The following is a 144,179-nucleotide window of genomic DNA, read 5'->3' as shown; positions in this document are numbered from 1 at the left end:
TCGGGCCAAGAATGGAGCTTAAAGCCAGCAAGAGCTGATCTTGGTCATGACCGAGGAGAAGGAGAAACAACAGGAACTAATCTCCGCACTGACCGAGGAAAAGATGAAGCAACAGGAGCAAATCTCGATGTTGACCGAGGAGAAGGCGAGGCTCCAACGAGAGATCAAGAATCTCAAAGCAATGATCTAGGAGCGGACTAAGGTCTTGGAGGCCACCATCCAAGAGGTGCAAGCTGAAGAAAGAAGCCATGCTATCGAACGCTTTAAGGGATCCTCGAAGTTCCACGATCTCCAGGTTGAATATGGACCGAGCTCCTACCACTCCGGTTTCAAGCTGTGCAGATACCTCGGGCCTTACCCCCAAGGTGGTAGAGGCGGTGAACGAAGAGCTCGACTCATCAGAGGAGGAAAGTGATGACGAAGTCGAAGAAGCGGGCCCCTTGGGTCAAGAGGACATAGGAGAGCACATGGAGACCAACCCTGCTGGCAGTCCTCATGCATAATTCTGTCTTTTTCTTCTTTTTGTGTTTTGGATGTACACCCCGAGGCCACCAAGCTCGGGTTACAATGAAATCTTTGTACTTACACCCTTTTCTTTAATGAAATACGAACTTTTCTGGGTAATCCTTGTGCAAAAATGTTCTAAGTGTAAATGACTCCCGATCTGGGCAACAAGTGTATAGGTTAACCAAAGTAAAAATTTATCCAAGTGTTTGTTGCCCTAAACTGTCTACTTGGACTATTAGTAGGGGCAACTTTACATAATGTATGCCAAGGTGAGGGACATTGTAGGGTATATACCCAACTTGTCTACACATGGGCTACTCATTTAAATGTTGGTTGTTCCTAACGGGCCCAACCTATTGATATATGCTGACGTGGGCTAGACATCGTAGGGATCATACCCAAGTTGTCTACGCTTTAGGAATTAGAGGTACTTTGCCTATGCCGAAGAGGTGACTAGGACTTATATGCCCTTGCCGAGGAGGCAACTGGGACATGATCCCCCATGCCAAAGAGGCGACTGGGACTTATATGGTGTCGAGGCCTTTTATCAGCTTGACACTTTTAGTCCTTGGACTTCTGGGAGTGACTCGTAGTCCTCTCTCCAGTTCAATGATCACAGGTAGTATTGCCTTAAATTACTAATGTTCCACGCTCGAGGTACCTATTTTCCTTCTAAGGTTTTGAGCTCGTATGTACCTTCCCCAAGTTACCGCTTTACTCGGTAGGGACCTTCCCAATTTTTTCTGAGCTTACCAACACTGGGCTCAGGCACCATAACTTTTTGAAATACCAAGTCTCTAGCACGGAAGTGCCACTTCTTGACCCAGGCATTATAGTACCGAACTATTCTTTGCTGGTAGGCTGCGGTCAGGATATATGCAAGGTCCCGTACTTCTTCCACCAGGTCGAGGTTGGTACGGAGCTCATCATCATTTGCCTCTAGGCGTAATGTAGGTACCTCGATCTCGGTTGGGTTTACTACTTCCATGCCATAGGTGAGGTTGAAGGGGGTTTCACCCGTGGTGGTCTTTACGGTAGTTCGGTAGGCCCATAATACATTGGGCAATTCGTATACCCATAGTCCCTTAGCTCGGGCTAAGCGGGCTTTTAGTCCACAGAGTATAGCTCTGTTCTCGACACACCAGTTCTGGAACTTGATATCTTCGAACTGCTTACCATTGTTAGAGATAAGCACCCGAGGTAGCTCAAAGTGGCATACTATATTCCTCCCAAAGAAGTTTTGTATGCTACAGGCTGTAACTGTTGCTAGGGGTTCCGCCTCCACCCACTTCATGAAGTAATTCACTGCTACTACCAAGAATCTCCTCTGTCCTGTCGCTGGTGGGAATGGTCCAAGAATGTCGATTCCCTACTGTGCGAAGGACCATGGGCTAGTGAGGTATTTCAAGTCAGCAGTAGGTCAGTGGTGGGAGGAGTAATTTGAGGAAGGTCAGTCACCATTTTCTTCTGAGAAAAAATTTGTAGAGCTTTGAAATTCAAATGGGCATGTTGCAAATGCCAACGCCATGTGGACTCATTTACATCAGCCTTGAAACATGTTTCAATGCTTTCTACTTTAAGTGGAAGCAACCTGTTTGAAGTCATCTTGACATGAGCTATTACTCCTCTTCTTGGATCATAGATTTCACAAGCACATCCTTTGATTATCGTCTCATATCCCTTCTCTTGCAGTTGTCCAACACTTAATAAATTGCTTTTCAAATCAGGAATGTAAAAAACATTTGATATAGTCTCAACATTGCCCTTTTTAGTCCTAATTTGAACATCACCCTTTCCCATAACATTTATGTTAGAATGATCACCAAATGTCACAATAGAATGAAAATTTTCATTTAAATGGGAAAAGAAAGACTTGTTACCACACATATGATTGTTGCATCCCGTATCTATATACCATATGTCTGTTTCAAGCTCCTCCTTGAGGTGAGATACCATCAAGAGTATTTCTTGTTCATTTTTCTCTGCAAAGTTGGAATGCTCTCCTTTATCAAACTTTGAGTCATTGTTGAGAGATTTCTGGTGGTGATCATGTCCTCTGCCTCTGCCCCGAGAATCTGGTGTATAAGAACCTCTTCCTCTTCCTCGTCCGCTTCCATGGCCTCGACCATGACTTCTATTTGATCCTCTCCCTATAGAGCTTTCACCTTGCTGGTTGCACATAGTTGTTGTCTGATGCCATTGTCGCCTGTTGGCTGTCTGCAAAAGAACAAAATAAACCCAAAACCCTTGTTGGCTCTAATACCACATGTTAGTGCTTAAAACTGTTTAGAACTCACATAAAAGGCAAAGCTAAACTATTGACTGGAGAGCATAATTTTATTGATGAATTTAAACCATTAAATACAACTAAATAAGAGATGCACGTAGCAGAAAAATAGGCAGCAACTAACCCATGACTAACAACTGCTAAGCTCACAAATTTTAGGGTTTGTTTGGTTCGAGGGAATAGGAGTTTGGAATCATAATCGGAATCGTTCATTCCCATTCTGGATGTTTGGTTAAACGGAATGGAAATCCCATTCTCATTCTAGGCAAAATGGGATTCCCCTATATGGGGAATGCCCATTCCCGACCCCCACCCCAAGGAATGCCATTCCCATGTTGTGTTTCATGCTACCAAAATGTCATACACACCTACAATCATTGACTGTTGAAGACATTTGTAGTTGCAAAGAGTTGGTTGATAGCTATAAATATATAACCCTAGCAAGTGCACTAGTTATCAAGTAGTATAAAAATATCGTTCCCACGGGGATTTAACAAAATAAGTATTCGACCGACAGTCTTCCCTAATTATTTGGACAATCAAAATTCAGATTTGAGCAAGAACTACTGGAAATAAAAACTAGAGAAAGGAAATAAAAGCAAGGGTGATTACTAACCGAATATGCAACGGATGAAATCGCTAGGACTTTTAGGTCCACCTAACCGATGTAATGAATATTAATGGATTCGATTTACCAAGATTATTTTCCATTCCCATAAGCTGAGGTCTTTCCACTTTATTTAATATTCTCTCTCGAGATATACTAAAACTACGTCCATCAGGTAATCCTTCAATCTCTCGAGTAGAGCTCTCAAGATGGAAATGCATTAAGTCTGAGAAAAATCATTAAATTTAGATGAATCATGTATATATATATATATATCTATATACCATTCAATTCACACTATGAATTATTTAGTCGATTTGAATTCCTCTCTCGATTCATTCACATAACACAAATCAATTAAGAGAGGGCCAAGCTCTTAACTGCATTAAGCACAATATTTCATAGACTATATGGAAATCACAATCTTGGATAAATCATAAAGATAAAAATATATTCATTAACATGGTTAGGCTTTCCATAGACCTTGCAAGAAACAAATCAGTTCATGATAAGATAATTAAAGCAAACAAGGGGAAAGAAAGAACTCTTGAATTCGCCCATGGTGCTGAGATCTCCTCTTCTTGCCGCCACCTTCTTCTTGAAGTTTCTTGAATTCTTGATCACCTTTCCTCTGTTTCTTGACTATTTTTCTCCTCTCTTGATTGATTTCTCAATGCAATTCGTGATTCCCCAGAGATTGAGGGGGTGGTCTCCTACTTCATCTTGAAGTTTATCTTACATGAATAGAAAGTCCTATTCTAATCCTACTCTTATCTCTTTATCTAATGAACTCAATCCCTTTATGTTTCTAAGATTACATCAAGAATTTAAATCTTGAAGGATTCTTCTTAGTTTCTTATTCTTGGATTCGTATTAAACATCCTCTGCGAATTGGGCTTCAGCCAAGCTTTTCTGCAAGTTGGGCTTCACGTGCAGATTGGGCCTTCCTACAAATTTTCCCCAACTTCCAGCCTGGATTTGACTTTGATGCAGGCCGAATCTGCGAAAGACCAAACATGAAAGTTGTGGATTTTTCTCTTATCTTTCTAGTGAGTCTTGAATCAGCCCAATCGGAGTTAGGATACGCGAGTTAGGCCTAGATTACTGAACAATGTCGAAACTGCAAAAAATCATCCGATTTGTCTTTCTTTGTTCCTGATGCCTTCTTTCATGTCCTAGACCGAAATATAAGAAATATGAGTCTAATTAAGTACTAATTCAGTATAAAAGACAGAATATTAGGGGATAAAATATGATAGATTTTATTCTCATCAGTGGTATTAGACCATGTACAGCCAACGGTTCCTCTCCCCATTTAGAGTTAATACTTACCATGCGGTACTTACTATGAGATAAGATGGACCCCACTTAATAGACACCTCTTAATAGAATTTATTTCTGCATTTTCTGTGTTTTCTCTGCAAATGGTATTTCTGCAACATTTCTACATTTTTCTTGTAATTTCTGCAAATTTTGAGTATTTTCAAGCATTTTTCTGAATTTTCTACAAAATTATTATAATTTATGCATTTTCTGTAAAATTTCTGCATTTTTTGGTATTTTCATGCATTCTCTGCTTTTTTATTTTTATTAGGGGCAAAATTGAAAATCATGGCTGATTCCAATTCCGGCCTCTTAATGAACCAAACAGCATAAATCAGAATCCAATTCTGATTCAAGTCTGAACCAAACAACCAAATGAAATAGACCATTCCGATTCTGATTCCAATTCTGATCGTAAACCAAACATGCCCTTACTTTCCATTTATGTGTCTTAAAATGGAAAGGGCATGATCTCAAAAAGAAAGAAATGGATGGTTGGGATTTCTAAGTAATTGGGTCCTACGTATAGTTATTCCAATCTAGGTCTGTGGTCATGCTCTACTGAAAATTTAATAAGTTTAGGGTTCTGGACTGAATTGATTAGTTCATGTTATGTTTGTATCTTTTCACAATTGAAGACTGCATTATTTGCAACAAATTACTCTGAATTGATTTAACATGATAGTGGTGAACATCATCCTAGAGAATCTGCATTAGTGAGTTTTCTAGAAGTGAAGTAATGAAATGCTATGGTTGTAGAAGCTAGATGGGATTGACAATTTCTCTACTCATAACAAGAATTTTGTTTTCTAGAATTTCTAAAACAACAAAAAAAAAGTAGAAATGAATGATTGTTATACCTTGTTGGCCTAGTGATGTAGAGAAAACCAAAAGGAGTATATTCTTTAATTTGGCTATTTACAGGTTGAGGTGATATTCCTAGTTTTATAGAGGACCTAGCAATTTCTTAGCCACATGTACAGTCCACCCATTTCATATGTCAAACTTAATTAAAAATGCATGAATTAGCTTATAACTTGGATAAGCTTACTCTAGTGGTTGGGTAAGCTTAGAAAACATATTTGAATATGACAAGCCAATCTAACCATTATCTAAATGGCACATGTTTTAACCAAAGACTATTCCTAGCTCAAGATTGGTTCTCAGAAACTCATTATTTCATGGTTAACAGTCTTAGCACAATGGGCCTCAGAAATGTAGGGAGTAAGATCAATAACAAGAATAACAACCCAAATTTGGCCCCAAGGCAATGGTGATCTCCATAAGATCAACTTCGTTTTTACAGTTTTGAGTTTATTTTCCATTTTGAAATCAATTTAAGAAATTGAATGTATAACTTTGGTTATAAATACCAACTTTGATAAAATCTAGTTGTTGGACACCCCAATGATAATAAATATTTTTCATAAGCAATGAGAAGTATATTGAAGGTACAAAAGGAAAATAGGAAATGGTTGATTTTGTCCAACCAATCATCAACCAAATGAGTCCAACCTGGATAACTCGATTCTTCTTAATTGGGTTGGGTTGAGTCATGTTTACCTAAAAATACAGGACAAAAATCTATTTTTTTCTGAAATGACTATTGGGTCTCATTAAAACTAAATTTAAACAACATTTTATAATACATAAATATATTAATAGTTTATACATAATACATACATACATACATACATACATGCATATATATGTAATAAATATAACATATAAATATACAAGAGGTAGGGTAAGGGTTGAGTCGGGTTGTCCGGGTCTCAACTCTAACCCAACTTATCCAAACTTGGGTTGGGTTCAACCTAATTTCTAAAATACCCCAATTAAACCAGGTCCAAAATTAGGTTGGGTCAGTTGAGTTTGTTAGACAGTTTTGTATGCCCTTAGCTTCAATCAAGATGATGTACTTTATGAGTTTATTGTAAATGAATAAAAGTGCATATTTGATTCATGTTCCCTTGGTATGTTTCTGTGTAATACCCTTGAACTGGACACTTAATGAGATTCGTGTTAGTTTAGAATGTTCACAGCCAATGGATCGGTCTGGAGAAACCTATCCTGACAAGGCTGACACCGTGGTGCCACTAAGTCGGTTGAGGTGGCCTGTCTCAGCTGCCAGGGTGAGACCCTAGGTGTTAGACAATCTTGTATGCCCTTAGCTTCAATCGGATTTGATGTACTTTTATTATTTAGTGGAAATAAATTAAAGTGCATGTTTGATTCATGTTGTTTGGTGTAATTCTGTGTAAGACCCTAAAACAGGACACTTATAGAAACTTGTGTTAGTTTTAAATATTCATAGCCATTGGATAAGTCTGGGAAGATTTATCCTACCAAGGCTGATACTGATGTGCCACCAAGTGTTGGGATGGCTTGTTTCGGCCATCAGGGTAAGACCCAAGGCACATGCAGTACGGGATTGCTTGAACCCTTGAACCGGACCAGATTTCTAATATTGCCCAAGACCTTGGAGACAAATGGGCAAAACTGGAAAGTTACACCTGACCCCTAGACCTTAGTGGGGGTCAAAACCTGGACATGTTGGGGCAGTCTGAGAATTCATCTGAGTGAGTGGTCATAGTGACAGGATCAACCCCTTTGTCGGACAATGGTAATGATCAGGAATGCACTCTCTCTGATGGAAACCAAACTTACGGCAGTTGATTTCAATCATTGGAATTTTGTTTTGCAAAATTAATATATGTTTATGTATATGTACGGTTTCAAAAGATTTGCAAAAGGTTTTAATTCCCGGGATCCATGTAAGTGGAGAGTGTGGCACTGTTCCTTGCAGCCGAGGGAGAGGTCTTCTCTTGTCGGGCAGTGCTTGATCATTAAGGGCTAAGAGGTTAAGTGTAAGACCATTTAGGATAATACCTGATGGGCTAATCTTGCACCTACCCATAGTCCTTGGGTTTTTATAAGATGGCTTGGCCCAGGGACCACTTAATGTAAGTGTTGGGCCCATAGGGTCCATGTGATGGGCTCAAGGGGGTCACTGAGTCTTTCAGTGAATTCAGCTAAGCCTTGTAATAAAGGCTGGGCCGAACCCATATGGCTGGTGTGTAGATCAATGCTTGGGTCCCACGCCATACAAAGAAGCCCAACTGGGCAGCAGGTTGGAAACTGGTTAAACACTGAACACTTAATGGGCCAAAAGCCCATTTCAAACTAGGCTGATATGATCACCAGTTCATGGGGCGAATCTAAGATTAATATTAGTAAAAGGATTGAGTCTTTAACCTTATCCACTCTAAGAGACCAAATTCAAATTAGATTTCAATCTGGTAACCTCCTGATAAGATCAAGAGTTAACTAACTTAATCTGCAGATAGGATTAAGATTAACCCCTATCCAAATACTGATTTGGATTGGGATAACTCCCAAAAAATATGGGGAGGTTTCTTAATCAATAAGAAAGAGGAGAAAACCCTAGAAGAAATATCAGATTTTGAACTAGGGGGTTTGAGTAAGCAAGAAACACATCTTGCAATCTAATATTTGATCTCTCACAGACTCCAGAGAGAAGAGACAGTTCTACCCTCTTCGTCCCTGGACTTCTCCTTCTTCAGCTGCCGCCACTCCCTGTTGGAAGATTGAATCTTTGCCGCAACAGGAAGTCAAGAAACCAGTTCTTGACAATAGTCTTGCAAGAAAGACAAACGGATTCGGTGTTCAAGGTTTCCAGAGGGTTCTTGTGAAGAATCCTGTGTGTAGGATGCACCCTGCTGGTTCCATTCCATCCACAATCTTCAGTAGGAGTGGATCTTGGTTCCTTCTTTGGGCGTGAACACCAACTTTGGGAGTTATTATTTCTCTGGATCAGGTATAATCCTTCCTGTTTCCTTTTGGTTCAGATCTGATTTGTTTATGGTTCAAGTAGGATCCTTGAATAATGTATTCTAAATTTAGGGAATATGATTCCCAATTGGAGGAAGGTAGGAAATGTTTTTGAAATTCGCCCTCCATTCCACACCCTTCATGGCATCCATTAGATGGATCCTACCATTCTTTCAGTGGTATCAGATCTAGGTTCGAATCATGAACCAAAAGAAAATCAGATCTGACCCTGCGCAGATGAATAGAAAATGTTCTGCCAAGATCTATGCAGATTGCTTTCTTTTTTTTTTTCAAGAAATGATTTCTTGTAAAGGGCGTTTGATCTGAAATTAATTCTATTAAATCCAAAAATTTATTTAGAATTGTTCTTTATTTATTTTTGATTTAATGGACTGTTCGAACCTGGAGATCACAGTGCAGATTTGGCGCAGATAGTCTGTGCACCCTTTTTTCTTCCTTTTATTATTATTCGGTCTGTAAATAATTTTTTTTTCTGGACTGAATGTATAGGATTTGATCAAGAATGTAATTAATTAATAGAAATAGGATTTCTATTTTTATTTATTTTCTTGATTAAAGAAGAAGGAAGAAGATGGCGGCGTTGGAGATTTGCAGATGGAGAAATCGCATACTGCGATTTACAGTTTATGAAACTGTAACTTTTGTGATTAACCTCTATTTTGCAGGTGGTATGAATAGTCCATATTTTGATTTGTGATTGTCTAAAAATCAAAATTATTAATTTCAGATCTCTCTTGAATTAATTCTTGAATTGAAAATCAGTTTTGGACCATTTCGGACTAGATTGGACCAAAATTGTTTGGACCGAATCTGAGATTCGAAGGGGGCTGTTTTCAGTCCATATTTCTCACAATGATGAAAGGATGAGAGATCCATCACATGGACGCCCAAAGATTGCGGAATAAGGGGCGAATTTTAAAAAATTTTTGCTCTCCCTTCAATTGGGAATCACATTCCCTATTTAGAAAATCATATTTTCAAGGATAAATCTTGAACCTTCAACTGAACCAGATCTGAACCAAAAGGAATGGGAGAGAATAATACCTGATACGGAGAAGTAATATCTCCCAACGAAGGTGTTCACACCCAAGGAAGGATCCAAAGACTGCTCCCACTGAAGATTGCGCAGTGCAGGATGGAGCAGAATCAACAATGTTCTTCCCCAAGAACTCTGTCCTTCGCAAGAAATAGTAGAATGGAATGTGAGCACAGCTTCCTTTTCAATCCTTTCTCAAAGAACTGATGTCAAGATCCAATCTTGACTTCTCCCACAGCTGGAGATCGAACTGGCAAACAGGGCAACAAGAGCAGGGAGGCGGCAAGAGAGTATTCGTAGGCTGCAGAATTCTCTCTTCTTGATTTCAGCACTAAAGAGGATCTGATGTGTTTCTTGTTCTCTCTAAAGGCTGCCGCCCCCTTCCTTCTTTTGTTAACTTAAAAGATCAGCTCCTAATCCCATTAGGAGGTGCTTATCCAAATCATATTTGGATCAGCCTTCTCTTCTAGTGATAAGGATAAACCCTTATCTTATCTGCAGATTAGATTAGCTTTATCCTAATCCCATTAGGAGGTTTCTAGATCTGAATCACATTCAGATCTGGACTCTCTAAGTGGATAGGATTAAGACCTTATCCTATCTACTAATCCATCTCAGAATTTGCCCCTTTAATTAACTAAATAAATAGCCCAGTTCGAAATGGGCTTCAGACCCATCAAGCTTATGTGCTCACTTAACCTTCCTAACTGCTGCCCAGTTGGGCTTCCTTGTATGGCGTGGGACCCAAGCATTGATCTACACATCAGCCACATGGGTTCGGCCCAGCCTTTGTTACAAGGCCTGGTCGAATACACTGTTAAAGACAGTACACCCCTTGAAACCCATCAAATGGGCTCTATGGGCCCAACACTTACCCTAAGTGGTCCTTGGGCCAAGCCACCTTGTAACACCTAGGGACTATGGGCAGATGCAAGATTAGCCCATCAGGTATTATCCTCAATGGTCTTACACTTAACCTCTCAGCCCTTAATGATCATACACTGCCCGACAAGAGAGGACCTCTCCCTCGGCTGTAAGGAACAGTGTTGCACTCTCCACTTATATGGATCCCGGGAATTAAAACCTTTTTGCAAACATTTTAGAAACCATAATGTATATACTTTTATATCTCATATAAAATATACTTTGCAAAACAAATTTCAACGGTTGAAATCGGCTGCCGGCAGTCTTGGTTTCCAATAGTGAGAGTGCATCCCCGATCATTACCTTTGTCCGACAAAGGGGCTAATCCTGTCACTATGATCACCCACTTAGATGAATTCTCGGATTGTCCCAACATACCCAGGTTTTGACCCCCGCTAAGGATCTCACTGATTGGTACATCAAAGACACCCCGATCCGACACCTAGTGCAGTATCATAATCGAGTCTAGGGGTCGAGTGTAACTTTCCAATTTTGCCCATCAATCTCTAAGGTCCAAGGCAATACTGGAAATCTGGTCCAATTCAAAGATTCAATTAATCACACACTGTATGTGCCTAGGGTCTCACCCCGGTAGCTGAGACAAGCCACCCCAACCGACTTGATGGCACCACAGTGTCAGATTTGTCAGGATAGGTCTCCCCAAACCGACCCACTGGCTGTGAACATTCTAAACTAACACGAGTCTCAATAAGTGTCCAGTTTAAGGGTATTACACAGAAACATACCAAGGGAACATGAATCAAATATGCACTTTTATTTATTTACAATAAACTCATAAAGTACATCAATTTTGATTGAAGCTAAGGGCATACAAAACTGTCTAACAAATGATTATTCCAAATCTAATGTTCAATTACAGGGATTAATTCGGCCCACCTGTAAAGCCCAGTTTTAAAGGGTTAAAACTACAAAAGCCCATTATTGTGAGAAAACCTGTATGTTCGAACTGTTAACTGCAATTCAGCCCATACACCTAGTAAACATTAATTGTTAATGCTTTAAGTTTTAAATGGGCCATTCGATGGGATTTATAGTAGTTAATTGATTGGATCAATTCTTCCTTTACATGTGATGTTTGGATGTATGATGTGCTGCGACCATGGGCCAAAAGCACTTGGCCCATGTTAACTCGTTAGTGGCTCTTGCGCACACCATGGCTGAATGCACATCATTGCCATGGTGTCCCTTAAGGTCATTGGATGACCCCTCTCTACTTGGTGGGCCCCACAACCCTGAATAGGGATGCATACGGAACCCCTATCCGATTGAGGCCCACCAGAAATCTAACTTTATGAAAGTCAGTGGGAGCCACTTTGGTTTGACCTAAATTAGAACTAGGGCATAATTTTGTTCCCTCCAAGCAAATATCAGTGCGTATGATAGGGATATCCATTTGATGGACTCTCTAAAGGCCTTCCATCATTAGCACAATGATGGGTCCATCAGTAATGAGGAAACGTACCATAAAATTGGGCTATCCATTTGTTGTTGGATCTGTTAGAGTGTTTCATTAGATGATAGAGGCGTCATAGACCGATGTGGGAGGGGCTTCACCAGAAAATGGGAACTCTCTCACGGTACCTTGGCGTAACCTAAATATGATGGGTGTGCAGTCACTGGACAGAAAGGTTTACCTAAAAACGGCTCTGAACCTTGTTTGACAGAGGCCAAAGGGAAACTCATCAAATGAGTGGATATGATCCGTCATAGAAAGGTGGTGGGGTTATGCAGCTGAAACAGTTGGCTTCACGCACCCTATGTGATTTCCCACATTTCCAGAGACATTCCGTCATCTCCGCCACTAAGAAGGGAGGGAAAATCTTAGAGATGAATAAATGGGAATGGAACATAGATTAAAAGCCATATTTATGTAGGTAACATGAATCAAACTAAGGTTGTGGACTAACATTTTTGTTGTTTTATCAGAAAATGGCAAACGGTCAATTTGCAAAGCTTCTAGACGATAGCAAACTTAAGGGCCCAAACTATGTCGACTGGTACAAAAATCTTATGCTGGTCCTAACTTCTGAAAAGTTAGATAAGGTGGTGAAAAATCCTACCCCGGAACGTCCGGGTGATAGGGCTTCTAAGGCCCATAGGAGGGACGACCAAGATTGGGAGGATAAGAACTCCCTAGCCCGCTGCTTTGTCATTGCCTCATTAGACAACTCAATACAGAGGCAATTCGATCAGATCGAACTAGCCAAGGACATATTGGACAGTCTAAGAACAATGTATGAAGAGCAGAACCGTTCTACTCGACAGAAGGTCCTAAAATTGTTCATGACCGCGCAGATGTCCAAGGGGCAGAAAGTTCATGACCATTGTCTTCGGATGATGGGATACATTAACGAACTTGAAGCTCTTGGATCCGGGCTAGATCTTGGCACGCAAGTGGATGCCATCCTAAATTCTTTGCCCTCTTCCTTCAATGCGTTCACTATGAACTACAATATGAATAAGCTGAATGTCAGCGTCCAGGAACTCAGCAATATGTTGTAGAGGACCGAGGATCCTTTAAAGAATGATGAGTCTATGGTTATGCTTGCTGAAACTAACAAATCGGGCAAGAAAAAGAGAAAGGAAAAGAAGCCCTAGAAGAAAGCTGCCAAACCCAAGAAGCAGAACAAGAACAAGGCATCTGATGTCTGTCACTTTTGCAAACAGACCAGCCACTGGAAGAGGAACTATCCTGCCTACTTGGAATCTAAGAAAGGTAACATCAAAACTTGTGTCATAGAAACTAATTTGTTAGTTACTTCTATGTCTAGGTGTGTTGACTCTGGGGCTTCAACTCATGCATATAACACACTGCAGGGGTTCAAAGTTAGCAGAAGATTGAGTGATGGCGAAGTGACACTTTTCTTGGGAACGACTGCAAGTGTTGCAGCTGCGACGATAGAAACCGTAGAATTAGTTTTTAGAGAAGGAGTCCTTGTACTTAAAGATTGTCTTTATGTACAGAACTTGAGAAGAAATTTAATTTCTGTTTCTAAACTGTGTGCTGATGGATATACTGTTTATTTTAGTATTATGATTACTGTTAAACGGAATAACAAATTCATCGCATGTGGGGAACTGGAGAATGGTCTCTATGTTCTACATCCTTCTCTAGAAACTAACCACATCGAAACTACGTTGGTCAAAAATCCCAAGAAAAGGAATCGTGATACAGTTAATCCCACGTGCCTCTAGCATTACCGACTTGGCCATATCGGTATTGACCGAATCACAAGACTGGTAAAGAATGGTCCTTTGGATTTTCTAACCGTAGAAAATCTTCCCACTTGTGAGCCTTGCCTTCAAGGTAAGATGACTAAGCAGCCATTTGACGGTAAGCCTGAAAGATCTGGAGGCACACTTGACCTAATACATACTGATGTATGTGGTTCCCTGAGTGTTAGAACACGGAATCAACACGTGTACTTCATCACCTTTACAGATGATTTTTCACGATATGTTTATGTGTATCTGATGAGACACAAGTCTGAATCCTTTGAAAAGTTTAAAGAGTTCAGACAGGAAGTTGAAAAACAGTTAGGGAGAGAAGTTAAGGCCCTTCGATTGGATCAAGGTGGCGAGTATCTCTCTGATGAATTCAGGGACTACTTAAAGGACAATGGGATAGTGTCACAACTAACTCCTCCTGCTACACCACAACTCAACAGTGTTTCAGAGAGGAGGAATAGGATCTTGTTCGACATGGTCCGGTCACTTCTCGTACGCTCAAAATTACCCACATCCTTTTGGGGATATGCATTAGAGACTGCTATCTACGTGCTGAATCGGGTTCCAATCAAATCAGTTCCGAAAACTCCATTTGAACTATGGACCGGAAGGAAGCCAAGTGTAAGACACTTGAAGATTTGGGGTTGTCCTGCACATGTTAAAAGAACAAGTGCGGACAAGTTGGAATCCAAAACCAGTCGTTGCCTATTTACAGGCTATCCAAAGGATTCAGTGGGTTATCTATTCTATGACCCAAGTGAGCAGAAAGTGTTCTGCAGTCGAAACGCCCAATTCCTAGAATCCAAATACATTATGGACACTCACCGTCAGGAAATAGTTCTTGATGAGGAGAGCTCAGGAGTAGTGGGAGATGTCCCACAAGTTCCAGGTAGTGACCAACCTAGAAGGTCCACCCGGGTATCCAGACCACCAGCCCGATATGGTTATGACCAGGATACCTACCTGGTGGAAGCCTTGACTAGTGAAGAGGATCCCGTGACTTACACGGAAGCTATGTTGGACATAGATTCCCAGAAGTGGGTGGAGATCATGAGAGCTGAGATGGACTCGATGGAGACCAATGGAGTCTGGACTCTAGTAGATCCACCCTCTGGGGTAAAAGCAATTGGTTGCAAATGGATCTACAAGAGGAAGAAGGGCCCCGATGATAGGATTGAGACCTACAAAGCTCGCTTGGTGGCAAAAGGGTATACTCAGAAAGAAGGCATCGATTATGAGGAAACCTTTTCGCCCGTGGCCATGCTTAAATCCATTAGGATCCTGCTAGCTGTAGCAGCATACCATAACTATGAGATTTGGCAAATGGATGTCAAAACCGCGTTCCTAAATGGAGATCTTAGTGAAGATATCTACATGCAGCAGCCGCAAGGCTTCATTGCTGCTGGTCAGGAACATATGGTATGTAAACTTAACAGATCCATATATGGACTTAAGCAAGCTTCTAGGAGTTGGAACATCCATTTTGATTCTGCCGTCAAAACGTTTGACTTTGAGCAGAATCCGAATGAGCCTTGTGTTTACAAGAACTCCAGTGGGGATAAGATTACATTTTTAGTATTGTACGTGGACGATATCTTACTCATTGGGAATGATGTAGGAATGTTGACTTCGGTCAAGGTATGGCTGTCACAGTAGTTCTCCATGAAAGATCTTGGAGAAGGTTCATACATAATGGGTCTTCGACTCTATAGAGATAGATCAAAGCAGATAATTGGATTATCCCAGGCTGCTTACATTGACAAAATTATCAAAAGGTACAGCATGGAAAACTCCAAGAAAGGAAATGTTCCTTTCAGACATGGAGTAACTCTCTCCAAGAAGATGTCTCCCAAGACTTCTGAGGAGATTGAGGGCATGAGAGACGTTCCCTATGCCTCAGTCGTATGGAGCATCATGTATGCCATGCTGTGCACTCGCCCTGACATAGCTCAGGCGGTGAGTATGGTAAGAAGATTCCAAGCTAACCCAGGGTAGGAGCATTGAACTGCTGTGAAGAACATACTTAAATACCTTCGAAGGACAAAAGAGTTTTGTCTGGTATTCGATGGTAGTTCACTACAAGTTCTGGGGTATACCGATGCCGATTTCTGGTCGGATCCAGATGATAGAAAGTCTACATCTGGGTATGTTTTCACGATAGGATCGTGTGCTGTTTGCTGGAAAAGCAGCAAATAGGGGTCCACTGTAGACTCCACAACTAAGGCCGAGTACATTGCCGCAAGTGAAGCTGCCAAGGAAGCTGTGTGGATGAAGAAATTCATACACGAATTGGGAGTGATTCCATCCAGCACATCACCCATCCCATTGTTGTGTGACAACAATGGAGCGATCGCCCATGCTAAAGAGCCTAGGCCCACTCGAAGTCAAAGCACATCGAGGGGAAGTACCATGTACTGCAGGAGATCGTTGGTAGAGGGGACGTCCTAATTCAGAAGGTAGCATCAGCGGATAGTGTGGCAGACCCATTAACTAAGCCACTGACACAGAAGGTGTTTGAGAAACACGTGGAAAGTATGGGACTCCGGCTTGTACCAGATTGGACCTAAGTGCAAGTGGGAGCTGTTAGACAGTCTTGTATGCCCTTAGCTTCAATTAGATTTAATGTACTTTTATTATTTAGTGGAAATAAATTAAAGTGCATGTTGGATTCATGTTGTTTGGTGTAATTCTGTGTAAGTCCCTAAAACTGGACACTTATAGAAACTTGTGTTGGTTTTAAACGTTCACAGCCATTAGACAAGTCTGGGGAGATTTATCCTGCCAAGGCTGATACTGATGTGCTACCAAGTGTTGGGATGACTTGTTTCGGCCATTAGGGTAAGACTCAAGGCAAATGCAGTATGGGATTGCTTGAACCCTTGAACCGGACCATATTTCCAGTATTGCCCCAGACGTTGGAGACAGATGGGCAAAACTAGAAAGTTACACCTGACCCCTAGACTCGATTATGACATATCACTGGGTGTCGGATCGGGCTGTCTTTGATGTGTCAATCAGTGAGATCCTTAGTGGGGGTCAAAACCTGGACATGTTGGGGCAGTCTGAGAATTCATCTGAGTGAGTGGTCATAGTGATAGGATCAGCCCCTTTGTCGGACAATGGTAATGATCGGGAATGCACTCTCTCTTATGGAAAACAAACTGCCGACAGTTGATTTCAATCGTTGGAATTTCGTTTTGCAAAATTAATATATGTTTATGTATATGTACGGTTTCAAAAGATTTGCAAAAGTTTTTAATTCCCAGGATCCATGTGAGTGGAGAGTGCAGCACTGTTCCTTGCAGCCGAGGGAGAGGTCTTCTCTTGTCGGGCAGTGCTTGATCATTAAGGGATGAGAGGTTAAGTGTAAGACCATTTAGGATAATACCTGATGGGCTAATCTTGCACCTGCCCATAGTCCCTGGGTTTTTATAAGATGGCTTGGTCCAGGGACCACTTAATGTAAGTGTTGGGCCCATAGGGTCCATGTGATGGGCTCAAGGGGGTCACTGAGTCTTTCAGTGAATTCGGCTGGGCCTTGTAATAAAGGCTGGGCCAAACCCATGTGGCTGGTGTGTAGATCAATGCTTGAGTCCCACGCCATACAAAGAAGCCCAACTGGGCAGCATGTTGGAAACTGGTTAAACACTGAACACTTAATGGGCCAAAAGCCCATTTCGAACTGAGCTGATATGATCACCAGTTCATGGGGCGAATCTGATATTAATGTTAGTAAAAGGATTAGGTCTTTAACCTTATCCACTCTAAGAGACCAAATTCAAATTAGATTTGAATCTGGTAACCTCCTGATAAGATCAAGAGTTAACTAACTTAATCTACAGATAGGATTAAGATTAACCCCTATCCAAATATTGATTTGGATTGGGATAACTCCCAAAAAATATGGGGAGGTTTCTTAATCAAGAAGAAAGAGGAGAAAACCCTAGAAGAAATATCAGATTTCGAACTAGGGTGTTTGAGTAAGCAAGAAACACATCTTGCAATCTGAGATTTGATCTCTCGCAGACTCCAGAGAGAAGAGACAGTTCTGCCATCTTTGTAGTAACAGGAAGTCAAGAAATCAGTTCATGACAATAGTGTTGCAAGAAAGATAAAAGGATTCGGTGTTCAAGGTTTCCAGAGGGTTCTTGTGAAGAATCCAGAGTGTAGGATGCACCCTGCTAGTTTCGTTCCATCCACAGCTATGTCATCTTCAGCAGGAGCGGATCTTGGTTCCTTCTTTGGGCGTGAACACCAACTTTGGGAGTTATTATTTCTCCGGATCAGGTATAATCCTTCCTGTTTCCTTTTGGTTCAGATCTAGTTTGTTTATGGTTCAAGTAGGATCCTTGAATAATGTATTCTAAATTTAGGGAATATGATTCCCAATTGGAAGAAGGTAGGAAATTTTTTTGAAATTTGCCCTCCATTCCGCACTCTTCATGGTGTCCATTAGATGGATCCTACCATTCTTTCACTAGGCACATACAGTGTAGGATTAATTGAATCTATGAACTGGACCAGATTTCCAGTATTGCCCTAGACCTTGGAGATTGATGGGCAAAACTGAAAAGTTACACCTGACCCCTAGACTCGATTATGATACTGCACTAGGTGTCGGATTGGGCTGTCTTTAATATACCATTCAATGAGATCCTTAGCGGGGGTCAAAACCTCAGTATATTGGGACAGTCTGTGAATTCATCTGAGTGGATGATCATAGTGAAAGGATCAGCCCCTTTGTCGGACAAAGGTAATGATCGGGGATGCACTCTCACTGTTCCTTGCAGCCGAGGGAGAGGTCCTCTCTTGTCGGGCAGTGTATGATCAATATGGGCTGAGAGGTTAAGTGTAAGACCATTGAGGATAATACCTGATGGGCTAATCTTGCATCTGCCCACAGTCCCTGGGTGTTACAAGGTGGCTTGGACCAGGGACCACTTAGGGTATGTGTTGGGCCCATAGAGCCTAGGAGATGGGTTTCTAGGGGTGCACTATCCATAATAGTGTATTCAGCCAGGCCTTGTAACAAAGGCTGGGCTGAACCCATGTGGCTGATGTGTAGATCAATGTTTGGGTCCCACGCCATACATGGAATCCCAACTGGGTAGCAGTTTAGAAGGCTAAATGAATACATAACCTTAAATGGGCCTTAAGCCCATTTCGAACTGGGCTGGTTTGACCAAACAATTAAAGGGGCGAATTTTGAGATGGATCAGCTGATAGGATTGGGCCCAGACCCTATCCACTTAGAGAGTCCAAGATCTAATTAGATTAGGCGATGGTTGATCTGATCTGTAGATAAGATAAGGGTTATCCCTTATCACTTAAAGGGACTTCTAATCCAAATATGATTTGGATCAGTAACTCCTAATGGGATAAGGATCTGATCCCTTTAAGTCTATGAAAGGAGGAGGGGGCAGCAGCCTTTAGACATGCAATACACAACTCCTGTCTTCAGAGTTGAAATCACAAGAAGAGAGAATTCTGCTCCCTACGAATACTCTCTTGCCGCCTCCTTCCTGCAGTCGCCACCTCCAGCAGTTCGATCTCCTACTCTCTACAGGAGTAATCAAGATTTGATCTTGATACCAATCTTTTGGGGAAAAGATTGATTGGAGCTGTATTCACAAGTCATCATGTTGATTCTTGTGAAGGGTCAAGTTCTTTTGAAAAAACACTGCTTATTCTGCTCCATCCTACCCTACGCCATCTTCAGTGGGAGCAGATTTTGGATCCTTTCTTGGGCGTGAACACCTCCACTGGGAGATACTGTTTCTCTATATCAGGTACATCCTCCCTCTTACTCTTTTTGGTTCAGATCTGGTTTGGTTAATGGTTCAAGATTGATCATTGAAAAATATGTTTTTCTAAAATAGGGAATTTGATTCTCTGCAAAGATGGGTGAAATTTTTGAAATTTGCCCCTTATTCCGCATTCTTTGGGCGTCCATGTGATGGATATCCTATCCCTTCAATGGTATCAGAACCAGGTTCAAATCTTGAGCCAATTTGTTTCAGATCTGAACCTGCGCAAATGGGCAGAAGGCGTTCTACCCGATTTGCGCAGATATGGGTTTTGGGAAATTTGTTCCCAAAATTGATGGGCAAATAATCTGAAATTAATTTTATATAAATCTGATTATTGTTTAGAAGAGTTCTTTATGATTTTCTTGATTTATGGGCTGTTCGTACAAGAGGAGATCGTTTTCTTGGTTTGCGCAGGGAACCTACAAGATTTGTAGTTTCTTAATTTATTTATTACTTTTGGTCTGTAAATATTTTTTTTTTATTTTTTGACTGAATGTATAGGTAATCGATCTGATGTAATCATTAAGAGAAATAGGATTTCTATTTATTTTATTTTTGGATCGAGGATGACAACATAGAAAGGGAGATTTCACAGATGGGAGAAATACAATCTGCGATTTGCATTTTATGAAACTACAAACTGTGATCTAACCTCTGTTTTGTAGGATGGATTGTGCGAACAGCCCTATTTGACTAATTCTTGTTTTTGCTTTATCAGTTCTCTAATTTCATATTATTTTCTTGAATTAAAGATTTAATTAAAGATTAAACCCTAGACCCATTCGAACCAAGAATTGGTTCAAACTGTTTGGACCAAATCTAGGGTCTAACCAAGGCTGAAAGTCAGCCCTAATTTTCCCACTAATGGGCTTGAGGATTGATATTTAGTTAAATGGTTAATTCGGCCCAACCTGTAAAGGCCCAATTTTAAATAGTTAAAACTGCCAAAAGCCCACTTCAAAGGTTAAAGCTATATGGGCCGAACTGGGTAACCCTAATTCAGCCCATATACCTAGATATTATTAATGGTTAATATTCTGGATTTAAAATGGGCTTCCAATGGGCCTTACAGATGATTAATTGATTGGATCAATTTATCCCTACATGAGATGTATGGATGTGTGATGTGCTACGTACATGGGCTATAAGTGCTTGGCCCATGCTCAGTCGACAGTGGTTCCTGCGGACACCATGGCTGAATGCACATCATTGCCATGGTGTCCCTTTTGGTCATTGGATGAGCTCCCTTAGTAGGTGGGCCCCACACCTCATCAAGAGGTTACATGCAGAACCCTAGCCGACTTAGGCCCACCGAAATCTGACTTTATGAAAGTCAATGGGAGCCACTTTGGTTTGACCTAAATCAAACTAGGGCGTAATAACCATTCCCTCCAGCTAATATGAGTGCATGTGATAGGGAGATTCATATGATGAACTCTCTAAAGGCCTTCCATCATTAACATGAGGATGGGTCCTTCAGTAATGAGGAAACGCACCAGAAAATGGGCTATTCGTTTGCTGTTAGGCTTGTCTGAGTGTTTCATAAGATGATAGGGGCATCATAGACCGATGTGGGAGGGGCTTCACCAGAAAATGAGAACTCTCTCACGGTACCTTGGCGTTACATGAATATGATGGGTAAGCACTCATTGGACAGAAAGGTTTACCTGAAAATGACTCTAAACCTTGTCTAACAGAGGCCAAAGTGAAAACTCATACGATGAGTGGATATGATCCTTCACAGAAAGGTGGTGGAGTTATGCAACTGAAACAGTTGGCTCCAAACATCCTATGTGATTTCCCACATTTCCAAAGACAACCCGTAGTCTCCGTCACTAAGAAAGGAGGGAAATCTCAGAGATGAATGGAAATGGATCGTAGTTAAAATCCATTTCTATGTAATGAACATGAATCAAATTAGGTTGTGGACTGATGTTTGCTCTTTTATCAGAAAATGGCAAACGGATCATTTGCAAAGCTTCTTGATGACAACAAGCTTAAGGGCCCAAACTATGCCGACTAGTACAGGAACCTTATGTTGATCCTAGCTTCTAAAAAGCTGCACAAGGTGGCAAAGAATCCTGCCCCGGAGTGTCCGGGCGACAGGGCTTCTGAGGCTCGAAGGAGAGACTATCAGGAATGGGAGGAGAAAAACTCCTTGCCCAGTGTTACATCATTGCCTCCTTGGACAACCCAATACAGAGGCAATTCGATCAGATCGAACTTGCCAAGGACATATTGGATAGTCTCAGGATGATGTATGAAGAGCAGAAGCGTTCTACTTGACAAAAGGTCTCAAAACAGTTCATGACCGCACAAATGATCAAGGGCCAAAAAGTTCACAACCATTGTCTTCGGATGATGGGATACATCAACAAACTGGAGGCTCTTGGATCCGGGCTGGATTTTGCGACCCTGATAGATGCTATCCTTAATTCTTTGCCTCCTTCCTTTATTCTGTTCATTATGAACTATAATATGAACAAGCAGCTGCAAGGCTTCATTGCTGCAGGTTAGGAAAACATGGTATGTAAACTTAATAGATCCATTTATGGATTTAAGCAAGCTTCTAAAAGTTGGAACATCCGTTTTGACTCTACTGTCAAATCGTTTGACTTCGAGCAGAATCCGGATAAACCCTGTGTCTACAGGAAGTATAGTGGAGATAAGGTTACCTTCTTGGTTTTGTATGTAGATGACATTCTACTCATTGAGAACGACATAGGAATGTTAACTACGGTGAAAGTATGGCTTTCACAGCAATTCTCCATGAAAGATCTTGAAGAAGCCTCCTATATACTGGGTCTTTGACTCTATAGAGATAAATCGAAGCGGTTAAAAGGATTATCCCAATCTACTTACATTGACAAAATAGTCAAAAGATACAGCATGGAGAACTCCAAGAAAGGAAATGTTCCTTTCAGGCATGGAGTCACTCTCTCCAAGAAGATGTCTCCCAAGACTTCTAAGGAGATTGATGGCATGAAAGACGTTCCTTATGCTTCTACCATAGGAAGCATCATTACTCAGGCAATGAGTGTAGTAAGCAGATTTCAGGCCAACCCAGGGCAGAAGCATTGGACTGCTGTGAAAAACATACTTAAGTACCTTCGAAGGACAAAAGAGTTTTGTCTAGTACTCGATGGTAGATCACTACAGATCCAATGGTACACAGATACCGATTTTCAATTGGATCCAGATGATAGAAAGTCTACATCTGGATATGTTTTCATAATAGGATCATGTGCTATTTGTTGGAAAAGCAGCAAACAGGGGTCCATTACAGACTCCACGACCGAGGCCTAATACATTGCCGCAAGTGAGGCTGCCAAAGAAGCCATGTGGATGAAGAAGTTCATTCACGAGTTGGGAGTAGTTCCATCTAGAACATCACCCATCCCATTGTTGTGTGACAACAATGGAGCAATTGCTCAGGCTAAGGAGCCTGAGCCCACTCAAAGTCAAAGCACATCGAGAGGAAGTACCATGTACTACGGGAGATTGTTTGTAGAGGGGACGCCTTGATTCAGAAGGTAGCATCAGTGAAAAATGTAGCAGACCCATTGACGAAGCCACTATCACAGCGTGGAAAGCATAGGACTCCGGCTTGTACCTGATTGGACCTAAGTGCAAGTGGGAGTTGTTAGACAGTTTTGCATGCCCTTAGCTTCAATCAAGATGATGTACTTTATGAGTTTATTGTAAATGAATAAAAATGCATATTTGATTCATGTTCCCTTGGTATGTTTCTGTGTAATACCCTTAAATTAGACACTTAATGAGATTCGTGTTAGTTTAGAATATTCACAGCCAGTGGGTTGGTCTGGGAAGACCTATCCTAACAAGGCTGACACTGTGGTGCCACCAAGTTGGTTGGGGTGGCCTGTCTCAATTTCCAGGGTGAGACCCTAGGCACATATAGTGTAGGATTAATTGAATCTATGAACTGGACCAGATTTCTAGTATTGCCCTGGACCTTGGAGATTGATGGGCAAAACTGGAAAGTTACACCCGACCCCTAAACTCGATTATGATACTGCAATAGGTGTCGGATTGGGCTGTCTTTGATATACCATTCAGTGAGAACCTTATCGGGGGTCTAAACCTCGGTATGTTGGGACAGTCTAAGAATTCATCTGAGTTGGTGATCATAGTGACAGGATCAGCCCCTTTGTCGGACAAAGGTAATGATCGGGGATGCACTCTCAATGATGGAAATCAAGACTGCCGGCAGCCGATTTCAATCGTTGAGATTTGTTTTGCAAAATATATTTTATATGAGATATAAAAGTATATATATTATGGTTTTGAAATGATTTGCAAAAGGATTTAATTCCCAGGATCCATATAAGTAGAGAGTGCAACACTGTTCCTTGCAGCCGAGGGAGATGTCCTCTCTTGTCGGGCAGAGTATGATCATTATGGGCTGGAGAGGTTAAGTGTAAGACCATTGAGGATAATACCTAATGGGATAATCTTGCATCTGCCCACAGTCCCTAGGTGTTACAAGGTAGCTTGGCCCAGGGACCATTTAGGGTAAGTGTTGGGACAAAGAGCCCAAGAGATGGGTTTCAAGGGGAGCACTGTCCATAACAGTGTATTCGGCTAGGCCTTGTAACAAAGGCTAGGCCGAACCTATGTGGCTGATGTGTAGATCAATTTTTGGGTCTGACGCCATACAGGGAAGCCCAACTGGGCAGCAGTTCGGAAGGCTAAGTGAGTACATAACCTTAAATGGGCCTTAAGCCCATTTCGAACTGGGCTGGTTTGACCAGTCAATTAAAGGGGCGAATTTTGAGATAGATCAGCTGATAGTATTGGGCCCAGACCTTATCCACTTAGAGAGTCCAAGATCTAAATAAGATTTAGATCCGGAAGCCTCCTAATTAGATTAGGAGATGGCTGATCTGATCTGCAGATAAGATAAGTGTTATCCCTTATCACTTAAAGGGACTTCTAATCCAAATATGATTTGGATCAGTAACTCCTAATGGGATTAGGAGTTGATCCCTTTAAGCCTATAAAAGGAGGAGGGGGCAGTAGCCTTTAGACATGCAATACACAACTCCTGTCTTCAGAGGTGAAATCACAAGAAGAGAGAATTCTGCTCCCTGCGAATAATCTCTTGCCGCCTCCTTCCTGCAGCCACCGCCTCCAGCAGTTCGATCTCCTACTCTCTATAGGAGTAATCAAGATTTGATCTTGATACCAATCTTTTGGGGAAAAGATTGATTGGAGCTGTATTCACAAGCCATCATGTTCATTCTTGCGGAGGGTCAAGTTCTTTTGGGAGAACACTATTGATTCTGCTCCATCCTACACTGCGCCATCTTCAGTGGGAGCAAATTTTGGATCCTTTCTTGGGCGTGAACACCTCCACTGGGAGATACTGTTTCTCTATATCAGGTACATCCTCCCTCTTACTCTTTTTGGTTCAGATCTGGTTTGATTAATGGTTCAAGATTGATCATTGAAAAATATGTTTTTCTAAAATAGGGAATTCGATTCCCTGCAAAGATGGGAGAAATTTTTGAAATTCGCTCCTTATTCCGCATTCTTTGGGCATCCATGTGATGGATATCCTATCCCTTCAGAGTTTTATGTCTGGCCAACACCATGTTGTAACTCTAGTTAGAGGCAAAGAAAATGCCAGAGGTTAGGTTTATTTACAGTCCACCCATTTCAAGAATGCAGATAGATGGGGGACAAAAATTGGGTTATGGCCTTTTTATGAGCAAGACCTGCATGTGCCTTCTTCTTTGGTGACAAGGGCTTTGTTTTGAAGTATTGGCCCTATAGATGTGATATATTCCCCAACATATTCAGTCAAGTTATGTTAAACTTAATTTTCATGAGGCCAAGGTCAATTGAGATGATTTGGCCATGTGATAATACTTAGCTTATAGATGTATAACTTATTTCTCAAGTACATTTGTTATGAGACCAAATCTGCCCCCCACAAGATTGTCCCCCACAACGTCCCACAGCACATCCCCTTCATGTATTGAGAACATCTCCCAATGATGATATCTTTTCTGGGATTACCTTTGGGAGATGTTCCCAATACATGGAGGGGATGTGTTGTGGGACGTTGTGGGGGACAGATTTGAACTCATTTGTTATCTCTATTACATTTATTTTTAAATTAGTATGATAAGTGATTTCTTTCATAGTAGCTTCTACCTCAAGGTTTAAACTAAGGGTTAAGTTATAAATGTTTAAAGCAATAATATGGAATTTTCATTAGTTTTATAAATAAATACTTCTCTAATTAATTTGTACCTTTTATATTTTATTTATAGTTCATTATTCAACTTCCTTATATTTCCCTTCCCTTTTTTGGGGGGCCCCAAAATTCACTCTTGGTGAAGGGGTGGTCATCATAGATTTTATTAAAATAACAAAGTGGAAATAAACTAAGAGTGGGGATATAAAAACCTTACCCCTCAAAGAATCTTTACAAATGGCCATTGATGCTGCGCAATCCGAGCACTCCAAGCTGGCTGGAACCTGGCTCTCCTACCTGTGACTGACGACACCTGAGATGAAGAGGAACGTGAAGAATTCCTGGGTAGCTCTCCTGGTGGGAACACTCCGATGCTTAAGTTAAAATTCTGAGAAGACTCAAGGAAAATGTAGAGAGAAAACTAAGAGTGCTGATTGCGCTAGCTTCAATACCTTTGCTTCGCGAGGGTTGGGGTTCTCTTATACCGAAGCTCTATCAAATCTGGCGTAACCGCCTCTACCACAGTCGTTACTACCAGGGCTGAGGTGGCAGGTGCAGGCAGCCGTTGCAGGGTACGGATTCATCAGACGTGCCATGCTTTTCAGAGATGGCAGGCACAACGCCGCCTGGTGAGAGACGTGGGTGCTGCCTCCAAATCCGGCAAGTACGGCTGTCAGGCGGATCTTCCCTGTAGGTTGCCGACCTACTTTGCACTGAACTACCTTGGGCCGAACTACCTTGCACTGAGGTACCAAGGTACGCCGAGGTGCTTACATTGGGGGCCAATCTCAGGCAAGTATAAACAGGAGAGTTGACGGTGCTATCTCGAAGTGTTCCTACCTCGAGACACTTAGCCAAAAGTTGGGGTGTTCCCCTCTTAGGAAGGAAGAGCTTGGGGCTCATTAGTAGGAGCTCGGGTCTCAATGGGAGCTTGGGTCTCCACCCTTAGGGAGGATTTGGGATGACCTGGGTCTCGCTTCCCGGTGAGTTACCACATTCGCCGAGTCGTTCGGCTGGGCCTCGGCAAGCTTGTTACGCCGAGTTATGGCCAGGCTATTGTGCTGAGTTGTCACCTATGCCAAGTCATGTCCACGTGTCTCTGTGTTACGAGGTCAGGCCAAATCACCCCACATCAATTGCCCCCACTCCCCGTGTTGGTGGTTCTGACCCTGCGCGGGGAGCCCACGGTGTGCCGGGTGGGTTTGGCTCAGAGCTTATGCCTTCTTGTCCGCCAGATCATTGATTGGACCGGTTCTCTACTCGGCTCAACCAAGAGCAGCCCGGGTCACCTACAGTCTACGCGTGGATGTCACGCAATTTATTGGCTCCGTGGATGTCAAAAAATACACTAAACTGAATTCGCTTCGGGGGTCGTGAAGCCGGTATGCATGAGAACTGTCAGATCATTTCAATCTCGACCGTCGATGCCCGCGTACAATGGCTATAAATAGCATGGGTCCTGGCCATTTTTCCCTTGCCATAAGTCCTCAGCCTTTGTCTTGAGCTTGCATCCAAAGCCTCCAGCTTGGGTTAGTTGTCTCTAGTTCGGTTGTCTTCCTTTGGTGAGTCAAATTAGCCTCCTTTTCTTCCAATTTCTTTTCATTATGTCTAGTTTCCATAGTCAATTAGACGAGTCAGTGGGTGCCTCGGCTCAGGGTGTCCCCACTGGAGTCCAGTCTCCTGAGGTGCGGGAGGCCTCAGGTAACCTGGCGTCCACCTCTCGCCAAGGTCGGATGCCAGATAGGTTTGGCCCTTCCATCATGACCCTGGAGAGGCTCCGATACCTCATCCGACAGTACAATCTACCTAGGGAGTACACATATAGTCTTCACATAGGTAACTTCCCATGGGAACATGACCCTGATGAGGTCATGATCTTCCATGAGCAGCTTATAGCCGAGCTCCGTCTTCCTTTCCACCACCTCATTGTAGAGGTCCTAAACCATTTCAATGTTACAATAGACCAGCTTCACCCAAACTCAGTCCATAACGTGGTCGGGACCATCTCCCTCTGTTTTGAGTACGTCTTTCATTTGAATTTAGACATCTTTTGTTCCATCCTAACAATAAAGAAGAGCACTTCGAGCGTTCTCCCCAAGCATAGGAGGGCCTACTACTTGTCCCCTTGCCCAGGCTTCGAGCTGCTGCACAAGCTTCCTAGCAAAATCCCGGCCTGAAAGCAGGACTACTTCGTAGTCTGGAACACTACGGGGTGGCCCTTCCCTATTCATTGGAGGCGGCTATTCAAGACCCTGGCATTATTCTAGATAAGAATTCAAGGGAGACGCTCCAGTCATGGGCTGAGCTCGAGTTTAATTACAAGGACTATATTGCCAAGAGAAAGCTCATACAGGCTGGCTTGAGCCTGGGTAGGTAGCCTTATTTAGTACCTTAGCCACTTGGCTTGCACCTCCCCTTTTTTTTTTGAGTTTACTAATGTCAAGTTCTGTTGCAGGCCCCATGGAAGCAGAGAAATTTAAGGGGGAGAAGCTCTTCAGCTACATCAAGGGGAAAAAGAAGCAGGCTACCAAGAGAGTTCGCGTTGAGTCCCCACAGGCCCCCACTCCCGAGGCCAAGCTCCTGCAGGCTCCTATTTCCGAGCCCGAGCTTCCTGATGCTCCTTTGGTCATCGATTTGGAGGAGTCCTTACCACCCCGGGAGCCCAATACCTCAGCTGAGCTTGCTACAAAGGCAGCTGCGGTGCCTAAGGTCATCATTGGGGCCGCCAACGTAGCAGCTGAAGCCTCCGCTGAGCCCATCCGCAGAACCGAGATGGTGATTTCCAGTTCGAGGAGTCAAGAGGGAGCTCGAAGCATCCTGGTCTCTCAGTGCAGCCTTCGGAAGAGAAAGGGGGTTGTCTACACCGAGGAGGTCTTGATCTGAGCCAAACTTACTCCTGCTTAGCTCGGAGCCCGAGCTGCTACCCACACAATGGTGGTAAGTTCTTTTCTCTCTCTTCTTCTTTTTTATATATATATATCTCCTTGGTGCTAACCGGCCTTTTTGTCAGGCGAACTCCGCCGTGCATGCCTTGACCCTTCAGTCTGAGAGGAACCTGAAGCAAGCTCTGTCTACCGAGGAGTTGTCTCGCATAGCCCATGCTGATCTAAAGGCAGCTCGAGGTCAAATCCACCGGCTAGAGAGTGATGTTGTGGCTCAGAATAATGTCATCGCAGCACTAATGGCAGAGAAGGAAGAGCTGTCATGTGAGAGGGATGTGCTGAGGAGTGAGGTGGACACCCTCAAAGCAAAGGCGGAAGGCCTCAAAGAGAATAAGAAGGCCCTTCTATATGAGGTGGAGTTCCTCAAGGCCGATATCGAGGAGAAGACCAGGATCTTCACTCAAGCCATAGAGGAGACAAAGATCAAGGCTGTTATGGACTACGTCCAATTGGACAAGTTCGACGTTGTTCTAGGGGAGGCCTATTGTAAGGGCTTCACGCTTAGTAGGTGGTTAATAAGGCATACATACCCCGAGCTCGACACAAGTGCCATCACTACCTCGCGGATCATGAATGAGATAGCTCATTGAACTATAGAGGATCCGGACTCCGAAGAGGAGGATGGTGACGAAGAGAAAGATGTCGCCGACCAGGCTGAAGCTTCTGAGGAGGTCCCGCACAGAGATGACGAGCCCCCGAAGTAGTTGTGCTTTGTACTCCAAGCTTGCGAGCTCAGTTTTAGTTTCTTTTTTCCCTTTTTGTCAAGCTCATTGTACAAAACTATCTATTAATGAAATTAACTTTTTTGCCAAGTGTTATTACTCACCAAAGCGATTGTTTTACCTGAGCTATTGTAGTTAAGAGCATGAAGTAGGGTTTCTCAACCGTTGCCACCTCGAACTGTCTCCCAATACCTCGCAGGGGTGGTTTTAATGATGTACACCGAGGTGACTGGCATAGTAAGGCATATGCCCGAACCGTCTTCCAGTTGTATGCCAAGGTGGGCTAAGCATCATGGCATCCATACCGATCTGCTTGCGTCCTTGACATACTATGCACTATGGTGCCAAGCCTCTTGGTTAGCTTGGTACTTTAGCCCTTTCGCTGGGGGGGGGAGTGGCTTCAGTCACTCTTAGAGTTCACTCGTGTCATAGAGGCGACTAGGTTATAATGCTGAGGTCTTTGTTATTTCGGCATTTTGGCCCTTAGGCTCTGGGAGTGACTCGTGGTCTACTCTTGGAGTTTGCCCATGGCATAGGAGCGACTGGGTCTTATCGCGTCGAGGTCTTTGTTAGCTCAGCATTTTGATCCTTAGGCTCTGGGAGTGACACATTGTCTACTCAGTTATTCATAGGTAATATTGCCTTAGATTAACAATATTCCATGCCTGAGGTACTTGTTTCCCTTCTAGGGTTTCAAGCTCGTATGTTCCTTCCCCGAACACTTGCTTTACTCGGTAAGGTCCTTACCAGTTCGGACTGAGCTTACCAACATCAGGCTCAGGCACCATAACCTTATAGAGAACCAAGATGCCGATGCGGAGAATCCACTTCTTGACCCTGGCGTTATAGTACCGAGCTACTCTCAGCTGGTAGGCCACTATCCTGATGTATGCAAGGTCCCGTACCTCATCAAGTAAGTCGAGGTTGGTATGTAGCTCATCTTCATTTGCCTTGTCATCATACGCTTCTAGTCTCAGCGAGGGAACCTCGATCTCAGTTGGAATGACTGCTTCAGCACTGTAGGTGAGGTTGAAGGTGGTATCTCCTATAGCGGTCTTTACCGTGGTACGATAAGCCCATAATACACTGGCTAGCTCATCTGCCCATAGTCCCTTAGCTCAGTCCAGGCATGCCTTTAGCTTGTAGAGGATAGCTCTATTCGTGACTTCCACCTGTCTGTTTGCTTGAGGGTGTCCACTGAGGTGAAGCTCTACTGAATTCCCATGTCTTGGCACCAGTTCTGGAATTTGATGTCCTCAAACTTCTTACCATTGTCAGAGATCAGTACCCAAGGTAGTTCGAAAAGGCACACTATGCTCTTCCAAAAGAAGTTTTGCACATTCTGGGTTGTGATTGTTGTGAGAGGTTCAGCCTCGACCCACTTGGTGAAATAGTCAACTACCACCACTAGGAACCTTCTTTTCCCTGTTGCTAGTGGGAATGGCCTAAGTATGTCAATCCCCCACTGTGCGAATGGCCACGAGCTAGTGAGTTATTTAGGTCGGCGGCAGGTCGGTGGTGGACGTTGGCGTGCTTTTGACACTTGTCACATTTTTTGACGAGCTCGGTAACGTCTACCTTCATCGTTGGCTAGTAATATCCCTGTCGTAGTGCTTTCTAGAGGAGGGCCCTGCCCCCCAAGTGTTCGCCGCACAGGCCCTCATGAGTATCGCGGAGGACCAGCTCGGCCTCAAAGGGTCGCAAGCAGCACAGATAGGGGAGCATATAGGATCTTTGGTACAACCACTCATCTATCATGACGTATTTGGTTGCCTGATGCTCTACTCTTCTGGCGGCATTACAATCTATAGGGAGGGTTCTGTGTAGCAGGAAGCTCGCATGCGGATCGATCCAGCTCAGCTATGCTTGAACAATGGGAGCGACCTCCTCTGCCCCCTCAAGAATGCTAGGCCGAGGTAAGTTCTCTATATACACAGTTCTCATGGTGTTATCACTAGTGCTGCCTAACCGGGATAGGGGATCGGCCTCAGTGTTCTCTGATCTTGGGATCCGCTGGATGAAGTGTGACTAGAAGTTGAGCAAAGCCCCTCTTACTTTGGATAAGTAAGCTATCATGGTTGGGTCACGGTCTTCGCACTCACCCGTAACCTGGTTGACCACGAGATGAGAGTTACAACAGATGACAATGTGCTTGGCTTTCACCTCGTTTGCTAGATTCAGCCCGGCTAGTAAAGCCTCGTACTCTGCTTCGTTGTTGGATGCCACGAACTTGAAGTGCAGTGCGTACTCCAGTTTTACACTGCTCGACCCATATAGAACAATCCCATCTCTGCTGCCCTACTGGTTTGATGAGCCATCTACGTGAAGGATCCAGGGCTCCTCGTCCCAGTTTGTGCTTGGATTGACTAGGAGAGATGCCGCGTTGGCTGCTACTTCATGGTGCTCGAGCCGCCCGAATTGGGGGCCTTGTGTTCGATCGACCTGGGGACTTCGGAGCTGAAGGTGCATTTTGTGACAAAATCTGCCAAGGCTTGGGCCTTGATAGTAGTTTGCAGTTTGTACTGGAGCTCATACTCGCTGAGCTCAATGGCCCACTTTGTTAACCTTCCAGAGACCTCAGGCTTGAGCAGGACTTGCCTTAGAGGTTTGTTGGTAAGGACGACGATGGTGTGAGCTTCGAAGTACGGATAGAGCTTCCGAGCTGTAATGACTAATGCATAGGTTAGCTTTTCTAACTCCAGATACCTCGTCTCTGCTCCCTGTAATACTTTACTAACATAGTAAACGGGTCGTTGGACCCAATATACTTCTCTTATTAGTACTGAGCTGACCACCTCGTCACTTATCGAGAGTTATAGTTCTAAAACATCACCCTCTTTGGGTCGGGTTAAGACAGGAACGGTGGTGAGGTACTTTTTGAGCTGACAACTCGGGTGTGAGTCTTATGATGTCTAGTCCACTTCGGCATATGTCAACAGGTTGGGCCCGTTAGGGACAACTGACATTTAATGAGTAGCCCGTGCACAGGCAGGTTGTGTATATACCCTGCAACCTCGCTCACTTCGGCGTTCACTATGTAAAGTTGCCCATACTAATAGTCCAAGTAGACAATTCAAGGTAACAAACACTTAGATAAATTTTTACTTTGGTTATCCTTACTTGTTGTCCAGCTTGGGAGCTCGACAATTCGGGTAACCTATACATTCATTGCCCAGATTGGGAGTCACTTACACTTGGAATATTTTACACAAGGATTTCTTAGAAAAATTTAAATTTCATTGATTGAAAAAGTGTGAGTACAGGGATTTCGTTGAAACCCGAGCTTGGTGGCCTTGGGGCATACATCCAAAACATAGAAAAAAAAGAACTAGAATCACTCGTGGGGACTGTCAGCCGGGTCGGTCTCCATGCGCTCTTCCACATCCTCCTAACCCGAGGGGCCCGCCTCTTCGACCTCATCGTCACTTTCCTCCTCTGATGAGCTGGGCTCTTTATTCGCCGCCTTTGCCACCTCGGGGGTAAGGCCCGACATAGTAATGACTTCGACGTCAAGGTCAGGAACTTCTACTACACTAAGTACCTACACAATTTGAATCTGAAATGATAGGAGCTCGATCCATATTCGACATAGAGATCATGGAACTTCAAGGATTCCTTGAAGCATTCGATAGCGTGGCTCCTTTCCTCAGCTCGCGCCTCTTGGATAGTGGTCTCAAAGATCGTAGTCTAATCCTGGTTCGAGATTCTCGTTCTCTCATTGAAGCTTCACCTTCTCCTCGGTCAACATCGAGATCTGCTCCTGTTACTTCAGTTTTTCCTCGGTCAGTGCGGAGATTAGTTCCTCTTGCTTCTCCTTCTCCTCGATCATAGCCAAAATCCGCTCCTGCTGGCTTCGAGCTCCATTCTTGGCCCGAAGTATCTCGCCTCGAGCTAGGTCCAGTTCGCGATCAAGCTGTCGTGCCTTTTCTTTGCCTTCCAAAGCTCGCTTCAGATGGATCTCAGATTGGCACATCAATGAATGAATGGCGAAGTTTACCTAGCAAATAAAAACTGAGGTAAGTACATTTGAAATTGGAAAATAAATAAAATGTAAAGTAAAATATGTACCACCATGCAATAACTGGCAGCTCGGGCTCCGAGTATGGCTATGGACATGTCAGCCCACTCTGTGACCTCGTCAGGAAAGACAACGTCCTTGTTCTTGCACATACTGAGCTTAAGAGTCATTATGCTCTGCTTGGAGGGCATGGGTTTCAGTGCAGAAGTTCTCTCCATCCTGTGAGGTTGGACGCTTTCCTGCTCGGGTACAGAAGTGCTCCCCAGTTCATGAGGCAGAGCATCATCCTTCTAGTCATCATCCAGGTCCACTACGGGGGGTCGAGGATGAACCTCCTCCTCGGATGGGGTAGGGGCTAAAGGACCGGCCTCCCGATGAAGCTTCTTCAAAGCCTTCCTCTTCTTCCCCCTCTGAGAGCTCTTGAGAAGGTTCTCGGCATCAACCTCTGGCATGGTTACTGCAAGAGCAAAAGGTTAGCCGCGAACTAAAAAAAAAACCTTAAAATAAAAAACCAAGGTGGAAACCTACCAAGAGGGCTCAGACCAGCTCGCACAAGCTTCTCCTAGGCCAAGAAATCTTTCATCTCAAGGCTGAGGTCCCTCCACAAGTTGATGTCTGCCCAAGTTTCTGCATCCAAGCTCACCCTGGGATCCTTGATAGCTACTCTCCAGTGAGTTGGAAAAGACCATCCCTCAGGATTTTGAATGATGAAATACCTCCTCTTCTAGGCTGGAACCTTGTTCGGGTAGCCGAATAGGATTTTGGACCCAGGCCAAGGTGATATAGTAGCTCTGTCTGACGTCCCCATGCAGATAGGCAGAATTTTGCTTGATCGCACAGATCGAGATGAAGGTGTCTAAGGATAGAGGCCGGTTGTATGTGTGGAACAAAGAGATAGTACCAACTATATTCCGAATGGGTGTAGTTGGTCGATGGTAATTATAAAAAACTTAACTACCTCTATAATGAAAGGGTGAAGCAGGAAGTGCAGCCCGACCATGAGCTGCTCCTCAAAGACCGAGAGCTCATGGTGATCATGAGCCCAAGGATATTGACCTAAGGAAAGGCTAAAAACTAAGCTATCGGGGAGACGATAGCGAGCTACTAGGTACATTAGCCTATCAGAAGTTAGAGTAGAAGGACCGAAGTCATCTGGATCCTGAACCCGGGAAGAAGATGGGGCCTTCATTCTAGAGGACAGACCCTCTTCCTGAACCTCGGTCTCCTCGAGCCGAGATGACTCAACTTTGTGAGCGGAAGCTTCCTCTGAAGACTGAAGAGGGGAGTCACCCTGCGGCGAGCTGACCTCACCAGCAGGGGCTGCGGATTGCACCACGACACCCTCAACTTCACTAGAACTACCTAAAAGCCTATCTATGCTAGAACTAGACATGATTAAAAAACAAAGGAACAATAGGAAAACACACTCACCGAAAAGAAGGACGACCTCAGAAAACAAAGAGAAGAGCGAGTTGAAAGATCCGATGCGACCTCGGGAGAGCTCTATCATGGAATTTATGGCAAGAAAAATGAGTCATGGACCCTCTATTTATAGCCGCTATGTCCGAGAACTAATGGTCGAGATCGAAGCAATCCAACGACTCCTAGGAAAACCGGCTACGCAACCCCCAAGGATAAAATCAGTTTAGCGCATTTTTTGATGTCCGCAGAGTTTATAAATCGTGTGATGTCCGCGCTTAAGCCAGACGTGACCTAGGTTTTCCTGGTTGAGTCGGGTGGCCGAACAAGTCTAACCTGTGATTCACCTGGCTAGCTGCCCAGACCTTGGACCAAATCCACTTGGCTCGTCATGAACTCCCCGCACCGGGTCAGGACCCTTGGCTCGGGGAGTGGGGCAATATTGATGTAGGGTGACAGCTTAGTCTAACACACCAAACTAGCAGGATGACAGCTTAGTCTAACACACCAAGTCTGTAACGAATTGAGCTCAGATAACTAAACCACCTCGGGACAAGTTCACCTCGGGGCACGATCACATCAGGACCACCTCAGTCCCAAGGTACTTCGGCATTCGTACCAGGTCGGATCCAAAGGGCACTAGCTCGGATAATATTGACCGACCACTACATGGAAACTCTGAAGATCTTGCCACCAGATTCCATGCCTTACGAGATCATGCCTCATAACAGCTAGCATTATCTCCCCCGTCTGATTCGAGCGGAAGCGATCAAACTTATCTACTAGCAGCGCTATCCCCAATCAATGTGGAAACGGACCTCATTGTAACGAGGATCCTGAAACCACTCCGCAAAACCCGCGAGGACTCCACTATATAAAGGCTCTAACCCCCGGGGTTGAAAGGTACGCATAATCTTTGCTCACCAGCTCTCATGCTTTCTAAGCTACTAACAGCTCACAACCCATTACTGACTTAAGCATTGGAGTGACCTCGTCGGGTAAGCACCCCTAGGTTCTCTGGTTCACCTTTTGCAGATCACTGAGTCCATTGTCTACTGGGAGCCAGATCACCTCCAGCTGGGAGCAGCCGGATTGTGCTACATTAGATTCAACTAGAAAATAAGGAACATTGTCATACCTTGGATTACTTCAGCGAATCAAAATCACCTCGTCCCTTTTTATGTGGCATTTATAAGCTTCTTAATCTTGAATCCCCGATTATTGTGAATGGCTGAAAATATGAGTTATGTAGCCCAAATGACAAATGAATACTGTTGGATGACTGATTCTTTTTTGTTGCATCGTTGTTGCTTTAAGAATGCTACATACTTTTTCTCTTGGATATATCCACGACCTAGGGGTGTTCGTTGGTTTCTAGATCATATAGGGGAAACTCAAGGGATGTAGGAGATGGTGGGGAGTGAGTCTAGGACGTGAGTTAGGGAAGCTTAGGGCTGCTTGGAATGTGTAGGGGGGTATTCTTTAGGCTAATGTAGGTAGAGTTCTCTCCCTAAGCTGGATTGTGTTTGTCTAGGTTAGGGTGTGTGTAGGCTTGACATAGGGGGAGGGGTTCTTTGGATGTAATAGAGGTTTTCTCATGAGTTTGGATGTGGGTTAGGGAATCCTGGGGCTGCTTGGAATGTGAAGAGGGTGAAGGGATGAGAGATCCATCATATGGATGGCCAAACCCTGTAGGAAGGTAGGGCAAATTTCAAAAATTTCTCTCTCCCATCTGGGAATCACATTCCTGTTTTAGAAAATCTGCATTTTCAAGGATCAATCTTGAACCCTAAACTGAACCAGATCTGAAACCAAAAGTAGGAGAGGGATATACCTGATACGAGAAATAGTATCTCCCAATGAAGGTGTTCACGCCCAAAGAAAATCTCCAAAGACCACTCCCACTGAAGATGACACAGTGTAGGGTGGAGCAAAATCAGAAGTGTTATTCCCACGAACCGAATCCTACCGCAAGGATTCGATAAAGGCTGTAAGCACGACTTTAGATCAGCCTTTCTCCAAGGACTGATACCAAGAACTATTCTTGATCACTCTTACAAAACTGGAGATCGAACTGGCAGGTGGTGACAACTGGAAGAGAACGCACGGAAAAAATGGCGCAGTCACACTATTGCTGTCTTCTCTCTGTCTGATCTCTAAGATTTGATTTTGGTTAGCCTGAATGGTTCGCCACCTCCTCCTTTTATAGACTTAAAGAGAGACCCTAATCTCATTATGAGTTTCCTAACCCAAATCTGTATTTGGATAAGGAGTTCTCTTTAAGAGATAAGGATAAGTCCTTATCTTATCTGCAGATTAGATCAGCTCTCTCCTAATCTAATTAGGGAGTTTTCAGATCCAAATCTCTATTTGGATCTAGACTCTCTGAGTGGATAGGGTAAGATCCTATCCTATCTGCTGATCCAAATCCCAGATCCGCCATTTTTTAATTAGTCTAACTAAACCAGTTCGAAATGGGCTTTAGGCCTAATAAGTCTTATGTGCTCAGTAGCCTTCCAAACTGCTGCCCAGTTGGACTCCTTTGTATGGTGTGGGACCCAAACATTGATTTACACATCAGCCACATGGGCTCAGCCCAAACTCTGTTACAAGGCCTGGCTGAATACATTGCTATGGACAATGAACCCCTTGAACCCATCACATGTGGTCTTAATGGGCCCAACACTTAAACTAAGTGGTCCCTGGGCCAAGCCACCTTATAAAAACCCAGGGACTGTGGGCAAATGCAAGATTAGCCCATAAGGTATTATCCTCAATGGTCTTACACTTAACCTCTCAGCCCATAATGATCAAACACTGTCCGACAAGAGAGGACCTCTCCCTCGGCTACAAGGAATAGTGTTGCACTCTCTGCTCACATGGATCCCGGGAATTAAAATCTTTTTGCAAACATTTTGAAATCATAATATATATATGTATATCCGTATATAATTATATTTTGCAAAACAAATTTTAACAATTGAAATCGGTTGCTGGCAGTCTTGGTTTCCATCAGAAAGAGCGAACCCCCGATCATTACTTTTGCCCAACAAAGGAGTTGATCCTGTCACTATGATCACCCACTCAGATGAATTCTCGGACTGTCCCAACATACCTAGGTTTTGACCCCCTCTGAGGATCTCACTGATTGGCATATCAAAGATAGCCCAATCCGACACCTAGTGCAATATCATAATCGAGTCTAGGGGTCAGGTGTAACTTTCCAGTTTTGCCCATCAATCTCCAATGTCCAGGGCAATACTAGAAGTTTGGTCCGGTTCAGGGTTTCAAGTAAACCTACACTGCATGTACCTCGGGTATTACCCTGGTAGGTGAGACAGGCTACCCAAACACTTGACGGCACACCATTGTCAGCCTTGGTAGGATAAATCTCCCCAGACTTGTCCAATGGCTGTGAACATTCTAAACTAACACGAGTCTCATAAGTGTCTAATTTAAGGGTAGTACACATAAACACACCACAATAACATGAATCAAATATGTATTATATTCATTTACAATAAATGTCATAATGTACATCATTCTTATTGGAGCTAAGGGCATAAACTGTCTAACAACTCCCACTTACACTTAGGTCCAATTTGGTATAAGTCGGAGTCTCATACTTCTGACATGTTTCTCAAACACTTTCTGTGTGAGTGGCTTAGTCAGTGGGTCTACTACATTCTCCGCTGACGCTACCTTCTGAATCAGGACGTCCCCTCTACCAACAATCTCCCACAGTACATGGTACTTCCTCTTGATGTGCTTCGACTTCAAGTGGGATCGTGGCTCATTTAGCCAGAGTGATAGCTTTATTGTTGTTACACAACAACAGGATGGATGATGTGTTGGACGGAACTACTCCCAATTCATGAATGAACTTTTTCATCCACACGGCTTCTTTGGCAGCTTCACTTGCGACAATGTATTCGACTTCAGTTGTGGAATCTACCATGGACCCCTATTTGTTGCTTTTCCAGCAAACAACACCACGATCTTATTGTGAAAACGTACCCAGATGTAGACTTTCTATCATCTAAATCCGACTGGAAATCAACATCATTATACCCATGAATCTGTAGTGAGCTACCATCGAATACCAGACAAAACTCTTTTGTCCTTCGAAGTTACTTAAGTATATTTTTCACAATGGTCCAATGCACTTGCCCTGGGTTGGCCTGGAATCTGCTTACCACACTCACTGCCTAAGCAATGTTAGGATGAGTACACAGCATGGCATACATGATGCTCCCTACGGCTGAGGCATAGGGAGTGTTCTTCATGCCCTCAATCTCCTCAGAAGTCTTGGGAGACATCTTCTTGGAGTGTGTGACTCCGTGCCTGAAAGGAACATTTCATTTCTTGGAATTCTCCATGCTGTATCTCTTGACTATTTTGTCAATGTAAATAGATTGGGATAATCCTATTATCCGCTTCGATCTATCTCTATGGAGTCGATGACCCAGTATATAGGAGGCTTCTCCAAGATCTTTTGTGGAGAATTGTTGCGAAAGCCATACTTTCACCATAGTCAACATTCCTACATCATTCCCAATGAGTAGAATGTCGTTTACATACAGAACCAAGAACGTAACCTTGTCCCCACTAGAATTCCTGTAAACACAGATCTCATCCGGATTCTGCTCAAAGTCAAACTTTTTGACAGTAGAGTCAAACCGGATGTTCCAACTCTAGAAGTTTGCTTAAGTCCATATATGGATCTATTTAATTTACATACCATGTGTTCCTGACCCGCAGGTATGAAACCTTGCAGTTGCTGGATATAGATATCTTCAGTAAGATCTCCATTCAGGAACGTAGTTTTAACATCCATCTGCCAAATCTCGTAGTCATGGTACGTTGTTACAACTAGCAAGATCCTAATGGATTTAAGCATGAACATGGGCAAAAAAGTTTCCTCATAATCAATGCCCTCTTTCTGAGTATACCCCTTCGCCACCAGACGAGCTTTATAGGTCTCAACCTTACCACCGGGGCTCTTCTTCCTCTTATTTTAGAGTCCAGACTCCATTGGTCTCCATTGAGTCCATCTCATCTCTCCTGGAATCTACCCACTTCAAGGAATCTATGTCCAACATAGCTTCCACATAAGTCACGGGATCCTCCTCACAAGTCATAGCTTCCACCAGGTAACTATCCTAGTCATAGCCAAAACGAACTGGGGGCCTATAAACCCGGGTAGATCTTCTAGGTTGGTCACTACCTGGAACTTGTGGGACACCTCTCACTACTCCTGAGCTCTCCTCATCAAGAAAAACTTCTTGACGATGATTTTTCAGGATGTAATCATCCTCCAAGAAATGTGCATTTCGGCTGCAGAACACCTTCTGCTCACTTGGGTCATAGAATAGGTAACCCATAGAGCCCTTGGGGTAGCCTACGAATAGGCAACGACTGGTCTTGGATTCCAATTTGTCCACACTTGTTTTTTTAACATGTGCTGAAAAACCCCAAATCTTCAAGTATCTGACACTTGGGTTCTTTCTGGTCCAAAGTTCATGTGGAGTATTCGAAACCGATTTGGTTGTAATCTGATTCAGTGCGTATATCGCCGTCTCTAATGCGAAACCCCAAAAGGATGTGGGTAACTCTGAGTGTACGAGAAGTGACCAGACCATATCCAATAAGGTCATATTCCTCCTCTCTGAAACACTGTTAAGTTGTGGTGTAGCAGGGGGAGCTAACTGTGATACTATCCCGTTGACCTTCAAGTAGTCCCTGAATTCGTGAGAGATACTCGCCACCTCGATCTAATCGAAGGTTCTTAATTTCTCCCTCTAACTGTTTCTCGACTTCTTGTCTAAACTCCTTGAACTTTTCAAATGATTCAGACTTGTGTCTCATTAGGTACACATAACCGTACTAAGAATAATCATCGGTAAATGTAATGAAATACACGTACTGGTTACGAATCCTAACACTCAAGGGACCACATACATTAGTATGTATAAGGTCAAGCGTGCCTGTACATCTTTCAGGCTTACCGTTAAATGGTCATTTCATCATCTTACCCTGAAGGCGAGGCTCACAAGTGGGAAGATCTTCTATAGTTAGAAAATCCAAATGACCATTCTTTACCAACCTTGTGATACGATCAATGCTGATACGGCCAAGTCGATAATGCCATAGGCACATGGGATTAAGTATATCACAGATTCTTTTGTTGGGGATATCAACCGACATAGTTTCAGCTATGTTAGTTTCTAGAAAATGATGGAGAACATTGACGGGATTGTCGAAGCCCTCAAAATTAGTACTAGTCCCACAATAAAATATTTGCAGTAAAAGTGGTTCTAGGTCGAATCCCACAGGGAGCAAATCAGTAATCTTTTAGCCGAATGGACAAAGTAATTGTGTGGGAATATTAAATAACTAAAATTAAAAGAATAACAAACTAAACAAACAAGAGAAAATCAATCTTACCGAATTCTGGTTCAAGGGTTCGGGTTGAATCGATTGGCCATTGATCCTAGGTACAATTCAGCATTCTTGCAATTCAAGCATTTAACCTTAGATTTATTAGGATAGCCATAAAAAACCTTGTGTTTTTCTAATTCAGTTGACCAAACCCAGCATTCGATCAACACTTATCACCACTCAACTGGGTACGATAGCGTTCCATATTAAACAATGATAGCATTAAGATTTGTGAAAACAGTTAAACCAAAATAACAAAAATTGAGATAGCTGCAATTACTGAATTTTGTTCCATCGATTCTTTTAGGTTGAACCATGTTAAAACATTGGTCAAAGGCTGTCACGAACAATTGACCCAAAAAAGATATCAACCTAATTGCTACTTGTACCATTATTCGTGACAATTACAGATCACCGAAATCATGGATAGCAGTAGGAAAATCAACATTAATTCAGTTTGTCAGACTAATTAACATTAACATCCAATAAAAATGTGCACAAGAACCAATGAATACTTGAATTAAAAAGAAAGAAAATAAAGTAACTACAGAACCTCAAAATGACACAATCGAACCTCCCCCCTTGAACCAGAAAAAGAAGCTTAGCTACTCATGATTTGCGCAATCTCCATGCTCTTCTTCTCCATAGCCGAACTGCCTTCTTGCTTCTTGGTCTTCTTGATGATCTCTTGGATCTTGGAATGAGTGATTGCTAGAGCTGGTTCGCCCCCTCTTTATATATCCAAAGGAGAGGGCTGTTTTCCAACTCCTTCTAGGAGATCATCTTATCCTTAGGGAGTCTTGATCTTATCTTCTTTGAACTAATCATATCCTATCTCTTATCTAATGCTCTAATCTCAATCTTCTTATCTCTCTAGGATTACATTCAAGAATTTAGATATGATAAAACTCTCTCCTTGGAGATTACATTCGAAATTCGGACTCTTAACTCTTGAGTTCGAGTTGGGCTGCTTTAAAACTTGGACTGCTTCAAGGTACTTCTGCGAGTTGGGCTTAAGTTGTGAAATGGGCCTGGCTGCGAACTTGCTCCGACTTTGGGCTTAGTTTCGTACTTGATGCGAGCCGAATCTGTCAAAACCCAAAACATCAAAGTTGTGGGCCTTCCTTTCATATTTCTAATGCTTCTTCAATTGTCCAATTCGGTGTCCGGAATTGAGAGTTAGGCCCAGATTACTGACTGTCGCCGAAACTGTGCAAAATCACCCGATTTGCCCTGTTTTCTTCCAATTGCCTTCTTTATTGCCCTGAATCGAAATACAAGAGTAATGAGTCCATTTAAGTGCTAAATAAATGTAAAAGAGTGAATATTAGGGGATAAAATTATGGTTTGTTTTGGTCTCATCAAATCCCCCCACACTTAAACTTTGCCCGTCCTCGGGCAAGGCAAAAACTCAAGTAACACAAGAGAGACTAACTATTGATTTTCAATTTTCTTTTTCTCTACATGAGGCCTAGTTCATTTCATGATTTAGTTCAGACTTGGTAACCTTTCCCTTTTCATCTCTTTCTCCCCTTTTTCTTGTCCAAGAGTGATCGCAAATCATCATTCCTCATGGTCCCAAGTTAAATCGATAGTCAAGGAGACAAGCCTTCCAGGGCTGAAACTCCTTGGACTGCACGGGTGCTCATTGCTTTTAACAAACCAATTCAGCCAGATGCAATTACTTTCCTTTGAATCAAAACAATGTGTGCTTATTGCCATAAGCTTGCTATGTATCACATCTTCACCACTTAGTGTGAATTCCTAGGATCTGAAGGTGAGAATGGGGTTGGGGTTCTAGGGTGAGTGCATTTTATGCTCCATCTCACCCTTGCCCCTTTTTTTTTTTTTCAAGATGTGAGTGCATTTTATGCTCCATCTCACCCTTGCCCCTTTTTTTTTTTTTCAAGATGTGAGTGCATTTTATGCTCCATCTCACACTTGCTTTCATTTCTAGATGTGAGTGCATTTTATGCTCCATCTCACACTTGTTTTTGTTTCTAGATGTGAGTGCATTTTATGCTCCATCTCACATTAGTTACGATTTTATTTTCAAACTCCCTCTTTTTTTTTTTCACAAGAATCACAGGGTTTCACCCCCTGATCCATGAATTCATTGATCGTGGTCTCTATATGCCTAACACAGCAAGTTCTAGAATAATCAACCCATGTTTGACAGATAATTATGTGAAAATCAATCAAACCCTTATGCATCTTGCCTATTGATTGATTAAAAACATGAGGTACCATATGCAGCCAAGAAAGATTCAGTTAGTCATGCTTGCATCCTATCTTATTTATTCAGCCTGAGCACATGATTCCTGATAAGTTGAAATCATTCAAGGATAAGTTTCTAAGGAGCAGAAATTTCAAGAAGGTAAGGTATCTCAAATTTCCATCAGATTTCCCTAATCCCCCCACACTTAAGTTATACATTGTCCCCAATGTATGTGATTATGCATAAAGTAGAAGGATTTGGGGGTACTTCCCTGTTTGTCTTGTTGGGTTCCTGCTAAACACAAAAATCAAAACCAAACAAAATAACAAAATTAACTAAACACAATGGGTTGCCTCCCACAAGCGCAATTGTTTAACGTCGTTATGCTCGACGTCCTCCTTTGCTACTTTAGCTCTCGTGGTTTCAGCTTTTGGTGTGCTCCCCTTCCATCCATCATGAGCGGGTTCAAATCTGGAATAGGGGCCTTCGTATCCAATTGTGCACTCGATTCTAGCTCCTCATTCATATCTTTTTCAAAAATTCCTACATAGTTGGATCAATAGTGTCAACTGAATGGTCTTCATTTGGGTACTTCATAGCTTCAAAAATATTAAATTTAATAGTCTCCCCGCCGATTTCGATGGAGAGGGTACCCTCATCCATATCTATTTTGGTCTTGGCCGTTTTCATAAATGGCCTGCCTAATAGAAGTGGGGCTGAACTTTCGATCGTGTCCTCCTCCATCTTCAGAATGTAAAAATCAGCTGGGAAAATTAAATAGTTAACCTGCACCATTACATTCTCAACAATCCCTTCTGGGAAGGCGTTAGAACGATCAGCTAATTGGATAACAGCTTTAGTTTCCTTTAAAGGACCTAATCTCAAAGCATAGTAAATCGAGTATGGCATGACATTGATAGATGCACCTAAGTCTAGCATAGCATACTCGATTTGCTTATTGCCAATCACACAAGGTAGGGTGAACATACCTGGATCAGCATGTTTTTCTGGTAAGGTCCTCTTGATCATGGCTGAAACGTTCTCTCTAACTCTTGAGTCCTGCACCTTGTCTTCTTCCTGCCCTTTATCCACCTTCCTTGGTGATGTAGGTTCTAGTTGTAGTTCCTTCCCGCTTCTTAGCACCACTACACTTACACTCTCCTTGGGGTTGACTACCATTTGTGGTGGTAGTTTCCCGGAGCTCTGCACCTCCAACTTGCTAACAGCAGTGGCAAGTTGGCTGATTTGGTTCCCCAAATTCTGAATGTTGGCTCTTGTTTCCTGTTGAAATTGCTGAGTATTAGTAGCTAGAGCCTTAACTATATCTTCTAATGACGTACCTGAATTCGAGGGTTGGCCTTGCACTGTGATGGGTGTTGAAAACTGGGGCTGTCGACTGAAAAAATGGGGCTGGTATTGCTGCTATCCTCCTTGGTTCCCGTAGCTTAGGTTTGGGTGATCTCTCCACCCCGGATTGTAATAATTGGAGTAGGGATCATACTTTCGTTGGGGCTGGCCCGGGAATCCTCCTGTGGCATTGACTTGCTGCATCAAACCATCTTGCAATGATGGACACATGTCCGTAGGATGGCCAGGAATCGAATAGATACCACACACCCTGGCAGTTTGTACTTGTCCTGCAGCGAGTTGTCTTACCAAAGCAGTTAGGTCAAAAATCTTATTTTCTAAATTTACATGGCTTACCTCATTAACCTGTCTAATGGTACCGTCTGTCCTTACACCGAACTGTTGTGAATTTTCGGCCATGTTGGAGACTAACTCCCTGGCTGCTTCGGGTGTCTTGTTCACCAAGGCTCCTCCACTGGCTGCATCGACCATACTTCTATCCATGGGCTTCCGCCCTTCATAGAAGTATTGGATTAATAGTTGTTCAGGTATTTGGTGATGTGGACAGCTAGCAACAAGTTGTTTAAATCTTTCCCAATATTCGTATAGTGTCTCACCACTAAATTACCGAACTCCACATATTTCTTTTCTTATATTTGCAGCCCGGGATGCAGGAAAATATTTATCTAAAAATATCATATTCATCTCGTCCCATGTGCGTATTGAACTGGGAGGAAGAATATACAACCAATCCTTTGCTTTATCTCTTAAAGTAAATGAAAAGGCTATGAGTTTTACCTGGTCCTCGGTCATACCGCGGGGTTTCATGCTTGAACAGACGACATGAAATTCCTTTAGATGTTTGTGAGGGTCCTCACCTGGGAAACCATGAAACAGAGGTAATAATTGAATCAAACCAGATTTGAGTTCAAAAGCTACCTCAAGAGTGGGGTACGTGATGCATAAAGGTTGTTGGTTCATAATTGGTGCAGCCAACTCCCTTAATGTCCTCTATCTATCAGCCATTCTTTCTACTTCTTCGAAGATGGGAAGATCACAATCTGAATTCACCTTCTTTGGTGAACGATCATTCCTTTGTTTCGCCTCCTTCCTTAAACGACGGGTAGTCTTCTCAATTTCAAGGTTGTACTCGAGTTCACCTCGTTGAGAAGCACGAGTCATAAAACAAAAGAGGTTAACAATAGGAAGGTAATAGCTAAGAAATTAAAGTTGCTCCCCAGCAACGGCGCCAAAATTTTGACGGGTTTGTCGAAGCCCTCAAAATTAGTACTAGTCCCACAATAAAATATTTGCAGTAAAAGTGGTTCTAGGTCGAATCCCATAGGGAGCAAATCAGTAATCTCTTAGCCGAATGGACAAAGTAATTGTGTGGGAATATTAAATAACTAAAATTAAAAGAATAACAAACTAAACAAACAAGAGAAAATCAGTCTTACCGAATTCTGGTTCAAGGGTTCGGGTTGAATCGATTGGCCATCGATCCTAGGTACAATTCAGCATTCTTGCAATTCAAGCATTTAACCTTAGATTTATTAGGATAGCCATAATAAACCTTGTGTTTTCCTAATTCAGTTGACCAAACCCAGCATTCGATCAACACTTATCACCACTCAACTGGGTACGATAGCGTTACATGTTAAACAATGATAGCATTAAGATTTGTGAAAACAGTTAAACCAAAATAACAATAATTGAGATAGCTGCAATTACTGAATTTTGTTTCATCGATTCTTTTAGGTTGAACCATGTTAAAACATTGGTCAAAGGCTGTCATGAACAATTGACCCAAAAAAGATATCAACCTAATTGCTACTTGTACCATTATTCGTGACAATTACAGATCACCGAAATCATGGATAGCAATAGGAAAATCAACATTAATTCAGTTTGTTAGACTAATTAACATTAACATCCAATAAAAATGTGCACAAGAACCAATGAATACTTGAATTAAAAAGAAAGAAAGTAAAGTAACTACAGAACCTCACAATGATACAATTGAACCTTCCCCCTTGAACCAGAAAAAGAAGCTTAGCTACTCATGATCTGCGCAATCTCCATGCTCTTCTTCTCCATAGCCGAACTGCCTTCTTGCTTCTTGGTCTTCTTGATGATCTCTTGGATCATGGAATGAGTGATTGCTAGAGCTGGTTCGCCCTCTCTTTATATATCCAAAGGAGAGGGTTGTTTTCCAACTTCTTCTAGGAGATCATCTTATCCTTAGGGAGTCTTGATCTTATCTTCTTTGAACTAATCCTATCCTATCTCTTATCTAATGCTCTAATCTCAATCTTCTTATATCTCTAGGATTACATTCAAGAATTTAGATCTGATAAAACTCTCTCCTTGGATATTACATTCGAAATTCGGACTCTTAACTCTTGAGTTCGAGTTGGGCTGCTTTAAAACTTGGGCTGCTTCAAGGTACTTCTGCGAGTTGGGCTTAAGTTGTGAAATGGGCCTGGCTGCGAACTTGCTCCGACTTTGGGCTCATTGTCGTATTTGATGCGAGCCGAATCTGTCAAAACCCAAAACATAAAAGTTGTGGGCCTTACTTTCATCTTTCTAATGCTTCTTGAATTGTCCAATTCGGTGTCCGGAATTGAGAGTTAGGCCCAGATTACTGACTGTCGCCGAAACTGTGCAAAATCACCCAATTTGCCCTGTTTTCTTCCAATTGCCTTCTTTATTGCCCTGAATCAAAATACAAGAGTAATGAGTCCATTTAAGTGCTAAATAAATGTAAAAGAGTAAATATTAGGGGATAAAATTAGGGTTCATTTTGGTCTCATCAAAAGAGACCATTCTCAAGTTCTCCGTATGCGATGAATTTGTTATTTTCTTTTAACAGTAATCATATTACAAAAAAGAATAGAATATCCATCTGCACACAATTTTGAAACAGAAATCAAATTTTTTCTTAAATTCTGTACATAAAGACAATCTTTAAGTACAATTGTTCATTCTCTAAAAATTAACTCTACAGTTCCTATAGCCGCAGCTGCAACACTTGCAAAAGTCCCCAAGTAAAGAGTCACCTCTCCGTCACTCAGCCTTCTGCTTACCTTGAACCCCTGCAGTGAGTTACACGCATGAGTTGAAGCCTGAGAGTCAATACACCAGGATGTAGAAGTTACCAACAAGTTGGTTTCTATGACACAGGATTTGAAATTACCTTTCTTGGATTCCAGGTATTGAGGATAGTTCCTCTTCCAGTGGTCGGTCTGCTTACAAAAATGACAGACATCTGATGCCTTGTCTTTCCTCAGTTTCTTGGGTTTGGTGACCTTCTTTTGGAGCTTTCTCTTTGCCCTCATTTTCTTTCCCTACTTGCTAGCTTCAACAAGCATGCTAGGGGCTCATCCTTCTTGATCAGTTCTTTGGCCCTCTGCAACATATTGTTGAGTTCCTGAATGTTGACATTCAGCTTATTCATGTTATAGTTCATGATGAACGGATTGAAGGACGGAGGCAAAGAGTTGAGAATGGCATCTATCTGGGTCACATGATCCATCCCAGATCCAAGAGCCTCAAGCTCATTGATGTATCCCATCATCCGAAGACAATGGTCATGAACTTGCTGGCCCTTGGACATCTGTGCAGTCATGAACTGTTACAAGACCTTTTGTCAAGTAGAATGATTCTGGTCTTCGTACTTGTCTTTAAACTATCCAATATGTCTTTGGTAAGTTCGATCTGATCAAACTGCCTCTGTATTGGATTGTCGACAGAGGCAATGATATAGCACCGGGCGAGGGAGTTTTTCTCCTCCCATTCTTGATAGTCCCTTCTCCGGGCCTCAGAAGCCTATCTCCCGGATGCTCCAGGGCAGGATTCTTAGTGACCTTATTTTTCAGAGATTAAGACCAGCATTAAGTTACGATACCAGTCGACATAGTTTGGGCCCTTAAGCTTATTGTCGTTTAAAAGCTTTGCAAATTGTCAGTTTTCCATTCTGATAAAAGAGCAAACATTAGTCCACAACCTAATTAGATTCATGTTAATTACATAGATATGGCTTTTAATCTATGTTCCATTTCCATTTATTCATCTTTGAGATTTCCCTCCCATCTCAGTGACAGAAACAATGACTTATGTCTCTAGTAATGTGGGAAATCACATAGGGTGCATGGAGCCAACTGTTTCAACTGCATAACCCCACTACCTTTCTGTGAATGATCATATCCACTCATCACAAGAGCTTTCCCTTTGGCCTCTGTCAGACAAGGTTCATTGCGATTTTAGGTTAAACCTTTCTGTCCAGTGAGTGCTCACCCATCATATTCGTGAACGCCAAGGTACCGTGAGAGAATCTTTCATTTTCTGGTAAAGCCCCTCCCACATCTGTCTATGATGCCCCTATCATATTATGAAACATTCTGACAAATCCAATAGCAAATGGATAGCCCAATTTTATGGTGTGTTTCCTCATTACTGAAGGACCCATCTTCATGCTAATGATAGAAGGCCTTTAGAGAGTCCATCACATGAATCTCTTTATCACATGCACTCATATTGCAGGAGGGAACAAAAGTTATGCCCTAGTATAATTTAGGCAAACCAAAGTGGCTCCCACTAACTTTCATAAAGCCAGATTTCTGGTGGGCCTTAAACGGCTAGGGTTTCGCACGTATCCTTTTCAAGGGTGTGGGGTCCACCACTGAGGGAGATCATCCAATGATCTTTAGGGACACCATGGCAATGATGTGCATTCAGCCATGGTGTGCGCAAGAGCCACTATCGTATCTGCATGGGCCAAGTACTTATGGCCCATGTACGTCGCACATCACACATCCATACATCACATGTAGGGATAAAATTGATTCAATCAATTAATATTATTAAAGCCCATTTTAATCCATTATATTATTAATTAATATTATCTAGGTATATGGGCCGAATAGGGTTAAGTAGTTTGGCCCATATAGTTCATCAGCAATTAGTGGGCTTTTAGCAGTTTTAACTCTTTAAAACTGGGCCTTACAGGTGTGGGCAAAATTAAGCCTTACAATTAAACATCAATCCCATTACCCAAAAGTGGGAAATTAGGGCTGACATCAGCCTCCATCGAACCACAGATTCGGTTCAACTAGTTTGAACCAATCTTGTTCGAATGGGTCTAGGGTTTGATTTTTAATTAAAGAATTAATTCAAGAAATGATCTGAAATTAAACTTACTGATTAAAGAACAAGCAAGAATCAGTAATAGGATTGTTCGCACACCTCAAACTTGCAAAACAAATGTTAGATCACATTTGCAATTTCATAAACTGCAAATCGCAGATAGCGATTTTCCCATCTATGAATTCTCCTTTTCCAGCGCATGCAACTTTGATCTTGAATAAAATAAAATAGAAAAACCTTAATTTTCTATTAATATTACATCAGATCGAATACCTATACATTCAGTCTAAAAATTAAAAGAAATTTAATTATAGAGCAGAATGAATAGAACTGTGAAATCGCAGATTTCCTGCGCCATTAAAATTTTTTATCTCCTTTGTACGAACAACCGATAAATCAAGAAAATCATAAACAATTCTAAATATATTCCAGATTTATAAAAAAAATAATTTCAGATCATTAGCTCTTGAGTTGGGTACCAATTTCCCACAAAAAACCCTAATTTGTGCAAATCGGGTAGAATGCCTTCTGCCCATTTGCGCAGGTTCAGATCTTATTTTTCGGTTCAAGATTTGAACCTGGCTCTGATACCACTGAAGGGGTGAGAGATCCATTATATGGATGGCTGAACCCTGCAGGAAGGTAGGGTGAAATTTCAAAAATTTCTCCCTCTCCCATTTGGGAATCACATTCCCTGTTTTAGAAAATCTGTATTTTCAAGGATCAAACTTGAACCCTAAACCGAACCAGATCTGAAACCAAAAGTAGGAGAGGGATATACCAAATACAAAGAAATAGCATCTCCCAATGAAGGTGTTTGCGCCCAAAGAAAATCTCCAAAAAATGCTCCCACTAAAGATGACACAATGTAGGGTGGAGTAGAATCAGTAGTGTTCTTCCCAAGAACCGAACCCTACAACAAGGATTCGATGGAGACTGTGAGCACGACTTCAGATCAGCCTTTCTCTAAAGACTGATATCAAGAACTATTCTTGATCACTCCTACAAAACTAGAGATCAAACTGGTAGGTGGCGACAACTAGAGGAGAACACAGGGAGAAGATGGTGCAGTTACACTATTGTTGTCTTCTCTCTATGTGATATCATATCTGATCTCTGAGATTTGATTTTGGATAGCCTGAATGGTTTGCCCCTCCTTTTATAGGGGGTTTCCAGATCCAAATCTCTATTTGGATCTAGACTCTCTGAGTGGATAGGGTAAGATCCTATCCTATCTGCTGATCCAAATCCCAGATCCGCCCCTCTTTAATTAGTCTAACTATACTAGTTCAAAATGGGCTTTAGGTCCAATAAGTCTTATGTGCTCAGTAGCCTTCCAAACTACTGCCTAGTTGGGCTTCTTTGTATGACATGGGACCCAAACATTGATCTACACATCAGCCACATGGGTTCAGCCCAACCTCTATTACAAGGCCTGGCCGAATACACTACTATGGACAGTGAACCCCTTGAGCCCATCACATGGGCTCTTAATGGGCCCAACACTTACACTAAGTGGTCCCTGGGCCAAGCCACCTTATAAAAACCCAGGGGCTGTAGGCAAATGCAAGATTAGCCCATAAGGTATTACCCTCAATGGTCTTACACTTAACATCTCAGCCCATAATGATCAAACACTGCCCGACAAAAGATGACCTCTTCCTCGGCTACAAGGAACAGTGTTGCACTCTCTGCTCACATGGATCCCAGGAATTAAAACCTTTTTTGCAAACATTTTGAAACCATAATATATATATATATATATTTGCAAAACAAATTTCAACGATTGAAATCGGCTACTGGCAGCCTTGGTTTTCATCAGAGAGAGTGTATATCACTATGATCCTGTCCGACAAAGGGGCTGATCCTGTCACTATAATCACCCACTCAGATGAATTCTTGGACTGTCCTAACATACCCAGGTTTTGACCCCCTCTAAGGATCTCACTAACAGCCCAATCCAACACCTAGTGCAGTATCATAATCGAGTCTAGGGGTTAGGTGTAACTTTCCAGTTTTGCCCATCAATCTCCAAGGTCCAGGGCAATACTGGAAATCTGGTCCGGTTCAGGGTTTCAAGTAAACCTACACTGCATGTACCTCGGGTATTACCCTAGCATCTGAGACAAGCTACCCCAACACTTGGCGGCACACCAGTGTCAGCCTTGGCAGGATAAATCTCCCCAGAATTATCCAACGATTATGAATATTCTAAACTAACACGAGTCTCTTAAGTGTCCAGTTTAAGGGTATTGAAAAGAAACACACCACAATAACATGAATCAAATATGTACTTTGTTCATTTACAATAAATGTCATAATGTACATCATTCTGATTGGAGCTAAGGGCATAAACTGTCTAACAGGGGGGTAATCTCTAGGCTAATTGGAGCTAAGGGCATAAACTGTTTAGCTTCGGGTCTCAAGATGGAGGGGTTAATAGTGTCAAAATTGGATGTTCTTGGTATTGTTGGACTCAAAATTTTGAGTTCCATCTATCTAGAAGGTTGGATTTCCAATTTTAGGAGACATAAGGTTCATTATCAAAGATGATCCCGATCAGACGATTGAAATTAGTTCTGGCTTCAGGTCTTGAGATGAAAGGGTAAACGGTGTCGGATTTGGGTGATCCTGGTGTTGTCAGATTTGGATTTTTAGGCTCTATATACCTATGGTTTTCAATTTCTGATTGGATGTGAAATGAGGTTCATGATCAAAATGACTCGGATTGGACAATTGGAATCAGTTATGACTTCGGATCTTAAGATGATGGGTAAACAGTGTCAGACTCGGGTGATTTTGGACCCGGGTCAGCTAAGAGGTTAGTCAAAGCATTCTTGAAGTTCAAAGTGAAAGTCTGTTATGGCATTAAATTCCTTAATAACACTAAAGTCGCTTATGGAAGAATATCAATGTTCTATGGGTTGTTATTTGCATCGCGACCTAACGCACATTAGACATAAAAATCATCAGTATTTCAATTGAAAATCATTAATTTCTTATTTGAATTATGTCAGTATCAAAGTCCTTCATGGATGTAAAGTTTGTCATGTCAGGAAAGTCCTTCATGGCACTAAAGTCACTCGTAGAAGAATATCAATGTCCTATGGATTGTTATTTGCATTGCGGCCTAATGCACATTAGACATGGAAATCATCTGTTTCAATCATTAACTTCTCATTTGAATCATATTAGCATCAAAGTCCCTTGTGGTAGCAAAAGTCTGTTACTGCATTAAAGTCCTTCATGGCAACAAAGTCCCTTGTGGCAACAAAGTCTATCATGACATCAAAGTCCCTCACGGAATTAAAGTCCCTAGTGGCAAAGAAATTAATACTGTAACATGCTTCTCATTGATTTATCAACATATAGTGAATTAGTGATTGCATCGTGGCATAACACACATTTTGTCATTACCATTTTTATTTTTAATTTCACTATAACCTCTCATGACAAAAAAAAAATGAAATGATGATAATGAAAACTTTCCTTTATGACAAATGCACCCTAGTTCTGTAAGGTTTCTGATACCTAGGAGGGGTCATTTTTCCAAAAAAAAAACAAAAAAAGAACCGTTTTTGCATTATGATTTGCTTTTAACATGGTTTTCTTTTCAGCAAATGCACTTTGATTCCATAAGGTCTTTGATACCTAGGAGGGGGTCACTTTGTCAAAAGTAAATAGTTTTCACAAGTTGCTTTTAGTGTTTTCTTTTACGACAAATGTACCATAATTCTGAAGGTTCTTGATACATAGGATAGGTCATTTACAAAGAATAAAATGGCCTAAACATGATGAAACAATTCTGCATGGGAACCTTTCTCCTTAACATCAATTCACCTTCCTCATCTTTCCTTTTCTCGCCCTTCTTCTAAGTTTACCCTTCGCAAAAATTTCTATGTGCTTATTTTTTGGTCTTTATTGTTTCATAGTTTCCTACCTCACAACAAAGAGGGGTAGCTATCAGCACCCAATTTTTGCTCAGTCATTTGTCTGAACCCCCAACTCACCCTCGAACACCAATTAAACCATCCTAACCTTGCCAAAACACAGAGAATCCAAAGAACCCAAATCTCAACCCCCAAATCCCTAAAATCCATTGTCGAACCCCACCTAATACCCTTAAATCCCAAAAATGTCCCATCTCTCCAAATTCCCAAAATACCCTTTATAGCCAAAATTACCAAAATACCCGTTCATCCAAAATTACCAAAATATCCTTCATTTACCAAATTACCAAAATACCCCTTATCTCCAAAATCCCAAAATGCCCTTAACCAAATCACCAAAATACCCTTCACGTCAAATACCCAAAACTACCCTCTTTTCAAGTTACAAAAATGTCCCTCATACCCTAAATTCCCAAAATTCCCTAGACCAAATTACCAAAATACCCCTTCTCCCAAATTCCCAAAATACCCCTTACTCAAATTCCCAAAATGCCCTTCTTCAAAAATTACCAAAATGCCCTTCATTCCTCAAATTACCTAAATGCCCCTCTAAGCCTATCCATTTGGACCCCAATTTACCAATTTGCCCTTTGAACCAAAATCACCAAATTATCCTTTATCCCAAATTACCAAATTTCCCCAAGACCATAAATTACTAAATTACCCTTCAAACCCCAAGTTACTGAACCCTCTTATCCCTTTAAACCCTGACTTACTCAAAACCCCCTTCCATTTTTGAGAGTTGGCTGAGCCTCTCCCTCCCTCCTATTATAAATAGGAGGCTCCATTCCCAAGAAATGAGGTCAGTGGAGAAAGAGGGGAAGGGAGCCGAAGAAATGAGGCCTCTTTCGTTTTTGAAATAGAGAGAGAAGTGGCTAGAGAGAAGAGGGGGTCAAAAGAGGTCAGATGGGTGGAGTTTGAAGAGGAGGTAAGATGAGAGAAGATTTGAGAGGGAGAATAAGCAATGAAAAGAAGACTATAAAGGGATCGTCGAGCTCGAATGGTTTCAGAGAGAGAGAGTGAGAGAGAGTTTGAGAGAAATCGAGGGAGTGAAAAGAGGGAGAAACGAATTGAGGTTGGCTCGAGGAAGAAGAAAACCCTAGTCGATGGTTCAGTCTATGCTTTCTCGTCAAATTCTAGAAAATATCTCATCGATTGAAAGGTTCAGCAGGAGAAGGAATCCTTCTCTTCTCCTTTTTTTTGCAATATATCTAGCCACCGATGGTTCTATCATTACCGGTCTCTTGTTCGAACCCTAGCTGTAACACCACGCCACTGTCTAAAAGAAAATATCTATGAGGATCGAATCCCTAGGTCATCTGGCAGCATCGTCAACTTGTTCTAAGGCTACAAGAGGTAAAACTAATTACCTCATACTCTACCTCTTTTGAAATGGATTTAGGGGTTTAGGCACAATTCTTTCTTTTGTTTTTTCTTGTTTATTTTGCTTTTTAGTCTTTTATCTTGCTCTAGAGTTCAAATTCGAGAATTGTTGTGTTTTCTAGTGTCTAGTGGGGTAGTATGTTCTCTTAACACATTTGACTAGCTAATCGAGTTCGAGGGTAGGGGTCCTGATAGAAAAGGGGTTAGGAATGGCAACGGTAGGGTACTCATGCAAATTGCCCTACCCATTCCTAAACCCATCCCAAGCCCGTCTAACTTTTCCACTCAATTTCCCAAACCCATTAAACCCATTCCGACCCGTCCCACCTGTTAAACCCCTTGAACAAACATTTTCTACTAAAAAATTTTTCTTAATGCTTATACTATGACTTGAACTTAGATCAATTAATAATAAAGCCAAATCTCTTACACTACTTTAAGCCACTAAGCCATCTTGCCTTTTGTGTTATTTAATGAAATAAAATAGATTTTATTAACTTTTATGTTCATCAAAACAATCAATACATGTATATGATTAACAATTCCAACTAAAAATTAAAACAAATAATATTTAAAGTTAGCATTTTATAATTAAATGAAATAAACAATCTATCAAATCCAAATTTACATCAAATGATGATTTTAATCCTAAAAAATTTATACCAATAAAATATTAATAATAGAATAATTATCTTAGTACTTAAAATTTATAAATTTGTGCATGATATATAATATAATAGGTTCATATTTATGCATCCCGGGGATCGGGTATGGGTATGGAATACCCTAAAGTCAAAACCCAAACCCGCCCCAAACCCTATAGGGATTTTATCTAAAATCCCAAACCCATCCCCAATCCAATAAGGTTTTGACAAACGGGTCCTATTAGGGTCGGGATGGGTGAGATACCTAAAAATACCCGCGAAATTGCCATCCCTAAAAGGGGTGAGGTTTTCTACCCTTTTGCTCAAGCCCCTACGTCCAAAAAGGGTTGGTCTGGATGTGAAGGGGAGCGTTATTCATATCTTTCTCAATTGCTGGAGAGCATAGATTCTCAGCTCTGATTTGAATCCAAAACAAAGAGGGAATTTCGGCATTCACACTAACAAGAGAGAGTGGGCGTCCAAGTAAGGCATGGTATGAAGTCTTTCTGGACACTACTTCGAACTCCTGTTCTATGGAGAAAGGGCTGGTGGCCATAGGTAGCATGGGGAAGCCCTCTATGACAGACATGTTACCATTGAAATCGGTGACTTCCATGGGTAGGCCTTTGTTGGTATTGCGGGGTATGTTCATTAGCCACAAGGTGTGGACAAAAATTATGTTCATGGAGCTTCCCTGGTCAATTAAGAACCGCTGCATCTTGTAGCCCCCTATTTTAGCTATTATGTACAGGGGGTGGTTATGGTGCGGGTCTATCGCGAGAATGTCTTCTGGTGTGAATTCTACTTTCAGCTTGTCCATGCGACATGGTTCCAGGGGCCTTCTAAATGCCTCTATGAGTGCTTTGACGACAAGTCTTTGAATCGTGTTGCTTGCTCCTTGTTTCTTGAAGAACTGTTAGAGCTCAACACTTTGCTTGAATTGTTGGATTAACACGTTGCCATCCTTGCAAGCTGTCATTTCGACCATGCTTATGCTGCCTCCCTGCGAGTGTACTGGGAGGGGTTCAATCTCTACTTGGGCGGGCTTCCTCTTGATGTAGTCATCTAGCTTAACTTTTTGTGCGAAAAGTTGTTGCAAGGTGAATCAATCCATGAGGTCATGGTTCGGTGGTTGATGAAAATTGTACCAGTGGGGTTCGAATTTGTCCTTTTCGGGGTTAATTCCGACTGGTGGTGGTGGCATGTTGGTGACACGATCCTCCACCATCTTGTTCATGATCATGATTACTTCACTTTTACTGTAGGGGAACGCTAGTGGGGGCAGTGGGAGTGAGTTGTTTCATCGGCCATCACTACGATATATGACGCTTTATTGGGTCCCCTTCCCCATGGCTTGCAGTCTACCACATTCGCTTCTGGTTTAGTGTAGGGTAGCCTTTGTGTGGTGGTGGTCACTCCGGGGGTGGCTACTGTTTGCACCATCATCTCAGTGCACTTCGAGAGTTGACTAAAGGTCCTGACTTCCACATTTTTTATGCCTATTCTATAGGCAGGGTGCATCCCTTGTATGCATTGCTCTACGAAACCTTTCTTGGTCGCATGTTATTCAAAGACTGAATGGGTCAGCTTTTGAAATCGCATAACATAACCCAGGAGGTCCTCCCAGGCGCGCTGGTTGCAAAGGTCGGCCATGGTTAGCCTTCATTCCAGGGTGAACCATTTGGATAAAAATTTCTTTATAAGTTCCGCCCATGTGTCTATGCTTCCTGCTGTCAAGTTGACGAACCAGGAGTAAGCCGCTCCGGTCAGGGATTTAGAAAATTCCCTGACTTTGAGATCTTCATCCAAAGTGAACGTATAGCACGTCTTTAAACTTGTTGGCATGTTCCTATAGGCTTCCTTTCTGTCCATCTTGGGGCCATTGCTGTGGAGGAACGTAGTTAGTCGGGTAAGGTTTGTATAGGGTGCGGTTGGACTAGGGCTTCTGTAGGGTAATGATCATCTGTGTTTTGTTTTGGCTTTCCTTTATTAAGCCTTGGACATATTCCTAATCTCTAATCAGCTGATGGGTGTATTGGTCGTTGCTAGGTTGCATGCTTCTGCCTGTGTTTGTTTAGCGACAGAACGTTAGGTTCTTTGGGCTATAATGGGTATGTACAAGTGGTCAGCTTCAAGCGAACGCCACTCAACTGAAGTTAGGGGATGGCTAGGGGGGTTGGCACAGGAAGATCTGTGGGGGCGAAGGGAGGGTGTTCGGGTGTCGTTGACCTCTACAACAACAACTACAAGGTGCTTCTCATCTCAGCTTGCAACTACTCTATTCGATTGAAGTGGGACTCAATGCTATAAACTTTATGGGATAGGATGGTGATATCTGCCTGCTCCACTGTTTCTTGAGTATCTTGATCTTTGAGTTGTATGATGGAGTTATCAGGGTTGTCATGTTGCTCCTCTAGGATGGGCAAAAGATTGATATTTCGGGTAGCCATTCTTTGTTATCAAGGGCTTTAACCAGAGATTCTAATGTAGGTTGGGTGTTAAGGTTAAGTGTGGTAGTCTCCTCGAAGGATGGAGAAAGGCTGGGGACTTCTAGGTAGCAAAAGCAGATGGGGGCATCAAAGATGATGGAATCGTGTCCCCATTACACCTCATTCTCCCCTTTTTTATAGGGGAGACTCCGAGATCCTAAATAGAAGGAACCAAAAGGGGATGATTCCTATTTGGAAAGGGAATCCTTGATTGTCGGTTTCCAGGAGGACACTACTAAGGGTTCGCGACGTGTTAAGCAAGATCTTCCAAGGACAAAGCTTCCTTTCTATCCGAAGATTTCTCGTGACACATGTGTACTACTTCCCCTTATGGGTCTCTTGTGTTGACGTGGTTTGGATGATGTTAGAGTCCGTCTGACGTGTCCACTTAATCGTTGGGTGTCTCACCTTGAGTGACTTTGGGTTGCTGTATGTAGACGTGTGGTGGTTCTTAAGTCTATCGCAAGCCTGTGTGAGCTATGGGTGTATCTTGTAGGTCTACGATGGCTTTGGGCTCATCGCAAGCTTCAGATAGTATTTTGTGCTTATCGTAAATCCTGGATTGTGTTTTATGCTTATTGCAAGTTCGTAAGCCTTATGTTACCTCTATGGAGTGTTTCCATGTTACTACAGAGGTTCGTTGGCTGTTCGGTACTCTGGGCATTGTCCGCCATCTTGTTCTATAGCTTTAACTGTAAATTCCATGAAGGTGAGCTACATGTACTTACACTCTTCAATGGTGACTCCATCTAACATCCTTTAACCAAAGATTTTTGGGTTCTAGGATGAGAGAGGGAAGGGATGAATCACTCCTCTCTTGTGCTTAGTGAACACCCTACTAATAATGTGATTCACTCCTGTGCACAAGAATTGGATGTGATTTGGGAAGATAAAGATGGCTGCAATGTTGGCAATGTGAATTTGTTACTGATGTAGCATAAATGATTGTTGTTCAACAAACAAGATAAGGTGATGGTAGGGAAGGTCCTATTCAATGGGGACAACTTTCAGATTATGTTCTTTGCATTCATATATTAGAAAAAAAAAGAAAATAAGGTAAAACTTTTTAGAGCACTAAAATTAGTGCCTTTTGCTTAGAGATCAGATGAAAATGTTATAAAGTAAGGCCTTAATGTGTAAATGACCTAAACGTGTGATGGGTATTTTGATAAAGGGTTTATTGTCTATTCCCATGTTATTAAACTTAGACCAGACTGAATGGTTAAACTAGTAACCTAATAACCTTTATTTAACAATTCCGATAGGTTGAAAGATCTAACTAGCTAATTAATTGGTAATTTGTTCAATCATTTTCACACAAAAACAACCAAAATAATGTCAAGTCAATTAATAGTAATTAAGCCAATTTTGTATTAGATCAGATTTAGTGTGGCTCCACTACTTTATTGTCATATACTCATATCGTTTTTTTTGTTTCTTTTTTAATTTTCTTATTGTTTATTGCTTTTAAAATTTATGCAACTTAGTAACTTGAATAGCCAATCACTTTTAATAGTTTTTCAATTCTCTCTCCTTATTAACTCACCAATAATTCTCTCACATCTCAATTACTCCATTAAATTGTCTAAAATTCCTTAATTCTATTTGTACCTATATCCATTTCAATTTAATAATATAATTAGTAAATTTAGTAAAACTTAAAACATTTTAGTTAACAATAATTTAAAATTACAATAATTAAATATTAATAAAATAATTTAGGAAACTACTTAAATATAATAAATAAATAATTATTAAATTTTATCATTAATAAATATTATAATTTTATATCCATTTATATGCAATATAAATATAAATAAATTCAATAAAAATCTAAAAGGATTCAATAAGAATAAAAAAAAAACAGTTTTTTACTAATATAAATTTTGAAATTAGAAAGATTAATTTTTTTAAGATTAATAAAAAATGTAAACATCATACATATTAGTTATCTTAATATAATTTATAACATAATAAAATAAAATATACCGATTCAAAATCTATTTAAAAATTAATACAGAATTAAGTGACTAGAGAAAGTGTTCCAAGTGTTTGTCAGGATAAAGTTACCCATAAAAAAATTACCCGGGTAAATAACTTACTGAAAAGTGAACGGGACCTTAATGTATCCCTCTTGATCTAGCATCAAGGTTTTCTTTTCGGATGTAATGTTTTAATTGAAGATAATTTAGGATTACAAAGAAGCTGTGTACATCCCAAGGAGTTGATGGATGTGGAGCTTAGAGGCTTGAAGAGTAGCAAGTGGACAATTCAGCATTTTTTTTTATTAATTACTACCCTAGACCTAGATTTAGTTTTATAGATCCACTTGAATCAAATTAAAGTCCATGATCATCTTATTATTTTTTGTGTTTGATGATATATGTCAATATTCAGTTTTTGCTTAGCCCCCTTCACGTCCTAAGAAAAACCCAAAAAAAGACTAAAAAATATGCCAAAACCCTAAACTTCCTAAAACCCAAGATTTAACAATCCTAAGATCAACCATTAAATCTTACATGATACCATTTTGATGACGTAGACCAAAAGAACCTACGAAAGAGAAATTCTATGTCTGATAACCCTAGATACTCTGATTCGGTCACACACCCATCTATGAAACATCGAAATTAACCTTAACTCCAACCCACACCTAAAGATATGTCAAATCCACTGTTAAACTTGCTTGATCCTAACCCAATGGTCTCAATTGACCTATTCCAGTGCCCCTACCACTTGATCAGACCAACGCACCCGATTCAGGTTACCTAAGTACCCATACGTGTTAAATTTTGGTTCTGAACTCCAAGATCTCACCTTGCATCCACTAAATATTCCATTTTAGTGATTCCGATTAGCCAAGGCCTTTAAGTTTTAAAATTGCTCAACCTCATCTCACAGATCACATCAGGCTTTATTATAACCCAAGATTTCATTTTGAGATCCCAAAAATGGCCAACCCAATGTGACGTGAAATGCTTTTTAATATAACCGTAGATTTCTCATTCTACCCATCCAATTAAAATCATTTTCATTACATTTTAGACACCTTCAAACACCTATCCAAAGAATTTCACCTCTCATTTTCATCATCTAGCCTTTCATCAAACCTATATTCCACTTTAGCCCATCTCGTAAGCCATAGACCACACCTTTAACCCAACTTGCTACACTAATTCTATTTGGTTGTCGGGTATTAATAAACGGTAATAGCTAATATATGCTATTACTATCGACCAAACCTATCTCAAGGTCCAAATTATTGTCCATCAAAGCAAACCATTGTAATCAGGTAGAGGTGTCAATTGGACGGATTTCGTCCAACCCGATTCAGTTCAATGTGTGTCAATTATAAATGTATTGGACCCAATCTAGTCCAAATCTAATACAAATTAAATCCAATCCAATCAATTAAAATGTAAATGGATTGGATTAGCATTGAAAAAGCACTTTTGTAAAAGTACTTTGATAAAAATATTTTCATAAAAGTTCTTTTATAAAATTACTTTGAAAAAGTGTTTTTACAAAAACACTTTATTAAAAATACTTCGGAAAAGTGTTTTATAAAAGCACTTTTGTAAAAGTACATTTGTAAAAGTACTTTTCAAAAAGTACTTCCATGGACTTTTATAAAAGTGCTGCTTTTATTAAAGTGATTTTATAAAAGTGATTTTATAAAAGTGCTTTTATAAAACTACTATAAAAGTGTTTTCAAAAAAGTACTTTTGTAAAAATATTTTTATAAAAGTGCTTTTGTAAAAATATTTTTATAAAAGTGCTTTTGTAAAAATACTTTTCATAAAAGTACTTTTATAAAAGTGCTTTTATAAAATTTTTTTGTTCGTAAAAGTGTTTTCGTAAAAGTACTTTCATAAAAGTGATTTTATGTTGTTTTCAGTTTTGATTGATTTCAAATTGGACAAGGGTTTGGCCTTGTAATTGAATTATTGGAAATTTTGTTTAGGTCTAATTCAAACCAATAACAATATGAACCAATTTATTTTGGATTGGGCCAATTCAATAATTATAATGAACCGTCCAAATCCAATTTGATAAGGTTTGGATCAAATTGGATCCAAACCAAAACTGGTTGATTGGCACCCCTATAACCAAGCAACCACCTCCACACCCCGACCGGTGAACACCATTCCTATTTGCACTCATCTCAAGGCTAGCATCTCCAAGATGCCAAGTTACTTAATCACCTTGATTGGAACAGTGTTCATGTTGCTTCGCTTACTCTTGCCTCCAATGTGTTTGGTTGTAAATGAGCTTTTCAAGTTAAGATGCATGTTTGGTCATTAGTAAAGGATTTAATCTACTTGAAGGTGTGAATTACACTAAAACTTTCAACCTAACTATCAAACCTGCAACTATACAAGTTATTCTCAGCATTGTCAATCTTGTGGCTTTATTGATCCTCAACATCTAGATTGCATATGCAATTTGCACAAATCTCTATATGATCTTAAATTGGACTTGTGGCACCAGAAACTTAGGGTCTGTTTGGTTCGCAGTTGGAATCAGAATCAGAGTCGGAATCGAAATGGTCTATTCCCATAGTCTGTTTGGTTCAGACAGAAATGAAAATGAGAATTAAAATCAGCAGGAATGAGATTTCATTCCTAAGGGAGAGACAAGGAATGGTCATTCCCTCAAATGAGGGAATGCCATTCCAACAAGAATGGGAATAGGATTCCAATTGCATCCAACCAAACAGTTAGAATCGGAATAACCCATTCCAATTCCAATTCTAGACCCCTATTCCCGCGAACCAAACGGGGCCTTAATGCTTTTCTTCTATCTCAAGGTTTGTTGATTCCATATCTCATACATCTCCATTAAGCATAACTGCAAATGTTGCTATCTATTTCTTTGTGTATGTCAATGGCATCATTATCATAGGCTCATCTTATTCCTTAGTGTAAAATATCATTGATGCTATGCACTCAAAGTTTGTAGTGTCCAGTTTATTCGTACCCCCATTTGGCTTATTCTCTCTCAACAAAAATATACTATTGATCTTGTTTCCAAAGTCTGTCTCTTGATGGCATCAAACCAAATTTGACGCATGCCTCTACTGGAACTATCCTCAGGCGTCGCGTCTATTTGGATTTCGTCTTTCAGATACTTCTCAATATTGCCAAGTGGTGGGTTATCTTCAATATCTATCTCTTACTGATCTGTATGACATTTCCTACTTTGTTAGTCGGGAGAAAAAGTCCACAGTCTCTCGCTCTAGCACCAAAGCAAAATATTGAAGTGTTTCTACTTCGATGTCTGAACTCTTATTAACTTGGTTTTTCTCTCTCGCAGCCCCCTATTCTTTGGTGTGACAATATTGGTGCCACTTACCACTTCTCTAATCATGTCTTTTATGCTTAAACATAATGTATAGAAACTAATTTTCACTTTGTTTATGATCAAGTTGTCAAGCACAACTTTTTTGTTAATTATACAAGTACATTTCGACTAAGGACTAGACCTGTTCATGGGCTGGACTTGAGCTTGGCTTTTGTCAAATTTTGAATGGGCCCAAGCCCGACAAAATGTAAGTCAAGCCCAAAGCCCGGCCCGTGAACATGTCTACTAAGGACTAGATTGTAGACATTATGATTTAACCAAGCTTCGTGTAGCTGCATGCCCTGCTCATGCGCGGAGTCTCCTAATTATCTTGAATTTTCTCTCTTTCCTTGTTGTAAGTCTCCTACTCATATACAAAGTCTATCCAAATGTATATAACACACTTTCACATACTAATGAAACTCATTCTGAAAATTCCTTCACAAACTCGACTCTCTTAGGATAGTTCAAAAAATCTTCATTTAAATTGTTAGGAAATTCGTCCCAACTCGAAAACTGTTGGTTTAAAAATCATCAGACGGCTAAGGTGATGTTTGGCATCGATGATAATATTCTAGAAATCAGCATCACGTGAGGTCCACATCAGAATTTGAAGAATCAGTGATTTTTTTTTCTTGTTTGGTTGGCTGATTATTCAAATTTCTTGGAAATCAGCCAAAAATCGATTATTGAAATCAATCTTTTTAGGGATCACCTTTTGTGGTGGTGATTTTCTGATTTTTAATTGATTCCAATTTTTTGAGGATGACATGACATCCAATATGGCATTGGATAATTATGCCTAATACAAAAATAATCGGCCCTTGAAAATCAGTACTAAATAGATTCAAAGCCAATTTCTCAAAAATCAGCTTACCTAGCATAAATGATTCCAAACAACAAAATTTTGATGATTTTTCAAAAATTAGTGATTCCAGAAATTGTCAATTTCTAGATAACCGGCAAGGAGAAATAATCATCGATGCCAAACGTCACCTAAAAGGACATCTGATATTCCTCATGATAATTTCGAACCTTTTTTTGTTACCACCTTTCTATTAGCAGTAGTCAAATAGTTGTCTCTATCATTTGTAGGATTGCAAATGGGTATCCAATTTTAAGAATTTACATTGCATTGGGCTTGAAAATTCATGTTGGGCCCATTCAAATTTCATTACAAACCTATCTTAAGGTTTTTACCAATACTGTATCTAATATAAAAATTGTGATTATAAATTCGAGGGCAAATAAGGGGGATCAATGAGTAGAGCTTTTAACACTTGAAACTTCAATTTCTATTCTTAGCTTTTAAGTATCTATAGAGTTTATCTTTCTTTCTATTTTGATATTTTTGTAATTATGTTTTGGCACCAAAAGTTATAATCCTTTTAAACAGTATAGAAGTCAACCTAGTCTTTTGTATATTGAACATCTTGAAATTTGAATAATGTTGATTGTGTTTTGCCTTCGGACATCTATCCCATTTCTATTGTTGATATTGTTTTTGAGCCATAGAGATCCCTAAATACTAACTACCATCTACGTGAGTAAAGGCTAAGGTTGTTACCTCGATGAGTTGTAAAACTAGAGTATAGTGTTACTTACTGCTTCAGGCGATGTTTTGAATCGTGGCCGTTTTTCAAAAAAATTGTCCTACATCGGATCCATATAGGCGTTTCAACAAATGCCCATGTATCTCATTGTTTGGTTCAGTCGATTATTAAAAAATCAGGCATGCCTCGAAAATCGGGACCCCACGGTTGGCGTTTCATGCATCGGTGAACTGTTTCCCTCAACGATTGACTGATGTATATCCTATTTGGAAGCATGGGCATTTTTTCTTGAAAATCAGTTCCAAAAAGTGCCCACGCTTCCAAACACCATGTCAGTTTCACAACTATTGCAGTGTTATTCTGATTGTTGCTGATTGTGCTTTATGAGACTTCATTTAGAGATTACCAACCACACCACTCCTCAAATTTAGGGGTGTCAATTGGAGTAGATTTCGTCCAATCTGATCCAGTCCAATGTGAGTCCATAACAAATGGACCAGGTCCAATCTAATCCAATAAATATTTTGGACCATTTTGGAAAGGTCCAATTCAATGTCTGAACCATATAATCTATTTAAATTCATTTTAATTTAGATTGGCTCCATACCAAACTTGGTCCATTGGCACCTATATTGTTATCTTCTATCAATGGACTAGATATTTGCTTAATCTAACCCACTTCAATATAAATTCATTATGGATAGACTAGGTCCAATCTAATCCAATAAATACATTGGCCCATTAATCCTAGATTGGTCCAATTCAATTGTCTTGTTGGTCTGTCCAATCCATCCAAATTGATTTTGGTTTGGATGGAGTTCAATCTAAAACCGTTCCATTGACACCCCTACTCACATAAATAGTTGAATTTTTGAAACCCTTCAAATCACAAGCAGCAATGTCAATCATCTACACAAGCACGTTAAGCTTTCTCCACTCTTTTCTTGGAATGAATATTAACATTTTTGATAGTGTGGATTATCCATGATTTTGAAAGTCATGTATTAAATCTCTATTCATGTCTATATTAAGTTTGTTAGCTTAATTTTATGGTCTCCTTGTTGAATGTATTGTAATATTCTATTTGTCTTTACATGGTGTTATAGTGTACTATCCAAGACTCTTCTAAATAAGAACCTCCATAGCTAAGGTAGACTTCATTGGTTGATCAAGGTTCCCGCACCTGTAGACTTAATGCAACTTTAGATAAAAAGGAAGTGACAATTCTTATTTGGTTAAAACCGGCAACTAGACATGGCAATACATTGTGCAAATGGTAAACATATCAGGATGCACTGTTTGGATTGATTATTCATTATTACCACACACACACATATATGTATATATATATATTAAATTTGGTCCGTCCACGTCACCATACCTCTCCTTGCTTGAAACCCCCTTCCTAATTTTCTATTATTTTGAATTTTTTATTTTTTTAATTTCACATAATTACCCATTAAACCAATAAGGAAATCACATATGCTTAACTATTTCTAACAACCATAAAGAAAGAGGGATTTGCTTTTCTAATGTTTAGCCGAGTGGCACCACTTTCCCCCACTTCCTCCTAAATTGTCTCTAATTCCTATTTATCTCCTAAATTATCTCTAACTCCTATTTATCCTCTCCCCCACTTTTTATCTATATCTATCAAAAGAAAGTTTCAATTAAAAAAATTAAGAACTATTTAAATGTTATAAAAATATTATATACTAAATTTAACATATTTATTCAAAGCACAAAAAATTAATAGATTTAATAATATTCATATTATTAATAATTCAATATTTTTAAAAAATTCATCATGAAATTATGTAGTAAAAATATAAATTATAGTTTTACAAATTATTCAATTTAAATGTTATTCAAGTAATAGAAATTTAGCATTAAAAAATAAAGCATTATTTAAATATTTCAATAACTAAAAATCTTATATAAAAACATTGAAAATGGACAAATAATATAATAAAAAATATTTAATATTACGTAATAACATTAAAAAAATAAAAATAATAATGACAATTTTTAAATATTTTACATATTATTTAAATATTTAAATAACAAAATATTTAACATGACAAAATTTTAAATAGTTAAAATAATGAAATTATGTAATAAATTAAAAGTTTGGGACGAGTCCGTGCGAGCCTATGTCGTGTCGTGTTGTGGGACGAGTTAGCCCGTGGGCCAAGCCTTGGCCCAAGCTAGGCCATGGATCAGGCCAAATCTATTTTTGCCTATTTATTTAAAAAATAAAAAAACTTAAAATTTTAATTTTATATGAATTTTGATGTATACAATTTCTTATATATACAATAATTAAATAAATTAGTATAATAAAATTGAAAATAATTATTTATTTTATTAATATATTATATACTATATATTATTATATAATTATAATTTATATAACATAATATAATATATATATAAAAATATATATAAATATATTATTATATTATAAATATAAATAATATATGGGTCGTGTCGTGTCGAGTCACGGGCGACACGACTTGCTTGGTTGTGTTGTGCCATACCAGTCCATGGACTTCGAACCCCAGGCCCAACACGACATGGACCATCGTGCCAAGCCTAGCACGACCCATGAGCTATCGTGCCTTGCCATGCCGAATAGGTCCAATGTTGGGTTGGGCCGTGCCATGCTGCAGATGACACGACCTGATTTACACCTCTAGCCTCAATCGGTTCATGTCCTGATCAACCAACAAGTGCTTATTCTTCTTTCGGGCCATTAAAAACCTGAAAGATTTCCAATGGTTAGAGGACTACTAAAAGGCCTTTGATGAACTAAAGGCATACTTGGCCGTATCACTGTTGCTCACTCAAATGAATCGAAGAGAAAATCTCTTCCTAATTCCTATACTTGTCAATAGGAGAGGAGACAGTCAGTTTAGTACTGGTCCATGAGGATGTGGGGTTGTAGACGCTAGTGTATTGAGATATCATATTATTATAACTATAAAAATATAATATGTTACATATAGTTATAATAATATGATAATATCATATGTTTACTGATAATGAAATAATATATTACAATGATATGATAATTCCATAGTTATAATACTAGCAGAAAGGGCCCATGTTGAGCACAGGCAAAGGAGAAACAAAGGAGTGGTTGTTTATTTAAAACATGGTCATATAAAAATTGATAAAATTATGAAACATTTGGGATTTAAAAAACTATTTATTTTCTTGGGTTTCAAGATAAATCCTTTAAATTTATTGTAAAACAAGATATCGAACTGAATTTTCAATTAAAAATCATGTACTACCCTAGAACCTTATTTAGATACCAAACTGAATTTTAGTGAGTAGCTCTTTTTTTTCCAATTGGCATTGCATCTTCAGATTGTCTCGCTTTGACATGCCCCCTAGAACCTTATTCTGCCTGGTGCATAGATAACTACCCTAGAATCAGTTTATGGCTGATTTTGCATTCTTTAGCAAGGAAAAATAACTGACCAAATATTGGTCTACCAAATGAGAAAGTGACCAAAACTCATGCAGCCACATGGGTAATGCACATGATGGAAGGTCTTGAGGATTTTGCCTGAACCTCTAGCAATGTGGTTGATACAATCTCCTCTGACATATCTCATTCAGGTTCAACATAATAAATTCACATGAATTCCAACATTGTCTTGTTCTCTCATTTAATTCATGGGAAAGACCAGGGGTTTTCCCTCTTCTTCCCCGCAAGAAGTTGTTTGGTTCCAGAATGAATGCACCCCCTCCCAAAAGAGACAAAATAAACATCTCTTATTCTATAATAAGAAACCTTAAGCCACCAAGGGATTGGATATGTTATTAGTGTATTGTTTGATTTTCTAGAAAGATTCCTTTCCATTTTTCTTGTATGATTTTAACTGACCAAATATTGGTCTAACAAATGAGAAAGTGACCAAAAATCTTGCAGCCACATAGGCAATGCACATGATGGCAGGTTTGAGGATTTTGCCTGAATCTCCAGCAATGTGGTTGATATAATCTCCTCTGGCATATCTCATTTAGGTTCAACATAATAAATTCACATGATTTCTAACATTGTCCCGTTTTCTCATTTAATTCATGGGAAACACCAGGAGTTTTCCCCCTTGTTCCCCACTAGAAGTTGTTTGGTTTCAGAATAAATGCACCCCCTCCCAAAAAAGACAAAATAAACATCTCTTATTCTATAATAAGAAACCTTAAGCCACCAATGGCTTGGATATGTTATTTTAGTGTATTGTTTGATTTTCTAGAAAGATTTTTTTCCTTTTCTAAGTGTTATCCAAAATGATTAAGCTTATATAATATGTTCTTGGTTGATTGTTTTTATTTACCATTTTTCTTCTATGGTTTTAGGTGTTTATTATGTAGTTGAGGTGATTGTATGGTATCAACATACTGTATGAATGTATATGACTTTATTCGCTTCCTCTATGTTCTCAATGATTAAAGTTTTATCAAATGATTATTTGTCAGGAATATAAAGGACTTATTACAACTCTCATAATGCTGAAGAAGAAATATTGGTTTGTGTGGATATGCTGCAGAAAATACAAATGGATTAACAACTACCAACATTAAAGAAAAGACATTAAATACATGGAAGTAAAGGCAATTGTAAGTGTAATAGCAACAAAGAGAAAACCTGGGTATACCAAAATCCAATAATTCTACAAAGTTTTAGCACTACAAATAGCATTTAAAAATAAATGCATTAACAACTACCAACATTAAAGAAAAAACATTAAAACACATGGAAGTAAAGGCTATTATAAGAGTATTAGCAACAACAAGGGAAAACTTGTGTATACAAAAAATCAATAATTCTACAAAGTGTTAGTACTACAAATAGCATTAGAAAATTAGGAAATACTTGCAACAAAGAGGAGAATTGAAAAAGTAGAAGGAAAAGGAATTGAGAGGAGAGTTGAAGAGGAGCATGCATTCAAAATAACCGAAGGAGATATAAATAAGATTAAAATGGCATGTAAAGACAAACAATCATTAAATGAATGTAGTGCAGTGTCAAGAAAGATATTATTATAATTCCACCATAGACATTAAACAACCCCAAAACGTAGACATTGGTTATCCTAAAATAGACGCAGATTAAACATTAGTAACAAAAAGTTGAAAGAAATCCTAAAATAGGAACAAATTAAGGAACAAGGTGAAAAAAATGGAGAGATTTTACCTCGCAACATTTATTAGCTAAGATGTTACTTGCGAGTAGTGTAAGATACAAAATGGTTACTATCATTGCTACTGCAGTTGAATATTGTCAAAGTAGTGTAAGATATGCAATACATTGCTACCGTCAGAAGAAAAAAAAAGAGAGATGGAGGGAGGAGAGTGAAAATCGTGAGAGAGTAGAGAGGGAGGGAGGAGAGAGAGGGGATTTCACCATCATTGTCACTACCACCGAAAGAGGAGATCATAGATTTATCAAACATGAAATAATGCGGCAATTGTGGAAACTTTATTGTAATCCTCTTTATGGGTGACATCTATGTTAATGTATCGACGCTATCTATCTTTTTCCTCTGCAACTCCTGAGTAATGTCTACACATGCCTGATCAACCATGGCTAGAAAATTTTTTATTATAATGAACAACTAAAGTGGGTAAGCTCCTTTATCTTTCGAAGACCCTACCTGGTAATACTCCATTGTTCTCTTCACAAGCTCCATCACCCTGGTCTGTTCCTCCCTCAATGCCTTAAACCTCTTCTTCAATTATATCTATGAACCCTTTCATCTCCCTCACAAACACACATCCCTCGTTGATACTACATCTCTAAAAAATCTCCAGAATTTCGGCAATGCAAGCTGCTAGAACATAGCATCTTTTGACGCAGGTGTTGTAGTCTATTACCATGACCTTCTTTACATTAGAAAACTTAATGCTTAGTCCTCTGACCACTGACAACCCAAGCATTATATATTCCCTTTATCTTTCTTCTTTTGCAGCTAAAGCCTTGAAACTCTCACTACTACTGTTGTTGCTGCTGCTACTCCAGCTGTAACTTTTGCCGAGACTATGATTCCTGTTGATCACATAGCATTTCCCTTCACTCTAGACTACTTCTTGCACAACAAAGTGGAGCATAGTCTTTCCATTTGTGCTATTAACGTCTGAGAAATTTCAAAGTGAAATAAGGCTGAAGACTGGGAGAGATTGAGAGACTATCAGAGACTGTGTAGCCTAAGAGGTTTGCAGATAGGGGGGAGAGTCGAGACAAGGAGAGACAGAGACTGTACAAGAGAGAGGGGGAGATCTGAGATTGGGAGAGACTAAGAGACTGTCTGTCAGACATACATGTCAAATTATAAGAGGCTATGGCTGTTGCAAGAGAGGACTTGAGAGAAGGGGGAGAGCCAAGACCGGGAAAGAGTCTTTGTATTTGTCAGATACTATGTCTGTCAGACATACATGTTGTTGTAACTTGTAAGAAACCTAAGAGGTTTGTAAGAGAGAGGAGGAGAGCTGAGACTGGTAGAGAGTTTTTGTTCATTAGACATACGTGTCAAGCTGTAAGAAGGCTTATGATTCGGCCTTGCCTATTACTAGAAAACAAGATTATTTCCTTTGGATCCGTTGCAGGCTTATTACACATGTCGAGCATAAGGGATTAAGCCAAATGGTATACGTGTCGAGCACAAGGGGTCACCGTACAGCCCCCAAATGCTTTAAGTATATAAGTAGATGTGTTCATATTATAATAACCATAATATTACCATGATATTATATGATAATATGCAATAATAAAATATTACTAATATAATACCATTGGTCTTAATTGCAAAATCCTTAATATTCATGATATGGTTATCTCATATCATTTAGGATATTGTAATACACCATAATGTTATTTGGCTTGATATCAATGCATAATATTGATATATGATATCATATATTATCATATATTAACAATATATAACATACTATACAACATATTATACCAATTAAAATGATATAATAACTATTATCGATAGTATAATGGATATATAATAGCATTATATCATATCTTACTATATAATAGTATCAAATTATCATTAGTATAATAACATATTATTATAATATGGATATTATAATATTATAATAATATTAATATTACGATACTAATAATGTTATTAACATATTAATACGAGATATAGTAATAATAGTTATTATGATAACTATCCCTATATTAACTATAATAATATTTTAATGTTGATAATCAATAATTAAGATGATACTATAATATTGATATGATATGGTACCAATATTACTACTAATATTATAATAATGTAGGATTATTATAATGTACCATATTATGATATAATAATATTATATCATATTATCAATATTGATAATATAAAATATTATCATAATAATATTAATATATTATAATCATACGAACTTATAGGATATTTTAATTAAAATATATTATGCCAAACATGATAACACTATAATGTATAACCATATGATATATATCATATAATTATACTATAACAATACTCACATATATTATGACATCAATAGTATACTGTATAATATTATCCTATTGGTTATATAGGTATATTACTAATTATTGGTCATATAAGTAATATAATTATAGTTATATGAATAATATTAATATAATAATAGTTATATTATGGTATGTGATATGATAATAACATATATTTTGGTATGTGATATTATATTAATTATTAATATGTGCTATTATTATAATCAATAATATCAACATTTTGATATGCCATATTTTTTTAATATTATATTCATAGTTGTTAAGGTGACATAAGCGCTTTTTGAATTTTGTCTTACCTAAACGCCATTTGATATATTATAACATGTGATTTTTTCATATTTATATTCTAAGTCTATTATATAAATATAGAGATGATGCACCGAATCATTATTTTTATTTCTTTTATATTATAATAATTTTTTTATTAATTTCTTATCTTTTTAAGGTCTATGATAAATAAAATATACGAATGTTAGAATGTGAGTTCTAACAAATATAGATGTGATATTCAAAGATGAGTTCAAAAGGTATTATCATCAAGTTCCAAGCTGTATGTCTTTGAAAAAGAAAGACAAATCGATCATAAAAGGTATTATGTTTTGTTCTTATTTGGGGCTCCAAGTTATATGTCTTTGGGGTTCATCCCATTTTTATTTTATTTATTTTTAAATATTAGGCAATGCCTAGGCGACCAGGCGACTAAGTACTTCCCTGTCTCTTAGGTTCGCCTTAAAAATTATGATTATATTATAAATTATAAAATTATAATACTATATCTACGTAATGATACTAATATGGGTATATTACATGTTATGATATGATATTATGATATGATAATAATATTATTATACTCAATATTATTAAAATATTCTATATTTTATGGATAATAGTTAATCATCAATGTGGGTTATATTATTATCCAATTGATATATTAATAATATCTTATTATTCCAATTGATATGGTTATTGATATGATATAATAACCATATTATCATAGTTATAATATACTAGTTATAATATTATTATAATAATATATTTATGTATAATATTATTATAATCCTTACTAATATAATTATCATACTTATATGCTTATAATGATATTATCCTTTTTATACCAAATATATAGTGTATAATATGATATGATATATCATATATGGTAATTTACTATAACATATTAATATATAATGGTTAGTTATCATAATCATTATAAGATGTGGCAATGATATCATAAATAATTATTAATGGTGATATTATTAATACATCGTATAATATATATTTGATTAAAATATGGGATAATCAATGTGGAAATGTCATATGTTCATTGATGACATATGTATTTTATATTATGCTTGGTTATTAATAATTAAGGAGTGAGCATTTAGCCTAGGGTCAGAATTTATAGACCTAAATTACAGTTGGGGTAGGTGTCAGGTTGGAATTGATGCCAATTCACGGGCAGATATGGGTGCATAGGGTGTAGCTTTTTGAACTTTTGAATGTTTATATAGTTGCAACAGAATTTAGAATTTTGCATTAGGGTTGTCCGTATTTCTCTATAATAATTATTGTAATAATATTTAAAGAGAATGATTGTTCAGTCCATCTCAGAATTCTTATCCCCACCGTACAGGTGGGATGAATCCTAATCATGAATGCCAAATCCATAGGTAGGATGATATGGGGGGTTGTAATTTTAGAATTACACAATGGCCCTTACAATCGTGTCATGTCGTGGCACGACTTATGACCATGAAACTAGGCTAACGCAACCCGATTTGCACCTCTAGTAATAATTGTTGGTATGATTATAATTATATTGACAAAATTAATATAATATGATAATTTTTCAATAAACATTAATAAGGTTTGCACAACTTGTATGTTATTATATCATTAGTTGTATATTATATTTAGTAAACCCACGTTAAGATTATATACAATTGATATCTGTTATCTCACGATAATAGACATTGTAATATAGTTTGATATCCTATCATATTATTAGATACTATTAAGTTATTATATAGGATAATATATTAAACTCAACACATTGTGCTATGATATACAATTGACCATAATAAGATATCAAACATTAGTCACATATTAATAATCACACTATTTATAGTAATGAATAGTAATATTTTTATTAGTTTAACCCAACCATATATAATAAAACAATGATTTGCCTCCATACAGAACTAGCCCATTGCTTCTACTGAATATTATTGCAAAAAACCATATTTAGATATGTATTATTATTAAATAATAAAAATTATTAAAATAGTATTTTCATTATTATTGTTATTATAATTATATTTAACTGTTGCATAATATACCAATTAACAAAGTGCAATGCATTATTATTAGAATGTAATTAGTATATATTATATTATATTAATATTATTATTATGGATAAAAATATAATATAACTCATATTATAATTGTTACTAATAATCATATATTTATATATTTGTCATTATAATTGAATAACAATTAATGGTACCATTAATTATTAACAATCAACTATTACTATATTATGCATGATAATGCAATATGAATATAATATATTAATATTAACCATATCCATTAATTATAATATCATATACAATATTATTATTATTATGATATGATAATATAGTTATGATATATTGTAATATTATAATTTTATTTAAAATGTCAATTGATTATAGATAATAATATTATGATATTTTTATATCATATTAATATTGATGATAATATATACGTTATAATGGAATAACCACATATTCCCTTTCCATTCCGAATCTCCGCTTTGACCTCGTTGCCATTCGCATTTTGTTTGGCAAATTAATGAAAGAAAATCAACAAAAATGAAATTTAAAATTTTTTTAGACGACGAAAAAGCCAGGTACAAGCTCTTTTGATCTCACATTTTCTTTATGATTTTTGTGAAAATTTTCTAAGCTAAAATCCTCCATGAATCCAACACTTTTCTTCCAGTTGTCATTCATATTTTGTTTGGCAAATTAATGGAAGAAAATCAACAAAAATGAAATTTAAAAATTTTTTAGACGATGGAAAAGTCAGGTACATGCTCTTCTGATCTCACATTTTCTTTATGATTTTTGAGAAATCTTTCTAAGTTAAAATCCTCCATGAATCCAACACTTTTCTTCTAGGTTCAATTCCATTTTTTAACATCCATTTGTTCATCAGTTTCTTAGTTTTGTTTTTGATTTCTATGAACATTATTGGCAAATTGACGTGTTCTTTTACATGCAGGGACTTGTTTTAATCATTCTCATTTTCCTTAGTTTTGATTGTGCTTGTTAAATCTATTTTTGTGTTGCTTCTATGTTTTCCTTTTAAGTTTTAATCGTTATAATTTCTATGTTTTCCTTTTAAGTTTTAATCATTATAATTTCTATGTTTTCTTTATTTATGCATACAAATGGACCTTATAACTTTTCTCAATTATTTCATGATGATGTTAATGCAGTGAAGAAGATGGGAAGACAATTTGTTTCAGGTTGTTGTGGTGTTTCATAATTTGAGTCTAGAAGATTGGGTGTTCTAAATGACCAAGTGTTCCAGATGATATGATTCATTACAGGTTGCACTGGTGTTTGATGATCTGGGTCTGAAAGATTGAGTGCTCGAAATGACGACCCCCGAAGAAAAAATCAACCCCAAAGATCTTTCGAAAGATCGAGTGCTCCAGATGATGACCTCAGAAGAAAAGACAAATCCCAAAGATCATCTAAAAGATCAAGTGTTCCACATGACGACCCTGGAAGAAGAAACTGATCCCAAAGATCGTTTGAAAGATCAAGTATTCCACATGACGACCCCGGAAGAAGAAACTGATCCTAAAGATCATTTGCAAGATCAAGTGTTCCACATGACGACCCCAGAAGAAACAACTGATCCTAAAGATCAAGTGTTCCAGATGACGATCCCAGAAGAACAAATCGATCCGAAAGATCGAGTGTTCCATGTGACATCCCCCAAAGAAAAAACTGATCCCAAAGATCGTCGGAAATATCGAGTGTTTCAAATGACGACCCCCGAAGAAAAAATTGATCATAAAGATCGTCGGAAAGATCGATTGTTCCACATGACGAACCCCGAAGAAAAAATTGATGCGAAAGATCGTTCCAAAGATCGAATGTTCCACTTCCACATGGCGACCCCCGAAGAAAAAATTGATGCCAAAGATCATCCCAAAGATCGAATGTTCCACATGATGACCCCCGAAGAAAAAAATGATTCCAAAGATCGTTGGAAAGATCGATTGTTCCACATGATGATCCCTGAAGAAAAAATTGATGCCAAAGATCGTTGGAAAGATCGAGGGTTCCACATGACGAACCCCGAAGAAAAAATTGATGCCAAAGATCGTCCGAAGGATCAAGTGTTCCACATGGTGCCCCTCGAAGAAAAAATTGATGCTAAAGATCGTCGGAAAGATCAAGGGTTCCATGTGACGACCCTTGAAGAAAAAATTGATGCCAAAGATTGTCCGAAAGATCAAGTGTCCCACGTGATGGCCTCCGAAGAAAAAATTGATGCCAAAGATCGTCGGAAAGATCGAGGGTTCCATGTGACGACCCCCAAAGAAAAAATCGATGCCAAAGATCGTCCGAAAGATCGAGTGTCCCATGTGATGGCATCCGAAGAAAGAATTGATGCCAAAGATCGTCGGAAAGATCGATGGTTCCATGTGACGACCCCAGAAGAAAAAATTGATGCCAAACATTGTCCAAAAGATCGAGTGCCCCACATGATGACCCCTGAAGAAAAAATTGATGCCAAAGGTCGTCGGAAAGATCGAGTGTTCCACGCGACGACATCGGAAGAAAAAAATGATGCCAAAGATCGTCGAAAAGATCGGGTGTTCCATGTGACAACTCACGAAGAAAAAATTAATGCCAAAGATCGTTTGAAAGATCGAGTGTCCCACATGACGACCCCCGAAGAAAAAACCAATATGAAAGATCAAGTGTTCCAGACGACGACCCCTGAAGAAAAAACCAATCACAAAGATCGTCAAGGTTTTTTTTTTCCATTTTCTTCATCATCATCTCTGCATGAATTATAATTCTTCAAGAATAAAATCAAGTTTTGTTGTTTTTCCTCCATTTTGATGACTTGTGGATAAAGACTGCAGTTGTGTCTATAATTATAGGGAGATGATGAACATTCAATTCTCGAAATCATTATGAAAGAGAAGAGATAATTGCAGCTGGGTTAGGGGTCTACAACTAGGTTGTGACACGCGAAACTGGCAATTGCGAGATAAAACAAAAATTTATCATGGAGTTCTTAGTTATCGAGGGGAATGTAGTGAAGCACACTATTTCAGATTTCTTATTAAGACATGGGGGTGGGGGGGATTATTTCTGAATTTCTGATTTGGATTTGTTGAATTGATTTGTGATATCATTTGCTCCTCTTAAAAATATATCTTGTTACAAAAGAGTATAAGTAGATTCTCAAACTTGGCAACATTGAAAAGTTGCCTACATTTATGTTCAATCCACCTTAAGATGCTCTTTGTGTGGTTGAGTTTGCTATTGGACAAGACTTATTTGGTTTTCTTACATTTCTAGACAGCAAGGGTATTTTTTATAATTTTGCATGTTAGGGGTTATGTTTGAAACAGGTCTTAGGCTGCATTTGACATTCCTTATTTCAAGGACTTATCTCCTTTTTGTAGTTAAAATGGCCTTATGGACATTAAGCTTTACCTACAAAAAGGAGATAAGTCCTTAAAATAAGGAATGCCAAATGCAACCTTAGTCTAGTAATTCCCCTTTGTTTGGCTTTATGTTAGTAATTGTTTAGGGCAGGTTTAGTCTAATCTAGCTTCTTTTCGCAAGTGGTTTGTTGGGCAAGTTAACGGGGGCTTGAGTTTCTTCCTTTAAAAGCTTCTTTTTGTTAGGCTTGTGCCTTGTATGACTTTCTTTCTCTATTAGTTCTTTATTTGGGATAAACACTTTGACCTTATTTGGTTACAAGAATAGTGCTAAATCACAAAGAAGTCAAAGTGGAACTTCCACATGTTGTAGTTAATTCCATTGAACGTTACAAGAATAACATCCATCTTTTTAGCCATTTTTACAAACAATTCAAAGGTCAACACTGTAATAGTAATGGAGCTGAGTCCACTGGACAAAATCACATTTTTCCAAGTAAAAAAGAATCTGGAATCTTCCTACACACTGAGAAACTGTACCAATGATTGAAGAAGAAAAATTCTCCAAGGAACAAGTCCAAATAGCAAGGTATTCAAAAGTTGCATTTCAAAAAGAGAACAAGAGTGAATCCGAAGCCCATAAATGAATCAAAGAAGTAGTTCTAAAGTAATTTTAATCAGAACAGTAGTAAGAATATTTCAACACTACAAAAGAAAAAGTAGAGGAAGGGGTTAGGGAGTGGTTGGAGAGAGATTTTGAGGAGGAAGAGATTTGGGAGCCATTAGAAAGATGGAAGGCGATAAATTCTGTGAAATATGCCCAAGATTATAGAACCTGGGTAATAAGGAAGTTCCTATTTCAGAATGCTATAAATTAATTAATGGTTCTATGGTTTGGAATCCAAATTTTAGAAGTCCTCTTTACGACTGGGAGGTGGAGGAGTGTTTGGAGTTGTTGGCAAAGCTTCAGGCCTTGGAGATCAATCCCTGAACTACAGATATCAGATTATGGAAAGAGTGCAAGGATGGGAAGTTCACAGTCAAATCAATGTATTCGGCTTTGATCAGAAATCAGGTGGAGGCTGATCCAGTTAGGGTTGTTTGGGGGAAACCAGTGCCACCAGGGGCTGAAGCCTTTGCTTGGCTGATTGCTAGAGGTTGTATATTTACTTGGGACAACTTAAAGATCAGAGGTTATCGGTTTCCAAGTAGATGTGTGCTGTGTTTTGCTGGAGAGGAAGATGTTATTCACCTATTGCTTCAATCTAGTTTTACTACTCCAGTTTGGTCCTGCTTTTTCAAGCTATTGAAGGTGGATAGGTGCTCTATGTCAGATCCGACTGAAATTTTTAGTTGTGGTCCAAGAATCCAAGGGGGTATTAAGACTAAGATTTTATTGACCTGTATTCCCTTTATTGTTTGTTGGGAGATATAGAAGGAAAGAAACAGAAGAATTTTTAAGGAAGAAAAAGAAAAGGATGGAAGTGGTGGTGGCTGTCATCAGTTCGATAGTTATTGGTTGGGTTCTTCTGCTTCCAGAGTTTCATGGGCTGAAGAAAGAGGACTTTGGTGCTGATTTCTGGACTTCTCTGAATTCATAAAAGGAGTTCTGGTGTCTGTTGTTTGCTGTTTCTGAAAGTTTTGTTTTTTGTGGTTTATGTTTTGCTTCACTTGTATTCTTGTCACCTAGTTATTATGTATTTTCTTCTTTTTAGCAATAAAATTTTCTTTATTTATCTTCAAAAAATAGCAACTTTCAGGCCTTTCGAACTATGAAAAGGATCAAAACCCTTCAATTCTGAATGGACTACCAACTTGATTGATGAGTTAGATGGTGCTGAACTATGAAAAACCAACCTGACTTGCAAATTTCCAGAGAAATAGGTTTTTGTTTGTACTGATTGAAGCAGCCTCCAATTCAAACTGGAATAAAATATTCAATCACTATTTGGAGAATATGGCCTGATCTTATACCATGATAGTCTTCCTAGTCGTACTAGAATGGGAGAATAAAACATTAACGGGTGTCCAAAATAGTTCGACCCCCACCCCTCAAAGAATTATATTATATACGATTGCAGGAAAGCCCTTATAGGTCTGAAAACTAAAATGAATAAATGAATATGATACAATACAACAAGGATTATGATAATAGTATACATCAAATATTCTTCAAATCCTTCACCAAAGTTTAACCTGATCCTGATACCAGTTTACTGCATGAATTTCCACATTACTTCTTATATATGGTCATCAGATAACTACTTCTCTATTCCATAATCAGGTTTGAAATGTAAATTCGTTTCTTTTTCTATAGCCCAGATCATAATTTTATAGCCCCATAGTATAGGGGAAATGCATCTTGACCTACATGAATTGATGTCAAATTCACGGACAGGATGTGGTTTATAGGGGAAAGGGCTAATAGTAGGGAGGGGGGGCTTGAATTCAGAATTCTGCATAGGGTGTATCCGTACTTCTCCGTTCTTTTTATAAGTAATAGGCAATGTTAGCTTGATTTTATGGGTGCCAAGCATTTAGATGTGCACACATAATCCTTTAGAGATCACAGTATGGGGAGATCATGGCCATAATTAAATATCACAAAGATAAGATACTTCAGCAACTTGGAAGGTCAAAGTATATCTTATTCTCTGTCTTCTCATGAAACTTCTGATTTCTGAAAACGCGAGCTTACAGCATCATCAGGATGTTAAAGAGTTCCCAAGTATAAATGTGGCTTGAACTGTTAGTTTTGAAGTGTCCTGATAAAAGAAAACGATATTATAGAAGTGTATAACAGAATCAAAGAAGACTGAAGAGGAAATATGAACGTGGAAAAGAGTATATAGGAGGACACTCTAAACCTTTAATAATTTAGATCTTTTGCTTTGACAACCCTTGAACTTTGAAAATAGCCACTTTAGACCCTACAGAATTAAAAGGGAATTTTTTTTCCCTCAAGCTATGATGGAAAAGCGAATTTAAGGCAAAAAATAGATGACGTTGGAGACGTCATTGACAGATCAGTTAGACAATGAATAAAATAGTAAAGGGTAATTATGTAGTGTTGCTTAAGTAAAAAAATTGGGAAATTACAGGCCACTTTAGACCCTAAAGTTTGAAAAGGCCCCTTTAGATGTTAAAAAATCTATTAATTAAAAAATTAATTTTATTAACCTTGAAGTAAATTACTTCAAGGATTTTACTAGAGTAACTAAATTAACAATAATTAATTTAAAAGTAAATAATTAACAATGATTAAGAGTGCATTATTACTTAAACACTAACTTAATTATCTTAACTAATAGTAAATTAACAATAACTTACTTAATTAACTTAATTATCTTAGTAACTCGATAATAATTTACTTAATTAACATTAACTTAATTTACTTATTAGCTTTGATTATTTAATTACTCTATTTACTTGACTTAATTTACTTAGTTATCTTAATTAGTGTAGTTTATTTAATTTAATTGCTCTATTTGTTTAGGTTAGTTTACTTAATAAACCAGTTAATTCACTTAATTGCCTTAATTTACTTATTTAATTGATTAGATTTGTTTATTTAATTTACTTAATTAACTTTGTTTCCCTACTTAATTCAATTTGCTTATTCAATTGCATTTGAGTGACAGAGTTCAAATCTTGGAAATAGTCTCTCTATATGTATAGTAGTAAGGCTATGTACATTTGTCCCTCCTAGACCTTGCATTGGTGGGAGCCTTATGCATTGGACTGCCCTATTCAGTTGTTTAATTTACATATCTGGCTTAATTTACTTAATTATCATAATTAGTGTAATTTATTTAATTTAATTACTCTATTTACTTAGCTTAATTTACCTAATTGACTTAATCAAATAGTTCATCCACTTAGTTGACTTAATTTACTTAGTTAATTAGCTTAATTTACTTAATCGATTAATTAATTCACTTAATTGCATGGTTTTAAAATCATCGTTAACTTGGGTAGTCGAACCATTTGGCCCATGAACTAGTCAACCATTCAATTCCATATTATACTTGGCCCAAAATTTTCCAAAGACTTGGTCCGCAAACTATTGATCCGAACGATTGAATTACTGATCTGTTTGACCTGGTGAAATGGTTTTCAGGTCATTTTTTATTTTATATTTTACAAAATGTCATGAGCTTATTTGTTTGGACCAAACGATCAAACTGTTGACTTAGAGACTAGTGGTCAAAGTGGTTCCATTTTTGGGTCAATTTTTAAAACCTTGTCTAATTGGCTTAATTTACTTAATTATCTTAATTAGTGTAATTTACCTCATACCATCATAGACCCTAAAATAATTTGCTTAACTAACTTTATTAAGGTGGCCCTTTCAAACTTGAGTAGTGCTGGATAAGTAATGTCCCTTTTGCTTAATTTGCTTAATTAACTTTTCTTTGTTTAAGGGATCCATTGTTTTTCCTTAAAGTGGTATTTCCATCATAGTTTGTGGGAAAAAAATGGCCCTTTTAATTCTTTAGGATCTAAAGTGTTATTATTATTTTTTTTGGCAAAGTTCAAGGGTTGTTAGAGAAAACAATTCATAAAAAAGAAATACAATACAAAATCATTGTTCCAAGCTTAAAACACAGAAATTTAATGAAAATAAATTGACACCCCATTTGAGACCCCTAAAGGGTATAAGGCTGCATAAGGGAAGAGCTTAACTAATGGATCCTCTATCTCTACTACTTGTATTATATGACTTAATGATTTTGTCTTAATTTCAGTATTTTAAAATGTCAGGTCCACTAGAAAGATTGGAGGATTTGATGAACCAACCAGGCAATAAGATATGTGCAGATTGTGGCACTCCAGATCCTAAATGGGTGTAAGTATTTGATATGGATTGTTTGCAAGAAAAGGCTTGTGCTTACTTAAGATGTCCAAGCAGCTTTGACAAAGAAAATGGAATTATTAGTGTTGTTTACCTCGTATTATGGTGCTTTTATTGTCAATTACATCCATTCCTTTATCCTTTTAATTTATATTCCTTATTGCTTGGTGCTTTTTGCTTCATGTTGTTTGTCTGTCTTTACATGCCTACACATATGCATGTCTATATGAATGCATACCAAATATATTCATTTGTCCTCAATATATATATATTGACAAAATTTGTCCCTCTATATTAAAATTTATTGATAAAAAATAAGGCAAATAGGGTAATAGGTTCTTGATATTAAATGAATTGAAAAGAGGTAATTTTAGATATTCAATGCATTCAATTCCCTCTTATTAAATCCAACATTTAAGTTGTTAACTTGCATTCATGTTCATTCAATCATATATTTAAATCATTTTTTATTTCTTCTCATTATTAAGTTCTATTAATTAAATCCATACTTAATAAATTAATAATTCCAATAATATAAAAACTTGTACTTTTAAAATTTACATAAAAAAGTAGTGTTTTCATCTAGGTGGTGGTAAGAAATTAAACCATTTTTGGATCAAATGGGTCAATCCATGTTATCACGATTCAATAATAAAACAAAAAATAAATAAAATGAAAAAATTATAAATTAAAACAAAATGGAAACATTTTTAACATACATATTAAACAATAATAAGTATGATAAATAAGATTTTTTTTATTGATAATGGAAATGGAATGTAAAATTTAAAACCAATTGGAAATAAAAATATTTTCCTATTCTCTCATTAAATCTTATACTTAAGATATATTTTTATCATCATTAAATTCTTGTAATCAAATCCACAATATTAATTTTAATAGTATAAAAATAAATATTTTGAAAAGTAATTTGAAAATAAAACCATTTTCTTCCCTCCCGGTGGTGGGCAAGCAATTCCACCATTTGGGGTCAAATGGATTAATAAATAATGCCATAATGAAATAATAAAAGATTAAAATAAATAAGTATGAAATGTAAGAAGTATTTTTATTACTGATGAAAATGGATTGCCAAATTTAAAGTCTACCTACAAATGAAATGATGTCATAGTCAAATAATAAAATTTTTAAAAATAGAAAATACAAAGAACACAAAATAAAAAAATTGAGAAAATTTTGGGCACATATTTAATGTTATATGTTTATAAAAAAATAAAATGTTGGGTATATCTCTAATAGTTTGCATTCATTATAATGAACAAAAATAAGTATTATACATAAGAAATAATTTTATCAATGATAGAAATGTAATACAAAATTTAATGTCAACCTAGAAATCAAACTATTTTTCTTTTTAAGTAATGGATTAGTGGTTTGGATCAAATGACATCATAGACAAATAAAAATTAAGTGTGATAAGTAAACATTATTTATATAATGTAAATGAAATATATAATTTAAAGGAAAAATTATGGTCAAATCTGATTGTGCGTTTAAAATTAGGTTGCAGCTTGGCCCAGAAACCAACAAAACTCTGACAGCTAGCTCTACATTTCAAATTATAAAAATCCCTGCCATGCCATCAGAGGCTTATGTGGTTGTTTCCAACATGGGACTTTTAATTCATGTTGGACACAATAAAAAGCCTATACCGTAAATAGGTTTTCAATTTCTCTCCCGCTCCCTCTGTCTCTCAATCTCCCTCCCTTATCTCTCTCATAATCACAATCATCTCTCGACCTCCTACTCCCTTTGTCTCTCTCACTCTCTCAGCTTCGGTCTATAGCCAAATCAAAACCTTTGTTTCTATCCCATTCTCTCTCTCACTCTCTCTATCTTTCTCTCTCAATCTCTCTCATTCTTCTCCCATACATACTCCCTCTCGGTTAATATCTCCTCCCTCAATCTCTATCATTCTTCCTTAGTCTTTCTCTCATTTTTTTTTCTTACAAACTTTTACAATATTAATCAAATCATATAAAAGAATGAAAGGGGCCAACCATTTGTACAATCAAGTTATAAATTTCTATCAAGCTTGTGTAAATTGCATAGCCAAGAGTTTCTTGTGAATTTTTATCAAATTGGTGCATTGATTTTTGAACCATACCAAGTTGATCTCATGTTTTTTATATGGTATGATTAATACCATATAAGTGTGTAAGAAAATATAAAAAAAGAACAAGAGGGGGAGTGGGAGAGAATTTGAGGGAGAATGATAGAAATTGAGGGAGAAAGAGAGATCGATTGAGAAAGAGAATGAGAGAGATTGAGGGAGAACGATAGGTAGAGAGAGAATGAGAGAAATTAATAGAGAGAACGTAAATATAGAAACTAAAACCATTTTTGTTTATTTTCAAATCACACGGTTGTTGAGCAGAGAGAGATGACTATGAGAGTGAAAGAGTGGAAGGGAGATTGTGAGAGATAGAAAGAGGGCGAGAAAGAGAAACTAAAAAACCCTATTTTATTTTCTAATCACCCAGCATTAAAGGGCAATTTTGGTATAAACTTTTTGTTGTTTCCAACATGGATTAAGAGTCCCATGTTGGCAATAACCACATAAGCCTCTGATGACATGGCAGGGGGTTTTATAATTTGAAATGTAGAGATGGTTGTCAGTGTTTTGTTGGTTTCTGGACCAACATATAGCCTAATTTTAAATGTACAACCGTCTCTGACTATAATTTTCTCTAATTTAAAATTAATCCAAAAGAAAAGCTATTTTCTTATCTAGATGGTGGGTTAATGATCAAAATTTTCAAAAAAAACTCATATTGTCATAATTGAATAATAAATATTTAAAAAAATGATAGAACACAAAAATTGAAAATGTACAGAATTTTGTCAAAAACATTTGAGAACATTTCTAATGTTATATATTCATCATATTAAATAAAAATAATTTTTAAAATAAAAGTTATTTTTGTTTATGATAGAAATGGAATACAAAATTTAATAATAATAATAATAATAATAATAATAATTGTTATTTGCTATAAGCATTTAAGTTTATTTTTAATCATGTTGTTGCTTTTGTTAATTTTCAATTTCTATCTTAACTATGGTATATCTAAAATTTAAGTAATTAATATGAAGAAAAAATTTTCAGGTGCAACATATATATATATATATATATATATATATAGATAGATAGAGAGAGAGAGAGAGAGAGAGAGAGAGAGAGAGAGAGAGAGAGTTATAGAGATACATGTATTTATGCATATGCTTATATAAGCAAAATATATTCATTTGTCTATCTTCTCAACCACTTTTGTAGCTTTATATTGTAATGTGTTGGATATTTATTAGTCAACTAATCAACCGTTAGTTGTTCGGTGCACTTGTGCAATATCTCACGATTGAGGATCATAATAGTAATCCATCCAATGATCAACATCAAGATTATCTATCAAGGATTATGAACCTTTATCTTTTAGAGAGCAGGTTTATGTGAATTTATTCATTATTTGTGCCTTGTTTCAACTTGTGGATATCAGGTCTTCAAACCTTGGAGTATTTATATGTATCAAATGTTCTGGTGTTCACAGAAGCCTTGGAGTTCACATATCAAAGGTATTGAATTTGAAACATTTTTACCTTGATCCCATTTAATGGAAGTAAAATCCTAGTTTTCTCCTTGTTGTACTCAATACGTAAGTGATTTAAATGTACACATTTTGGTTTTTCTTCTGGGATATGTAGGACTAGTATGAAAAGTAGAAAAGGCAAAAATACCATATGTCAATAAAAGATATAGCTATGATCTCCTTTTGTTGTCTAGGGTATTGGCTCTATATAACTTGATCATACAAAAAGGGTTTATCTGTAGAAAGAAATGTCTCAGTTCTTTCTTTCTTTTTTGTTTTTTTTTTTTGATAAATAAATGTCTCAGTTGTTTCTTGCAAACAAGAAATAAAAGGATTCTCATATGTATATGTTGGGGTCCTGGAATGTTGAAAGTTGAACATTTGGAAGAAAGAGCATAAAGTAGGGATGGAGTTTGAGCCAAACTTCTTAAGAATTAAAAAATTAATTGTTATTTTACATATTAATAATAAGAATTATAAAATTATTTATTTTTATAAATATAAAATGTAAGAATATTATATATATATATAATATAAACTCGATTAGATTTGTGAGTCTCATGAATTGAGCTTCATTAGGCTCAAGCTCGACTTAATTAGCAAACGAGCCTATATATTGGGCTCGATCTTGGCTTGAAGCTCGATTTAGACAACTGATCGAGCTTTTCACAAGCCAAGCTTGAATAGCTCGTGAAATGCTCGACTTGTATCCAACCCTAGTATAAAGTATAGAATATAAATGCAATTTTTAAATTTTAAATAATGAATAGTGATACCATTTACTAAATTTGAAGGGAATCTGGAACATATTCATGTCTATCCTCTCAATATATTTATAGTTATAAGAATTCTTTTCATTTTTGTTGATAATTAAGAATTCTTTTAAATACACTTTAACAAGGTTCTAGTAGTTTCTTCCTGTAAAACGCTAGTCAAACCAAAAGCCTAGAGCTTTTCAATAGCCTTAGTTCATTAACAAAATTTGATGTCTTAGAATATTTTGGCTTCTAGATTTTTGACACAAATAATTTTTTCTATATTTGCTGTCCAAATATTAAATAAAAAAATATTTGCTGTCCAAATAATTCTATCTTGTGGGTGTGCACTTATATTGCTGTTGTTATTGTAAATTTTATTTTATTTTATTTTTTTGATAAGTAAAGTAATTCATTATATTAATTTAGTTTAATAAGTGAAAGCTGATACAAGCAGACTTTGAGAGGCGTGAGCTGCATACTCTCTAAGGCAAAAATCAAGCTACAATTATGCCCGATACAACTGGTCCTTGGCTACCCCTTGCTTTTCTTGATAGTCAGCCTAGAATTGGCTGACCTCCCAACCCATTGTACACTTACAATCAGACCCCTTATTAGTCATTTGAACCTCCTGGCTTCATTGTTATAACACCACATTGCAGACTTAGGATTCTGTAACCAACCTACTACCACTTTGGAATCTTCTTCAATTAATAGTTGTACCACATCTAATTAAATAGCAAAGTGTACACCAATGTTTTAAAACACGGAGGCGTGATGCAATGCATTCCATGCATGAGGCATATTTTAGAATGTAAGAGGCATAAGCCTCCTTAAGGCTCTGTTTGGTTTGTGGGATGACAAGGGAAAATATGAAATATTTTAGAATATTTCCCCCTTCCCATGTTTGGTTTGTGCAATGACATGAGATGGGATGGGAAAAATGTGGGATTATAGATCCCAATTCTTGGGATGTGGAGTTCCACCATTTTGGTGGGAAACAAGTGGGAATGTAGGGGAAACTTATTTAACAAAAAAGAAAACACCTTCCTTGTAGTATTTTTAAGAGTTAATCCATGATCCATGACCCATAAATAAATTATTAATTATTTAATAATATATTATAAAATAATCTAACTAAAAAATAATAAATATTTTAGATTAAAAATTATTAAAAATAATAATCAATAAATAATTTCATGATTATAATTTTTTAGAATAAAATATTAAAATTATTAATTAAGTCATAAGTATTCATAAAATAAAATATAAATTAATAAAATGAATATATTAATTAATATCAAATTAATAATTAACAATAAAATAATAAATCATAAAAATATTATTAATTAATTAAGAATTAACAAAAAAATATTTAATATTTACTAATTAATTAATAATTAAATAATTATGGATTTTAAATAATTAATATCTAAATAATAAAAAGGTGTTGTTAACTAACTATTAATTAATAGAAAATAGTTAATAATTAATTAATTAAGTAATTAATGAATAAATAAATAAGGATTTTATTATTAATCTAATTAATGATTTAATAAAAATAATGAAATAATTAATAATAAAATAAAATAATTAATTATTTCATAATAAATATTAGTAAAATATTAATTCTTAATTACTAATTAATTAGATATTTATCAATATTAATTAATTACAAAATTATTTCTTTAATATATTAATAATTAATAATTAAATAATAATATAAAAAATAATAAAAATACTACTAAATAATTAATTTATAATTGTTACTTAGGTTGGTTTTCCCACTATTTTCCCTTTGCAACCAAACAATAGAACATGAAAATTTTCCACCCATTTTCCCTTTCCCATCCCATCCCACCCCATTCCATACTTTCCCACGCCACCAATCCAATCACTAAGAGGAGGGGAGTTGGAAGGAAGAAGAGGAAGGAGGGATCTCATTTTTTCTTTATTTTTAATAAAAATATTTTATATTAAGAAGAATAAAAATGCATAGCACTAATTGAAAAGAGGGGTAGGGGTTTAGGGGGCGAAGCCCCTTAGCCAAAGGGGCCAGGGGTAGACTACTTTCTTTCCCCTTTCCTTTTCTCTTTTTTTTTTCCTCTTTCATTCTTTTTCTTTCTATTCCCTTTCTTTTCTTTTCCTTTCATTCCCTCATGAAAAAAGTGTATGAGGCATACACCTCTTGCACCTAAGGCATATGCCTTAGAGGTGCTAGCGCCTCTGGCATACATCTTAGGGTGTTTTTGGAGCATTTAGCCTGGACACACACCTTTAGGCATACACCTCCCATGCCTTTTAAAACATTGATGTACACCTTGAATTGTGACTAACAACTCTGCCCTAGTGGAGTCCCCAATACATAAGGGGCCTAAGAAAAGAAGTACTACATTTTCGTCCTCACCCCTTATATCCCCTCCTGGTCCAAATGGACTCGGGTTGCTATGATTAGTTCCATCAAAGTTCAGCTTCAAAGCCCCTGTAGGAGGAGGTTCCCATCTTACACTTGCTGTAGCCTTTAGGGAAGAGTTACTTGCCATTACATCCCAATTTCTCCACAAGTCATTAAAGGGGAAATGAAGGAATAGTTCTAAGGATTTCAATCACTGGATTTCCTTGTTCAAGATGCATTCCTTTAGATCTTGTAAATTTCTCTCATGCTCATGAAACACTCTAGCATTTCCCTCCTCCCAAATAGTCCAGCTCAATGCTGCTCTTGCACACCACCATATTAATTTTCCTCTCTTTTGGCACGAGGAAAATGTAGAAGGATAAAAAAGCATGCTTACTTTAGTTGGCTTGTTCCACCTGCGTCCAAACAACAAAAAGAGTGAATTCCACAACTCTGTAGTGAAAGAATAGGAAATTAGTAAGTGGTAGAAATCTTCACCATTGGGCCTACAAAGGATGCACCTGTTAGGGGAGACACAAAGGAAGGGTCTTCACTTTTGTAAATTACCAAGGTGTTTGTTTTCCATGAAACACATCCCAACAAAACGCCAAAACCTTAGGGAAAATAGGCTTGCACCAAAGTTCCCTTGCAGGAAAAAAACTATTGAGAGGGAAACTGAAAAAGAGACCTAAAAAAAAGCACAAGAAAAAGACCCTTTAGTCTTAGGTGACCAAACCCGTTTATCTAGTTCAAAGGGGTCTAAGCAAACTATTGGTGCCAAGGGGTTTTTCGAAGAGGAGTAGAAAAAAGAAATAACCTTTCTTTTGTATTGAGAGATAGGGAACAAAGAAGGGAAGAGGTCATTCAATAGTAAGTCACCAATCCAAAGCCCAAAAAAGAACTGTATTTCCAACACAAACATCATACCTGACAAGTTGAGAAATTGAGGGAAACTACTATGAATAGCCTTCCAAGAAGTTACCAAGGTTGCCCGCCAAGATACACCCACATCCCACCCAGTCTCTGAGCGACCATGAATGCTTCTTACCACTTCATGCTACAACCTTTCTCTCTCTAGTGGCCACCTCCAATTCCACTTCCACAATAGAGTTATATTCATTTGAATTAAGTTCCCCAAGCACAAATCCCCTTCTTCTTTTCTCCAACAAACCACCTCCCACCAGATTTGATGATCTTTCCTACTCTACTCCAATTCCCAAAGGAAATCTCTCATTAGCTTCTCCAACTTCTTTGCTTCCCTAGGTGGGATGCTAAAGAGTGACAAATAGGCTAGCAAGTGTGGCTCTAATCAAGGTGATTTGACCCCCCAAGTAAATGTTATTCTTCTTCCAAGTTGCTAATCTCTTCTCAAACTTCTCCATAATTGGACACCAAAAGCTACTCTTTCTAGGATTTTCCCCCAATAGAAGCCCTAAGTAGGTCAAAGGCTAAGTAGAAATGGAACATTGTGAACACTCTGCAATGGTCTAAACTTCTCTTAATTCCAAATTAACACCTACTACTTGGCTCATATCGAGATTGATTTGTAAGTTAGAGATTCTCTCAAAGTTTGTTACCAACAACTTGAGGTTTCTCACCTTCTCAACATCAAAACCATCACAAAACAAAAGTAGGTCATCTACAAATTGAAGATGGGTAACTAGGACTTCTTGTCTTCCTTTTCTCCACCCTCTAATTACACCTTCCCTATTAGCCTTTGAAATCAATCTAGTGAACACATCAGCTATTAAAATGAAAAGGAAGGGCAATAGAGGGTCTCCCTAAATGGCACCCCTACTAGCTGGGAATAAATCCTTCACTACCCCATTAATCAAGATAGAGTAATAATAGGAATTGATAGGACCTTGGCTAATGCTTTGTAAGTGTTAGTCCCCAAACTAATTGGCCTGAAATCCTTAGGGTGAACAACATTACGCTTCTTAGGGATTAAAGCTAAAAAAGTGACATTGATTCTCGAGCTCATAGGTATTTGTAAATTCTTGAAAAACCTCAAATAAATTATTTTTCAACTCCTCCAAACAATCTTGGCAAAGCCATTGTGAAACCATTTGGGCCCGATGCCTTAATTCTATCCATTGATAACACTACCTTTTTTATCTCATCTTCCTCAAAAGTTCTTTCCAACTACCTTATTCTTTCCTCTCCCAACCTTGGCCATTCTAACTCTTCTAAAGGTAACTCTCATTCAAAGGCCTTATGTAAATGGATTTGAAATGATTTACAAAGGTTCTAGCTATTTTGTCCTAATTTGTAATTACCTCAACTTCCCTCTCCAATTTGACCACAAAATTTTCCTTCTTCCATTTGCTAAATCATGAAAGAAACGAATATTACCATCTCCTTCATTGATTCACTTATGCCTAGATTTCTATAACATAGCCCAAGTTTTTTGGTTCTCCAAACTTTCACCTCTTTCTTCTCTCTCCCTTCTCTTCTCTTATTCTCTTCTCTCTCCCTTCTCCAAACTATCACTAGTTCTAAGTGAAAATATGGTATCAAAGCACTGATTTAGGTGGTAGAACACTTCAAATCGAGCTATTTTCTCCTTGGAGCTTTTTCTTTTCAAACTGTGAGAGAAAAAATAAACCCTCATTAGATTGACTTAACAGCTTTTCCTTTGTTTTTTGTTTTTTTTTCTTGGTCATAGTACCAAGATCAGTGGTTCTTTGTGACAACCTTGCTATAAGGGAGTTTTTCCTTGAGGTGTGTGCCCTGTTTATGGTGTTGTAGTGGATCATGGTAAGTAACCCCAAGTCTATTTCTTGTATTTTTCTTTCGTATATACCTCTACTCAGAAAGATAATAGGTGCTTTGACCCAATCACTCATAAGCACTATGTTTTTGTGGATGTTTCCTTTTTTCAAGTTTGAGCTCTTTTATCCTACTCCTCAGGAGGAGAGTTGTGAAGAGGAGAAGAAAGTTCATTAGGTTCATCTTCCTTACATCGCATATTCTACATCTTTTTGTGCTTTCTTGCATTAGTTATAGAAATCATCAGAGTTCTAAGGGTGTGGAGCTCCTAGATTTTGTGTAGCTAAAATCATCAAACTCCCAAAGGTAAGCCCTCAAACAGGTACTCTTATCCTCGTTGATTCTTCTATTCCAATTTCTATTGATGACAGTGGATGACCTTTATATCCCTATTGCTCAAAGAAATGGTGTAAGGTTATGCACTACTAAACACCCCAATACCCATATGTGTCCTATGATCATGTTTCTCCCTCTTATTATGCCTTCTTGTCTACCATTGACAATATCCCCATGCCCAAAAGTGTTGTAGAGGCCTTGACATGTGGAGCTCCTAGATACTATGCAACTGAAACCACCAGACTCCCAGGAGGTTAGTCCTCAATCAGGTACTCTCATCCCTATTGATTCTTCTATTCCTATTTTTGTTGATGACCATAGATGACCTTTATATCCCCATTGCTCAATGAAATGGTGTCAAGTCATGCACTACTAAACACCTAATTATCTATTATGTGTCCTATAATCATGTTTCTCCCTCTTATTTTTCCTTTTTGTGTACCATTGACAGCGTCCCCATCCCCAAAAGTGTTATAGAGGCCTTGAGATGTATTGAATGGACTAATGCTATGAATGATGAAATTAATGCCCTTCATAAGAATAATATCTAAGAGTTTGTGGACCTTCATAAAGGGAAAGAGACAGTAGGGTGTAAATGGGTGTTTTTAATAAAACATAAGGCGGATGGGACAGTAGAAAGGTAAAGGCAAGGTTGGTGGCAAAAGGCAATACTCAAGTATATGTCATTGATTATGTGGAGACTTTTGCCTTGATAGCAAAGATGAACTCCATTCATGTCCTTCTGTCTCTAGTTGCTAACTTTGATTAGTAGTTACGTCAATGTGATATCAAAAATGCTTTCTTAAATGGTGACTTGGAAGAAGTGTAGTTTCCATGCCAAAGGCAATGAAGACAATGTATGTAGGCTGAAGAAGTCACTGTATGGGTTGAAACAATCCCCTAGTCCTAGAGCTTGGTTTAGCATGTTTCATATGGTGGTTCAACAATTGGTTTTAGGCATTTCTAGTTTCATCATACCCTCTTTGTTAAGAGGGGTTAGGGAAAGGTTGTAGTGTTGATAGTTTATTTAGATGACATTATCACCATTGGTGACTAGAGCTCTGAGATATAGAATTTGAAGGAGTTTTTAGCTATCCAATTTGAAGTGAAAGATTTAGGACCAATACACTATTTCATTGGAGTCAAGGTTGCCTGTTCTTAAAAGGGTATCTTTGTTTCTCAAAGGAAGCACATCCCGGATCTCTTGCAAGACACAAGCAAACTAGGTGCAAAGCATCTGATACTCCTATTAATGTGAATCACAAATTGGGTGGTTGTGATAGAGAACCTTTGAAGGATGTGAAAAAGTTTTAGAGGTTGGTGGGAAGATTGTTGTACTTATCAATGACACATCATAATATTCCCTATAGTTTGAGGGTCTTGAGTCAGTTTATGGGCCCATGGTGCACTTTTGGGGCTTTCTGCTTGATGTGTTTCTCTTGGGATAAGCTTTTCTAGCATGCAATTGGATTAGAATGCCCTGAATTATGGGCTGACTGTGCACATTATGGACCTAATTTGAGTAATTCTAATTCAAAATTATTATTGTGGTATCATGTAGGAGATTCGTTAGTCTCTATCAGGTATATTTAGAGCGTTTACTTAAGGTTCTCTCATGGTTCAAGTTCTTTCTATGTTAGAAAAGTATTGTGTACCTGAGTTGAAGCCTGAACCCTAACCCTAATCCAACCTAACTTTTCTGGGTTGAGTTTACCTTACTTGATCTTGGGTTGGATTTGGGTTGACTCAGTTTCTTTACTTTGTTTTGCTAAAATGTCTTATTTCTTAGACTTAAGATTACGGGATATAGGTTCATTGATTTTAGCATTATTTTATGTACAAGAACAAAGAAATAGGGCAATGACTCAAAACCTAATAAGGCAGCACACATAATCTATTTCTACTTTCAACACTCTCCCTTAAGCTAGCACTATTTAACTTTCCTGAAGAAAGTCGTAGCCTTTCAGAAATTTCATCAAACACATGGAAGGCAAACAGAATCTTGGTAGTTGGTACTGGAAACACTTGAACAATATAGCCACATGAATCGTCAAGTGTTTTCAACTTTCAACTGAAGCAAATTAATTTGAAACCAAAGAATCACTCCCCTTTATTGTAATTGTTAGATTCGATGTCGCCCCAAACCTCAACTGGACATCTAAGTTCTTCCCAATGGCATGCAATCAAAACAAGACTGTCCTTGTAAACATTCCAGAGGTCCTGGAAGCTTCAAAAATCAAACCACCCATTCTAGAATGATTCAAGCAAACTAGAAATACCTATGTGCCACAGCAGATTCTACCCAATACATCGAACCAAAAACTTTCTTTGTTTTTCTTGAAATTTTCTTTCTTTTTTGGGCAAACTTTCAAGACTTCTCTTGAGACCTACCAACCTTCAATTTCTCCAAAAACTCATCTGAAACCAGGTAATTCAAGAATGAATAATATCTCCACCAATTATTAGCCAATAGACCAGGAAATCACTTCCGAAAACATTGTAGGAATATCCTAAAAATGAGTTGATTATAAAATAGATAGGGAGAAGAGGTGAATGCTTACCCCTTGCTTCACAAGAAGCCTCTCTATTACTTCCTACCCCTATAGAATTATGTAAGTGACTAAACCTCTGACTTTCATTTGATTTTGGGGCAAAATCTCTAGAACATCATCCGAGGCACCAAAAACTCTAAAAGATTCTTAAAGATCTTCTAAAACTGAGGCAATTTAAGAATAATATATGATTACTGTTTTAAGAAAAATGAAATTACTGATTTTAATAATTCCCAAAAGTACAATTTATAGTAAAATCACGACTTACTATTCATGGAAAAATAGTAAATTAAACAAGAGGAGAAAGATTTATAATAGGGAGATCAAACTTACAGGTTTAACGAAGGGGAGATCAAGGACACCAAAGAAATTAAACAAAATATGAATGAAAACTGACGAAGAACGATACAAAAAATAGAATAATCACAAAAAGAACCATATGGTTCTGATCTGATTATCATGAACTTCAGATTTGATCAGAAAAATAGTACTTTCAACAAATATGTTAAACTCGAGTTCGGCTTCAATCAGTGTAATGCCTATTTGAACAGTTTTTACAGCCTTGCTTTGGGAATATCTCCATACTTATGTGATTTATTTCATGGGAATATATTCTCAATGCAAGATTGCAAGAGGCTGTTTGAACAGTGTGAGCATGAGCTTGCAATGAACGTAGCCGAATTCCTTAAACTCAAACCTCTCAGTCCTAGACCTATGTTAACCCTGAATCTGATGTAAAAATACTTCGAGAAACTATTACTGTCATTATGTAATGAAAGAGAACAAAGCTTCTTTGCTATATCCATATACAAGTCATGAAAATCTTATCACTATATCGTTGTAGAATGGAGATATAAATGTATAAATGGCAAGTGCAACTGAGCAAATATTCTTGACACTAGATCATGAAAGTATGCCTCTTTATCCAAGAAATAAGTCGATAAATTCTCTTGAAAAATGAACATCATCTTCCTTTTTGTCCATGCATACTTTGTACAAATAATTTGAAGGGAAAATTCCCAATTAGTACCCTGTACTTTAGGCCTAGTGCCACTTTGGTCTCTGAACTTTAAAATGTGACAATTCAGTACTTGAACTTTCAAAATAAGATAATCCATTACCTACTGTTAACTAGTTGTTAACCAGCCATTAAGTGGTATTTGAAAATGACACAAATGCCCTTTGAGTGTCATCTAATTTTCTTTATCAACCATCCAAACATTGACAAAAAATTAACAGTCTCAAATCCTTGCCTCTTCTATTCAAGAAAGTTGGGGTCACCAGAATGCCCACTCAAATGTGACCTCCAACTTTCTTGAATGGAAAAGGCAAAGATTTGAGATTATTAATTTTTTGTCAACGTTTAGATGGTTGATAAAGAAAATTAAATAACACTTGAAGGGTATTTGTGTCTTATTCAAATGCTACTTAATGATTGGTTAACAGCTAGTTAACGGCAAGTACAGGATTGTGTCTTTTGAGTACTGAATTATCGCATTTTAAAGTTTGGGGACGAAAATGGCACTAGGCCCAAAGTACAGGGTACTAATCGAGAATTTTCCCTAATTTTAAATATAATTTCTATGTTTATTTGTTAAAGAAGATTTGGAATTTTGAGTTATAAAATCTAGAAGAGAAAAAGTACTTGTATTCCCATTATCTAGCATTTGTTTTAAGAATATTCTTGTTCTTTTCATATTCTAGAAAAAACTTGCTATGATACAAAAATCTCTTGGATTTCAAAATAAATATTCCTTTTCCTATTTGCTAAGAAACAAACTTTCTTGTAACAGAGACTTTTTTGTTACCCAAGGTGAGTTTGTGTATCTATAAGTGTGCATCGATTTCCTCTATTTTTTATTGCATGTCTCACGTTCTGTTTGCTAAGAAACAAACTTTCTTGAAACAGAGATTTTGTTTTCTTACACAGGGTGAGTTTGTGTATCATCCATAAACGTTCACCAAGCAGCCAATTTTATGTTGATTTTTTATTGCATGTCTCAGGTTGTGTCAGTGAAGCTAGATGAATGGACAGATGAGGAAGTTGATTCCTTGGTCAATTTAGGTGGAAATACTAGAGTAAACATGAAATATGAAAATTCTATTCCAGATTATGTCAAAAAACCAAAGCCAGATTCCTCCATAGAGGAGCGTTCTGATTTCATCAGGTAAAATGAAGACAACACTTGTTCTAACCGTTTTCAGAAGTCTGTAATCATTCTGAATCAAATCACAATGTCTTGAATATTCAGGAGAAAATATGAGCTGCAACAGTTTTTGGACCCTCCTAATAGTTCATCTCATAGCATTTCCTCATCAGTGAATGCTATTGTACCTTATGAGAAGAAAAATTTTGAGAAACAAATCGCTAGCATCCGTTTTAATGCAATTGGACATGCATTTCGGAACAGCTGGAGAAGAAAGGAGTCTGAGCACAAGCCTACAAAGAAATCCAACTCAGAGGTATGACTATAAATGTCATAGATCAACCATATTTTTGGCGTATACTTCATTTCAGCCATACCTGTTTCTAATGAATAAATATTTCAGCATTTAGATTTTCAGTTTTCCCTGGATAACAGAATCTCATTACTATGCATCAACTGTTTATAGCCGGGTATGGTCGAATTCGTTGGTTTGATAAAGGTCAATGTTGTCAAAGGAACCAATCTAGCCATTCGTGATGTGGTGTCTAGTGATCCTTATGTAATCCTTTCATTGGGACAGCAAGTAAGCGTCTTTCCCTGATGAAATCTGTCTCAAGTATTATGCCAAACCAGAACATAAATAACTTCATTAATAAATAACAGTTCTTTGTTAATATGACTGCAGTCAATGAAGACTCGTGTGATAAAGAACAATCTTAACCCAGTTTGGAATGAAAGAATATTGTTATCAATTCCAGAACCAGTCCCACCTCTTAAAGTGGTAAGCTGATATCTTTTTCAGTTTCAAGCAACTCTATTGCATTACAGTGTTGTCAAACTCAAGCTGGAGCTGGGGAGCTGGAGCTGTAGAGAAAATTTGAATGACCATCTGGTCTAGTCCGAGTCTGACAACACTCTTGTAACATCGATCTTATGAAATAAGAAACCAACTCTTAGAAGCATTAATTGAACTGACACCACTGAAATATCACATTATTTCATTTCTGCAAATTTCTTAGTGTTCATTTATCATCTGGTGTCAGGTTTTCCTTCCTTTTCTCCATATATGTTAAATGTTTGACAAAAATTTATCTTATTTAAAATAGATAGATGTAGAGAAGCATTTATGATGGATAATCAACATGAAGTGTCACCTTGAGAGATTGGGAGAGACAGGTATCACCCTGAAATATATATCCTGTAATGCCAATAGTTGAGAGTATAAAGAGAGAGAAAATTAAAGTATTGGATTAGTTACACAATAAGGAGAGGAGAGGAGAAGAAGAATGGAGAAGAGGAGTTAATCAAACAAAGTTACTTTGGGCTGTTCACCCTTCTCATTCACTTAAAGATACAATGACAACAATACCCCTGATAAGTAGTATGAATATTACCAAACTACCCTTACCAAGCTAGGCATAAATGTTAGTCATGCTTACCTTGCCAGTGCAATCAACTTATTAGATTTTTGGTTCTGTAGTCATTCGCAAAAGAAATGCACCACATCAGCACCATGTAGGCATTTTGATTTCCCCCAAACTTTTTCTTGTTTGATTGAACTGTTTCAAGTGTAGGATGTGGCTTCAGTTGTCTTGGGTTATGTGAAATCAGCTTTTTGAGAAAACACCAAAATGACATTTCTTGCTATGGAAAAACGTTTTGGCCCTTTTGATTTTATGTGGTGTCTAACGGCACCTAACTATCTTGAGTAATAATTAAAAATGTGCACTGGGTTTTGTACACAACATTCCTTTTACATTTTCCAAGACAAATTTAGGATACAGACATTGCCTGAGAAAATGGCAACTGTACCAAACATGCCCTTGTTCTTCAGATAGTTGATACTCTGAAAGGGTAACACTGCCTTTACAGCTATTATCTTTTTTTCTAATTAAGTGTCAGTCCACCCATATTTTTAGTTCTTTAGGCTGAGTTTGGAAGGAGTATAAATGCAGATATGTAGATTATAAAACCTTATATTTTGTATTATTTTATATGTATTTATGCTCTACATATTTGCATTTGTACTCTTTCCAAATTGAGCCTTAATGCTGTGCAAGATTTTGGCAATGTTGACTACTGCTTGATTATCATAGTTCAGCTAAACAGGACAATCCAAACCAAAACCAACACCGAGTTCCCCTTAAAGAAGTCACTTCCTTCTCCAACTAACTAGAAGTAAACCACTCATGATCAATGGAACTAACAGTTTCACCATCTATGTAAACTTCTATTTTAAAGTTTCCATAATCCAAGCAAAGAATCCCTCTCTCAGGCAACCCTTTCAAATAGCATAAAATCCATTTTGCTACTTCTATGTTAGACCCTATGCTGATGACATATTGACCACTCAGCACAATACTTATTTTTTTATCAGAAAATGGAGAATTTTATTTAGTTAAGATAATATGTTACATAATTACAACAAATGCAAAGCAGATATTGCACAACAGAGCGTTACATTAAAGTCCATAACAGCTACTACCTATGAACTTCCTGTTTGGCTAATGAATCAGCCATCCCATTTGTAGCTCTCCAAATCCATGTGAATGAGGCATTGAGTGCCCTTGCTAGGCTTTAAATCTCCCTAAGGGAATGTCTATAAATCGAAGGCATATTACCCCTTGAATTGGTCCACGATCTCAAAATTTTTGAGTCCCCTTTTACCTCCAAATTCTTAAGGTATGCTTCCTTGGCAAGTTTTAACTCCTACAATAGAGATAAAAGTTCAATCTTTATTAGAGAATCACCTTCCCCCCAAAGGTCTTGAATACTTGGCTACTACTTTGCTTGAGGAGTCTCTGATCACACCACCAATTCCTACTAGTCTCAGGCTTCGTATAGAGCTCCCATCAAAATTCAGTTTGACTTTTTCGAGACTTGAGGGCTTTCACTCCGTCACCTTTCTTCTTTCTACTTAGAAGAGTGTGCCACTTCATTCTATGCTCTTACTATATAATTGAGAAATTTTGAAAGAGCTCAATTGTTTTCACCCAGTGTGCAACTTTAATCTTTATGGCCTCCACTAGTTCAGTTCTTCATTTGACTTGAATTTCTCGTTTAAAATTCTTGCATTCCTTTCCTGCCATACGTTTCACACCAATACTGCCCCAACTGATTTTGACATGACCCTCTTTTTGTTGGCTTCCTTAGGAAATTTGGGTTGAAGAGGCTTACTACACCCTAGGGAGTACTCCACCTGCAACCAAAGAGGGAACAAAAAGATTCCCAAACAATGAGCACAAATGGGCAACGGATCAATAAATGGGGTAGGGATTCACCACCTGTAGAGCAAAGGATACACATGAGAGGAGAGACATTTATTTGACCTCTTTTCTTGAAGCATGTTACAGGTGTTCACCTTCCCAAGAAAAACCTTCTATTATATGATGCCTGAATTTTTGGTGGAATGAGCTTGCTCCAAATCTCTTTCACTGGGAAATTCTCACCCCCAACAGGATTTTTCACTTTGGTACAAGAGTATTAAAAAATGAAGCACATGTAAAGGTGACATCTAATGAAGTAGACTAAACTCTAGTGTCCTCCAAAGGTTGACTTAAGTTTGTCAAGAAAACAAATAAGGGGCTTATACTCATTATCCCTCAAATCCCTTCTGAAACCAAAACCCTAACTTGGACCTATGTGAGAAAAGGTGGCAAAACTTGATATAGATTGTAACTTGTAGTTAGAAACTGAATAAAGTTCAAGGAAATGAAAACAAAAAGTAACATCATCCAGCCATAGGCCTTCCCAAAAGAGCACATTAGGACTACAACCAACATCAAATCTAATGAGATTAAAAAAGATTGGATACTCCACTTGTATTGCTTTCCATGGAGAGCTCAAGAATGATGTGGGAGCTACCTTTGCATCCCAACCATTGTTCATCCGCCTGTGAATGTTTTTTATAATCTTATGCCACAACATGTCTCTTTCCAATGGAAACCTCCAAAGCCACTTTTCTACTAGAGAAGTGTTTTTTTGTTCTAAGTTCCCCAATCCTAGGCTGCCTTTCTCCTTTGTTTGTCTAACTTGTTTCCACTTTACTAGGTGGTTCGTCTTTTCTTCCCCAGGTTCTCAGAGAAAGTCCCTCATAACTTTTCTTAATTGTCTTGCTACTTTAATTAGAATTCCAAAGGTGGGCAAGAAGTAGACTAGCAGGCTTGCTAGAATTGCTCTACTTAGGGTTATTCTCCCACCTATTGATAAGTGATTTCTCTTCCACAATGCCAACTTCCTTATAAGCCTCTCTACCACTTGCTTCCAAAAGACTTTTGATCTTGGATTCCCTCCCAAAGGTAGCCCAAAGTACTCCAATGGCCATTGTTTAACCTCACACCTAGTAATCTCCGCTATAGAACTCTTTCCCCAATTTATCTTCGACTTAGAAATCGATTCAAAGAAACTAATGAGCTCTTATAGATTTCTTATACACTCTTGGTTACCTCCCTTACAGAATAATATGATGTTATCTGCAATCCTGTCCTCCATCCTCTAAATAGGTAGCTCTAATCGGCCTCTATGATTATCTTATTTAGAACATCAACAATTAAAGTGAAAAGGAAGGGAGAAAGGGGATCCCCTTGTCTTAACCCTCCTTTTGGTAGAATATAATCTTTAGCCACACCATTGATCATGATCAAGTATTGCACTAAGCTTAGGCATTCATTCATCCACATCCTCTACCGCTCCCTATACCTATTTCTCCCCATAATTTCTAGAAGAAAGACCATTCCACAAAGTCATAGACCTTCTCTACATCCAACTTGCACACCATTGAAAGAGTGCTATATTGGGTGTACTTGGGCAGTAGGGTAATTAAGTAATTATGTGTTTAGAATAAGAACATTCCAGTCCACTATCTTTGTTATAATTAAGGATATATTTGTAATTTTCCATTTGCTTAATCTTAATATAAAGTTGGATCGGCTGCTATGAGGCGATTAAGTCATTCTAATCTCTCACGAATACAATTCAGTAGCTTTCTCCTTCTCTTTCCTATTCTCCTCTCTTCTCTTCTCTTTTCTCCTTCATTTCCTTTTTATTCTAGACATGCCACAGCCGGATTTCTTGAACAATCCTTCCTGAAGACCTTCCTATACATCAAATCAAAGAGTGCCATGTCAACACTCTCTCATGTTAAATTTTCACATGTGCAAGTTAGAATAACAGACATTTCAAACGTCTTTCCTATTTTTAGTATATTAAAATTTTAAAATAAATAAAAAAAATACAGATTAGGGTTTCTTTTTCCTATTTCATTCAAATAAAATACAAAGAAAATTAAACAATTGAGAATAAAAGTTTCGCCTTGACTTCCGATGTCCAAGAATTAAACACGTGAAAGCTGAGACTCTCTGACTGGAAACCAACTATAATAAAAAATCGAGGTAAAGTATGTAACTAACCTTCATTGTTGATTTTAATATGTAGATAGACAGTATTAAATTCGCCTTTCTCTATCGATTTTAATATGTAGATAGACAATAAAAGATTCAAAAGAACAGAGAATCTATCACCAGTCATAGTTTTATGTTAAGAAGGCTAACCACCAATTTGGAACTTTATATGGTTGGTCGTTTATAGCTTTTATTGGGATTTTCATAGCATCCGCCCTCTTCCCCCTTCCTCTTGCCAGTGCTTCGTATCACCACCGTAAAGCCGTTCTCCACTATAACCTAGATATTGGACTTAGAGACATCGAGGACGTCCAGATAGAACACTTACACCTTGGGGTTTTGAGGATGTCGATGGGGATGCTTTATGCACCTCCTTCAGTTGCTAATAGTTTGGACAAGTGGGAGAACAAAGGGAAAATGAGCTTCTCTATGCTGGTCTTGGGGGAGTTAAGCAACTAATTCACTGCCAATGCGAGGTTGTCGTTAAAGAGTGTCGACGCTACTCTCATCCTGGCTGCATGCCTTTTTAGATCTAGGGTAAGATGGTTAGATTAGACAATGGGGAGATCAGGCAATAATAATGTCCAAAGAAAATTGAAGCTGATGACCAACTTGGTCAGGAGAGCCAGCACTTTCTTCTTTGATCACCATCGTCGCCTAGTTTCTACTGGTTTCATTTTAGCTGTGGATTTAATCCGAGAGGGAATGCTGTGAATGCTTTTCTAGGTTAGTAACTGGTGTCATGATTTAGAGAAGTGTTTGATACTGTGAAGAGTTTAATAGTGATGTGACAAGTGATTTTGTGAATTGTCAAGGTATTCAGATTGGTAGAATATAATGGTAATCTCATTTTTCATAGATAGGTGAGTTAGAATGGAGGTGAAATCAAGTGTTATGGTTCCCACAACCTTTATCTTAACTACTATCAAGTTGAGTGGAAGTGCAAACAATGTTGTTTGGACAAAATCTATAAAAGTGCCACTCACAACAATTAGGAAATTGAAGTATATTATAGACAATAAATCAAAGACTGGTAATCCTGAATATTTAGAATGTTTACAAGAGGATGCTAAAATCAAAACTTGATTGTGGAACTCCATGGAAACAAAAAGAAAACATATTTGGGATGTTGGATCTCCTTGAAGCTTTGTGGAATTGTTCCGTTACCTTTTTCTCTTTCCTATTGTATGTTTTAGGACTTATAGATGAAGAGGCAAATTAGTGGAGTTGAATTTGGTAGTCTTTATTACGTACAAGGTAGATTAAGACATACTACTTACTTTTTAGTCTTCCTTTGAAGTGTCTCCCTTTTCAGTCTTCATGTCATGGTTCCTTCACGTCTGTCCAACATCAGTTTTAAGTGTGATGCATGTCAGATTAGCAATCATCATCAAACTGTTTTTCCTCTACAAGTTATGAATCATGTGTCTAAGCCTTTCTACTTGGTTAATTCAGATATTTGGAGTATGTGTCCTATAGTGCCTTTTTTGGGGTTCAAGTATTTTATTACTTTTGTTGTTATTTTTCAGGAGTTACTTGGTTATATTTTTTAAAGGAGAGGTCTAAACTATTTTCTACATTCAAATATTTCTGTATGAAATAAAAACCTAATTTGGATCTACTATCTATGTATTTCAATTTGCTAATGCTAAAGAATACATATCTACACCATTTACTCAATTCTACAATGATCATGGTATCCTACATTAAACATCTTGTGTTGGTACACCACAAGAGAATGGTCGCTGAACGCAAAAACCACCATTTGTTAGAAGTTATATGGGCCCTCCTTATTTAAATGCATGTACTAAAAATTTATTAGAGTGATGTAGTTCTTTGTCTGTTATCTCATTAATTGAATGCCTTCATCCGTCCTTTACAACAAGATACCTCATTCTATATTGTTTCCCGATGCCCCCTTTTTACTTTACCACCTTGCATTTTTTGAGTCATGCAATAAGAGAACTATGTGGTTTAAAAGTCTTCTTTAGGAAATTGTGATTCCATTGAAGACTCATCTGCATTTACACTGTGGCAATCATACTGACGTCCACATTGCATCAAACCCAATCTTCAATGAGAGGATGAAACACATTGAGGTAGACTACCATTTTGTTAGAGAAAAGATTCAAAGTAGTGATAGTGACAAACTATTTGTGAAGACAGGAAATCAGTTGGTTGATTAATGGACCAAGGCTCTATATCGCCCTTGTACTAACTTCATCACTAACAATCTAGGCTTATATGACATATATGCTCCAACTTGAGGGGGAGTGTTGAAAGAGTGTTATATTGGGTGTACTTGGGCAGCTAGGTAATTAAGTAATTATGTGTTTAGAATAAGGACACTCTAATTCACTATCTCATTTTATAATTAAGGGCATACTTGTAATTTTTTCATTTACTTAATGTTAATATAAACTTGGGCCAACTATTATACAGAGATTGTCATTCTAATCTTTCTAAAACATAGTTCAATAGTTTTCTTCTCTCTTCAATTTTCTCTTTTCTTTTTCTTTTTTGTTCTAGACTTTCTACAACATATATACTATTGTATTTTATCTTTGTAATACCATAATTTCTCCTAGGCTTATTGGTCTAAAATTCTTTGTAAGTTTTCTCTCCTTCTTGGAAATTAGGGCAATGAAAACTTCTAATAAATCTCTTTGGATATGATCCCAACATTCCTAATAAAAGGCCAAGGAGATACCATCCGATCTAGGGGCTTTAGACCTTTCCATTGAGGACACCACCTTTATGATTTCTTCTGGAGAAAACCCGACCTCTAAGGCTGCAGCCATAGCTTCAGGCACTCTATTCCATTGAATATCTAGGAAGATTGGGCTCCTCTCCCTTTGATTCTAGTAGATGCTCTTAAAGTGATCTATAAAAAATTTGATAATCTCCTCCACCTTGATTACCTCATGGCCAACAAATTCTAACCTAGCAATTTGATTCCTCTTTCTCTCATTGGCTAAGGAGTTAAAGAATTTTGTCTTTCCATCCCCTCCAAGAGCCATTTACATCTAGATTTTTGCCTCTAAGAAATCTCTTCCTTCTTGATAACCTTTTCTAGCTCACACTTTAACTTCCATCTTCCTCTCTTTCCTCATTGCTTATAGCTCTAAGAGCTTCTTTCTTATATAACTCCTTGATCCTTGAAATAAGTTGTTTTTTAATCCCCTCCACTTTGCTCATATCTCATAGATTCTCTTTTAAACCTTGAAGTCTCCCCAAGAAGTGAACCCCTACTTTCGAGCCTATATTCCCTACTTCTTTCCACCAACATTTAACCTTGTCTATAAAGGTGGGGCCTTCTAACCACATATTTTCAAACATAAATGGTGAGGGGCCACCAATCGAAGTTGCTTGTGCTAGGCAAATAGGGCAATGATTTGAGGCTACTCTCACAAAGGCTCATAATATTAAACCCTCCCATAAAACTTCCCAATCCATCGAAAAGAGGAACTTACCTAGCTTAAAGTAAACTAGGGAGTTTTAAAAAATCAATGAAGTAAATTCAGTTTGTCACAATGGTGTTTCTTTCAACTGAAATGAATCCACAAACTCATTAATTTTCTCATGCTTGTGGTGATTCTTTGGCTTGAATTGTTTGTCTTTATTGAAAATCGAATTATATTGAAATCACCACCCAAACACCATGGTCCCTCCCATAATCCTCTCACTGTACTCAATTCTTCCTAGAAATGGACCACATCCTTATAGGAGTTTGGACCATAAAAATTTGTTAATGCCTAATCCTTACCACTAGTTAGCCTTCTAAGTTTAATTGAAACTAAGAACTGCCCTACTAGCTCTTCCTTTTTGTCCCTTTTCCTTCATCAGAACTAAAGTAAGAATTCTCTCTTTCTTTCCATCCTATCTCTCTCCCTTCCTTTTCTTTTTCTTTTGGCTCCAATAGAGTTAAATTCTCAATACCCAACTCCAAGGATTTCTCTTTTACCCCTATCTCCTCCATTTCCTTTGATTCCGAATCCACTCCAAGTTTTATGGTAGGGGTATGTTTAGCATCCAATGGCTCCTGAATTGAACTTGGTTTTGCAATCACTACCTTCTCTTTTTTATTTTGACTCTAATAAGGTCAGATTCTCTGTACCCAACTCTAGAACTTAATCTTTCATCCTTATATTCCTCATTTCCTTTAATTCCATATCACCTTTGGGCTTTGTAGGAAAGGTTCTTTTAGCATCCACTAGCTTCTGAGTTGTAGTTGGCTTTGAAAACACAGGGGAGGACACACAAACTTCAATATTATCAATGATTATCGAGTGACCAAAAGGACAAACACTAACTAAAGAAACACAAAAGGGTAGAAAACTCCTTGTTCATAACATTTGCAAGCCCTACCCAATGCAGACTTAGGATGGTTGGAATCCTATAAAAATGGCAGTTGCGTTGTTTCTTGGGAGGAGCTTTTGTTCACTATTTCAGTCTTCATTCTTCACCATGAACCCAAACTCAAAGCATAAAGAGAGTAGATATTGAAAGAAGATGGGCGAGATTGGGGGTAATAACGTCTTAGGCTGAGAGTGAGAGAGATGAATGACACGAAGATGCTTGATGAGAGAGATTAGGGGAAGAAGTTTGTTCGAGATTGAGCTAGGTTTTGGCCTTGCCTTTGGGTTCTTTTACAAACATCAAGAAAAAGTCAAAAAGAAAAGGGAAAATGAAATTGCACGATTTTGATTTGGGCGTGGGGTGTTGGGTGTGTAGGACAAATGAAGAAAGGGGTGGGGAAATGAAATTGGAAAGTTTTAATCGTTGATTTTTTGTAGGTATCCTTTGGCCACAAGGTGAGCTTTATACCTTTCAATTGAACCATCAGCTTTGTCCTTAATAATGTACACCCACTTACATCTAGTAGGGACTTTATCCATGGGCTGAGGCATAATCTCCTAAGTATGGTTCTTTACCAAGGCTAAGAATTGCAATGGGGCGGGTTCAGAGCAAGGCACCCCCCTCCCTATCCTTACCCTATATCCAAAATACTTACCTCACCCCTGCCCCATCCTCGGTGGCTGGGGCAGGTTTGGGGTGGGGTACCCACTCCCAATCGGGTATAGGGAATCCCTAAATTTTCCTCGCCCCAATGTAATCACTTAATAGTACATATTGATATGAGAATTTGGGGAATTTTAGGAATTAGGTTATGATAATGTCAGAATATTATAAAATATAATTATGGGATCCTAGGGCTTTAAAAATTTAGGGGTAACTTAGAAGTATTTTAGAAATTAATACTAAACTCGTGAATATTCTACTAGTTTGCCATCGAGTTTGGGGTAGGGTGATCCTTTCAGCCTAGCTCGGCCCAACCCGCACAAGCCCGTCCCAGAAATTTTGGCCTTGGGCCTAGGTTTTCTGTTCAGGCCTGGCCCAGGCTCGGGCCCACATCAGGCCCGTAAATTTTAGGGCTGGACTTGGGCTTAATACAATCCCGGACCGGCTCGCATATATTTAAACTTACACATTTTGTGTATAATGTATACATATGTATACATATTATTTTATATTATATTATATATTTTATATATAAATATTATAACATGACATATATGATTTATATTATACATAATATTTTATATTATATAATGTATAAAATAAGTTTATATGCATGTTATGTCATTTAATATAAAATATTATAGATATGTAATGTTTTATATATGAAAGACATTGGCCCAGAATCAGACCCAACCTAGCTTGGCCCGGGCCATGATCACCCCTAGTTTGGGGTGGGTTCACTGAATTATATGAAAGCCACATCCCTACCTCATCCTCATTTAAGATCAAGGAAAATCCACTCCATTTAGGGCGAGGTAGGGCCCTAGTTTTGTAGGGAAAATTGCCATATCAAATTAAGGCCACCATCTCTTAATTCATAATTTTATTCTAGTGAGGAGACAACATTGATTTTGTAACACTACGAAGAATATAAACAGAGGAGATGATAGAAATATAGGTATAATAGGAAGGTGAGAGAGCATCACATGACACATAATTAGTAATGGGATACTTGATCCATGTTCTCTTTCCCTTCTGAAGGGAAATAGGAAGATGAAGACTAGGGTCAACAATAAAAGTACTAGGAGGTTTAGGATTACCTGAGTAATAGGAATAGAAAGGAAGAATGGAATCCGATCTTCAGTGGAAATCTTCCCCTAAAGAGGTGGATGGGATAGTTGAAAAAAGGACAAGGACTCAAGGATAGTAACATCATTTGAAGCATACCTCCAACCAGACCAAGGATCAAAACATCTATAACCTTTCTGAATAAGAGAGTAACTAAGGAAAACACATTAAATAGACTTAGGATCAAACTTATGTCTAGAAATCATGAACAAAACAGACACAGCTGAAGACCCTAAGAGGTAAATTGAATGATGGTTCATTTGGAAGAAGAAGCTAGTGAGAGGACCAAAGGTTTAACACCCATGATGGTAGTTGGTTAATAAGATACATAGCAATCTTGACAACATCTCCCCAAAAATGAGTAGAAACATGAGTATGGAATAGTAACCCACGAGAAATTTCAACCACATGCTTATTCTTCCTCTAACCAACACCATTGTGTTGTGGAGTATGACTACCTGAGTTCTAGTAAGTAGTGCCCCATTCTTTAATAAATACATGAAGGTGGTTTTCAAAGCACTCCTTTTTATTATTAGACCTTATTATCTTAATTCTTTTCTCAAACTAAGTTTCCACCATATTCATGAAAATTTTGAACAATCATAGGAACGTCATCACTTTGTGTCATTAAGTAGAGCTAAGTATAATGAGTGTTCTCATCAATCAAGATAATGAAGCATGTATACCTACCCATGCACAGAGTGGTATATGGGCTCCAAACATCAATATGAATCAAATAGAAAGCAACATTACTTCTTCTATTACTCGTAAAATATATGGTTCTACATTGTTTGGATAAATGACAAACTTCACATTGAGGATTCAAGTTGGACATTTAACTGAACAAATTGGATATAAAGCTTTATAGACTTAAAAGACATATGACCAAGATGGTAGTGCCACAATTGCAAAAGACTTAATTTCTCATTAGAACTAGACTCATCTTGGCTCAACAAACCATATTCTGAAGGTTCATAAAAAAGGGAGACTCCATCGGTTTCATGCCCACTTCCAATCATCTTCCCTGTGCTCAAATCCTAAAAACACAATGGGTAGGAAAAATGTTACAGAACAATTATATGACCTAGTAAGAGAACTAACAAATAATAAGTTTTTATGCAATTGAGGACACATGAAGAACTAATCCAAGGAAAAGTTTATGAGTAAGTTTAATATGTTTTTATGCAATTGAGGAACATGAAGAACTAATCCAAGGAAAAGGTTATGAATAAGTTTGACTTTTCCCTAACATGAGATAGGGGTCTAAAATCCCTCTACAATAGTAGTCTTACCCTTCCCAAGGGTTAACTTATATTAAGTAGTGTGAATGCATGCTAGTCATATGGGCACTAGCCCTTGAGTTAACAACCCATGGGTTGGAGGTAGAACAAGCAAGTGCACTACCTGTGTTATATGCATCGGCACTAGTAATAGTAAGTTTTCAACTTCAGAGTCAACAATCTTGTTTTGACTTTGCGAACTTAGGGTCTTCAATTTTTTGCTTCACCTCCTTGCCTGTAATGAATTATCTTATCTCTCCCTGTGATAGTAAATTTAGCCAATTTGGACTACTCCAAAAAGTTGGTCCCATCAAGTTTTACAATGGTTATCATACAACTGGAAATATCAACATTTCCAAGAAACACATTGGAACCCATTTGTACATCCATTGGTGATTCCATACCTCACAAACAACTTTACCTCGATAACCAAAGAGCACCCCAACACCTAACTAAAATATAAACAAGCTTAAAAGAAAAGGGTCAAACTCAATTAAAGGAGAAGAAAAACTTCCAAACAAGAGAAGCAAGCCTCTAAACCAGATCTGGAATTCCTGTAGTTTTCCACTTGAAAATCCACAATAAATCACAAAAGCATCAAACCACATATACGGATTGCTTACGTCATCCGATGGTAATCTAATATTAGTTACTCACCCTCCAAGAAAAATATAGTGGAGAAAGATTCTCCCAAAACCTTCTAGTTTCTCTAATATCAAGTTGCAATATCTATGGTTTTATTGAGAAAGGAAACAAGAAGAAGAGGAGAAGATAAGAGAAGAAGAAAGGGAGTTATGAATGAAGAAGAGAGAGTTATTATTTATTCTCTCAAACTTTAGATTTAATATTATTGAGAGAAATTACAAGTAAGCCCTTATATAGGCATCTAAATACAAAAGAACAAAAATGACAAAAATACCCTTACATACAAACAACCTCAACACTTAGAATATTGTACATTTACCTTCTAGGAAGGAAGCCTATTGGTTGTAAATATGTTTACACTATAAAAATATCATGTCGATGATGTATAAATCCTCTCTTGTTGCTAAGGACAATACTTAGGTGTATGGGATTGATTATATTGAGCGTAAGAGTTATGTTGTCATTAGTAGTGAGCTATAACTAGCCCCTTTATCAATTTGGTGTCAAGAATGCCTTTTTGAATGGTGATTTGACTAAAGAGGTTTACATGTCCCTTCCCCTGTAATGTATGGTAAGGAGATGTAAGGTAAGGCTTGTAATTTGAAGAAGTCTCTTTATTGACTTTCACAATCCCCTCATTCTTGATTGTTATCAAACCAATTTGAAGAGAAGAGGAAGAGTTTTAGGGGTGTCTAAACAGCTTGCTTGACCCCCACCCCATAGAGGCATATATATTAGATAATATTAAGAATTATATAAGAGTCCTTGCAGGACTAAAAGATAAAAAAAAAAAAGAAAAATACAAATGAATCCTTAGAGGGGCTGAAATAGGAATACGAAGAATATGAAAATAACAGGACTATAGTAATACAATACATCAGGTTTCTTCACATTAGTTTGATAGATTTCAGACTTATCTTATTCGATTTAATTATATTTAGACTCAACTAGACCATACTCTATTTGTAAAGAGGAAAGTTTACCAGGTCACTTCCCTCATTGTGGTATTTCTTGGGTATTGATGTTACTAAATCCAAGGAATGGGTTTACATCTCCCAGTGAAAGTTTGTGTTGAACATTCTCACTAAGTTTGGGAAGCTTTGTGCTAAACTTGCCTCCACTCCTATTGATGGGAACCATAATCTCTCAACTACCAATAGTGGGCTTTTGGATGATAAGGAAGTGTTTTAAAGACTTTTTGGAAAGCTCCTATACCTTTGTATGACACGACTTGATATCTCATATGTAGTGAGTGCAATTAGTCAGTTTATGCATGTCTCCAAGGACATTCTATAGAGAGGATGGGCCAAATGGCCCATAGCTCATAGACCACAGTTGCTTTTATTTCCTTAAATTATTGTTCTATATTTTGATAATGGGCATTTACTAATGGGCTTGTTAAACCTTTTCTATTATTGTTTAATTAGTTGCCTGCTCAATTAAGGGCCTACATGTAATTTCAGAAAATTAGTAATTATTTCTTAATGAAAATATTAGGGAAGGAGGAGTTGTATGAACAACTCTTCTCCTTAACCCTTTTACAGTCGAACTCTTCTTCTTCTCTCTTTTTCTTCTTCTTTTTTCTACTGATATCTACTTTGTATTTCACACCTTTTTAATCAATCCTCTTATTCTTTTGGGACTGTTTTTTCTTCTTAGTATCAGAGCAGACCCCTTTTTTCTTCCTTCTTTTTCTTTTTCTTTTCCCATACACAGTGTGTATGGAGAGCTGAATCGAATGAGTGATTGAAGAAGGTATTTAGCCCAGTTGGTAGTGGTTTTTTGGAGAAACGAAAGATGTCTTGTTCATCGTTTTGACAATCTTTGGAGATTTTTCCCAAAAACCCTAATCAACTAGAGAGTTCTAATTGTGGGCCCCATAGGTAACTTCACCGTGGCGCTCAGTGACTGAAGGGATTCCCTTTCTTTACCTTGAAGATCGATCCAAGCTTTATGTAGTTCTATGAAGCCTATAGGAAGCGGCTGCAATTTTCTTATTTCTCTCGGGTTCTGGGTGAGACGTAGCTGGCGAGTAAGGTTTCATAAAGGTTGGTACTTGGTGTCTGTCTTTTTCTATCTTCCTTATTTATCATTTGAAGTTGTTTGAGGGAGATGGATGTCTTTGGAGTTGACAATAAATTCGTCTCAGAATCCAGACAGGTTCTAGGAGCACCCATAGACTCTTTATTGGTTGTGACCACAACCAAGCTTGATGGGACTAACTATCTAGCATGGTCACAATCAATAAAGATACATGTTTATAGCATGGTCACCATAAATTAGTCAACACTTTTTGTGGATGAATTCATCTAAGAAAATATGGGATAGTGTTGTTGAAACTTATTCACAAAACTGAATGTGGCCAGGGCATATAAGTTAAGAAGTTATATGAATAATCTAAGGCAAGAGGAGAGACATTTAGCAGTATACTTCTTAATGCTGAAATCTTTGTGGTAAGAGATAGATCTCATGGAAATAGTTGTTTGGGAAAGTACAAATGATGCTAAGACATACATAAAATTAGTTGAGAGGAATAGGGTTTTTGAATTCCTGACAGGGTTCATAAAATTAGTTGAGAGGAATAGGGTTTTTGAATTCTTGGCAGGGTTGGATCTAAAGTTTGATACAGAATATCCTAGATAAGGATAATGTATTTTTGTCTCAGGCTAATGCCATGGTGAGTAGTGAAGAGAGTAGGAGGTTGGTCCAGGTTCAAAGGACTATTCCAGGTGACCATTTTGCTAATATGGGTTTGAAACCTAAGATGACTACAGGTGGTTCAGGGAAGAAAGAGGTTATATGTGAATACTGTAAGGAACCCAGACATACAAAAGATAAATGTTGAAAGCTACATCCAGACCTTATTCCACCCCGTTTTCAAAATAAGGTTGACAATGGGAAGACATGAAGTGCCAATATAGCCACAATTTCAAATAATGACAGGTGTTCAACAAATGAAAGGGCTGCTAGTGAGTAATTAACTCTTTAGGAAATCCAACTACATTTGCATTTGCTCATTCGGGTATACGTGCTATTGCCAATCATGCAATCATCTCAAGTAATCATAGGATCCCTGGATTATTGATTTCTGGTGCTTCTGATCATATGACTAGCATTTCCACTCTGTTTAGCTCTTATGATTTGTTTTCTGGCCATAATAAGATTACCCTAGCCGATGGCTCTCTTTCTCCCTTCTCTAGCAAGGGAGTCATCAAGGCTACAGACTCCCTTTCTCTTCTTTCTATCCTTCATGTCCCTAGACTGCATACTAATTTGATGTCTGTGAATAGCCTAACTAAATCCTTAAACTACAATGTAACATTTTCCCTTATTATTGTGTTTTTCAGAACCTAAAGTCTTAGAAAGTGATTGGGAGTGGCCATGAGGTGAATAGAATATATCTGTTAGATACTCCTAGACAAAACCAAGGACAACCTAGAAGAGTTGCTTTTTAGTTTATTTCTTCAGAGTCTTTTAGCCGTGTCATGTCATGTCATTTTTGTTTGGGTCATTTATCCTTTTTTGCTTTGAGTCATTTATTCCCAAAATTATTTAAGGGAATTAACTTGTCTAGTCTTCACTGTGAGTCTTGTCAGTTATTAAAACATTGTAAAAGCAGTTATCCTTTAAATAATAAGAGGTTCTCCTTTCCTTTTCATATTATGCATTTTGATGTGTGGGGGCCATAGGTTCTCCTTTCCTTTTCATATTATGCATTTTGATGTGTGGGGGCCATACCACGTATCTTTATGGGTGATTACCGATACTTTATCTTGTTCATTGACAATTTCTCTCGATACTTAGTTAATTTTTATGAGATCTTGTGATGAAGTTCCCAAGCTTGTGAGGCAATTCTATTAATATATTTTTACCTAGTTTAATACAAGAATAAAGATTTTTAGATATGATAATGCAAAAGAATACTTTGAAAAAAACCTAACCTCTTTTTCCACTGAGTTTGGGATCATCCACCAAAGTTCTTGTGTTAATACTCTGGAACAAAATGAAGTGTTTGAGAGGAAGAAACGTCACCTAGTTGAAGTTGCAAGAAACATTTTGTTTGCCTCACATGTTCCTACAAGATTTTAGGGAGATGTTGTTTTCACTACAACCTACATAATTAATCGTATTTCATCCAGAGTTTTGAGATTTAAGTCTCATTTTAACATTCTTTATCCAGATTCGTGTCTTCAGCTACACTTGTTATGTATGATTTTCTAGTACCTAGAGTCATAAATTTGAACTAAAGGCCCATAAGTGCATATTTCTTGGTTATGCCTCCACACAGAAGGGTTATTGTTGTTTTTATCCTAGCACTGGGACTCATTATATTTCAATGGATGTTAATTTTGCTGAGTCCACTCCTTTCTATGGTTCATCTCAGGGAGAGCATGAAGGGTTATTGTTGTTTTTATCCTAGTACTGGGACTCATTATATTTCAACGGATGTTAATTTTGCTAAGTCCACTCCTTTCTATGGTTTATTTCAGGGGGAGCATTGTTCACAAGGGGAGTATATGTCACAGTTGTTTGCACTCCTCTTTCCTATTCCTGTTGAGTCTTTACTTGAATTTTCTTATATTCCTGTTGAGTCCAGGGGGAACAATCATCTCCAGATCCCTCTACTATTCTTATTCTTCCTCCATTGCCCCCTCGTCCTCTTTCTACTCATAGGTGGTACCAGCGGCAAAAGACCAAGAGTGAATAGATTGTTTTCTTTACATCACATGAGTTTCATTCACTTTCAGTTGCTGAAGAGACAACAGGTACTGATACTATACCCTTGTAGCCTCCCTTCCTAGACATTGATGTTCTTATTGCCATTAGGAAAGGTAAACGAAAGTGTACTACACATTGCACTCCAAACATCTTTCCTATGGCCTTTTTTCTCCTTCATATTATTCCTTTCTTTCCTTTGTTGCTTCTAACCCTATACCCAAGTCTGTATCAAAAGCTCTTTCTATTCCAGAATGAAGGGATGCTATGGAAATTGAAATAGAGGCTTTGCACAAGAGTGGCACATGGGAAGTGGTTGATTTGCCTGAAGGGAAGGAGCCAATGGGCTATAAGTGGATGTGTACTATCAAATATCACGTTGATGGCTCTATTGAGAGGTACAAAGCTCGATTGGTTGCAAAAGGCTATACACAAACTTATGGGATTTACTATCTAGAAACTTTTGCTCCTATTGCGAATATGACATCTGTGTGGGTCCTGCTATCTTTGGCAGCTCATTCAGACTAACCCCTTTATCAGCTGGATGTGAAAAATGCCTTCTTGAATGGAGAATTATATGAGGAGGTTTATATGTCCCTTCCACTAGGAATGTATGGCACAGACATGGAGGGAAAAGTGTACAAGCTGAAGAAATCTCTCTAAGGGCTCAAAAAGTCACCTAGAGCCTGGTTTGAAAGTTTTAGGGCTGCTCTTGTTAATTTTGGGTACACACAGACTCAGTCTGTTCATACCCTCTTTGTGAAGAGGAGAGGTTCATTAGTCGTATATCTTATAGTCTATATGGAATTATGGATGATATTATAGTGATTGACATTGATGTGATAGTGATTGATGATCTTAAATCCTTCCTTCATACAGAGTTTGAGATCAAAGACCTAGGGGAGTTGAGGTATTTCCTTGGTATTGAAGTGGCTTAGTCTAAGGGTGGAATCTTTATTTCTTAGTACAAGTATGTGTTAGATTTGCTCACTGAAATAGGCAAAATGGGTGCAGGACCAGTGGCTACTCCTATTGGTATGAGTTACAAACTTTCTACCTCTAATGGAGAGCTATTGAAGGACAATGGAGTGTTTCAAAGGTTACTAGAGAAGCTGCTATGTCTTTGTATGACTCACCCTAACATTGCATATGTTGTTAGTTGTGTTAGTAAATTCATGCATGCTCCCAGAGATACACATATTGCATGAGTAGAGCGAATTTTATGTTACTTGAAGAGTACTCTGGGGAAAGGGATTCTTTTTGCTAAACATTATCATATGAAACTGGAGTCCTATACAGATGTTGATTAGGCAGGCAACATTGATGATAGGTGGTCAACTTCAAGATATTGTAGTATGGTGATAAGTAATATATTTATTTGAGAAGCAGGAGACAATGTGCAGTTGAAACGAAATATAGGAGTATGGCTCATGGAATTTCTAAATTACTTTGGCTCCGATCCATGATGGAGGAAGCAAGTGTTGAGATCTGCATCATATAGAGGTTTTTCTACTGCCCGGCTCAGGATTGGCACGTTACTCAAAATAAGATTAATCTGCCATGCAGGTTGGAACCCCGGAGGTTGGCTGACTGCTCGGGTCTCTAGCTACCCAGGTCGGAGGAGAGTGAAGGTCAGCCATCGTCCTTTTCCGAGGTGATATTCACGGCCTTGTAGTCGCACAGGTTGATTTACACGTGGCACCTGATGTGCTCCTAAACGGTTTGGATGCGCCACGTGTTGCTCTGTATCAGATTGGCGAAATTACCCCTCACCATAACGCCCATCGACCAAGATACAAGCCGCATAAAGGTTTCTCCGATAAGTCATTCTAACGTCAACAAATCTGAGGGTTTTTGAACGTTTGGAGACAATAGGGCGTGCAAACTCGACGAGTCCAAAATCTTTGACTTTTCCAACTAAAGGACTCCGTTGACCATTTCCCAAGCCTCAGTTCAGGAGAGCGACACTGATTTGTTTTCGATCCAAAGTCTTCACTTTGTCATTCGAATCCACTGACCTCAAACCACGCCACGATCACGATATCCTAAATCTCCATCAGTAGGTTAACTAGAACACCCGAGTTAGCATTTTTGGGCCATCACTAATGAAAGAGGGTGGAAAACATGATTTTCAACTAATGCCTGATATCATGAGGACTGAAATTACAATTGTCAATATCAATATTTGCTTATATCTCCCCACGTAATGGTTGGATTTAAACCTTCAAAAGTTAATTTAGGCTACATTTGGCATCCGTTATTTTAATGATTTATCTTTTTCTTTTTTTGCAGTTAAAATACTCTTATGAACACTGAGCTTTTAACTGCAAAAAGAAAATAAGCCCTTAAAATTTTAAGAAATGTCAAATGCAGCCTTAATGTTGTATTTTCAACCTTGTTCATTTTATTATATATTTTTGATTAGTTTCAGATTCTGGTGTCTAACACATCCAAAACATTTGATCAAGCAGGTGCATGAACTGAACGTTTTTCTTTATGCCATTGTTTGTTTCCTTTGTTGCAGCAAGTCTTTGATAAGGATACGTTCTCACAGGACGATCACATGGGGGAGGCCGAGATAGACATCCAACCTCTCCTCTCTGCTGCCAAATCGTGCGAAAGCTCCACCAACAAATCATCTATAGAGCTAGGAAAGTTGGCAGCAACCCAGGATAGCACCTTACTAAAAGACAGTATTATCACCGTGGAAGATGGAAAGGTAAAGCAAGTTGTCGCAGTAAGGCTGCAGAATGTCGAACGGGGAGTGATAGAAATTGAGCTAGAATGTGTTCCTCTAAGCCAATAGTTTTCAGTTTGAGGGGAAAAAGAGAGAACTTCAGACAGCAGGGGATGAAACCCCGAATCAACCAACCTTGTTGCCCTTATCCCTGTAATGCAATTTCTACCCTTAACTCTCTAAGTTCGCCTCAACTGATGTGCTCCAGGGAGTATAATTGAAACCTGACAAATGTGTTCTCTCATTTATTTGTTTGTATTATAAGTTCTTTTAATTGAAGGAAAATCTTACACTTCATCTGAACAACAGATAGAATTCCATCTCTTACTAAAACCTTGCCCTGTTGGGCTGATTTTGGTATTTTGATCAGCAGTAGAATCACAGAATAAATGTAGGTTGCCATTGAAATGGAAAATAAAATCAGATTGAACAAAGTAAAGCTTCACAAATTTCTGCCCGATGATTAATACAGCCTCAAAAAAAGTACTTTTATTTCTGTGTTGTTCAGAGAGATGATAAACAAGGATACCCAATTACCCAAGTGCTAATCAATTTACATACAGGGAGTGAGAGATGATGAACAAGGATACCCAAAAAAAGGTACTTTTTTTTCAATGGAATCTTCACAAGTCTCCAGAAACAGTGAACTATATGTCCTGCAAACTGGATCATTACTCTATATCATTCAAGAACTGCAATTTGAGCATCGAATCAATCCGTTCTCGTTGCATTCTGGGCACTTCCGCAACTGCTCTGCCTCCTCGTCGAAAACTTTACGACTACCATTACAATTCAAGCAAGGAATGAACCTCACATCGCCACAGCTCCCACAGACAAACCCAGGATCTCGACTAGGGAATCCTTCAAGCAGTTTTGCCAATTCTCCAACCTCGTGAAGTTGCTTAATCTCATCAGCCCCTCCAATGTACTTCCCTCTGATAAAAACCTGGGGCAAGCTCACAATCTTCTCTCCTAACACTCTCTGCAGCTCCATCCTGTACGCCGAGTCCATAGAAATATCCCGTTCGTCCACCGGAACTCTGAGCCCCTTGAAGACCGCTCGAACAGCACAACAATCCTCATAAGTCCTTCGGATTCCCCGCAAACTGGTGAAATACAGCACAATTCTATCCTCAGTCCCTGGCAACCGAATCCGGTTCTCAAACAAAGGCAAGACCTTCGCCCACGAACCGATCGGCCTCACTGTTCTAGACTGATTAAACCCCAATTGCCTAGCGGACAAAGCTCGCCTGAAACTAGAAGCCACGTTGGGATCCAAATCCGCAAGCAGCGATTCCTCCGCCAAGTGCTTCCAAAGAGGCTTTGATGGAGAATTCGAAGCCTCCGCCTGCGCCACCGCCGACGGCGGGGACTCGCATGTGTTACAGTTCACTTTCTTCACCTTCGTATCGACCAAAACAGAGTTCTTGTTCGCCGGCGACGACTTCGACGACTCATACGAACCACACATTCTCTTCACAAACCCATCTTGGACCGGACACGGGTAGGGCTTCTTTGGGGAATCTCGAACGGAAGAAGCAGAAACAGGTTTGGCATTGGCAGAGTAGTCGAAGTCCAAGTCCTCGAGGCCGGCCATGAGTTCCCAGGCGTTGATGACAGAATCCGGAGATAGGGTCTCCGGGTCTTCTGGGGATAGGGTTTTGGAGCGAGGAGAGAAATGATCTCGATCTTGATCTTGACCGTTGAATTTAGGGTTGGGGATGTTAGAATCAAAGTCAAGGAGGAGAGAGCCGTAGGTAGTGGACGTGAGGGAGACGAGGTGGTGGGTGTCGCCTTTTCTGAGTGGTGGGTGGTGGACGAGCGGAGTGGGGAGCGAAAGCGTTCGCGGGATCGGCGGTGTTGTGGCGGTGGTGGCTTTGTACGTTAAAACGCCTTCAGGTCTCGAAACAGAGCAGCCCATGAATGGACAAAGGAGTGATGAATTGATGATTTCTCGTTTTTGCCTTTTCCTTTCTCTTTTTCTGCGTGCCGTGCTTTTCTTTTAGAGGGTCTGTTCTTTCTCTCTCTAAACGTGGGAGTGTGCGTGCTTTCCCGCTTGGAAGTTTGGGCGGAGACGAGAAGAAAAGCGCGTCGGAGGTTGGACGGTTAGAGAGAGGAGAGAGAGAAGTTGTGCAATGTGCATCACCAGCACCCGCCACCGACGCGTTTGCGGAGCGGCGGTTGTTTTTTGAATTGACTGACCATCATCAAGCAATGAAGTCTGGTGGGTCCCTCTGGATGAATCTTCCAGCTGCCACTAATCAGTGGGGTCTAGTCTATAGACTGTGGGCTCCAGTAATAGATACGTGGCGCCAGGGGAGGCGTCGGATGGATAGCGGAGGGAGTGTACCCAAACGCTGGGCTGAGTTGTTCTCTACTTTTCTTTAATTGTGTTGGGATACGGAGGCACGTGGTTAGTTAATTCCGTTTACAAGTGTGTGCGGATAATCTGGGAGGGAAGATTTGGTTCTCGCAAAAAATTAAGCAGGGGACTTGTCGCCTTGGGGCCAGTTTGGAATGAACTGTATTTTGTTCGGACGGATGGCAAGTTGGCAACACAACAACAATCCTCCATTTTATCCTTTCATTTATTTTCGGATATGCCTCTTCCGGCCATTGTTTTGCGGGTTGGCTGGAATCCCGGGTCTGGATCCATTTTTCAAATGAGGTAATTAGGGGTGTAGAATTCGGTTAGAACCGATGACTTAATCGACTATTTGATTTGACCATTTTCTCTAATCGAATTAAAGTTTAGAATGGAACCGGCCCTAACCGAAATCGGTTCAATTTGATTCGATTTTTGGTTTGGTTGGGCATTAATTCCACATAAAAGACAAATATTGAATAATTTATAATTAATACGTGTTATTAATTAAAAATTAAAATAGCCTCAAAACCCAATGATTTTAATTAATTGACTATTATTATTAATTAAGAGTTAGAATGCCTCAAACCCCAATGGTTTTAATTAATTAGCTATTATTAATTAAAAGTTATGTCCAAAGCCCCATGTCAATGGGAGAATTGGTAAATTGAGCATTTTTCAAAAACAATTAATAATTAATGAACAACTAATGATTAGTTTAGATTTTAATTAACAATTATTAATTAAAAGTTATTCACAAACAATTAAAGCCCAATGGAAAATTGAAAAATTAGTCATTTGGAAATATAAAAATTAATTAGTATAAAGTATTAAATAGATCACATTAAATATTTAATATACTTCACTAAATAATCACTAATTCAGTTTTCCATTCGGTTTGATTGAAAAATCTCAATCAAACCAAACTGATTTTTTAAAAAAAAATAAAAACTGAACCAAACCGATATCTGAACTAACCAAACCGAACTTGTTTATTCGATTTGGTTTGATTCGGTTCGGTTTTTGGTTTATCAACCAAATTTTGCTTCAATTTTCATTTTACTTTGCACGCACCACAAAGAACAAAATTAAGCCTCCATTTCGGAATCATTGTTTATTCTATTGGGAATTGAAATCTGGTCCTCACACCAACCTCATAGCCACATCCGGAGTTTACCTTGTATTGAGAACATCACCCATGAATACAAGCAAGGAGATATTTCCTACGTGCAGCAAGTACATGCGATGAGATCAGCATGAGAAGTGCTCTGTGAGGATATATGTGATTGTTTGGTGAAAATTTCTTATTTTAAACAAGGTAGTATAGCTATTTGGAAAATTACATGGTGGGCCAAGATGGACTTATTCGAACTTTTCCAAAAGAGCTTGAAAAAAACAAAATTTACAAAAGCGCCTGAAAAGCACTTATTCGAACTTTATTTCCCGAATGCATATAAGCCTTAGTGAGGGACCATGCACTGCATCACAACCATCTTTGTGGGCAATTTAAGCTCGGGTCATCGTCTCTGGAATGGGGTTTAGGCATTTAGTGTGTGTGGACCCATTATCAGGATAAAGACATCCATGTAAAGGATGATCATGGTCCACCACTTGTATTTTCTTCTGGACCATCAAAGGCCCCAACATCATCCAATCAAACTGGATTCCAATATGAGATGGCCCCTAACAGCCATTGGATTGGGATAATCTTTGTGGGTCCTACCACCTGCTGCCAAATTTAAACCAGTCAGTTTGGTGGAGGATAAATTATTGAAACAGAAGAAAGGTAGTTTGGATTGCTTGATCTACCTTTCAAGAGAAGAGCAATGAGCAACCTTGATTCAGACTAGGGATGGCAATGGGGCGGGGCACTCCCCGTCCCCGCCCCGTAGCTAAAATCCCCGCACCCGTCCCTGCCCTGTCCCCAGTATCGGGGTGAAGATTCAACTCCTATCCCCGGCCCCGTTGGGGACGGAGAATCTCCGACATGTACCCTCCCCGCAAATAGTTTTACTGCATTTTTACTGTATTCAGCACTCTCACTCTCTTTCTCTCTCTCTCTACCTCTGTGAAGTCTGAAGACCCTAAACTGTACTTCTCTCAGTCTTCTCTGTTTGTCCGTCGACTCTATCCTTCTTTGGCCTTTGATGAGATTACTGAATGGACAAATAGATGGATAGATTCAACATAGACACAAACTTCCATTCTCTCCCCTAAGAGAAGAGAAAGACCACAAAAGACAAACATAAAAAGAGAAAAAAGAAACCCAATTGAACCCTCAGTATATAAACACTTGTTTCTGAAACAATGACCAAACAAGCAACTACTCCATCCCTGCAAAGAGGAGTTCTACACTTCTTAATGGATTCACATTTAGAGAGAAACTTTTCAACAGAAGAAACAACAAAAGTCATGAAGGAAAAGTACCAGTGAGAGCTGTTTTCAAAATAAAAACTGGTTTATTCTGTGCTAGGGTGGTCGGCGGCCAGTGGCCAGCGGTTCTACGGTGGCAGCGGCGCCCGGTGGTCGGCAGACGAACGAGACTTAGTTTCTTAGTCTGCAATTGAAGACTGAAGTCACTGAATTGAAAACGATGGTCGCTTGTAGACTGAGCCTCAACTCTGCTACGGCGATCGGCGGCTAGCGGTCGGCAGTTCTACGATGGCGGCGACGCCCGGCGGTCGGCGGTTGTGCAAAGGTTGTGCGACTGCAAACTGCAGTTATGCGGCTTCTGCCTTTTGCTAGCGAAGAAGTTGAACAGTGAAACACAAACACTGAAACTGAACGTACCCTAATAGTTTAATAATATATATATAAGGGTATAGTTGTAAATTATAACCGGGGTTGGGGTGGGGTTCGGGGATTTATAGGGCAGACCCCATCCCCGCCCCGTCCTCGGTCCGGGGGAAAAATTTCTCTAAACCCGACCCGCATGCATTTGTGACCGGGGAAAATCCAACCCGTTCGGGGCGGGTTGGATCGTGGACCCGGTTTTGTGGGTAAAATTGCCACCCCTAATTCAGACTTTGTGTTTATAAAGTGGAGAAGTGAACCCCGGTCCTATCTTCATTGCATTAAAAAAGTGGAGAAACCATGGTTTTAAAGAACGATCTGGAATCATTCTGGCCATCGGTTTTTGGGTCAATGGTTCAATTGTCTGGTTCAAATGGACAATCCATTTTGACAAAAAATATAAAAAAATAATTAAAAATAAAAAATAGTCAAAAATCGTTAAACGGGCCAATGGTTTGATGGTTCGACCATCCGGGTCAATGGATCATTGATTGATTCAACTGTTTTTTGCCAGGGACTGGTTTGGGGTAAAACAAAATCAATTGCTTGGATGGTTCCGAGGCCGAACAGTACAATCCGACCGTTTGGATCAACAGTGGTTCAAAAACCATGGGTGAAACATTCGGGAAGCTTGATGTGGCTATACAATTGTAGTTGACAATCAATTTCTGACATGTTCACTTCAATGAGTCCAGATCTCCTGACCACACAAACTCTGCCCACACCAACCCACACAACATCGCAGCTACACATGGAGCCTCCTACATAGTGTTATGTAGGGAGAGATGTTCCCAATTCATAGGAATAGTGTGTTGTGGCCTTATGGGTAAAAGATCCGGAGTCCACTTCAACATGAGAAGAAATGAGCCTTGCTGAAGGGATGCCCGCAAGTCCGTCCTTACATCTTTCCAACGAAATGGGATCTATTCCTCATAAATGGGCACCTCACAGGTACATCTACCGTGCATTGGAAATATCTCCCATCAATAATAATTAATTAGTGCAGGAGATATTCCCAATGCATGATTGGATGTGCATGTGAGGCGCCAGATGTGAGCAACATATCTGATCTCCTTCCCATTAACTTCTTACAACTTTGCATGAAATATCCGTAAAATAAAGCATATATGAGTATAGTGACTTTTTCATGGTCCGGCAGGCTCGGGTTTAGCTTTTTATCAAAATTTGAATGGGCTCGGCCCATAGTTCAAACCTAAAGCATTGTAAAACATGGTTCTAAAAGCATTATTTGACCTGCAAATTGTCTGTCGGTCCCATTTTCTTTAACCTGTTGTTTTGCAAAAAATAGAAAAAATAAATGGTTGAATCGATTAGCGAACCGTTGACCTAAATCGTCTGAATGATTTGACCCGGACAACAGTTTGTGGTTTAATGAATTTTTCAAAATATTAAAATAACTAAAAATAAATTATATGAGAGAGAGACGAGTGGTCACAACAACCCCCATTGCCATCTCCATCACTGTCACCATTGTTGTTACCTGCTATCTTTTTCTTTCTTTCTTTCTTTATTAATTAACAGTCTGTTCTTATTAATATATAAAGGTAAGATGTTTAACTAATCAACAATTATTAATTAACAGTCTCTTCTTATTAATATATAAAGGTAAGATATTTAACTAATCAACGATTTGAAGCGTTCAACTCAGATGGTAGAACTGCTGACTGAGAAATTGGTGGTCAAAGCGTTTTCTATTTCTGGATTGATTTTTAAAACCTTAGTGTAAAATGTTCATGGACTGACACATGAACAGTTCTTATGTGATGACCTTATTAAATCCAAAACTCTTATTTTAAGTAAAAATAAAAAAAAATAATAATAATAATAATAAAGAAGAAGAAGAAGAAGAAGAAGAAGAAGCAGCTGAAAGGTCTTCCCTAAATGGTAATACTCAGGCTATGTTTGGTTTGAAGGAAAAGGTAGGGAAAGAAAGAGAAAGACAGGGAAACCTATACAAGGTTTGTAAAGGTTTCCTTACCTTTTCCATCCTTTCCCCGCATTTTCCTTCAAACCAAACATTGCCTTATGGTGGTGGTTTCATAATAGCTAAAGTGGTTCAACTACATACCTTCTTGTTTTGTTTAAGTAAAATATTTGAAAGAATTATAATCAATTCAACTCTTTTCCCTTGCATAACTTTTTCACTATGTAAATGGGATAGTAAGGCAATGGGGGATGGTCTCCTTGAAGGATGAAGATGGAGCCGGTTTCACATTGGAGTTGGGGTTGGACTCAATTCTCTGGAGGAAAAGGTTAGAGGATTTCAGCTTGGAGATTCTAGGGGTTCAAAAGATCCATCCCCTTCAGCTTGCATCTCCTCCTCTTTATAGAGGAGATCCGAGGCCATAAGGAGAAATGTCCAAAAGGGGACTTTTCCCATTAGGGAAGGGAATCTTGACTGTTTTGTTTGCCACCAAGTAAATTCCACTAGGGTTTTTCCACATGTCTATTGAGATCTTTTAAGAATAAGGTTTCCTTTTCTCCAAGGATTCTCACATAGCATGTACTGGCTACATCCCTTCATGAGTTTTCCTGTGGCAACATGTCAGAAGTGAGATCTTTGATCAGCTTACATGTTTGGGCATCTTGGTAGTCATCTTCGAGACACCTCGTCGTGGTTCGTTGTGATCGCAAGAAGTGTAAGTCAAATGCAAGAAGATGTTCATGTGTTCATTGCGAGTTCTAGACAACATTTTATGTTCATCGCAGGTGTGTGGCGATGCCTTATGCTCATCGCAAGCCCTGAATGATGCCTTGTGCTCATCATAAGTATGTGAACCCTGAATTACCTTTGTAGAATGTTGACATGCTGTTATAGAGGCTCATTAGTCATTTTGATACACTAAACATTGCTTGTCGTTCTGTTCATTTTGATTGTGGCATTTTTCACACCTAAGATTTTATTTTGTGGTTCTTATTTACGATTTCTGTCATAAATTCCGTGGCAGTGAACTACATGTAATTACAATTAGCCCCTTAGTTATTGATAAGAAAATACCTTATGACTTCTATTTATGTTGCGGTATATCTTCGTGTACTACAAGAAATCATGTTATTAGTGACCAATAATTGACAGTTGCTTAAAAAAGTCATCGTTGTAAGACATTAATGGTATCAAGAATAATATTTTGTCGCTATTATTCCAATAAAAGACTATTATTTAACGATTAATTTCAACAACTGTAATTATTTATCAACTAGTTTCATCATTAATTGTAACATACTAAATTAAATACCTAAAAAAAGTTTCCTCTCCCAAGCAGTTTGTCATTAATAAAAGTTAAATAAAGTATTAGGTAATGGTTGACAAGGCATGTAGGTTTCTATTTTTTCTTCCCATGAAAACTCTCACCCTCTCTCTCTCTCCTTCGTCATTTGAGCCATTCTTGCTCATTTGCCACTACTACAACCAAAACGGATGGACGATCACAGCATTCTTGCTCATTTTCCACCATTGCAACCAAAAGGGATGGACGATCAAAGTGTTCTTGCTCATTTGCCATCGCTGCAACCAAAAGGGATGAGCGATCAAAGGATATATTCGGTATAGGTATCCACGGACAATCAGAGGTATAAATTCCTCTCGCTTTCTTTCTTATCAAAAGTACTTCTATAAAAGCAATGTTTTGAAAACTGACCCGGAGGTCAAAAAAATGTGTTTTTTTGCAAAAATAGTGGAGAAAGGCATGTGGGGATGCATAGATTTTGAAATGTTACCAAAAAAAATAAATCACCTCAATCAGACATCGGAGTGCAAAGTTATGGCCTCCGAAAGTTTTGCATTCATTGAGTGTGCAACCCATGGTTTTCAAAACCGGACCAGACCGAACGGTCAGACCAGAAAAACCAAGAACCGGTCAGGTGATCGGTTCCCCAAAATCATTATTTTTCCAAAAAAACATTGATTTGGTAAAAAAAACGCTGACCTAGGCGATTGAACCGTTCGAACTGTTCAATAGTTTTGAACATTTTTACTTTTTTAATTTTTTTTTAATTTTTAAATTTTTTTTGAGTGGGTCATCCATTTGGTTCAAATAGCCGGACTGTTCGACTCAAGAACTGGACCCTTGACCGGTTTGTTGTTCGGTTCAGTTTTAAAACCTTGGTGCAACCTGTGACCTAGTCACCAGGTCGAACAGGTCAACGGTCAAATCGGCCAGGTCAAACGGTTCTTGGCCAAGTCAATGGTTTTTTATTGCCTAGCAGGTCTTGATTGAATCGGACCCAAAATCTTGGTTAGGTGACGGATCGAATGGTTCGACCGATCGGGTCAACAGTGAGTTGAAAACATTGCATAAAAGTACTTTCGTAAAAATGCTTTTATAAAAGTACTCCCATAAAAGTACTTTTATAAAAGCACTTTTATAAAAGTATTTCCGTGAAAGTTCTTTTGTAAAAGTGATTTCATAAAATTATTATCGTGTAAAAGTACTTTTATAAAAGTGCATTCATAAAAGTATTTTTGTAAGTGTTTTTATAAACTACTTTTGTAGAAGTGCTTTCATAAAAGTACTTTATGCTTTTGTAAAAGTACTTTTCATAAAATTACTTTTGTAAAAGTGTTTTTCATAAAAGTGCTTTCGTAAAAGTACTTTCATAAAAGTTATTTTATGTCTGCTTTAGTTTTGATTGGTTTCAAATTGAATAAGGGTTTGGCCTCATGATCGGATTATTAGAAATTTGGTTTATATCCAATTTAGACCAATAAGAATATGGACCAATTTATTTTGGATTGCCCCAACCCAATAATTATAATGGATTGTCCAAATCCAATTTGATAAGGTTTGGATCAGATTGGATCCGATCCAAAATCGATCGATTAACACCCCTAAGCACTACCCCTAGTTGGGGTTGTTTCGGTTATTCCATGTGAGTTCTCTGGTGTCTACGAGGAGTTGATAGTAGAAATAAAACTTTTCAAGGCTAGGATGGATGCAACAACTACATGCAATAAAATGCCAATGGACATGTGGATTAAACACTAGTTCGAGCACATGGGTCAATCGGGTGTCATGGCTCAGAGGGCGAATAGTCAACATCATCTGGACACCTTCATTTTGTATATGGCTTCGCGGTTTCTGTTCCCAGGCAGCCCCAATTACGGAATCCAGACGTCGCCGGTGCCTCTTGCCATTCTTGCAACTGGCAGATGCTAGCTATGAGCTTCATGAAGCTGGTGACTAGCATAAAGAAATGGAGTAGCTGCCTATTTTTCAGAGAAAATGGACCTTTATTTTCAGCATATAAATTTTGATTTTATTGCTTCAGTGATAACCCTATCCTCCACTAAGGAAGGCATTAAACCGGAAGATTTTGGATCCCAAAGACTAGGAGAGGGAAGTTGTTAGACATCCCTCTCTCTAAACTGCTATAGCAGCCCCACACGGAAACAGTTCAGGCTTAAACTCCAACAAAGCACCAATGAAAAGGGTTGCTCAGAGCTCCTGAAGTAAGGAAAAAACGCTTTCAACTTCACCCATAATTGTTTTGAGGTGATGTTATTGGATCTTAATTAAGTATTGATTTCCCTAAGACGCTCGCCTCTCTACCTCTTTTTCTCAATCTATATGAAACTAGGAATGTAAATTTCCCATGATTTCAAGACTTAAAGCAACTCAAAACTAAACGAAAAACTGAGGTAATGACTTCTAGTTCAAATAATAGAATGAGAGGCTTATCCTCTCATGTATGACCTTGTAAGAAGCTTTCCAGCAACTGGAACAAGATTAGATGTAGCTTGGATGAGTGATTGAGCTGGGGAGAGTTTCTGATTAGAGATATTTAGTCTAAAAACAAGAGAGGTAGATTTGAGGCTTGAGCTTTAAAGGCATTGGGATTTCAAGTAAAATGGAAGCATTATAGAGGCTAGGGAAAATGCTCTTTCTCTTTCCCTCCCCAAACTCGAGCTGGACCTATATTTATAAAGGAAAATGAAGGGAAATGGGTTTTAAACTCGTCCAACTATAATGCATGGGATTCAGTAGAGTTGTTTCACCAAGTTTTTTAGAGGAAAGGGCATTCAATTGACCATTTCTTCTTTGTGCAGCATTTTTCCTTGAGTTTGGATGATTTTCTATGTATTTCATGTGTTCAATGAGAGCTTGGGGTGTGCCAAACGTTGCAATCCCATATTTGGGGCTAACAATGACAAAAAACGTAAATTTGATTCACTTATAATGGGGTTTTGTCTTTTCTTAGTTTTAAGTGGGGGTATCCTTGGTATTTTAAGCTTTTTAATCCTATTATGCTCAATTTCATTAGCCTAGGTATTTTAATGGGTCAAGGAGCTAACATCAATTTCCATCCTCTTGAAGTCCTAGGTTGGAACAGCTGATGTGGTGATTCAATCTGGCATACCAAAATGACATTTCCTAGTTTAATGGTCAAACATATGAATTAGGATGTGAAATTTGATGTACTGGGGCTTTTTGGGTCTCAAAACACATTAATAGTGCCTGATTGGTCAAATAAGGCTATGATGATAAAGATATATCATTGGCACATTCTTAACCAACGAGATTTGCCAAAATAGAATCATGTCTTGATGATGGGCCCAATGAAGGAATTTTAGGATAAAATTTGGTGGGTATAGTTAGATGTATTGAAATTGAATCTCTAATGGATGAAAAGTTGAACCAAGGAATTTAGGGCTGAAATTTGGTGTGGTTGGTTGTTTAAAGGTTTTGTTTCTCATGATGGAGTCTGATTAGGAATTAGATATGGTGATATGGCACAATCGTGATCATCAAGAGGGAATTATGTAGATTTAACGATGGATTTAAGGGTATTTGGGCTGAAATTTGATTTTTCTTAGGGTTTTGGCATATTCTAAAAAGATTGGTGTGGTTTGATCAATCATTCAAAACGTAGGAGATGGTTAAAGAAGGGATCGAGCAAAAACCAGGTGCTATCAACTACCCCTTTTGCTAGAGGTAGCAATTTTCCGAACGACAAAGAAAAAGAATTATATAGGAATTTTTGTAAGGGACAAAAGGTTAAAGGAAGCAAATGTTTTGCTAGAGTTCTAGTCAAGGTTGAAGTTGATGTTATACAATGGCTTTGCTTGGAGAAGATGCAATACAACCTCAAGCCTTAGTAGGCAAATGCAACTAACTATCAGGTGGCACCAGCCTAGAAGATGTCATTATAATTAATTTGATTTTTTTTTTCACAATTTATTGACTCATGGTATTTTCTAACAATCTGATAACTTAATTTGATGTCTCGATAAGCTTGATTTCAGTATCAACTTTATTTTGGGATTTTTAATGATATTCTGAATTTTTGGTACTTAATGCATTGTTTTGATTCTTTGATACTTGTTGATTTGACTAAAAAGGAAACCCCAATTTGGTTTTGACAATCTTGACTTTTGATATTTAATGAATTAATTTGATTGTTTAATGATTTAATTTATTTTGGTAATTTAAGTTTGATGTACTTAGTGATTGGATTGATTTGGTTTTGATTTTTGATATCCTAATTCTGATTTTTTTGTTTATATTTTATGATGCTTTTGATGATTGCTGATTGGAATTGATGAACTGAAGAATTTGATAACTTTAAATTTGATGAGTTAATTTAATTTTGATTTTTTTATTTGGATGATTTCAAAATATTTAATGAATTCAATAATCTTGATGCATTGGATAATTTTGATATTTTATGATTCAATTTCAATTTTTGATGTTTGATGATTTTGATATTTTATGATTTGCTTTAATTTTGGCTTTTGATGATAATCTTGATATTTGACGATTTTATTTTATTTGATTTGGATATTTGATGAGTTTGACAATTTTAACATTTGATAAACTTAATCTTGACATCTGATGAACTTTATAATTTTGATATTTGATGATTCAATTTAATTTTGATTTTGATATTTGATTTGATAAACTTAATTTCAATTTGATGAATTTGATAACTGTGATATTTGATGATGTGATTCAATTTGATTTTTTTGATATTCAATGAATTTGATAATTTTGATATTCGATGATTTGATTTAGTTTCAATTTTAACATTTGATGATTTCAATATCCAATTTGATAAACTTAATTTTGATTTGATGAATTTGATAACTTTCATATTTTATGGTTTGATTCAATTTGTTTTTTTTTTATATTAAATGAATTTGACAATTTTGGTGTTTGATTAGTTGATGTAATTTTTATTTTTTTTGGTATTTGTTTAATTTAATAATTTTGATATTTGCTGATTTGATTTAGTTTCTATTTTGATATTCAACTTGATAAACTTAATTTTGATTTGATGAATTTGATAACCTTGTTATTTGATGGTTTGATTCAACGTAATATTTGATTAATTTGATAATTTTGATAATTGATGATTTGATTTAGTTTCTATTTTGATATTCAATTTGATAAACTTAATTTCGATTTGATGAATTTGATAACCTTGATATTTGATGGTTTGATTTAACGTAATATTTGATTAATTTGATAATTTTGATATTTGATGATTTGATTTATTTTCTATTTTGATATTCAATTTTATAAACTTGATTTCAATTTGATGAATATAATAACTTTGATATTTGATGGGTTTATTCAATTTAATTTTTTGATATTTGATGTATTTAATAATTTTAATATATGATGATTTGATTTAATTTCATTTTTAATATTCAATTTGATCAACTTAATTTCGATTTGATGAATTTGATAACTTTGATACTTGATGGTTTGATTCAATTTGATTTGTTTTATATTTGATGAATTTGATAATTTTGATATTTGATGATTTGATTTAATTTTGATTTTGTTATTCGATGAATTGGATAGTTTCGATTTTTTATGAATTTGATAGTTTTGATACTTGATGATTTGATTTAATTTCAATAATACTATATTTTATTCGATGATGGTATTTGATTTTTCTTTTGGAATAATGTTATGGGTGCATAACCATAAAAGAGGGGCAAGGGGAGGAATAACGAACTCAAGGTTAAATCTGTCCAATGGTGAGCCTTTAGATAACCTTTGTCTAACTTTTGTCCAACTATAATTTTCGGAATTAGGAGGTGCATCAAACAGTGAAGGAAGGCCTTTCAATGAATTAAAGGAAAGGAAGGCTTCGTTCCCATACGAATAGAGGAGAGAACATGCTAAGGATAGGATCTCCCAACCTATTGATAAGGTGGATCATCCTTTTTTACCCTTTGATGAAGGAAGATTTGGCCCGACCTCACTGTTACGCGACACGTGGCAGAAACAACAGCTCGGCAAAAGGGGCCAAGCCTAAGGCGTGAACAAGGGGACACCAGCGGACCGAACTCCCTACGGGGGGCCCGAACTCATCCTTTGCCCAAAACTAGAGTAATCCGAACTAGCCAACTTTGTAACAGCTCGGGATACACCTCGCCGAACTAACCAACCTTGTAATAGCTCGGGGTATACCTCGCCGAACTGACCACCTTGTAACAGTTCGGGATACACCTCGCCGACTGGCCAACTTTGTAACAGCTCGGGATACACCTCGCCGAACTAACCAACCTTGTAACAGCTCGGGATATACCTCGCCGAACTGGCCACCTTGTAACAGTTCGGGATACACCTCGCCGAACTGGCCAACCTTGTAACAGTTCAGGATACACCTCGCCAAACTGGCCAACCTTGTAACAGTTCGGGATACACCTCACCGAACTGACCTGCCCTATAGATACCTCCGAGCTCAAGACTTCGCCTCGCTCAGCACTCCGCATCACCTTCTGGGCACCAAAACCAAACAAGTCGTACCATGCCTGACACTAAGGAAGTCTATGCCCGAGGGCGCCGCACCTGACTGACTTGGGATCTGACGTTTGGCGGCCGCACTCTAAACGGCCACCTGCCACCGCCACTGACACCGCCATCTCTAGTTAGAGAGACGGTTAGGCAGTGATAGTTCTGTCCCATCAGAAAGGACGATGGCCGAATTGACAAGCACAAGGGTATTCATACCCGACCTGACAAGGGCCTCGGAGCGAGTGCACGAAGTGATTATAAGAGCCCCTGCCCCCAACAAACAAGGTATGCAAACTTTGCGCTATCTGGTATTATCTTGCTTTTGAAGGATTCTAACTTGAGCTTCGGAACCGCTACACCGAGTTCCCCCCGGAGCTTCCTCATCTCCTCTGTTTCAGGTTCCCTGCTACCCCGTTCAGAAGCAAGGTCGTGGACAGCTAAGACCGGCCGAATCGCGCTCCATTAATTGGCGTCATCTGTGGGAACGCTTCAAAAAGCCTCCCTCCAAACTTCCATAACCCCTTTTCTTCAAAAAACCCAACACTCATGGCCTCCTCCAGCAACGCCGGGCGTGGCACGGAGACAAACACCACCGGGGAACAACTTTAAGTCCCCATGGTGTGCGTCGGACAGTTCATCATCCCCCTTTCGGTGGATGGGATCCCCAGCTTGAACGCGCCACAAGCAGTGGTGCCCGTAAACCTTCCTACCACAAGCATCCCCTTTCCTCTCCCCATTGAGACAACCTTTACTGAACCGACTGTCGTCCCCCTGGCAGCCAGCCAAAACCGGTTGGACGACCTGATGCAGCGCATGCGGGCAATGCAAGCCCAAATGCAACAGTTCCAGGAGCATCAACTTCACTAGCACCAAGTACTGCACAACATCTCCCAGTATCACTATCAACAGCAGTTCCCCCAACTGCCACTGAACCAGCCACTACTTCCACCTCGCCACCCCGCTCCGAGGCCGGTCAAGGCCTCCCCGCAGGATGGACGCCCCCACCAGGCGAAGGCCTCCCAGCCCCAGAACCCCCTAACAACCAGGCCTCGTCCCCAGGACGAAGAGAGAAAAATATCATCCCCGCCTCGCAACCCGTAGGCGGGTCGGGAACCTCACCCGCGAGGTCGACACCCCGGCACTCCAAGCCCGAGTTCCCGCTCACGGAAAACCGATTCGGCGCCCTAGCGGCAGACTACCAGCATTCCGGGCCCATCAAGCTCGGTAACACGGAGGCCAGCAGTGCCAGTACAAGGCCCACTCAACAACGAAGGCGCCGGCGAAGTCGCCGAACCGCCACCCGTGCCTTGTCAGAACTCGGAGGCAAAGAGATGAGCTCGGACGAGGTAGGAGCTGCCCCGATTCTCTCGATTCCTTCCCCCCTCGCATCAGAACTCCTGACGGTCCCCTTACCCAAAAATTTCAAGCTCCCACCTCTGGACAAGTACGACGGGTCCTTCGACCCCAACGACCACGTTGACGCCTTTTAGTCCCAAATGCACCTCGCCAGGGCCAACGAATCGTGCATGTGCGTGGCCTTTACCACCACCCTCAGGGGGGTAGCCCGCACTTGGTACAGGAACCTAGCCCCCGGGTCGATAAAGTGCTGGGCCTAGTTCGTGCAGGTCTTCACCGCACACTTTTTCACCAGCCAACGGTGCCCCAGAACAGAGGAAAGCATCTTCGGAGTAGTCCAAAGAGAAGGAGAATCCATCCGGGGCTACATCAAACGATTCAACGAAGCATGCTTGTAGATACCGCGGTTGGACCCCGCAGTGCAGCTCGCGGCGGCCAAAAGAGGGGTAACGCACAAAGAATTCAAATGGCACATGGTGGCTAACCAGCCCGCAACCGTGGCCGAATTCCTCAAGCTCGCAAATAAGTTCATGAGGACAGAGGAAGAAATCAACCAACGAACCGAAGGCGAGAACGAGAAAAGAAAGAGAGAAGGCGAGCTCTCCAACCCGGTCAACAGAAAAAACCCGGCCCGGGAGCCGAAGCCGAACCAGTCGTTCCAGGCTCCCCTAGCAGTTCGGACGGACTACACGTTGTTAAACACAAGGCGGACCGAGATCTTAATGACAATCAAAGATGCCCCGTACGTGAAGTGGCCACCTCGCCTAAAGGGAAATCCGAACGAGAGAAATAAGAATTTGTATTGTAGTTTCCATAGAGACCATGGTCATAGTACCGAGCAGTGTAATAACCTCTGGGACGAGATAGAGGGGCTCATCCATCGCGGATACTTGAGAAACTTTGTACAGCACAACAATAATAACAATAAGGCAGGTCGGCAAGGGGAGCACGAAAAGGATGCCCCCGAGTCTAGCAACAGACCTATCGAACCGTTGCAGCGACAGCCTCCGGAAGAGAGGCCAGTTCGGGGAACCATCCATGTAATTGTGGGAGGTTCGGTGGTAGCGGGGTGTACCTCGGCAGCGGCCCGGACTTCAGTTCATGAAGTGGCCCTCGAAGAACGGAACCCCCCAAAGAGACCAAAGACTGAAGAACCAATCTTCTTCACGGAGGACGACGCGCGAGGGGTCCGCTACCCCCATGATGACGCGCTTGTCATTAAACTAAGGATCAACCACTTCGAGGTCAGACGCGTACTCGTAGATTCGGGTAGCTCAGCGGACATCCTCTTTAAATCAGCATTTGACCAGTTGTAGTTACAGAGGAGCGAGCTGAAGCCCGCGAACACTCCCCTAGTGGGTTTCAGCGGAGAGGAAGTCAGGCCCCTCGGAAAAATAATAGTACCTGTGGAAGTCGGCACATGGCCTTGTGCAGTCAGACTCAACCATGATTTCCTAGTAGTCGCGACCCCCTCCCCATACAATGCCATAATAGGGTGGCCGATCACACATATCCTACGGGCGACGGTCTCCACCAACTATTTGGCCATGAAGTTCCCTACGGACTTCGGTGTGGGGGTAGCGCGGGGCGACCAGCTTGAGTCCCGTAAGTGTTATGTTGCCGCCCTGAAGGGAAAAACCAAGGCGGCCGACGACCTCGAACTGGAGTGGCCTACGGAGCAAAGTGAGGAATGAGCTTCGCCCACGGAGGAAACGGTCGCAATCCCGACTTCGGCTACGGACCCAGCTCGCACACTTCAGATCGGAGCTTCCGTCGAGGAACCCCTACGAACCGAACTGGTGAGTTTTTTACTTCAAAATTTAGATATTTTTGCCTGGTCCGCGGCCGACATGCCCGGCATTAGCCCCGGCCTGATAACTCACAAACTTAATACTAACCCTGTAGTCAGACCCGTTAGACAGAAGAAACGCAACTTGTTAGACAGTTTTGTATGCCCTTAGCTTCAATCAAAATTGATGTACTTTATGAGTTTATTGTAAATGAATAAAAGTGCATATTTGATTCATGTTCCCTTGGTATGTTTCTATGTAATACCCTTAAACTAGACACTTATTGAGACTCGTGTTAGTTTAGAAAGTTCACAGCCAGTGGGTCGGTCTGGGGAGACCTATCCTGACAAGGCTGACACTATGGTGCCATCAAGTCGGTTGGGGTGGCTTGTCTCAGCTACCGGGGTGAGACCCTAGGCACATACAGTGTGGGATTAATTGAATTTTTGAATTGGACCAGATTTCCAGTATTGCCCTGGAACTTGGAGATTGATGGGCAAAACTGGAAAGTTACACCCGACCCCTAGACTCGATTATGATACTGCACTAGGTGTCAGATCGGGCAGTCTTTGATGTACCAATCAGTGAGATCCTTAGTGGGGGTCAAAACCTGGGTATGTTGGGACAATCCAAGAATTCATCTGAGTGGGTGATCATAGTGACAGGATCAGCCCCTTTGTCGGACAAAGGTAATGATCGGGGATGCACTCTCACTGTTGGAAACCAAGACTGCCGGCAGCCGATTTCAACCGTTGAAATTTGTTTTGCAAAATATATTTTATATGAGATATAAAAGTATATATATTATGGTTTCTAAAATATTTGCAAAAGGTTTTAATTCCCGGGATCCATATAAGTGGAGAGTGCAACACTGTTCCTTACAGCCGAGGGAGAGGTCCTCTCTTGTCGGGCATTGTATGATCATTATGGGCTGAGAGGTTAAGTGTAAGACCATTGAGGATAATACCTGATGGGCTAATCTTGCATCTGCCCACAGTCCCTAGGTGTTACAAGGTGGCTTGGCCCAGGGACCACTTAGGGTAAGTGTTGGGCCCATAGATCCCATTCTATGGGTTTCAGGGGGTGCACTGTCTTTAACAGTGTATTCGACCAGGCCTTGTAACAAAGGCTGGGCCGAACCCATGTGGCTGATGTGTAGATCAATGCTTGGGTCCCACGCCACACAAGGAAGCCCAACTGGGCAGCAGTTAGGAAGGTTAAGTGAGCACATAATCTTAATGGGCCTAAAGCCCATTTCGAACTGGGTTATTTATTTAGTTAATTAAAGGGGCGAATTCTGAGATAGATTAGAAGATAGGATAGGGTCTTAAGCCTATCCACTCAGAGAGTCCAGATCTGAATGTGATTAAGATCTAGAAACCTCCTAATGGGATTAGGATAAAGCTAATCTAATCTGCAGATAAGATAAGGGTTTAACCTTATCACTAGAAGAGAATGCTGATCCAAATATGATTTGGATAAGCACCTCCTAATGGGATTAGGAGCTGATCTTTTCAAGGTAACAAAAAGAAGGAAGGGGCGGCAGCCTTTAGAGAGACCAAGAAACACATCAGATCCTCTTTAGTGTTGAAATCAAGAAGAGAAAATTCTGCACCCTGCGAACACTCTCTTGCCGCCTCCATGCTCTTGCCGCCCTGTTTGTCAGTTCGATCTCCAACTGTGGGAGAAGTCAAGATTGGATCTTGACATCAGTTCTTTGAGAAAGGATTGAAAAGGGAAGCTGTGCTCACGTTCCATCCTGTTGTTTCTTGTGAAGGACAGAGTTCTTGGGGAAGAACACTGCTGATTCTGCTCCATCCTGCACTACGCCATCTTCAGTGGGAGCAGTCTTTGGATCCTTCCTTGGGCGTGAACACCTTCATTGGGAGATATTACTTCTCCGTATCAGGTATTATTCTCTCCCATTCCTTTTGGTTCAGATCTGGTTCAGTTTAAGGTTCAAGATTGATCCTTGAAAATATGATTTTCTAAATAGGGAATGTGATTCCCAGTTGAAGGGAGAGAAAAATTTTTGAAATTCGCCCCTTATTCCTCAATCTTTGGGTGTCCATGGGATGGATCTCTCAACCCTTCACAAATTAGCCCTAGAACGCCGGAGGGCGGTCGACGAGGAGGTCGAGAAGCTCCTCGCAGCAAACTTCATAAGGGAAGTCCATTACCCGAGCTGGGTGGCCAACCCGGTGTTGGTAAAAAAGGCAAATGGCAAGTGGCGCATGTGCGTCGACTACACCGGCCTGAATCGAGTTTGCCCGAAAATTTGCTTCCCCCTCCCCAGAATTGACCGCCTAGTGGATGCGACCTCGGGAAATGAGTTGCTAAGCTTCCTGGACGCCTACTCGGGCTACAACCAAATCAGGATGGACCCATCCGATGAGGAAAAAACCAGCTTCATAACCGAGTTCGGCCTATATTGCTACAAGGTCATGCCCTTCGGACTAAAAAATGCTGGGGCAACTTTCCAAAGACTTGTAAATAGACTATTTCGGCCCCTAATTGGCACGGAGATAGAGTTCTATGTAGACGACGACATGGTCGTCAAGACTCAGTTTTCACAAGAATTAATACAAGACTTAGATTCTGTCTTCCAAATCCTGCGTCAGTTTAGCATGAAATTGAACCCCAACAAATGTGTCTTCGGCGTCACCTCGGGCAAATTCCTAGGGTACATTGTCAATCGGCGCGATATTGAGGCCAACCCGGACAAAATAAAAGCCATTCTAGATATGAGACAACCTCGGAAAGTAAAAGAGGTTCAGAGGCTAAACGGCCGCATAGCCGCTCTAAGCCGCTTCATGTCCAAATCAGCAGACCGCTGCCTACCCTTCTTCAAGGCAATCAAAGGCAAAGGGTTCGAGTGGACCCAGGACTGCCAGCTCGCGTTTGACGAGCTAAAAGGTTACCTCGCTAGTGTGCCGACCTTAGCCCGGCCCGAGGTGGGCGAGGTCTTAGAACTGTACCTCTCGGCAAGCGATGAGGTGGTCAGTTCGGTACTAATAAAAGAAACAGACCGGGTCCAGTGACCCATCTATTATGTTAGTAAAATTTTGTAGGGAGCAGAGACAAGGTACCCGCAAATAGAAAAACTAGCATACACCCTAGTGACAGCAACTCGGAAACTCCGCCCATACTTCCAGGCTCACACCGTCATCGTCCTGACTGACAAACCTCTGAGACAAGTTTTACTCAAACCCGAGGTTTTTGGTCGACTGACGAAATGGGCCATTGAACTCAGTGAGTACGACCTCCAGTACAAACCAAGAACCTTTATTAAGGCCCAAGCTTTGGCAGATTTTATCGCCGAGTGTACTTTCAGCCACGAAGCCCCACAGGTCGAGCCCGAGGTCCCCAGTTCAGGCGAACCCGGAGCTCCCGAGCCAATAGAGTCCGAACCCCGTGAAGTAGCAGCTAGTGTGGCATCTCTCCTGGTTAGGAGAAACGCGAACTAGGATGAGGAGCCCTGGATCCTTCACGTGGATGGTTCCTTGAACCGGCAAGGCAGCGGAGCTGGAATAGTCTTATGCGGCCCGGGCGGCACAAAATTGGAATACGCACTACGCTTTGAGTTCGCGGCATCCAACAACGAGACAGAGTACGAAGCACTGATAGCTGGAATGGACCTAGCGTGAAAGGTAAAGGCAAAACACTTGGTCATCTGCAGCGATTCCCAGCTCGTGATCAACCAAGTTATAGGCGAGTATGAAGCACGCGAGCTCTCCATGATCGCATATTTGGACAAAGTAAAAGAAGCCCTGCTCAACTTCCAGTCACACTTCATTAGTCAAATCCCGAGGTCAGAGAACACTGAGGCCGACGCTCTGTCCCGGTTAGCCAGCACAAGCCACAACAACATGAGAACTGTTTACATAGAGGACTAACCACGGCCTAGTATTCTCGGGGGGACAGAGGAGGTCGCTCCCATCTTGGAAGCAGAGCCGAGCTGGATCGACCCACTCACGAGCTTCTTGATAGACGGAACCCTCCCTGCAGAGTGCAATGCGGCCAAGAGGGTGCAGCGCCAGGCAGCCAAATATGTCATAATAGACGAACGGTTATACCGACGGTCCTACACGCTCCCCTACTTGCGTTGCCTGCGACCTGCCGAAGCCGAGTTCGTACTCCGCGACACTCATGAAGGCCTGTGTGGCAGACACTTGGGGGGCAGAGCACTCGCCAAAAAAGCACTTCAACAAGGATACTACTGGCCAACGATGAAGGCAGAAGCTGTCGAGCTCATCAGAAAATGCGACAAGTGTTAGAAGCACGCCAATATCCACCATCAACCTGCCTCCGACCTCAAATACCTTGCCAGCCTGTGGCCCTTTGCACAATGGGGCATCGACCTCCTGGGGCCATTCCCACCAGCAACAGGTGGAAGAAAATTCCTAGTTGTTGCAGTAGATTACTTTACGAAGTGGATAGAAGCCGAACCTCTGGCAACTGTTACGGCCCGAAACATACAAAACTTCTTTTGGAAGAACATAGTATGTCACTTCGGGTTACCTCGGGTACTAATCTCTGACAATGGCAAGCGGTTCGAGGATATCAAGTTCCAAGAGTGGTGCTAGAACATGGGGATTTGGCAAAACTTCACATCAGTCGTGCACCCGCAGGCAAACAGTCAGATGGAAGTAATGAACAGAGCCATCCTGCGCGGATTGAAAGCACGCCTGGATCGAGCTAAGGGATTGTGGGCCGAAGAGCTACCAAGTGTCTTATGGGATCACCGAACTACAGAAAAAAACTACCACGGGAGAAACCCCCTTCAACCTCACCTACGGCAGTGAAGCAGTGATCCCGGCGGAAATCGAAGTACCAACATTGCAACTAGAAACATATGACGATTGGATGAACGGAGATGAGTTACGTACCAACCTTGACCTATTGGACGAGGTAAGGGACCTCGCGCACATCTGAACAGCGGCATACCAGCAGCAAGTAACTCGCTACTACAATACCAGAGTAAAGCAACGAAGCTTCCGAGTCGGCGACCTGGTCCTTCGTAAGATTATGGTGACCGAACCCGGCGTGGGCAAACTTGGACCAAACTGGGAAGGGCCCTATAAAGTAAAAAGAGTGCTCGGGGGGACATACGAACTCGAAACCTTGGAAGGCAAACAAGTACCTCGAGCGTGGAACATCGTGAACTTAAGGCGATACTACTTATAAACAACCAAGCGAAGTGGACGAAATCAGGTCCTATGGGCCACGATGCAAGCCAAGAGGAACCTCGGCGTAAACAAGCAAAGAAGTCGAGCATATTATCAGCTCGGCAAAAAATCAGTTCGCTGCAAAAAAGCCTTCTCGGCAAAACAGGTCGCGGAAGTATAATAACCCAGACAAAGTGGCATCGACAAAGAATCAGTTCGGGGAAAAAGAACACATGGGAAAGTTACATTGGCCATTAGAAAGGACTTACAAAAAAAAAGTTACATGCCCGGAGCTACTTCTTCACCATCAGAAGGCACTTCAACAACACCCAAAGGCCCTGCCTCTCCTTCAGAGTCCGGCTCGCCATCGGCAGCATTGGCCATCTCCTGAGTTATACGCGAAGTGGATATGGCACTAACATCGAGGTCGGGGTACATATTCTGGATTATCCACCTGCTCAATTTGAACCCCCTCCTGTAAGAATCCACCATCAGATTGTCAAAACGCAGAGAGGCAATGTAGTCCTCAACTGCCTTCTTCTTGGCATCTTCAATGCCTTGGGAAAATATCTGTGTTCTCTCCCTGATGTCCTCCTGAAGATATTCGACTTGATGCTGCAAATCCAACTTCAAGTCCGCCATATGCTTGACAACTACCCCCATGGCCTCAGTGTCACGCTGAGATGGAGTTTGAAACTAAAATCGTGACTAATGTGAGATGGAGCATAAAATGCACTCACATCTAGAAACAAAAAACAAGTGTGAGACGGAGCATAAAATGCACTCACATTTAGAAATGAAAGCAAGTGTGAGATGGAGCATAAAATGCACTCACATCTTGAAAAGAAGGCAAGGGTGAGATGGAGCATAAAATGCACTCACCCTAGAACCCCAACCCCATTCTCACCTTCAGATCCTAGGAATTCACATTAAGTGGTGAAGATGTGATACATAGCAAGCTTATTGCAATAAGAACACCTTGTTTTGATACAAAGGAAAGTAATTGCATCTGGCTGAATTGGTTTGTTAAAAGCAATGAGCACCCGTGCAGTCCAAGGAGTTTCAGCCCTGGAAGGCTTGTCTCCTTAACTATCGATTTAACTTGGGACCATGAGGAATGGTGATTTGCGATCACTCTTGGACAAGAAAAAGGGGAGAAAGAGATGACAAGGGAAAGGTTACCAAGTCTGAACTAAAGCATGAAATGAACCAGGCCTCATGTAGAGAAAAAGAAAGATTGAAAATCAATAGTTAGTCTCTCTTGTGTTACTTGAGTTTTTGCCTTGCCCGAGGACGGGCAAAGTTTAAGTGTGGGGGGATTTGATGAGACCAAAACGAACCCTAATTTTATCCCCTAATATTCACTCTTTTACATTTATTTAGCACTTAAATGGACTCATTACTCTTGTATTTCGATTCAGGGCAATAAAGAAGGCAATTGGAAAAAAACAGGGCAAATCGGGTGATTTTGCACAGTTTCGGCGACAGTCAGTAATCTGGGCCTAACTCTCAATTCCGGACACCGAATTGGACAATTCAAGAAGCATTAGAAAGATGAAAGGAAGGCTCACAACTTTTATGTTTTTGGTTTTGACAGATTCGGCCCACATCGAGTACGAAAACGAGCCCAAAGTTGGAGCAAGTTCGCAGCCAAGCCCATTTCACAACTTAAGCCCAACTCGCAGAAGTACCTTGAAGCAGCCCAACTCGAATTCAAGGGTTAAGAGTCCGAATTTCGAATGTAATCTCCAAGGAGAGAGTTTTATCAGATCTAAAGTCTTGAATGTAATCCTAGAGAGATAAGAAGATTGAGATTAGAGCATTAGATAAGAGATAGAATAGGATTAGTTCAAGATAAGATCAAAACACCCTAAAGATAAGATGATCTCCTAGAAGGAGTTGGAAAACAGCCCTCTCCTTTGGCTATAT

General features: G+C 38.9%; 2 protein-coding genes and 1 long non-coding RNA gene across 8 annotated transcripts; 1 reads left to right on the top strand and 2 right to left on the bottom strand.

Moving 5' to 3' along the window:
- Window positions 1-75,857: 75,857 nt before the first annotated feature.
- LOC148871972 (uncharacterized) lies at window positions 75,858-119,314 on the top strand. 6 transcript variants are annotated; one of them, XM_088973255.1, is made up of 10 exons: window positions 75,916-76,050; window positions 76,463-76,492; window positions 76,577-78,017; window positions 83,426-83,510; window positions 87,035-87,110; window positions 97,939-98,102; window positions 98,187-98,397; window positions 98,548-98,664; window positions 98,767-98,862; window positions 118,796-119,314. In XM_088973255.1, exons 3-10 carry the CDS (start codon window positions 76,625-76,627, stop codon window positions 119,075-119,077), a joined length of 2,424 nt encoding a protein of 807 aa, XP_088829381.1. In that variant the 5' UTR covers window positions 75,916-76,050; window positions 76,463-76,492; window positions 76,577-76,624; the 3' UTR covers window positions 119,078-119,314. The 6 variants fall into 6 exon arrangements, 4 of the variants coding, with proteins under 4 accessions (XP_088829384.1, XP_088829383.1, XP_088829382.1 ...); XR_016108025.1 differs by having other exon boundaries at window positions 75,858-76,050; window positions 76,463-78,017; window positions 98,745-98,862; XR_016108026.1 differs by having other exon boundaries at window positions 75,858-76,050; window positions 76,463-78,017; window positions 98,517-98,664.
- Window positions 119,315-119,471: 157 nt separating this feature from the next.
- LOC148871971 (uncharacterized protein At5g39865-like) lies at window positions 119,472-121,268 on the bottom strand. The gene has a single exon (XM_088973259.1). The coding sequence runs from the start codon at window positions 120,927-120,929 to the stop codon at window positions 119,694-119,696; it is 1,236 nt and encodes a 411-aa protein (XP_088829385.1). The 5' UTR covers window positions 120,930-121,268; the 3' UTR covers window positions 119,472-119,693.
- Window positions 121,269-122,735: 1,467 nt separating this feature from the next.
- Window positions 122,736-124,155, bottom strand: LOC148871970 (uncharacterized). Its single transcript, XR_016107880.1, has 2 exons — window positions 123,801-124,155; window positions 122,736-123,707 (listed from the first exon to the last, which is right to left on the bottom strand). It is a non-coding gene; the product is annotated as an uncharacterized LOC148871970 (long non-coding RNA).
- Window positions 124,156-144,179: the final 20,024 nt, after the last annotated feature.

Source organism: Nelumbo lutea, chromosome 2 (genome assembly GCF_056320005.1).
Source record: "Nelumbo lutea isolate HS-2025 chromosome 2, American lotus-T2T, whole genome shotgun sequence".
Lineage (NCBI taxonomy): Eukaryota > Viridiplantae > Streptophyta > Magnoliopsida > Proteales > Nelumbonaceae > Nelumbo > Nelumbo lutea.
Note: the sequence above shows the minus strand (reverse complement) of the source record. Positions and strands in the feature narration are given on the sequence as shown.

Bases quoted from the DNA above. Each gene is read 5' to 3' on its own strand.
- LOC148871972 (XM_088973256.1), top strand. From the start codon at position 76,625: ATGACGACCCCCGAAGAAAAAATCAACCCCAAAGATCTTTCGAAAGAT. The intron at 87,111-97,938 runs GTATTGAATTTG...TGCATGTCTCAG, and splicing joins TTGGAGTTCACATATCAAAG to GTTGTGTCAGTGAAGCTAGA. The intron at 98,863-118,795 runs GTAAGCTGATAT...CCTTTGTTGCAG, and splicing joins CAGTCCCACCTCTTAAAGTG to CAAGTCTTTGATAAGGATAC.
- LOC148871971 (XM_088973259.1), bottom strand. From the start codon at position 120,929: ATGGGCTGCTCTGTTTCGAGACCTGAAGGCGTTTTAACGTACAAAGCC.